The sequence below is a fragment of the Lissotriton helveticus genome, chromosome 7 (assembly GCF_964261635.1).
Source record: "Lissotriton helveticus chromosome 7, aLisHel1.1, whole genome shotgun sequence".
NCBI classification, from domain to species: Eukaryota; Metazoa; Chordata; class Amphibia; order Caudata; family Salamandridae; genus Lissotriton; species Lissotriton helveticus.
Genome location: NC_136068.1, coordinates 85,358,063 through 85,502,241, shown reverse-complemented (window position 1 = coordinate 85,502,241; position 144,179 = coordinate 85,358,063). Strand labels below are relative to the sequence as shown.

At 46.0% G+C, this 144,179-nt stretch overlaps 1 protein-coding gene across 1 annotated transcript; it reads left to right on the top strand.

Moving 5' to 3' along the window:
- Nucleotides 1-35,444: 35,444 nt before the first annotated feature.
- LOC144766633 (uncharacterized) lies at nucleotides 35,445-128,926 on the top strand. The gene is made up of 10 exons (XM_078650419.1): nucleotides 35,445-36,034; nucleotides 48,101-48,194; nucleotides 50,807-50,935; nucleotides 51,472-51,612; nucleotides 52,579-52,657; nucleotides 56,301-56,362; nucleotides 79,575-79,685; nucleotides 95,299-95,327; nucleotides 95,532-95,727; nucleotides 127,286-128,926. The coding sequence occupies exons 1-10, from the start codon at nucleotides 35,936-35,938 to the stop codon at nucleotides 127,885-127,887; spliced, it is 1,542 nt and encodes a 513-aa protein (XP_078506545.1). The 5' UTR covers nucleotides 35,445-35,935; the 3' UTR covers nucleotides 127,888-128,926.
- Nucleotides 128,927-144,179: the final 15,253 nt, after the last annotated feature.

Here is a 144,179-nt window from a genome sequence, read left to right as displayed (position 1 = left end):
GTGACCGCGTCAGGGCTGGTGACAGTACGGAAGCCTCGTCTATGGGTTGACACTGTTGCCAGGCGGAAGGAGGCATCTCTGCACATTATGTGAGACCTGCTTCCTAGCAAAGCTGGGTCATGCGCAAGCCGCAGACACCGCCAGCCAGAGACAGTTCACCCCAGGACTTGCAAAAAGCAAGAATGGGCAGGAAAAAGCAATGACAATATTTTCAGCATGAGCTTTGCAAGAAGGGAGGCCAGCAGAACTAGCTTCTACCACGCGCACCCGGAGATGACATAAGACACAAGCTGCCCGTCTTGGATGAGGTTCAGTAATGCTGGAGCATGTCTGAGGTGGCTTGATTTCCTGAGTAGAGGGAATCTGGCCTATCAGATTGGGTTTGACTGTTTCCCATGGGGGGAGGGATGGCAAATACTGATTTACATATTGTTGGTCTTTGTCTGTTGTGTGGCAGGCAAGGACCTAGAAGAAGGGGGGCAATAAGAGAGCCATGGACAGATCTAGAACCAATGGTTAAGTTGACACAAGCAGGAGATGGGGCCAGACAAGCATTCATAATGAGGACCATTAGATCAGAGGAAGGATGCAGGAAGTGAGGATGGAGAGAATGGGCCATAGACAAGAGCCAGGACAGCTCATCCAGTAGAGCCTTTCAAGTAGGGAAGCCAAAGCAGAAGCAGCCATACCCAGGACATCTTGTTCACAGTAATAATGGGCTTTTGCACAGATCCTTGAAGCTGGAGGACCACCTGTTATTATCAAACTGAGACTGTATGTGTTCCCTCCTGGCCAGGTCTGCCATTGAAGGGCTAGGCCTCCGCAGCCGTCTCGTCTCCTCAGCAGCTTGATGAGCAGTCCAAGAATTCCTAATAGAACAAGGAGAGAGGGTTGGAAAACATAGAGTTAACAAAGGCTATACATACTTTATTATTAAAGATGAACTATTTTCTCAGGGCTGCTACCTTGTAAAGGAATAATACTTTAGTAACATATTAAAATTATGATACTTTGCGGTTTGGGAGCTACCCTGCTGCAGTAAAATGACCATTTTATATCAGTTTTTCAAATGCTGCGCCCTCTTGTGATAATACCAGCTTCCTACAGTCTTATTAATGTAGCTATTGCACTGACAATTAACTGTTCACAATTATCAGAATGATCATGACATCTGTGCTGTTTGCAATCAGGGATTCGCCAAGTGTAAGGATTGTGACCTTTCTCATGGGACCGATGGACACATGTTACCTATGAGAGGTAGTCGGATCACTGATCTTCCCGTCATAACTACCGATGCGCGATGTACTGTTCGCAATTACTATAACTTGATCAGAAACCACTGTTTACAATGTAAGGAATATGATTATCTGGGGTTCGCCTATGCAAGACGTTCGGAATAGCAATCAGCCAAACAAAAGTGATGGCCCTTACTGTACTGTTCATGGTCACCATGAAGTTGATAAATATATCACAATTGGAGCCGAGCCAAAGAGGGGCAGATCCTGAAGATTAAGGGGGCGAGGATTGACTCTGACCGTATATGTACTTAAGTTGAGTCTAAATAAAAGTATAAAGTCTAAATGAAGCAGCAAGACATCTGGAGCAAGATGTAGGTAAGTTCCATTTACCGATTCTAAAATACCGAATTTTACCGATTCGGTATTTCAGAATCGGTAAATGGTATATAGGTAAGTATTCGCTAAAGTTTACCGAATCGGTAATATTCGGTAATTACCGATTCGGTAAATTACGAATCGGTAATTCCCATTCATTCCTATGGGCCTGGAGGCCCATAGGAATGAATGGGAATTACCGAATCAGTATTTACCGATTCGCTAATGGGGGAACACATTCAAGGGTGGCAGGGTGTCACATTGACACCCTGTTGCACCCCTGAATAGTGCATGGGTGCATATGTGGCACACATACATGCCCTAAGGGCATGTATGTCTGCCACATGACACTTTTGAAAAAGGCACAAACTTGCTTTTTCAAAGGTTTTCGACATTTACCACCAACTTTTATTTGGTGGTAAATACCGAATCCTTAACCATGCAATGCACTCATTTGAGTGCTCCCTACATTTCAGATTTGGTAATTTACCGATTCTGCATTTTAAAGGAATCAGTAATTTACCGATTTCTTAAATTACTGATTCGGTAAATTACCGAATCTGAAATATAGCCACCTACATCTCAATAGCCTAATACCGGTCGGTAACGCCCGAAATTCGGTAATTTCGGCCATTATCGACCGGTATTGGGCTACCTACATCTGGCCCCTGGTTGTTTAGACCTCTCCACGCAACCCAACAGTGTCAGGGGACCCTAAGTGTGGCTTGGTGAATCGCTTTCACCTCACCTGTATCAAAGTGCCATCATGTAAAGAGTCTATTGGGTAACATGAGTGGCAACGTGTGTGGATTCCACAATGGTTAGTGGTGCAGGAGGTGAGATCACCATCCAGAGCCACCTCATGGAGGTGCAGCGATGCTTGAAGAATATGCTTTGGATGTCAACCACCAATTTCTGGACGGAGCAGGAACAGTATCTACGCACTCTGGGCAGGTTTCTCTCTGCTCCTTGAATACGTTGCGGCTTGCTTGCCAGTAGCAGGCACCCTAGCACCACGCCAACAGTGTGACCTGTGAATGAACTGCAAAAAGGGCTTTATCCCAAGACTAAATACTACTAGTGGCACAGACCAAAAAAGGCCTAATCTAAATTTTTTACCTGCTGAGCTTTGAGAAAACCCCAGGCTCAATAGTCCTAGGGGGTGAAACATGTGTCAACTGCCTAGTTTTTATTTATTAACACACCAAGTGGACTATTATTATCCATATCAGAAAGGGAGAACCTGTGCAATAAAAGAACAAATGAAGAAAATTGAAATTATGTCATCTTAATTTCTATAAAATGGAAAGCACCCTGAATCTTTTTCTCAATTACTTCGTCTTGGGGTACGTAAGGTCCAAGCGCCATTGGAGTGTTCACCCTCAACTAAACCTTACCTGAGAACACTTTTGGCAGCCTACACAGCAACCCCATACGTACGCCTATTCCCTGCTGATGAAGGGTAACGACCCAGAAACACGTGTCCAGGGATGGCCAGCACAACGGTGAACACACTCGGGACTTTACAAGAAGCACACACGCTGAATCGAACCGCATTGACCATAATGCTTAGGGGCGAACCCACTGGTGGGTGGAGCAGTGTGCGACCCCATGGATTACTGTTCACCCGCAACTCAAATCTGGGAATTTCAATCGACAGGAAGAGGGTGTTGGACCTTATATCATGTCAATCAGGCTTACACCTAGCCGTGAGGACTCCCACAGCTTGCACAGCCAACACTCTGGAAACACGTCACAAAGGTCAATACAAATCTGATGATGTACTCGTGACTAAGCTGGAGTGTATCTCCAGTCTGGGCCAACTGCCCAAAATCCAATTACCAATCACAGTCCATCCGAGAAGTTCAAAATCTCAGTTAATTATGCAGAGGCAGTCTTCCGTTGGCGACATGCCGAGTAGAGGAGGTGTCTCCTCCCAGCCTGCCTTGCAGAGGCTAATAGCTGAATGCCACCACACAAGGATGCCCACAGGAGCATCAAATAGGAAGCCATGTGTATCAGGGAGCTGCTGAAGGAGAAACAGGAAGAAAAAGCATGGCATGGGTTAACCTTGTCCTTTGCTGATGTCAGAAGCCCCCTCTGGCCTTGCATACAGGTTTTATACAAAAAGATGGTTGCATTCACATATGGGTAAACCTAATGACAGGTGCAACCAAGGTGGTCAAAATTACTTTTCCGTGCATACCGAATTGGATATTCGTAATCGATATTGCACTGACATTCAATTATGAATCTAATGATCACACATTCTTCTATGCATTAGCAACTGTTTATAAATGGGGTTCTCTTTACCAGAGGCCAATGATCTTTACCACAGAGCGAGAGGGGGCACAGATATCTTCCCCTTGTACCACTACTGTAGCATAACTCTACAAAGTGAATGCCACCACCCTGGAAAAAAGTTAAGTGGTCAATGGGTGTATTCATTTGGGACATAAGGGGTGTGTAAATAAATGCAGTATCTTCCCTATGACAGGTGGCCAAAGATACCGGGGATGGCACTAAAATGGCAGTTTGAGGGCTTTTACAAAAGGGGTGCCTAAAACATAGTAAAAAAAATAAAGACAGGAACTTCAGAGGCAAAGGAAAAATGCAGTTCTGGGACAAGTGATATGCATAGGGTAATGTTGAAGTAAGAATCTTAACAGCAAGCCAGGTAGTAGGTTCCAAGTTGTAACTTTATTTAAATTCAGATTACAGAAGCTTTAGATATAGCCAAGATGATAATTAAGCCAGAATGTACGCCCCACCAGGAGCAGCCTCCTAGCTGCTCAGCCTGCTGACAGCAACTGACCAAGATCATGGACCCAACATTCTATGAGATCATAACATTCCATTCACAACCAGGCCGAACAACAGGAAAGAGGTAAAGAAAGCAGGAAGATGTGAAATAACATCACAACAGGTACCAGTTGGCCACTGCCAATCAAGAGGATATGGGAACCATGGTGAACAATATGGTGCCAGCATATTGCACCACAACCCATAGTGTGACACAGAGGATTCCTTTTCAGGATATGCGAGGCTGTTTACCGGCCACTAAACTAGTTCCTGGTTGGTTGAGAGAGTGGGTTCAGAATGATGGTCAGGTACAACCCGAGGGAGTAATGTGGAGCAAATTTGGGGTAGGTGATTGGGTCAAGGTTCGGTCAGGGAGAGCAGTGAGGGGTCTCTCCAAATTTAAAGGTCTCTTCCGAATTGTTACAATGGGCAAGTTCTTTGATACTTTGGAAAATGGAGAAAGGTGGAATTTCAGGAATGTTGCTCTGTATCAAAGAGGAGGCGAGTGAGTCAGTAAAGAGGAATAGAAAGAGGAAGAGGGATGTTCAGGTGCTATGTTCCTGAGTGATCATTTAGTGATCAGTAGTAGCATTGTAAACGGTGAGACTTCTGCCGTGAGTGGAACGGGTGGCACCAGTGTTGGTCATGATGTGAGAGGAGGAACTGGTAATGCCAGACTTAGTACAAACTCTCGGAGACCTCCCACTTATCTGGAGGGCTACGATGAGTGATTTTAGTGTTTTGTATGTGGTGTTTGCTTCTTTTAATTTATCTTACTTTTGTTGTACAAGCTTGCATTTCATTCTGTTGTTCCCTTATACATACAAAGGCCGCTTCTCCGCTAACAAGGAAGAGCATCACCCCTCTGCTTTTTTGCAGTGTAAAAAAAGGAAAAATAAAATGAAAATAACTCGAGGTTATTATTATTTTAGTTGTTCCTGTTGCTCTCAGAGCAGGGGGAGGAGTGGTTTGCACTCCCTTTCTGAGCATGAGTGCTTGACCAGCCCTCTCGGGCCACCTAAACAGTCATGCACACATACCGTGTTCTCCATGCAGGCTTCATTACAGCCTGCGTGGAGAACATGCCCACCCCTCCACCCCTGGCTTAGTGACGTGTCACGTCACTCAGAACAAATCACAATGCTGCATTGCAGCGCTGTGGTTGGCTGTAGGGACACTGGGAGCCCTGTTGCTTCCTGCTTCCTGTCTCCCCAAAAAGCCAGGAAGAGAACATAGGAGAGGCTGCGGCCTTCCAGCCGGCCAGTGATTTTTTTTGTTTAACCCATCCACCTCCACCCCTCATTCCCCACCCCACCTCGCCCCACTGCTGCTTCTAGATAGCAGCCTACACTGTATACATATGTTCTTTTTTATTTACCTTTAAGGGAAGGGAAGGAGATGTGTTGTGATGCAACTACATTTACATGTGTTCTATGATTTGAGTGTAAGGGGAAGGGCATGTCAAGAATCTCAGTTGTGCCTGGCATCTTAGTGTGGACTGACGCCAGGTTGTGTCTCCATTAAATCTTCATTTTTGAACAAGCATGGTGGTGTGTCAGCATATCTTTCCATTGCAACATCCTGCTGTGTGTAGGATGCCCCTAAGAAGTGCTAGTGCGAAGATTAGGAGGCCACGGAGTAGGGCATTTGCTCCGTTCAGATGCAATAGTGCAAGGGCTTGTACAGAAGTTCTGAAGTCACTTTCTGGAAGTAACAGTTTGCCTTTTTCAGAAGAGAGAGCTGGTACCCGGGCATCTTTGTTTGTTTAGCAATGTTTTTCTTGAGGGAGAGATTGGTGTCCAGGGTGAATCCAAGTGATTTGACATATATTCAATGGTGGGGTTTGAAACAATCAAGGTCCATGCCATTGAGCCAGGTTCGTACTGTGTCTTTGTTTGTTGTTCCCGACAAATAGTAGCAATTCTGTCTTAGTGAAATTGAGCTTTAAGTAGGCGCTGGGCATTCAGGTCTGGATGATGTGCAAACAGTGTTCAAAAAATGGTGCATGGTGTGCCGCACACCTTAGTGTAATACTCTAGACTAGATTCTTCGTATATGTTCAATAATTTGTAAAGCTTTTGGGTGCCATTGGGTACGCTCCCTCTGACCTTGGGGAGTAGGAACTTGAAACAATGGTGGTTGCAGTGTCACCTCGATGACACTGTGCCTTGTGGCACTCCTTGCGAGACGTAGTCTCACATTGTGTTTGTAATTCTTGTGCTTTCTTTATGATAGTAAAACTAAATAAACTTCATTTCATAACTTTAGTCAATAGTTCGTCTTTAATTCAATTGATGCATTGTTGTTTTCACAATGTAATTTTCGAATATTCAAGTGAAAGTTCACATAAACTGAGGTATTTTCTTCAAAGAAACTGCGATCAATTACAATGCATATGTATCCCTATGCATTTCGGGACCTTGCCCTTCTTCAGGGGATTGCATGTGATCTGCGGGGTCGAAGAAAAGTACCGGGTAAAGACCAGGTATGGTGGCTGTACCACATTGCAGCACAAATGTAAATGGGTGCTCGCACCTGGGGGTCAGTCAATTTGAAAAAATGGTGCGTGGTGTGCGGCCCACCTTAGTGTAGTACTGTAGACTAGAATCTTCGTATATGTTCAATAATATGTAACGCTTTTGGGTGCCATTGGGTACGCTCCGTCTGACCTTGGGGAGTAGGAACTTGAAACAATGGTGGTTGCAGTGTCACCTCGATGACACTGTGCCTTGTGGCACTCCTTACGAGACGTAGTGTTCATGCCATTGGATTTCTGCAAAACCGAAAATTTTCAACTGCACCACGTAAGGGGTACTTCTCTTTTCATTATATTTAATTTACACTTTTAGATAGGGTATAACGACCAATATGGTGTCAAATCAAACACATAGCAATTCCATCAGAGTTCAAAACAAAGTAATTGCTAATATGTAAAGCAATACATCTATGTGTAAATAACTTGCATTCACCTGATGAATGAGAGGAAAGCTTGGAAGAGTAATGAATATGTGATGTTACAACGCGAATGATCAAAATGATCGCGGTATGTAACATCGCAGTTTTTACAACGCAAGTCGTTACAACGACTTGCGCTGGAGGGCGCTGGATGTAGGAGTAGTAAGATTTACTATTCCAACACCAGTCTACGTACAGTAGGGAAGGTGTTGGAATAGTAAATCTTACTATTCCTTAGGTTATAGCGCCCTCCAGTGCAAGTCGATTTAACACGTGCGTTGTAATGGCAGCGTTCTAAATGCATCGCGGTGCAATCACCGCTATGTAAAGGATGTTTCCCAAGAGTAATAGCCCTGGAAAGGCAGGGTTGGAAAGTTAGAATGAGTAAGCACAGACGCCAAAGGAGGGAAGAGAGAGAGAAAAAGAGAGGCGATAGCTGCTAATGAGAAGAAAGATTAGAAGAATGAAAACGTTGGAATGACATTAGAAAGTTGGAAGAGCTAAATCCAGTATAAACATAAAAATCTGTTTTCATGTAGGATTTCAAACCACACTTCTGCCACTCTGATGCACTGAAAATAACAGGTGCTCCTATTATTCAATTCGAAGGTGCTTAATTTTAAACTTTCAATTGATAAAATGCTTAGTTGGTTTTGCCAATATTCCAACTCGAGACCTGCAGGTTATTACAATGTGAGCTGAGGGTATTTATCTCATAGTGCAATCTGTCTAGCTAGATTATTACCTTCATTTCTTTTATCTTATTTCCTGCATTTGCACCTAGTTTGATGGCCAATTTCCTTGCCTGTAACACATCCGAAATGGATGCACTTTAGTTACTAGTTCTCAATTTCACCAGTCTTTTTAGCACGGTGTCTGTGTTTCATAGCGCTTGTATGTGTGTCTGTGACAGCACATAGTCCTAGATTTGCAAACTTTAAAAACCTTTTTTTTATTTTTGCCATTTTTGCTAATTGCTAGGCTGAAATCATTTGCTCAAAATTGATTTCATGCTTCATGCATTGCATCATAATACTTTAAACCACAGCCAGGCAAAATAAAATAAAAATCAGGTAATGAAGGGTTATGACACAATGGAATTTGAGAATTTGCACTAGGAATATGCAAGCATTTCAATTTTTCACAATGTGCTCCTTCCAGGTTTTGCAAGATATGAAGCTTGATTTCTTTAAAAAATGTAGCCGTCCAGTATTTAAGAACATTTCTTGGAGGATTCGCTTAATAGGCTAATTTATTCAGTAAACCTTGGAGAGTGGCCCACCAGCGCACCAATCTGGTAGATCAGCTGAGGCTCTGTGCTTTGTTGTAATGGTGTAGGACTGCCCGCTATAATGAGATACTCCCAGCTGTCTGTCGGGTATCCTTTTCCCTTCAGTGTATCCACCGGGGTGTCAATTGCACTGAAGGCAGAACAGGAGCCTTATTTGAACCCTATTGGGTATTCTTTTTGTTGTCCCGAATCAGACTCTAAGTTGGGAATTTGTTTCAATAAAACCACAAAATCAATGGCCCATACCTAGCATGGTGGTCCCAGGCAGGGAACATTTTTGATCATTGCCCTGATCTCAGTAGGGTGGGAGACCATAACTGTGACCTTCTGACCGAGCAGTGGACAGGCCCTACTGGTAAAAAACTCTGTTTGAGGAGTCAGACCTCTAAATGGCAAGACAGGCAGAAAGAGCATACAAGGTTTGATAGCAAATGCCAACCTAAACCATGTAGAAAGCAGGTTTTGTCTGCAATTTCAATCACAAATTAAGGAATGGGTGGCTGGATTCAGGTTCAATATTTAAGCTGAAAGCCTGTAAAACCTAACCCACATCAGGCTAAATTTGTTATAAACTTCCTTGCTTGTCCTCCTTTCTAATAGCACCTAACAAAACTTGAATGAGAAGCCTCCAAACTGTGAAGAAAATGATTTGGCTCATACATTAGTAGACCATGAAATAAATATAATAATTTGGGTTCAAGTATTCATTACACAGTGGGTGCAATGAAGATTAAGTCAACTTTTCAACAACACATAACTTTTAACATGTCTTCGTAAATATTTCTAAACATTGTGCATTGATCAGAAGTAACTTTATTTCTGAAAAGTCAGCCTTAATACTCAATATTTCATCTGCAGTCAATACATGGGTTGTAAGCGCAGTAGTGAGTTTGCATTACATCAGCGACACAAAGCAATATTTTAACCGTTTCTCAATGAGTTTGAGCTTGTTGCATGCTGGGTTTCAAATCTGCTTTTGTGCTCAAAGGCTCCACAAAGAGAGCGCATATAAGCGGTCACATGTGGCATCCCTATGTTTGGTTTATTTTAGATAAACCGGAAAGATTCCCGTCACACGTTACAGCCCCTGGAGGAGTATATCGCTACATCTAAATGAGACATTGTGGTTCCTCGTAATGACCCTCTGTAAATCCCAAGAGACCCTGTCAAGGGCTTTTTCAGTGCCTGCCTTCTCTGGGGATTCTGCCCAATTCAATTATGTCACCACAGTGATGTTTATATGCTCAGAAGTGTTAGCACCAGGTATGAATCCATGCTGTCAGTCTTGAGCCAAAACAATGAGGTATGAACCCCTGCTCTCAACATTAGGCTAAAATTGGTGCATAATGATTGAGCCACTTTATTGATACATTGACATAAACCTTAGTAGCAAAATTAGGCAAAATGTACATTCACTACTACTTTTATTTCATGAAGGGAAATCACAATCTTAGACTGTCTACATATTTAGGCAAAGGGTCTCATCTGAAGCATCTTTCGGAGGAATCGACCTGTGGCTACACATATAAAGTCGCCTGCTGCCTAACTGCTTGAAAATCACCTCACATTGTTGAAACAGATGATTCTAGCAGCCACCTCTTCAGCCAGATGTGGAGTTATAGCTGAATCCACTCAAATCCATTGTACTGTTCAATGTGGAGTGAACAATTGCTTTATATGATGATTGCTAATATTGATCGATTGACGTAGTGATGGAGTGCAGCTCAGTAACGAATTTGCCAATCCTGACATTAAAACAATTTCTTATGCTATTGATATGTCTACCACTAATCTAAGTGACAAGAATCTTTCTCTATATTCATAGATTTCTATCTTTCTCATTTCACTCTTGTTTAAAACCTCCTGATTAACTAGTGTTTTATGCTGAGCTTGGCTTAGAAGACAGCTTTAGTAAGGTTTATACTCATTTTGATCACATTGGCATGTTTTACTTTGAGTTTTCTTAAGCTGAGTAACTTGGATGCTCTCAATCTGAGAATGCTATCTGATCACTAGGAATGCAAATTTACGTGACTTTAATTTTTTAAGGACCATTAAAAATGTCCCAGTTCACACCAATATAAAGTGTATCTTCATTACTTTGGAGCGGCATCAATCTCCTCTTTCATGTACAATCCCTGGTCTTTTAGGAGTACCATAAGTATTCTCCTGCATTAAGGTGTTCTAGCTGCTGTACCTCTGTACATCTATTATATTAAAACATGTCATTATTTGTGCTAATACTTTCTAAATTTGTAGTCGTCCAATCTTTGCCAAAGACTAGCATAACATTTGTATCTACAGCCATAACAGGGGGTGTTTTGCTATCAGTTAATTCAACTATCATCTCCAGAAATGTTCATCTGAAAAAAGTCAATTTGCAGAGCAAGTGAGCCATAGCGTTCACAAACATTCGTAGAAGTTTTCCAGGAAAGTGCCACATTTTGCACTAACCTTGTGCACAAGATCCAACAGAAGCAATGTAATTATTCTGGGTCTTACTGGCTCCACCAGTGACCACATTACTAGAACATGAGATCTAGTGGTAGAAGTGTTGAAAAGGGAATGTGATAAGAGAGAAAACAGAAGCATAGTTCTCCACATTCTACTTTGCCACTTCTAGGGTCAAGGAAAGTGTCAGGTGGTAGTGGGTATCTACAAGACAAAGAGGCACTTCAAATTACTTCTAAATGGAAGACAGAACATTTACTGTAATTCTGAATGATATAACTTAGTACTGTCTTTGTATACCCAACTCTCTGCATACTGGGACTTCCTGAAATGTAAACATAAAGAGACATACATATCTTGCTCGAAATCCATATGCACATGTTGGACCTGGGTCTTTTTGCAGGGTTATAGACAAACTTTTGCCTTCTGCCTCCTATTTTGTCTGACCTGTTTTTGTTGGTTTTAGGACTTTGGGCACTTTACCACTGCTGATCAGTGCTAAAGTGCATATGCTCTCTGTATGAATTGTATTGGTGATTGGATTATTCATGATTTGCAAATTTGATTTACTGGTAAGTTCCTTGTAAAGTGCACTGAGTGTGCCAGGGCCTGTAATTCAAATGCTACTAGTGGGCCTGCATCACTGATTGTGCCACCCACATACATAGTAGCCCTGCAAACATGACTCAGGCCTTCCACTGCACTGTCTGCAAGTGCAGTTTTAAAACCATGTTGACCTGACAAGTGGACCCACTTGCACGGCCCAAATATTCTCTTTTTTTTTTATGTTCAGAATGATTTTATTGAAACAATATGCAAACAGAAGAAATCAGACAAATACAATACAAAAGAAAATTCTCATATGCGTAAATGATGAAATTGCAAACATAAAATGCAATGATCCAAGGAATAGGAAAGGGGAGAAAAAGGGCAGGAAGGGATGGGGTAGGGGACATATCATAGAAACATAAAATACAACAAAATAGAGTCATAATTAAATTGAATTAAAAAGGCCGGTAACATAGAGGAAAGTAAGTAACAAAATATAGAATAGAACTAGAGGTCATCGCATTACATAACCCAAAAATCATTGCATAACATACGAATCAATAGGAGACCAAAAAGTTTGAAATGATTGCGAATTATGAACAACGCCTTTAAGAGACAGCTGTGCTCCTTTTCTAGTAAAGATAATCCACGACCACCAGGCATGAACTGAAAGAGAAGAAGCATCTTTCCAACAAAAAGTAATGGATTTTAAAGCAGCTGACATTAAGAAATTAAATAACTTAGCTTCTGACTCACTAAGAGGATGGGAAAGGGCAACTGATTTACATATTAACATAGCATAAGAAATATCATCTTGTACAGGTAAAATTTTTGAAATTACAATCCAAACCTCCGACCAAAATTTTAAAATAACTGGGCAATCATACAACATATGACGAAGTGATCCAGAGCTAGAAGTGCAATGCCAACAGACATCAGAAGGTAACAATTTTGCATGGCACAATCGAAATGGGGTCCATAGGGCATTAAATAAAAGAAAAGCATTAGTTTGATACAAAGACACTGGAAGCCAACCAGAAATACTGTTAAGCCATATTGATGACCATATGTTTTCTGATAGGGAAATGGACAATTCATTATTCCAAAAAGATGATATTGTACCAACATTGGAGCCCTGGAAAGAAGTAAATTTTTTATAAAATACCGAGACAGCTTTGGGGGATGATGTAACAGCTGCAAGGTAAGTCAACAAATCATTAGTGGTGGAGGAAGGAATACCATTGGGAAAAGAGTCCAAAATTGAATTACATAAAGCTTGGTATTTTACAAAATCAGATGGTGGGATATCAAATTTTAACCGTAGTTGCTCAAAAGGAATAAAAGCAACACCACAAAAGACATCTTTGAGATAAAAAATTCCTTTTGAAATCCATGAGGACCAGAAATTGACGTTTCCAAATATTCTCTTTTAATACATGTAAGGCATCCTGGAGGTAGTCCCAAGGTACTGCCACAGGCAGGGTGCAGTGTATGTGAAAGGTACGACATGTTCTGATGCGTTTTACATGTCCTGATATTGAAATACTGCTAATTTCTTTGTTCACTATTGCAAGGACTGTCTCCCCATTGGAGCTACCTTGTAACACCTTACAAGTGTATCTTTCAATTGGGAAGAGATAGAGATTTTGAGTTTGGGTTCCCTGAATTCAGGACTTAAAAACAAATCTTTCATTTTTTTTTTTTTTTTATATTTTTTTTATTTTTTGGGCACACATATAGCACAGAACACAAAATATAAATACAGATATTAGACAAAAACTATTATCAAGAACATCTATATAACGTTAAACAAATCTTTTTCTTCCATATAGACATCAAAGCATAAAAAGGAGAAGAAAATTATTACATCAGACATGGCTTTCATTTAGCCTTTCTTTCCAACAATGAACTGGTTCCCATATTTTCCTACCCAACCTCCTTGCCCTTTTGCCTTTCCTGGCGTATATGCCCTTTTCGAGATTGAACGTCCCCAATAACAAAGTAATCCATTGTTGCATTACTGGAGGTGAGGGATCCAGCCAGACTCTAGCAATCAACAATCTATACACCGCCATTGCTGCAAATAAAAATTCACAATGGTCACCATCAAATCCCCTAACCCCTAACATAATTACAGTTGGTGTTAGAGTCACATTCAATCCAAGTGTACGAGCCATAAATTCTTCAATATCCTTCAGTAACATTCTTAATTGAGGGCATAACGCAAAAATGTGAATACTATCCGCTGCCGGTGTACTGCAGCGAGAACAAGTAATCCCTGCAATACCGCCCCACTGTGCAATACGATCCGGTGTATGGTAGAGTTGGTATAAAGTTTTGTAATGCTGGGATTGGAGCGAGGCAGAATGAAAAACAGAGCATCCTAACTCCAACGAGTCCAAAAAAAACTGGCTCTGTATCCCTAATTTCCCAGCCCATTTATTACCAAATTTTTCAATATCGTCCTGCTTCATTTTGGCCAAATTAGCATAAAAATGGCGAATGGAGCACCCCCCTCCTTGCTCTATGGCTTCCAAAATACTATTTTTTACAAATCCACCCTCGCCTCCTTTTTTCCTATTGAGAAAACTCCTGATCTGCAAATACTTAAAGAAGCTTTGTCTTGGTATGTTAAATTTTGCCATCAGATCTGAGAATTGCATTATCTTTTCCTCTAAGCCCAGCAGATCTCCTATTTTTTTAATTCCATTTCTATCCCATTCTGCCATAGTAGCATCTGCAAAAATTAAAGGTGGAAGAGTCTTATTCCTATATAATCTGGTGTATCTGTTGTATCTTCCCAATCCACATTTTTTTGCTACAGCTAACCAAATGTTATGTGCAGCAAAAACTGTCTTGAATCGTGTACGTTTGTAATAAGAAAAATCAGTGCAGTTTAAAAAAGCATTCGCAGTATCTGAACCCAATACAATAGAGTATATCATAGTCGAGACAGCATTAACATTCAGATCCACTTCACTTGCTCCAATCAGACCCTGGGTGTATTGAAGAACAGAAGCCCAGTAATATACTCTAAAATCTGGAACTCCCCATCCTCCCCTATTCCTTGGTAAGGTCATACATTTATAAGCCCGTCTGGTCTTCCCGTATGACCAGATACATTTATTCAAAATCGACTCCAGCTTATTGAACCAGAATGATTCAAAAATAAGAGGTATAGTCCGGAAGAAATAAAGAAATTTGGGGAGTATGAGCATTTTGATTACATTAGTACGGCCTACCAGCGTGAGTCTAAGATTGTTTATCCTGGCCAAATCTAAGCTTACTTTCCTCATTAGGGGGGAGATGTTACGTTCTACCACTGTCTCTAACCTAGGCGATATTACAACACCTAGATAAACTGCTGCAGACACCACCCGTGAGTCATTACAACATACCATTACGTTTTTAATAATCTGCGTTTTTGCACTATTAAGCCTATATCCAGAGATTATACCAAATTTAAGGGCCTCTTGCTCAATTTCTCCAATTGCCGTAGATGGATCCGGGGTAATTATAGCGACGTCATCTGCGTACGCCAGCACATTGACTTCTAGCCCATTAGAACAAAGGGGGGGAATACTAGGATTGCAGTTAAGGTAACGTAAATACGGATCCATATAAAGTGCAAAGAGGAGAGGGGAGCTGGGACATCCTTGCCTTGTTCCTCTTTTTATTTGTACTGCCGCAGTTAGTTCTCGATTAATTTTGATTCTGGCCGTTGGAGCCTTATATAGAACCTGAATTGCTCTAATATAGCTATCACCAAAACCGTAAAGTCTCATTAACTCCCACAAGTACTCCCATGCGACCCTGTCAAAAGCCTTCTCGGCATCCAGAAATAAAGCTGCGACAGGGCCGCAGGCAACCTCCATAGCATCAAAGCAGGTAATCACTGTCCTAACATGTTCTGTAGTACCCTTCCCTGGGATAAACCCATGTTGAACTGGGGATACTAATTTCTCTATAACGGTGGACAACCTTGTTGCCAGGATTTTCGAATACAGCTTCACATCCGCATTCATTAACCACTTGGATGCTAAGCCTATTTGTTGATTCCCATGTAATTTCCATTGAAGTCAATGGAAACTCCATGACGAGCTCAGCTCGTCATGAGCGTCGAAGGGGTTAAAGCAATAGGTCTATATGACCCAGGGGCCGTGGGCGGTTTGCCTTTTTTCAGGATGACTATGATTTCAGTGCCACCCCATGAGTTTGGAATTGAAACTTCACTCTGAGCTTGAATAAGTGTATCCAATAACTCCAATCTGAGAACTGAAAAAAATGTTTTATAGAATTCAATCGGAATAAAATCTGGACCTGCTGCCTTAGAAGACGGAAGATCTGATAAGGCTGCCGTCAGTTCTTCTATCGTTATAGTAGAGTCTAGTTTTACTTTTTCCTCTAATTCTAACTCATTAAGTTGGATATTTCCTAAATAATCAATGATTTTATCCCTACCCACCTCAGCTTCTATATCATACAATTCTGAATAGTATTTCCAAAATTCATTTCTAATATCTACATAATCCGAGATCAAGTTACCTGAATCATCTAACATATTTTTAATATCACCTGCAGTAACTTTTTGTCTGGTCCTGACGGCAAGAATATGCCCCACCCTCTCGCTAAACTCGCAGGCTTGTTCTCTCTTTGCTAGATAATTTGCTGCTATTTTATTGGTAATCCTTTCAGCTATTTCAGCCTTCAGTACCATAATTTCCAACATTTGTTGATTCAATGGGCGTCCACTCGCAATTAGCCTACTCAGCTCTGCTTCAGCAGTCAGGAGGGAATTAACTTGTTGTTCTGTCCTTTCTCTTTCTATTTTCTGTCTAAATGTTGAAAAGCTAATTGTCTCTCCCCTTATTCCTGCTTTAAAAGCATCCCAAGTGCATCCGCTACTAGCGCTCCCCTTATTATTAAGCCAAAACCCACTAATCCACCTTTCCATATGTTTACGATATCCCTCATCTTTTAGTAAAGCTCTCTCGAATGTCCATTTGTATACCTTTCTTGCAATACCATTTAAACTAACTATCAATAACAAAGGATTGTGGTCTGAAACCAGGCGGGGTAGCTTCCTGATCTGTGTACTGGAAAGCAAGGAATTGGATATTAGAAAATAATCCAACCTTACCGTTATTCTATGTGGGGCAGAGAAAAAGGTATCACCATCTGTCTGCGGGTGTAGATTAGCCCAGACATCCGATAAAGCGTTATAAGCGGCCATGTCTACTATGGCCCTATGCACCCTTTTCTTGCGCCCAGTATATTGATGCCCCAATTGCAGCTCAACACTGGCAGGGCGACTGATATTAAAATCCCCACAACAAACAATAGGTTCTATCCAGGTTGATAGTTCTTGATCCAGAAATTGAAATGTATCCGGCTCATCACTTGTTGAGCCGTAGACAGAAACCAATGTAAACCTAGCTCCTCTAAAGCCTACTTCTACAATAACCCATCTCCCCCATATGTCTTCTTTACTCCTAAAAACTATACAATCTGTCCCTCTCCCCAAAATCGCTACCCCTCGTGTTTTTGAGGCTTGTTTAGTAAGTGCTAATACTTTAAAACCCAACTGTTCTAATAGATAACCCTTACCTCCCTCCACATGAGTTTCCTGTAGACAGATCAGATCTGGATACATTGACTTACAAAACGCTGAAACTCGTAATCTTTTCTGAAGATCATTAAGACCACAAACGTTCATTGCCATAATACGGCAAGCCATTAAAAAACATCAAAAATTGGTACCAACTCCCTATTCCAACTCTCAATCTCACCCATTACTTCCTTCCTCCACCATTTGTGTAAGGCCTGTAACTGCCTCAAAATGTATCTCAGTGCATGCAAAGTGTGCCATTTTCTTCCCCCCTTCACCCCCCCTCCCCTGACCCCCCCAACACTATCCCACCCCCACCCCCCCCTACAGGCAAATAGGTCAAACATGACCTATGTGTGGACGCCAGGGAAGCAGCAGTCGCCACTCCTCCCCACCGCCATACCGAATCCCAAAGGAACCATTTTATTCATTTCTCCTTATAACCCAAAACTTCCTTCATGTAAGCCTTCGCCTTAATCTCAAAGAAAAAGAATTTAAACTGGCCTTTGGTCACTATTTTCAATTTAGCGGGGTATAGCAAATAAGCCTCTGAACCCAAGGCCAAAATATGCGGTATAAACTGCCTCAACCGCCATCTGCGCTCCACTGTGGCATGGCAGAAGTCCGGTCTTGCAAAAAAAGAGACATTGTTAAATGTACGCCTAGATTCAGGCTTAGCCTTATCCAGTATCAACTGTCGCAGGAGAAAATTCCCTACAAAGATTAACATAGCCCTCGGGCGCCCCCCCTGAGCTCCATCTTGTCCCCTTTTGAGAAAAAAAAAAAAAAAAGAAAGATTTGTTTGTAAAAACAAATCTTTCTATGAAAGTGGTTTTTAAATTGATTGAAAATGCTGCTTTAAAAAAGTGGGCATGTTCTTGCTTTACCATCATGTGCCTCTGACTGCCTGGGGAATCCACGTCTGGTTTAGACTGACAGTTGGGCTATTCGTGCATTCCCTCTAGACAATCACACAAAGGGAGGGGAGGTGTGCCCTGCATATTCTGATTGCCCATCACTAGGCTGATGGGCCTTCCTGAGCTAGAGTGGTGGGAGGAGTTGTCACTGACACTTGAATAGGGCTGTGCCTGTCCTCTCAAAATGCTGTCTCCACCACCTGTAGTGTGTCTTGAGCCAGGATAGGGCAAGGCAGGATTTGTGCACTACAAAGACTATCCTTTGAGGATTGCCTACTTCAAAGGCCAAAGGAGATATAAGCATTGGACCCGTAACACCAAAATTTCAGAACACTTCTGGATCAAGGGGAGACTCTGCCAAGAAGAAGAGCTGGAGAGCAGTCAGGAAGAGCATTGCCGCTTCGCTGTGATGCTTTGCTGGGTTGGCCTGCAGTTGCTGCTTCTGTCTTGTAGAGGACACGGATTGAACGTTGCTGTGTATCCTGCTTGAGAAGATTCTTCAAGGGCTTCTGTGTGCTTACTTCCTGTTAAGAAGTATCAGGGTCATCAAAGAGTTCATCTGCAGCCCAGCTGAACTCCTCTGTTGGGAGTTCTGGCCTGCCAAGTGGTGCAAAATCCAGTTCTGGGCCCTTGGAGGTGATTTGGCTGCTTTAAAGACTCAAAAGCCATGAATAGCCCTTCCAGCGACATTTTTCCCACCGCAAGCTTGGTGGTGTGGCTGGAAAATTGATGCAGCACCTGTTCGCAGCCAGAGGAACAGTTGCAGCCCGAGACCAGAGCAACGGGTCTCCAATGTGCAAGATCCCTTCTCTGACCCAGGCCCTGCTGTATGGCTGAAGGAATTGATGCATCACTGGTCCGCGGCTAGAAGAATCGAGGCAGCAGCTGTTTTGCTGCCACTGCATCAACCCCAGTGCATCCAAATTGCCACACATCGTATCTGTATGCCAAGTTTCCAGCTCATCGCTTGCAGAAAAGACCCGCTCTAAGATCTTGATGCATCGCTTCTCCTCGCAGTAAGAAATCGACGCAATCCTTCTACTGCATTCAGCAGAACTGACGCCTTCATTCTCCTGGGACTCAAGATCCGGAGCATCACTGTGTTTCCGATGCTTCTCTCCTTTGCAGCAGTTTTTTGTACGAGATTTTGATGCATCAGAGGTAACATGTGCTCCATGGAGTTCTATCGACAGAATTGCTTAAACCTTTAAAAAGTGATATCTTGAGTTATGTATGTTTGCTTTTTGTTGTTTTGGTCTTGTTTTAGATAAAGATTGTTTATTTTTGTAAACTGGTGTGGTGTCCATTTGTAGTGTTTTCACTGTATTACTGTGTTTTTTATGTACAAATGCTTTACACATTGCCTCTGAAATATGTATGGCTGCTCGTGCCAAGCTACCCAGGGGGTGAGCAGGAGTTATCTTGGGTGTGTAACTTCCTTACCCTGACTAGAAGGAAGGGTCCCTACCTGGACAGGGTGCAAACCACTGCTAACCAGAGACCCCCATTTCTAACAGTACACCTTTTTCTATGCTAGAATCACTGACTCAGACTGTGTCACTACATGCTCTTTTATGGAAAATAAATATAATGTCCACTTGACTTCTGCAAACTAAAACATAAGAACACAATTAGCATCCTCTGATTTCTTATACTTAGCAATAGATTCACATACTAGAATTCTAATACCTTATACACTTGTGCAATAAACTTTGCATACGTATGAAATGCCCTTTTACATTCAGTCTTATCCCATCAGAGGAACAGACAACCATAGTCTTTAAAGTGCTAACTAAAAAACAGTTCAAAATTTGTTTTCAAATCATACACTACTCTACGATACTTCTCTTGAAGCCAAAATGCAAAAAATAGAACCCTTAGGGAGCTAGAAGCCTTGACACTTGAAATCCAACATCTATGTGGCGATGTTCGGCTGCAGAAACATTGTAGCACAAACTACCTAGGAAGAACGCCAGACACCATGAGGCAAGTTATTACCTTAAGATCCATTGCGGCCACCATATTTCTAGCCACCACCTAGAAATGTATTTCACTGTCAGTGCACTACCATATGGTGTGTTCTCAATCTGTGCACAGCTTGAATTCAGTTAGTGCTCATAGGCTGTACTGACTGTAAGCATCACCTTTTGCCTGTAGGCACTCATCATAGATGCCCTGTAGGTACTATTTTGTAACACATAAACCTGACATGACACTAAGACAAAAACCTTTCCCTGAGCTGGCAAAAACAGTCCCCTTCCAAAATGGTGACACTGCTCCCGTAATGGCCGGCGAAATATCCCCCGGCCAGAGCCCAAAGGGAGCCCAAAAAGGGCCCAATTGGGCCTGGTCCGCACCACCCAGCCCAAAAACCCCGGGGTGCAAGCCTCCCTGACGGTTGGCTGCCCCCCAAGCCCCATAATTTAAAAAAAACAAGGAAACCGTAATAGAAGTCCAATGCCATAATGAAATTAAAACAAAGAGTACTACTACATGTAAGAGGGCCAGTCACTAGGGATGGGAACCACCCACTGAAAGGCGGGACAAATGAAACAATAAGCCACTGAAAGGAAGAGAAGTTTTAAAAGCAGACAAAGGAACCAATGGGAAGCCAGAGGTGTGATGAATGCAGATAGATGAGATACTGCATGCCTCACAGAGCAGTGCATGTGCCCTGTCTCAGGCTCAACCTAAAAATGGACCGGCTGTGCCAGGGCACAAAACAGAGCCTGGACGAGACCCGTTTTGAGGCCCCCTTTAAAAAACTGCTGAGCACCAGTGAGACCAGGCCCACTTAAAGCCCTGCCATTGGCATTCTCTCCTCATTCTAAATGAAGCTTCAAGTAGTGACGTGAAAGGTGACTTGCCAGGACTGTCAAAAAGATTTTTGTGGCCAGCTAACTTACAACGGTATGGCGCCACCTAGTGGCGACTGTCCTTGCATACCAGATAATGGTATTAAACAGCGCCAGAGTAGAGCCTTGAAAAGTGCGCTGTCTGGGGCATGTAGCCCTGGATGCTGCCCCTTGTGACGACCTGGGGCCCTGTCAGTGTCCCTATCAGTGCCGGCGACAGTTCGAATGCCTCAATGCAGCGTGGAAAATCGGCAGCCATTTTGTTACCGTAAATTGGCACACCACATCACACAGCTGACGACGGTGATGTTTGATTCATTCAAGGTTTAACACCTTGGCTGCGGCTGGAATTCCGCGCCGGTGCTGGACATTCCGATCGCGAGCGTGGTCACACGCCCACCGTGACTCATGACGGCCGGGAGCCGTCATGAGCACCGAAGGGGTTTAATGGCTGCACTATCCTCGGGAAGTTATTGTTTGCAGTCAAATGGTTTTAATTTACAGCTTTTTACTTCTCTGTTCATCCGCCCGAAGAAGTGGCAGTTCTAATGTTTGCGCCCCAGATCCTCTTTCTGCCATCTCAGGGAGTGTTGCTTTACTTCCTGCACGGAAAAATAGAAGGCTTGTAGAATAATGGAGAGATTAGTGGGCCCTACTTGGCTGAAAGCCAACCAGAGAAACCTATTAATAATTACTATGGACAAAAAAAATCTGACTTGGTAACAGCAACGTCCTGGGAAATGATTGCAATTTAGTGTCTCACTCCACTTTCTAACCAGACACTGAGTGCTGCTGCCATGGGCGTCTGCTGGGGGGGGGGAGCGGGGGGGGGGCAAAGGGGGTACGCTTGCCCCCCCTGGATCTCCGGTCCATCAGGTGCTAGCCCAGTGACAATGTGGTATTATCACTCAGGCAGGGCACAGGGAGGCTGCCAACATTCCTTTTATGGATGCCTTTGGTCCCCTTATTTTTCCCAATTACAGCAGGCTGTGCTGTTCCCCTGCGAGAAGCCCCATGAGGAGTTTAAAAGTTCTCTCACTTGGGGCCTCTCCCACTTCTCTTTGAACTCTAGAGGCTGCAGCAGCCCCTCCCCGACCTCCAGCAGACTGTGGACAGGCCCATTGTCATTCTGTCTGCTGCTGATCATCACATAAAGAATGACAATGTGCTGTCTGCCTTGCAGACATCCTACATGTGTTAAAAAAAAAAAATGAAAGAGTGTCAGAAAAACACCACCGCAGCAGCGTGGCCAGACACTCTGCTCTATGGTGGCCAGAAATTCTGCTCTATGGGGGCCAGGTGCTTCACAACAAAGCCTCAATGAAGTCTTTTAAAGACCTGTGAAGTACTGGGGTGCGGCTGTGTGTGTGCCTGTCAAGCTGGGGTGAGGTGGCAGAGCGTGACAGACAGAGGGTGACAGACAGAGGGTGACAGAGGGAGGAAGACAGAGGGAGGGAGACAGAGGGGAGACAGAGGGAGGGAGACAGAGGGAGGGCAACCAAGGGAGGGAGACAGGGAGAGAGACAGGGAGGGAGACAGAGAGAGGGAGACCAAGGGAGGGAGACAGAGACAGACAGAGGGAGACAGACAGAGAGGGAGACAGAGAGAGAGGGAGACAGAGAGAGAGGGAGACAGATAACGCAGGAGACAGAGGGAGAGAGAGGGAGACAGATAGGGTAGGAGACAGAGGGAGGGACACAGAGGGAGGGAGACAGAGGGAGGGAGACAGAATGAGACAGAGGGATACAGACAGAGGGAAGGGGCGACAGAGGGAGGGAGACGGATAGAAGGAGATAGAGGGAGGGAGACAGACAGAGACAGAGGGAGGGAGACAGTGAGAGCGGGAAAGAGAGGGAGACAGAGAGAGAGGGAGACAGAGAGAGGAAGACAGTAAGAGGGAGACAGAGGGAGGGAGACAGAGGGAGGGAAACCGAGGGAGGGAGACAGGGAGGGACACAGGGGGGCGACAGAGGGAGGGAGATAGAGACAGACAGAGGGAGACAGAGGGAGACAGAGAGAGAGGGAGACAGATAGGGCAGGAGACAGAGGGCGACAGACAGAGGGAGGGGGACAACAGAGGGAGGGAGACAGACAGACAGGGAGACAGACAGAGGGAGGGAGACAGTCAGAGGGAGGGAGACAGAGAGAGAGGGAAAGAGAGGGAGACAGAGAGAGAGGGAGACAGAGAGAGGGAGACAGAGGGAGGGAGACAGAGGGAGGGAGACAGAGGGAGGGAGGGAGGGAGAGGGAGGCAGAGGGAGAAAGAGAGAGAGGGAGACAGACAGACAGAGTGAGTGAGACAGAGGGAGACAGAGAGAAAGAGAGAGAGGGAGGGAGACAGAGGTAGAAAGAGGGAGGGAGACAGAGAGATAGAGAGTGAGAGAGAGAGAGAGAGAGGGAGAGAGAGAGAGAGAGAGAGAGAGAGAGAAAGAAAGATGTGTGTATACCGGGTCTGGTGGCTCAGTGGACGAAGGCGTCACCTGCAGGGGCCTGTGTTCAACCTCATGGTCATAGTTTTTTTGTTGCTCTAGCCCCATCCCCCTCCCCCACTGACCCCGCCCCCACCGGTGTGGCCCTCGGCCACAAACCACACTGTAAATTTGGCCCGAGAGACAGTTTGCGAGTACCCATGCTCTTGAACCACATTAACCTGATTTAGAATTTTTTTTTTTTCCGGCCATTTTTAGTTTTTTCCTCTGTTTTATTGTAGTTGCCAGGTCGTCTGCTGTGGCACCTCACAAGATTTTTCTCTTCCCCCTTTGGGTTTCTTTGTTTATTTAAGCTCTTTGTCTTATTAGATTTAAAAAAAATGTATTTAATACTTGTGCTCAATCATGTCGGAGGATGGTGATGGAGTTAAAATGTTGCCCCCGTGGAAACATTTCTGCGGATGTCCATTGCTGCTGCATGTGCTCAGTTTCTTATTGTTTGAACGTATGTGTGTAGTATATATGTTTTCATTTATTTACTTATTTATTTATTAGAGTTATGCCTAGCACAGAATGCAACTCAGAAGCTGCTGTGGAGAGAGACTGTTTTGTGAACCATCAGCATTAGTCGATTTTCACATCAACGATTATGTGGAAAAAATGGTGGTGGTGCCGGAAGTCAGCTTTTCGAACAATGTATTTATTTTGATTTATAAGGTTTTATATAGCGTGATCATGACCCTAGTGTGCATCAGAGCACTTTACATGAAGAGGGGGTAGGATAAAGGTGTGAGGCCTCTGACTCCTTAAGGGATCGGAGACACAAGCAGGAGTGTAGTTTCAGGGGGCTATTCGTGTGTTACAACCACCCTAATTAATGTATTTTCAGCTGAATAGTTGGCTAAAGGGTCTTTCAGTTGGGTATGGCGAGGTGTCTGTCAGATTTCACCTGGGATTTTTGTATATACACACTGACAAAAACACACACTCTCTCTCTCCTCTCTGTTTTGAAAGCCCTAAAAAATGTTATTTTCAAAACTGTTTTCATCAGTTAAAAAGCAAGGGGCATATTTACAAGGTCCCTGCGCCACTGGCCCGTCACCTTTTTTGACAATCTGGTGGCGCACAATGCTGACCCATATTTAGAAGGCTACGCAAAGCCACTCTGTGTGGTTTTTCATAGCCTTGTAAATATTATGCATTACTCTGTGTGAAAGGGGCGTTCCATGGGTGTTTTAATGGGTGTTCTCATTGGTTCTTGGCACTCTGATTTTTTTGCCTGATATGGAAGTATACACTGCTGGACATTTGTCTAAGGTCACATCTTTATCACATGGAAAAATCTGTATTTGGACTCAGGTCTACTGGTCATGATATTTTCTCATGCCAAGTGATTCTCACAAAGAGTAATGCCACATCAGGGCCTTCTTCACCCACTGCACTATTTGGGAACATTTTGGAAATTCACAGAAAAATAGTTACAAGGAGTGACTTGGTTTTATGTGATTCCCTCTTGATGTTAACATTTTGTTAAAATAAAGCAGTTCCAATATAGCAAATTGTCAAAAACATTCCTACAATGTCTGAATATTCTAGAAGCTAAATATTAGCCTTGTTTATAACTGGTCACCATATCCTGCTTTGGCTGGTGAAACCCAAACATTGAAAGTCCACGTTGTGTAATTCAAAGTTTTCAGTTTGCTCATTGGACTTTCCCTAACCTAGGACTTCTCTTCCAGGCATTTTTGCAGTTCACTGAAAATAAAAGTAGCTTTCCTATTTGCGATTATTAGATTAGTTGGAAAGAAAAGCAGAAAAAGAACTTTTACATGTTTGATTTATCAAAAATTAAGATTTTCGTGAGAAAGTGCGATTTCTCACTTCCGGGAGGCAAGTTAAACCACAGCTTAGAGCCCTTCAGGCACAGAGGATATGTGGTCGCAGACTTGCTTCAAGGCGGTCTGAAGGGTCAAAGTCAGAAAAGTAGATTTTGCAGATTGGTACGAAAGATTCCGAGCGACACAAAGGACAGAAAGATGGGTGAAGCAGGTTTCTTATGATGGTCATTTTCAGGAGTGGAAGAACGGCTGTCGAAGATTATGGTGATAGTTCTTTCTATACTTGCGTGCTTTTCCATGTCGTTGTGCGCATGTGCAAGATCTGAAACAGTACTGTGCATCAAGAATGTAGGCGTGAGGGTTAATGGTTGGCTGTAGTGTTCTGTGCACCATTGCCACTTCTCTAAGGAGAGACAGGCTGACCACTGATGAAGCGTAAGGTAGATACTGCCCCGTGGCCACCACTGCCACCAGCCACATGCATCCTCCCCAACCCTGGATAGCATCAGTACACCCACCATGAAACACCATTCCATCAGAGGGAGGGCATTGATAGGACACTTCAGCACACCCATGCACTCACAGGTTGAGTTCTCCCTTCCAGCACACCAGTAGACCACCTCCCATCAGCTGCAATGAAGGGGTGCATCGCTGGTGCTGGACAGTTGACCTCAGTGCTCACATGGGTGGTGAAGAACACCTTGCTGTCAAATGAGATGTCCAGGTATGTGGCCTTTTCTGATGAACCATGGGCGTTGTCCACTGTCTGCAACCAGGAGATTGGGAGGTCAAGAGTTTTGGAACTACCCAATATCAGACCATATCATTTAGAATTGTTAAATCACAGGTTGCTTTCCCGGGAAGGAATATTCCAAGTATTTTCAGGGGTTAGATATCCTCTCATCTAAAAGAGTCATAATAACGTGCAACTTAATGTACAAAATATCAATATTTATGAGGATTAGTTCATTAATATTCCTCAATGTTTCTTCCAGTACTTCGATATAGTTATAGCCGTCCCGGAAGGCTACAAGATCAACCGCAGGGACCGCACCAACGGAGCAGGAGGAGGAATTGCCATCATCCACAGGAACACTCTCAGAGTCTCAACCAACACCGACAACATCCACACCAACCCCAACACCACCCTCAGAGGAACCCTCATCTACAGACCCCCCAGAACCGACCACAGTTCAGCGACTCCATCACCGACTTTGTCAGCACACACACCCTCGCCTCCATGGACTACATCCTCCTCGGGGACCTGAACTTCCACCTCGAGAACAACAACAACACCAACTCCACCACCCTGATCGACAACCTAGCCATCCTCGGACTCAGACAACTCGTCACAACACCCACCCACTTCGCCGGTCACACGCTTGACCCCATCTTCTCCGCAAGCCCCCACATCTCCTTCAACCACACCACCGAACTCCACTGGACCGACCATCGCTGCATCCACTTCACCTTCAAGAAACCCACCACACACCAATGTACCCAACAGATGCCTCGCCGCTGCTAGAGCAAAGCCACCGAAGTCCAGCTAACCATCACCTTCGCCCAGAGCCCACCCGCCGACCCCACTGACCCTGACACCGCTACCCACAACCTCAGACAGTGGATCAAAGACTGCGCCAACACCCTTGCCTCGATCAAGAAACCCTCTAACAGTCACACCAACAAGAAAGCCAGCTGGTTCACTGAAGACCTCCGGGCCTCCAAGCAAACCTGCAGAAAGCTGGAGAAGATCAGGCTCCGTGAACGAACACCGGATACCCACGCAGCCCAGAAGAACGCCAGCCACAGACACCATCTTCTCATCAGATCCGCCAAAAGGGCCTCCTTCGAAAACCGCCTAGACAACAACACGCACAACAGCAAAGAGCTCTTCAACATCGTGAAGGAACTCTCCAACCCCAGCTCCAACACCAATGACGTCCCACCCTCGCAAGACCTGAGCGACTCGCTGGCCACCTTTTTCCACTGCAAGATCGCAGACATTCACGACAGCTTCAATGCCACGACCGCCCCAACAACCACTGAGACCTCCGCCCCCACGACCACCATCCGCACCAACCGGCTGCTCTCCTCAATGACGACCACACCATCAAAATCATGAACACCATCCACTCTGGATCTCCGTCAGACCCATGCCCACACCACATCTTCAACAAAGCCAGCACATCCATCGGTCCCTATCTCCGGAAAGTCATCAACATCTCCTTAGAGACAGCAACCTTCCCGGAGAGCTGGAAGCACGCCGAGATAAACGCCTTACTCAAGAAACCCAAAGCGGACCCCGAGGACCTCAAGAACTTCCGGCCCATCTCCCTGCTCCCGTTCCCGGCAAAGGTCATCGAGAAGACCATCAACGAACAACTGAAATGCTACCTCGAGGAGAACTACATCCTGGACCCTTCCCAGTCCGGGTTCCACAGCAACCACAGCACCGAGACTGCCCTCATCGCCGCCACCGATGACATCAAGTACCTGCTGGACAATGGAGAAACAGCAGACCTCATCCTCCTGGACCTGTCAGTTGCCTTCGACACAGTCTCCCACCACAAACTACGCACATGCCTCCACAACGCCGGGATCCAAGAGAAGGCCCAGGACTGGACCACCTCCTTCCTCTCCGGCAGAACACAGAGCGTCTGCCTACCCCCTTCCGCTCCAAAGCCACCGAGATCATCTACTGCATACCCCAGGGCTCATCCCTCAGCCCAACTCTGTTTAACATCTACATGGCACCTCTCACCCACGTCCCCTGTCGGCTCAACCTCAACATCATCTCCTACGCCGATGACACCCAGCTGATCCTCTCCCTCACCAAGGACCCCCACACTGCCAAAATAAACCTTCACGAAGGAATGAAGGCCGTCGCTGAATAGATGAGGAACAGCCGACTGAAGCTGAACTCGGACAAGACAGAGGTCCTCATCCTCGGATTCACCCCTTCCGCCTGGGACGACTCCTGGTGGCCGACCGCACTGGGAACTGCTCCAACACCCACAGACCACGCACACAACCTAGGGTCATCCTCGACTCCACCCTCTCCAGGACTAAACAGGTCAACACTGTCTCCTCCTCTTGCTTCAACCCCCTCGGCATGCCCTGCAGGATCTACAAGGGTATCCCCACTGAAACGAGAAGAACGGTCACCCAGGCCCTCGTCAGCAGCAGGTTGGACTATGGAAATGCCCTCTACGCAGGAACTTCGGACAAACTCCTGAGACGGCTCCAACACATCCAGAATGCCTCTGCACGCCTGATCCTCGACATCCCTTGCCGCAGCCACATCACACCCCACCTGAGAGACCTGCACTAGCTCCCGGTCAACAAGAGGATAACCTTCAAGCTCCTCACCCACGCACACAAGGCACTCCACAACTCTGGGCCAACGTACCTCAACAGACGACTCAGCTTCTACACCCCCACCAGCCAGCTCCACTCTGCCGACCTCGCCCTCGCCACAGTCCGCCACTTCCAAAGAGCGACCTCTGGTGGCAGATTGTTCTCCCACCTCACCCCAAGATCTGGAACACCCTCCCTATCACCTATGTCAGACCCAAGACCTGCTGACCTTCAGAAAACTCCTCAAGACTTGGCTTTTCGAGCAGTAGCAGCATTCCCCACCCTAGTGCCTTGAGACCCTCACGGCTGAGTAGTGCGCTCTACAAATGATATGATTGATTGATTGATTAAAATTGCATTCATGTAACAAACTCGTGACAACATAAACAAAGTCTATTAATTCTCTGTACCATGATGTCCATTTAGCCAGGTGGGCCAGGCCGTTAGTCCAACGTTGGATTTTGAGTTCTAAATAGGTGTAACAGGCTCAAATGAAGCCGGCCAATTTTGCATTATAAAAACAATGGTGGATAAGGAGTACAGTTTCTAAATGGGACAGCCAGGCCTCTCGTCCTTCACTGTCATCAGGTACTTTCCCTTCGATTAAAATTATTACATTGCAATAATCCAGTAACATTTCCCCTATCCTCCGGAGCTTTCATCATTATCTGTGGCACTGAGAAGATGCTTTGATGAAAGGCTGCACGCCTCCTCATCTAAGGTCCTGGACCCCATGGAAGCCCTTATCCTAGTAACCAGATGGCGGGCGTTCAGCAGGAGCTCTGGTCCTAGTAACCGGATGACCTTTGTCCCATTGGGGCATTGACCCTGGATATCAGGCGTCCTTAGTTCCATGGAAGTCATGGCCGTAGCTATCTGGAGACTTTGGTCCCATGGGAATGTGGATCCTAGTAACCAGGTGATGTAAGTTCAGTGGGATCCCTGACCATAATAGCCAGGTAAAGTTGGTCCCATGGGGCCATGATTCTAGACATCAGGGTTCCTTAGCTTCATAGGTTTTGCGACCCTTAGCCATCTGGTGACTTTGGGCCTATGGGAATCCAACCCTAGTAACCTGGTGGCAATGGCCTCATGTGGGCCCTGGCCTCAAACATCAGGTGTCCTCAGTTCCAGGAGATCCATCTGGTGATTTTAGTCCCATGGGAATCCTGGCCCCTGTAACCAGATGGCCTTGACCCAGTGGGGGACTTTGGTGTCATGGGAGACCTTACCCTAGTAACCTGGTGACATTGGTCCTGTGGGGGTCTTCTTCACTAGCAATCAGGTGACCTTGAGCCCATGGGAGTCATACCCTAGTAACTAGATGACCTGTATCCAGTAGGAGTCCTGGTCCTAACACCAGGTAACCTGGGTCCAGCAGGGGGTTTCACCTTAGAAACTGGGTGGCACTGATATAATGGGGCTTGAACCTAGAAACCCAACCAACCCTCCAACCTCTCTGTCTACCTACTATTGTCAACATTTGATATTATCCATCACTAGTCCCAAAAGCTTGAGTCAGACCGGACTTTCAAAATAACTAGTGATGACGTAAAAGATTTCCATTTCAATTCGATCTATATACATTTATCTCATTGAGACTTCTTGAATTCCATGAACGGCTCCAGACCTTATGGGCTCATCTTGGCCGGTTCGGGCATCGAGGCCATTGACGGTTGTTTGGCGGCCTTCTCCTCCACCCCTAACCATTTCTCTACTGATGAGGGAAGTTATCCCGAAACCAGAGCCATGTCTCGGGCGATACCCAAAAACCCGGGACATGTATCGGGTCTAGAGATTCATCAGTCCAACAAGTACCGACTTGCACCCACCTGGGTGATCCACTATTGAACTACAAGTACCAGAATCCCGAGGGGCGATCCGGAGGAGGGGCTAGCGGTGTGCGCTCCATTGCGGTGGTTTCTATTAATTGGCTCCCTTGAGCTTTGAGCCGACGGGCTCCTGGATGCTGCCCTGCGTGCCGGTTCGGGCATCGAGGCCATTGACGGTTGTTTGGCGGCCTTCTCCTCCACCCCTAACCATTTCTCTACTGATGAGGGAAGTTATCCCGAAACCCGAGCCATGTCTCGGGCGATACCCAAAAACCCGGGACATGTATCGGGTCTAGAGATTCATCAGTCCAACAAGTACCGACTTGCACCCACCTGGGTGATCCACTATTGAACTACAAGTACCAGAATCCCGAGGGGCGATCCGGAGGAGGGGCTAGCGGTGTGCGCTCCATTGCGGTGGTTTCTATTAATTGGCTCCCTTGAGCTTTGAGCCGACGGGCTCCTGGATGCTGCCCTGCGTGCCGGTTCGGGCATCGAGGCCATTGACGGTTGTTTGGCGGCCTTCTCCTCCACCCCTAACCATTTCTCTACTGATGAGGGAAGTTATCCCGAAACCCGAGCCATGTCTCGGGCGATACCCAAAAACCCGGGACATGTATCGGGTCTAGAGATTCATCAGTCCAACAAGTACCGACTTGCACCCACCTGGGTGATCCACTATTGAACTACAAGTACCAGAATCCCGAGGGGCGATCCGGAGGAGGGGCTAGCGGTGTGCGCTCCATTGCGGTGGTTTCTATTAATTGGCTCCCTTGAGCTTTGAGCCGACGGGCTCCTGGATGCTGCCCTGCGTGCCGGTTCGGGCATCGAGGCCATTGACGGTTGTTTGGCGGCCTTCTCCTCCACCCCTAACCATTTCTCTACTGATGAGGGAAGTTATCCCGAAACCCGAGCCATGTCTCGGGCGATACCCAAAAACCCGGGACATGTATCGGGTCTAGAGATTCATCAGTCCAACAAGTACCGACTCACACCCACCTGGGTGATCCACTATTGAACTACAAGTACCAGAATCCCGAGGGGCGATCCGGAGGAGGGGCTAGCGGTGTGCGCTCCTTTGCGGTGGTTTCTGACGTCACAGATGTGCTTTAACCTTTATGGGAAAAACCTCCCTTTTGCTTCCATACAAGAGCCTGAGAGGAACAGAATAACATGACACATGGGGTCATTTGGACCCATAAAGGAATGCTAACACAGTTTCCAGTGAAATTTACACCCTTTGTAGCACTAGCCCTGTCAGGAGTAGAGCACATACACTATTCATTATTGTGCTTACGCAGACAACTGCCTCCACGTCTGACCTGGTGGCAAATGTTCATGGAAACAATATGGCTCAAAATGGACTTAAATAACGTTTGCGTGGGTTTACCCAATTTTATGCCATTTCTGTATATTTGGTGCATAAACCCTGAGAGCACATTACCCAAGTCAATTATATCCTCAACCCGTTCGTGCTCATGACGAGCTGAGCTCGTCATGGCCAGTGGAGCGCTCACACGTGGGGATAATTCCCCTGCTGTGCTGAACGTTCCACGAAAACGGGTGCGGCCGTGACGAGCTCTGCTCGTCATGAGCACCTGAGCACTGTGCCTCATGATGAGCTCAGCTCGTCATGTGCATGGGGGTGCTGTGCGCGCCCCCCCGCCCCTCAGCACAGCGGGGGGAATTACCCCCACATGCAAGGGGTTAATGCCTATCCTACAAGCATGAAAGGTTTGAGTTATCCTTTTTGAGGGCTGCAACCCTTCACCATCAAGTAACATATATTTTGCCACAGAAAATACAATAACCTGTAGCTGGCCACTAAATCTTTGACCGCTCGCGAGTTATCGCAAGAGGCATCAAAAGCGTAAGAGATGTTAGCCTCCCTCAGGGCACCGCACACCACTTCCTGAAAGCTGAGGGTAAACAAAGTGAGGGGAGAAGAACACAAGGGCAGAGCAGTACAGAGGCAGCACGTGTGATGCCAGCTCCCCAAGGATAGAAGTCTACGGAGTGCTTAATTTGTAATTAATAGTAAGTGCCAGGGACCTCGTCAGGAGGCCACTGCAGGTTTCACCACCCATTGCCCCTGCCAGTGCTGATAAGGCCAGTACCAAGGGAACTGCTATTACACTTCTACAAGAGTGACAATTCAGACTATTTTCAGCCCCAAAGCTATAAGAATGGCTTAGGTGGCAGGTATTAGTCCTTTCTAATGTATAATCAATTAAGAAAAAACTGTTGTTCTGCTCATCTCTAAATTACAGAAACAGTGCCATCATGTGGCATATGGTCAAAAGTGCAGGTGTTGACAATAAAGTGCCGGTGCCAAGCTCCTGAAACCACTGGCTCAAATTAAGCACTGAGTCCAAGAGATAGTACATGATGGCTAACAAGAAAGACAAAATAAGAAGTCAACATATGTATCAGTTTGAGCATGGATGCCTGCGGATTGACTTCGGACCCAGAACTTATCCCCCTGATATGTACTGCAAGTTCTAAGCTCATACTGATGGTGGAACAAGAGAATCTATACGCCACACAGTGAACAGTTTTGTGGTTAAAAAGCCAAGACTGGCCGATGGCCTGAGCCAAGTTGACAGCTCTGCTCACCCATCTGACATATTTCCTTTGGACCGCGACCTGTAAATTATAGATTCCATAAAACACTTCAGGGGGCATTGAGACCCACCCGCCCCGGGACATCTTATTCTGATGGCAATGCACGGTCTGCCGCTAACACCCACCGGCAACAGACACACAAACCCATTGAGTTGTGATTGAAATGGGAATAAATAAGTGAATGTAGTCATTATCCCAAAGAACCTGTTTGCTAGTAAGAGGTGGGGGGGTCTCTCAAAGGGGTGTGCCTTATGTAATTAAGGGTGTGGCTTAAAAACACCTAAGCTAATAACCTGAGTTTAGCATAGTGTGCCGTCTGATTGGTATTTTGCTGTTTCTGTCATTGCATCCAGATATATAATAAAAATTAAGTAACATTAGAGAGGAGTTGGCCTAACGGCTAGGGTGGTCGACCTCAAATCTGGGGAACCGGGTTCGAGTCTCGGCAAGGACGGGCAACATCCTGTGATTCTGGGCAAATCACTTAATCTTCCGTGCCTAACAAAAATGAATGTGTCCTCATGTAACGCAACTGGTGCTCGTGTAAAGTGCTCTAATACCCTATACCTTTGGGTCAAGTTTGCGCTATATAAATCTTTGTTAAAAAAAATTAATAATAAAAAAAAAATATATATATATATACCACCATTAAGCCAGGACTATTGGCTTTGCCAATGGTTGTTAGTTTTATAAGATAAATAAACAAAAACTATGGCTTTGTTGTCTATAATGCTGAAAGTGCTACAGTTCTGAAATTATGAGACTGTTAAAGACCTACAAATAGTCTCTTTGTCCTTACATCACAGGCAGTGAAGAGAGGTACTGCTGCAGGGTTAAAAAAATAATTCACCCTGAGGGTGAGGACAAAAATTGAGAGCCCAAATGGCACCCATCTCAGCACCTGCATTTTTAGAACTGCCAGTGCTGAGCACCGGCAGGACCCGGCCCACTTAAAGCCCTGGGTGCAGGTACTAAAAAGTGCAAGTACTCTACCTTTCAAACTATAGAAGTGCAGGCACTGAGTACTCTTGAGTACCTACCCAGTCGGGGTACACGTGGGTGGACGGTATCCACCCACTTTTTCACAGGTTGAACGCCGTCCACCCTACCAAGAATTTTGGCCTAACTGAATAATGTGCTGAACATGTCCCGGTGTAATTTCCAAACACCAGGACACTTTCAGCAGCACCTGCACGCTGTCTGCTTTCCATCTGGAACAAGCAACAAAGTGTGCGTGCAGGCCGGGACGGGGCTTTCTTATTTTAGCCTCTTGCTTTGCCCATAACAAAGGCTGGATTTGAGGGATCATCAGGCCTCCTTTTGTTCAGTCTCTTGGCTGGGAACAGTCAGGACCCTCTAACCTGATGCAAATGAAGCTGAGGGGAAACAAAGGCTCACACCTTGTTAGCACTTCACACATACTTAAGAGAGACAGCTTTTCACTTTTGTTCAGTCCCTGTTTAGGAGATATGCATGCTCTGTAAGAATATCAGATGTGTTTGTCTTTCCCAGTATTTACACAATGCAAATTGCATTTATATAGAGCTTACTTCCCTTGAGGAGGCGTTGAAATAATTTAAGTACCACTATTTTTTTTTCTTGTATATCCCTACTCATTCAAATGCAGGGTGTCAAAGCGTTTTACATCAACACGTGCATATTACATGTACAATAAATTATATACATTTGTAAATTAATGTACAGGATGTATTACATAAAACTGGGGGATTGCAAGGTGCAGAAGTCACATATCATCTTCCATAGCTCACTGTGCTATTATCCTTGCAAAGCGCTCAAACGTACACATGATAGACCTGCTAAACATATATGTGAAGGCTTTAGATCTGATGTCACTTCTTGTGATGCCACTTCCTGTAAAGTCGTGGCTTGTGATGCCACTTTCTATGATGTCAATTCCTGTGATGCCGTGTGTGATGTCGTGCGCCGTGATGTCATGCGCTGTGTTGTCGCACGACGTGATGTTGCGCGCCGTGATGTCACTTGCATACTGCCTAACGAGGGTAAGTCCCCCCACTTCTTTTTTTAGGACTTTTGCCCTGCATTTAATGCACTGTTATTGAGAAATGCAGGTTACACAGATCTGAAGAGCTGGGAGGCTTCCTTGCAGCTCTATTCATATTTTGAAGTCATTGCTCTATGCACTTAATTTACAGAACAATGTAACACCCCTCCCCCCCTGCCCACAAGCACCAGCCCTGTGCACTTCTGCAACAGGCGCCGGTGAGCTGAGGCCTGCAGGTTTCAAGCGAGCACGAGCAACAGGAAGCCTTTGAGGTTTTGGCACATGCCGCTCACCTGATCAGAGCTAACTTCCTTTTCTGGCCCACACCAGCCCCTCCCGGTGACCTGCATCAAAGACAGCTCCTTGACCCCCCCCCCCCCCCCCCCACACACACACACACACTTCAGCCACATCACATTCTTCTGAACACAACACAGCTCCCAGGCTCGTGCCAAGCCCAGGTCCCGCCGCCCCCCGGTAAAGTGACGGGAACCGAAGGATTGATTGGCACGAGAGGCTTCCGCTGTGCATGACGGGAAACCACAATGCTGCCTCTGCTGAGCAACTCAAAATTAAAATTAGCAATTTTTACAGAAACCGACTTGCTGCTCTGAAGAGGAACTTGAGATTTTTTTCTTCTCGAGCATGGTCTTTTATTTTATTTAATTGTTTTTACAGAGTGGAAATCTGCGCGTAGACAGGTTTTTTTTTTTTTACCACTTAAAGGGATCAAGATTTTTTATTTTTATGACGTTTGTCTAGGAGAAAAAAGAGAGTTGGACTGGCCAGCATGGCAGCCTACAGACTGTTGTTCATCGCTGCTGCCTTCTTTCTGCTTCTTTTGTGGGTTCGAGCTTCGACGGGCGCGGCGGTCCTGGAGAAAACTGAGGTAAGTGGGCATCGCAAAGCGCGCTTATTGGTAGGAATCCCAGACAGTGCGAAAGGGAAGCCTTATTGGTGACTCAAAATATCCCTGGTGAATGGACCTGTTCTAAAAAGGCTATCCTTCTCACTCCAAATAACTGACTAATATCCACCACTGAGATTACTTTCATATTTCACCATATTAATTCATCACTAATCCTTTATGGGCTTCCTGAATAGCGCGCTTCAACACCCCATCAGGGGTAACAAGCGCTATATAAATACAAACCTTTTTTTTCTTCCTCTATCCTTCTGCTATCATTCCAAATCCAAATAACTGACTAACCTATCCACCACTTAAAATGTACTTGCATGTTTCACTATACTAATCCAACACTAATCCTCTATGGGTCCCGGAGTAGCGTGCTACCTGCCGAAAAAGCGCTTTGACACCTCATCAGGGGTAGTAAGCGATATATAACTGCAATTACAATACAATACAATACTCCCTGCATGGCCATGGAATTTTGTGTGCAAGAGGAATGAATGCACAGCGCTCCCTGGTCCACGAATTGTGCTACTCCAGCAACAGTCCGAGGGCATAACGTAAAGTGACACCCCCCGGCCCCCATTGGTCCTGGGTTGAATTCCCCCCTCCTTAGCCTTTGGGGGTCCCTGAAGGCTTTGGGGTGCCGCCGGAAACTGTGTTACGCCCCTGCTGTCATAGGGCCAGTTACCTTAGCCACCCTCTCGCCCTAGACAGCGGTCAAATTGCATTAAAAAAGTATGGAAACTGTGATCCTGAGCACACGTGGGGGCGAGTGAGTGTGGGGGGCGGAGTAAGATGCTTAAATAAAAAAATAAAAATATTTTGTGACTATATTGCTAGACTTTCAGGTAGAGGTGACTGAATGTAGAATATAATGCACACACCTTAAACGAAATGCAAATGACCCGTACCCTTGTATCCCTCCCACCCTCCCTTGGTGCTGTGACTGCATCCCCCCTCCGACCCCACTTAATGGAACTCTGCTCTCCTGTTTTTTGTTGTTTTTTTTTTTATGGGTCTTGACCTGAAAAAATCTACTATTTGTATATTTATGTATGTAGAGATAACTCTAATCACTAGTATATGCAGCAGACCTTTGTGCTCTCTAACATTCCAATGTGACTCTTAGAGTTTATCCATTTATATCTTTTCCTTGAGTGACTTTACAAATTGTACATTTACAATTTTTCTTTCTGTTTGTATAGCCTCCTTGTGTGACTTTACATCTTGTACATTTGCAATTTTTTTCTGTTTGTATCTTTTATGTAACTCATGTAATCCTAAATCCTTATGTTTTAAAACTGGTTCTTATGTAAAGCGCTCTGACACCTTCGGGTAAAGTTCACGCTATATAAAATCGCATTAAATAAACTAATCGTTACTGTGCAGGACACCTCCTTTCCTTTTAAGATGAAGCTACTCAAAGTTGTAATTTTGATACATTAAAAAAAGTTTGGGGGCGTCATTGCCAATAGAGCCCATCCACGTCTTCAGCCCCTGCTTCTAGACAAAAATTAAATGTTGCTGCAAGAAGAGCGGCCCTCGGTTTTGCCTCCGAAAGGGCCCACTTTCCTTCAGCACTCTAATCTAGGCTTTTTCACACCGGAAAGCCCTCTGATAAAAGTCACTGCTTTTCAGTATCCCCTCCGCACCAGCAGGTGGCACTCTTAGAACATTCATTGGGCCCGTCTCCACAGAGCCTGTATTACTTCTACAGCGTTCCCATTCCTGGCCAGCAGGTGTCAGTGTATTATGCAAAGTGCTTGTGTCCTCAAGTCTTACTGCAGAAACACTCCCTGCTGTGAATGTTGGGGTTATTTGGTCAGATTTCAGGGCGGACTGTTTTCTCTCAATCTCTCACATTTTCGAAGAGTATTGTATTTATGCCTAATAATTTGTTTCTAGGAGCTACATACGTGACAGTTTAAAATAATCTGAGTGATAAGTCGTGTAGGTGGTTAAGTAAGTAAGTTAGTCACTCTCTAGTGAGACAGTGGAGAACTGAACAACTGCTGTGGTAACCCTGTTACCGGTGAACCTTGGTAGCCAACAAGAAATGTGTCCTTGCATACGTCATGCTTGGTTCTGTGTTACTTCAGCTGCACTTCCATGCTTTGCCATCAGATGTCAGTGTAAGAGCTGAATTGGGTCATCTTAGTTTGAGGCAGCACTACAGTCAAATTGTTTGTCACTGGTATGCAACAAGGGAGACACTGGGAAAATAATATTGGCAGGAGAGACCTGCTCAAGATAACACAGGAGTCAGAGGTGAAAATGGATGCACTAGGTAACACTTATCAGGAACTCAAGAAGACATAACATGTGTATTTGTAAATTGTACGTTCACCCAAGTGTATCTTGGCGCTGAATAACAGATGTTTATTGTTACCCAACTCAATGGTACTCATTTTATCGACCTCAGAAGGATAAAAGGCTGAGTGGACCCGCCAGGATTTGAATCTGTGACCATGAGGTCAAACACAAGCCCCTACAGTGGGCGCATTGGTCCACTGAGCTACCAGACCCTGCATCTGTTTTTTGCATCATTGATCACTCAGAACACCTCACATCCAGCATCTAGAAGAAAAAAACTGGAAAGGCAGGAGGTAACCCCACAGCAGCTCTGTATGATCAGGCTGAAGCTGAGTGAGTTTTTCACCCAGAGTTACAGCGACCAAAACTCTCTGCTAAATGTCCATGAATAGTATTTTCTTGCAAGGACATGCTGTGTGGGGCGAATACATTTGGTGATGTTGTGTAAAGAGTAACTTCAAGTCAATAATCAAGATGAGAAACCCCACCTTAGTTGGCAGCTGTGCACACACCTGGCAAACGCACAGTAAGGTGAAAGGCTGAAACACTCAAGGTTGAAGAACTGAGTAAACACACGCATTAGATGAGAAACAGCGAAGAAACCAGTACTTAGCTTGAAAAAATGCAAAGAAATAGGTGGGGACTCATCTGCAAACAACCAAGGCACACAAAGCAGCTGGCATCGAAGGAAGCAAGGAAAGCACAGCCAAAATCGCAACCAGGGAATCTACTACAAATAGGCATATTAAAGAAGCGGGTAAACGCTGCCTGCTCTGCACGTGGGTGCCCTGATGCACTGCTAAACAGTGATGATCAGGTAAGACTGGACTTACAGAAGTATGCTTGCTGGACATGCAGGAGCAAGCAGTGCTTAATTTGAGATGGTGCTTGCCACTCCCACTTAATTATCAACACCAATGCTTGAGACAGTCTGCCCCAAGGTTTTTGATGCAAAATCTTATTTACTTAAAAAAGTAGTCCGGGTTTTGCGGCAAAAAAAGTGCCCATTTCAAATAGGCGCTATGTAGGAGAAATGCTTTCATTTCTCCTTTCTTTTCTGACTTTGCAAGTGTGCTGCGCTGTACAGCACATATACAAAGTAGGGAAATGTTTGAAGTTAGTCTAAGCATAGTATTTTGTACTGGAATGGTATCCTTCCAGTGAAAAACCTATGTTAGACTCATGGAGACACCCCTGCACTAGGGTGCAAATGTGTGTCTGTGGCGCACGGCAGCACATTTCTGCTCCAGCGCTGGGGAGAAGGGAAGAGAGTGCTGTATTTCTGTAAATATAGTGCTCCCCTTGCTCTCTTCTTCTCACGCAGCGCAGAATTTGCGTCTGCTGCACTGCACTGCTTGACAAACTAGTAAATCTGGGCCATAATTTGGACAGTTGAAACACCAAGGGGTGTTCCAGCCTTCCTGGCTCAGACATGAACTGGTAAAAGAAACAGACAGAACATTAAAGGAGTACAATATTGGCATATCAGCTGTCCAATGACAGATTCTCTGAACTACAAACAGTAGAGTGTTCCAGTCTTGTCGCTTATGTTGTCGCATAGACAAAGCAGGTATGCAGGTGAGACGCAGCCTCTTTCCTCCCTGAAGCAATTCTGAAAACAAAGGAAACTAATCATCATGCAAAGAACACCTGAATTGTATGCTGTGCATAAATCAAATCTGAAAAGTGCCTGCTTCCTGTAAAGTGCTTCTGCTGAACTTGCATTTTAAAAACAGACAATAGAAGGCTCGCCTGCATTCTTCAGCTGTGCTGCACGTAGCAGCCCTGCTCCATAGAAAGCCTTTAACCTAGAACAACCTGTTTGAGGAATATGTGAGCTCCTCGTTTTACTTTTTATTGTTTCTTTACAGTGTGCTGTGCCTCTTCCCTCCACACACTCTGCTTCCTTACGCTTAACTTTTCACCACAGAGACCCTCGCACGTGCAGTTTTAATCAACGGTGTTTGCTAAATTGAGTGTAGTTATTCAATCAATCTTTATTGTCAGATCAGATAATGCAATCCATTAAAAAAGTGAAAAGATAGAAAACACAATAAAAACTTTCACACAAGGTGTTAAATCTACAAGCTTAAAAACTCTAAAGTCCACTTTTGTGACGCAGCTGTGGCGCAAATCCTACGCCATGGTGCGGGGTACTTACAACGTGACGCATCTGCGCCACATGTAGGAGTTCCTGCGCAGGCGGGGGCGTTCCGGCGCAGGAACGCCTCCTAAAAGTGGCTGAGTGAAATCTACAAGATTTCACTCAGTCACTTTTGAGCCCATGCTGCGTCAAAACCCTGCGCCTGCTTGAAGCAGGCGTAAGGATTGACGCAGCATTAACTAGATAGGGCCCCCTGAGCATTGCTGGAACTGCGTCGCGCTTACGACGCAACTCTAGCAATGCGCAGCTTTTACGGCACAGATGCGTGACGCATCTGTGCCGTTTTGCCCCATGGTGCGCCGCATTGTAAGTGCGGCGCATCAATGGTGGTGGAGGCATGGCGCACAATAAGTGGCGTATCCCTGCTGATATGCAGGGATGCGCCAGTTATTGTGCCCGTTATTGTAAATATGCCCCCAAGTACTTGGATCACAATAAAAATAAAAGTGCAGCTTTTAAGCAACAGATGGGTTGTTCTAACACAATAGTTTTAGATCTTGTCAGCCACGCTATGTACAGAAACTTGGAAACAGCAAACACTGTATGTATTCTTACTTGGATCAGTTTTGCATACACTGAAGGCATTTGTGTGATCCCTTAAATTCGACATAGTGGGACGACCCATCTCGCTCTTGGCTTGGAATAAACAGAACAAGAAAACATCACACGTTCCTCAGATTCCTGTGTGGAGCAACAAACAGGACACAGTTTACACTTGGTCACAGAAGATGATCAAGACATTGTAAAAGAGGCTGAGTGTGCAGGCATGTTCAGAAAAAGTAATTCTCCTTTGTGCCATCCCACCTTTTCAGATTGAATCAGTCTGGTGCAGTCTAACTTGAATTTGTAATATTATGTATATAGTGTGCTGTTGATTTATCATGTGGTTTGTGGTGATCCAAGTTATCAGTGAACTTATTTATTTCTGAGAGACCACTATGTACAAGCCATTGCTGTTTGGTGTAAAACTGGATACAAGAGAAGATACTGGTCAGTGTCAAAATGACAGGCTCAGATCCCAACTACTTCATCAGACCAAATCTTATTTATTTATTTATTTATTTATGCGATTTTATATAGCGCGAACTTTACCCGAAGGTGTCAGAGCGCTTTACATAAGAACCAGTTGCAAAACATTAGGACTTAGGATTACATGCGTTACAAAAAGGATACAAACAGAAAAAAATTGCAAATGTACAAGATGTAAAGTCACACAAAGAAGAGATACAAGTGGATATACTCTAAGAGTCACATAGGAATGGTAGATAATACAAAGGTCTACTGCATATACTAGTGATTAGAGTTATCTCTATATACATAGGGAAGGGATACACATGGATATACTCTAAGAGTCACATAGGAATGGTAGATAATACAAAGGTCTACTGCATATACTAGTGATTAGAGTTATCTCTATATACATAGGGAAGGGATACACATGGATATACTCTAAGAGTCACATAGGAATGGTAGAGAGCACAGCGGACTACTGCATATACTAGTGATTAGAGTTATCTCTGTATACATAGGGGAGGGATATGACTGGATATACTCTAAGAGTCACATAGGACTGTTCGATAGTACATAGGTCTACTGTATATACTAGTGATTAGAGTTATCTCTATACATAAGGAAGGGATACGAATGGATATACTCTAAGAGTCACATAGGAATGGTAGAGAGTAGAAAGGTCTACTGCATATACTAGTGATTAGAGTTATCTCTATATACATAGGGAAGGGATAGGACTGGATATACTCTAAGAGTCACAGAGAAGGGCAGGAACGTGAGATAAACGAGAGACGGAAGCAGATAGTAGTGAATAAGACAGCGAGGAGTGTGTCAGAGACAACAGGAGAGACAATAGGAAAGTCGAAAGGACAGAGGGGGAGGTCAGAGATCGCTAAAATGGCGGAGGAGAAAGGTAGAAGAAGAGGCGAGTCATACAAAGAAAATGGCGGGGAGCACAAAGGTCCAAGTCCGAAAGTCCAGGAAGAGGGCTGATATAGCCAGCAGCATTGGGGGAGAAGGGCAGACCGAAGCAAAGTCATAGCCTCATCGTTCATGAGGAGCTGGGGCAGAGGAGTTCAATCCGGAGACCAGAGGGTCAGGGGAGAAAGACCACAGGCGCCCAGGCAGAGATGGGAGGCAGCAAAGTTTGAAACAAGGTTTGAAGGGAAGGAGGGGCCTCTCACCAGAGCCCAGTTAAACACAATGTGGGTGGTGGCGTTGAGCGTGTGGGGTGAAGGCCCTGTTGACGCTATTGATGCGGTCGCGCTGGCTCCCGGTGAGTTGTGTGTGGGTTCATCCGCCCTTGCATTCGTTGGTGTCCCTGGAGCCTGTGGCTGCCGGTCGTAGGAAGCGTGTCCCCAAGGGCGCCATCTTGGAGTCAGGCCACCGTTGGCGCGAAGCAGCGCGGCCAGCAAGGGGAGGGGGGGCACATCTCTGCCCTCGGGCCCAGGCCCGTCTGTCGCGGAGAGCGGAGGTATGGCCCCCGGAGCTGGTGAGTGAAGATGGTCTCGAGGCGGCGCCGTCGTCAGCAGAGGGCGCCGCCATCAATCACCAGCCCTTTCTGGTGTGCCCCTGGCATACAGCAGAGTCTCGGCGGGTGGCAGCGGGGGACGCGGCTAGAGCTTGTGATTTTGGGTTAATCATTTTGGGTTACTCATTCTCCTTTTTATGATTTTGGGTGCTCCCTAGAAGTGATAATCTCAGAGTACGCTGTGAAGGATGTACTCATTCACATATGATTAGCTGCCCTGGAATGTTGTTCCATAATTATACATATATATTGATGATTTAGGTCAGGTATTTAGTGCACATCCCACTCTGATCTGTTAATGGTTTTGATTTTAAGAATCATCAAGCAGTTCTGTGATAATCATCAGGCAGGTAAGTAAGATCAAGCAGTGCAGTGATAATCATCTAGCAGGTGAGAAACATTAAGCAGTTCAGTGATAATCATCAAGCAGGTGAGAAACATCAAGCAGTTCAAAGATAATCATCAGGCAGGTGAGAAACATCAAGCAGTTCATTGATAATCACCAGGCAGGTGGGAAACCTCAGGCAGTTCAGTGATAACCATCAAGCAGGTGAGAAACATCAAGCAGTTCAGAGATAATCATCAAGCAGGTGAGAAACATCAATAATTTCAGTGATAATCCACATGCAGGCGAGAAACATCAAACAGTTCAGTGATAATCATCATGCAAGGGAGAAATATTTAGCAGTTCAGAGATAATCATCAAACAGGTGAGAAACATCCATCATTTCAGTGATAATCATCAAGCAGGTGAGAAACATTAAGCACTTCAGTGATAATCATCAAGCCATTCTAATTGAAAGAAGAATTATTTTTTATTTTAATGAGTTAGAATTTTAGACGGCCTCTGTTATTTCATTTAATTGAACCAACCTTTACTTAATACTGGACTGCTCATAGCCTTTGTCCCTTACAGTCCAATCCCCAGCTCTCTAATAAACCATCCCATCACCCTCAGTTGCTTTCTGCTCTACTCCAGCCCATCGCCCTTGCTACTAACCACCCAGCCTTCATCTGGTGTTTTTGCCACCGCTGAATCTCCATGCTGCAGATGACCCTGGCACATCTCATGCTCCAGGCCCCACCAGACACTGGGTCTAATTGACACCCACTCAACACTCATAGGCAACATTATTTTGGTGGAACAACTGAGGAGTAAACACCATCTCTAGATAGACCAGGCTATGTAGCCGCCAAGTGGCCTGACGCCATGTGTGATACCTCCAGCTAGTCTGTGTATTTTAGCCACATTTTAGTGCGTTTCTTTCTGCAACCGATAGTTTCCTTATTAGTAATGTAAGTATGGGCTACAAATCCCAGCATACACAGTTCCAGCACTAGATGAAGCTGTCGCATGGAATTGAATGCTGCTAGGGAGTAAGTTATTATCCAACAAACGCGCACCCGCAAGCCTTGGTCTCTGCACCGTTATGTGGAAGAAGACAGAGAACAGCACAGCCAAGTTCTTCACTTCTGACACCATACTGGGCGCCGGGCCACTAAAGATGGTCGGATGTGTTTTGCAGATACCGCTCAAGATAATTTGTGCTCATCCGCTGACCTAGTTCAGTGCTACAGGAAACGAAAAGAGCGATAGTATTGTTGCATCGACTACTTCACTTCCTGCATCTCATTATCATAGATGTAATAGGTGAAGCCATAAGGACTAATTTGGCTGGACAATGGCAATCAATCAAACCTTATGTGATCATCGAGAAAATTGAGAACTTAAGTGTGGCAAAGGACGTGACTGGTAATTGCACCCTAATACCATGTCCAATGACTATTGAGCAATTTTTAGAAGACCCAATCGATCAATCATTGAGGGCTGTGTCTGTAAAGGAGACAGAGAACACCCTGAAAACTCTTAGGCTTGCAGGTCCCCCAGATGACCCAACTTCAGTTTGGCTGAAAAAGAATTTCACAGCATAACTCATCCCACTTATTTGTGAACTGGTTAATCTTTCCATTCAAGAGAGCTTCATTCCATCTCAGTTCAAACAAGGCCGACATACCCGCAAACCTCTCGTGCAAAGATGCTGGAGAAAATGATAAATCAGGGGTCTCTAGAAAATCTAGCCATGACATGGAACTGAAACTTGAGGTTCTGTGATAAAGCAATCAAAATGGCAGGTATGGTAGCAGATGTTTTTTGGTGATGCTCGATGTAACAGCATCCTTCGACCACTTGGACCATTCTATTGTCCTTAATGGAGTGGCCGCAGTGCCATACGTCAGTTAGCAGGCCATGAGCTGGTTTTGTTGTTAACTTGAGGCATTTACAGAATATGGGAGCCAGAGGGATCACTTGACCACAACTGATGAATGGGCAAAAATGCCTAGTCTTTCAGGAGACAAACGATGTAGGGTTCACAAAGTCTCACAATAGGGTGCCAGGGAGTTATAAGACCAATCAATCAATCAAGCAATCAATCAGTTGATTTGGATGACACAGCTAATGCCCAATAGGGTATCCAGTTGCTTGTAGGGACCGAAGGAATCAGTCGAATAGCCAGGTCTTGAATGCTTTTTGGAATTCGGGTAGAGAAGGAGAAGTCCTGAACCGCATGGGAAGACCATTCCATGTTTTTGCTGCAAAGTAGGAGAAGGAGCACCCTCCACTTGTGCTTCTGTTGATGCGGGTAATGTGGACAAACGAGAGGGAAGAGGAGCGTATTTGTCTGGCAGGTTGGTCAAAGTTGAGGTGGTGGATGATGTAGGCCGGTCCTAGGTTGTATAGAGCCTTCATGCGTGGGTCATCAGCTTGAACTGGCATCTCTTCTGTACTGGGAGGGGAGTTTCTTGAGGTGAGGAGTGATGTGGGTCCATCAGGGGAGGTTGAGGACACGTCTGACTGCTGCGTTCTGAATGGTCTTTTATCTCTGTTGGAGGTGTGCGGCATTTCGAAAGTAGAGAGTGTTGCCATAGTCCTGTCTGCTAGTGATGTGAGCTAGAGTGACGGTGCGTCTAGTGTTCAGGGGCAGCCGCTTGAAGATCTTTGGTAGCATGCACAGAATCAAGTAGCAGACAGAGGAGACTGTGCTGATCTGGGACTTCATGATCAGCTTGCTGTCAAGGTTGATGGCAAGGTTTCTGGCGTGGTCCGACAGGGAGGGTGCTGGTCTTAGTTCCGCAGGCCACCAGGAAGCATTCCAGGGAGTAGTGTGGTTGTCGAAGATCAGTACTTATGTTTTGTCGGTGTTAAGATTCAGGCAGTTTTCTCTCATCCAGTTGGCACTGCTCATCATGCACCAGTGGAATCTGGTTCTGGTGGTGGTGGGTGTAGTGTCTGGCAAGTTAGCAATGGCGGAACTTTTTTAGCTCCAGATGGACTCCGTAGAGCTGTGACATAAGTATTAGAGCGGAATGCAATGAATACTGTTTTAGAATGTTGAGTTCACAGTTACACGCACATGAATAAAGATGTGTAATACTAAGCTCCGAGTGTGGTGTAGTCGTCAGTGGGTACCCAGGCTGGGGAAGACGCTACAGTGGGGTCCTTGGAGAGGAAGAGGATGAGTTTGGTATTGTCTGTGTAAGATACTATCTTAAGTCTGTGGGACGTGGGATGTTGTCCAAGGGAGTCATTTAGGTATTAAAGAGGGTGGGGCTGAGGGATGAGCCCTGAGGGACACTGCAGAGGATTTCCCAATGTTCGGAGGTAGAGAGATGAAAGCGGACTTTCCGAGTTCTTCTGGTGAGGTATGAGGCGATCCATCTGAGAGGATGCCGGCGATGTCTAGCCTATTGTTCAGCATGTGGTGGTATACGGAATTGAATGCTGCTGAGAGGTCAATGAGGATCAGGGCTGCTGTCTCTCCTCGGTCGAGGAGGGCTTATATGTCATCAGTGGCTTCGATCGAGGGGTCTCGGTGCTGTGACTGCTGTGGAACCCGGACTGGGAGGTGTCAAGAGGATGGTTCTGCTTGAGATGTTTGGTTAGTTGTTTGTTGATGGCATTCTCCAGGACCTTGGCCAGGAAAGGGAGTAAGGAGATGGGCCGTCAGTTCTTGAGTTCGCTGGTGTCGGATTATGGCTTCTTGAGTAGGGGTTTGACCTCCGTGTGTTTCCAGTCTTCTGGGAACGTGGCATGGTTATCAATGTTTTGAGCAGAGAGATGAGTTTGTGGATGACTCTGTTGCTACAGAGGTTGAAGATGTGGCGTGGGCAGGGTTCCTTGTGGCCTCCTGAGTGGGTGGAGTTGAATATGGCGCAGTTTCCTGGGGTGTGAGCAGGATCCATGTGGTCAGTTGGTGGTCTGTATTGGTTGCAGTGTGGGTGTATAGGTTGAGGAAGTCAGGGCATGACTGGGGTTAGAAGTTTTTGTAGATGGTGGTGATCTTGTCATGGAAGAATTTGGCGAGGTTGTCGCAGAGCTCCAGGGAGGGGGTGAAGTTGTTCTCTGGGTTATAGAACTCCCTGACAATGTTAAAGAGTTCCTTGATGTGGATGGGGCTGGAATCGATGCGAGCAGCTAGGGCATCTCTTTTCTTCTCCCTTAGTAGCCGGTGGTAGCGGTTTAGGGAGGTCTTGAAATAAGTCCTGTCAGTGAGGTCCTTGCTAATGCGCCGCCTTCTTTCATGCTGTTTGCAGATGCGTTTTTCTGTTTTAAGTTCTTCGGTGTACCAACAGGTCTGTTTCTTGAAACTTCTGTAGTTGCATGTCTTTGATGGGGGCGATGTTGTCCGCATAGTTCATGATCCAGGTGTTTAAGTTCTTGACACTCTGTTTGAGGAATGTGGCAGGGTCGGCATTGGAGCTACAGAGAGCATTGGTCCATTGGTTATCGGATATTTTGCTTCAGCAGCAGCGGAGGGTGCTCTGCTGAATGTGAACAGCGGTGTGTGGGTTGGCGACATTGAAATGGATGATATATTGGTCCACTACATTCAACTAACCTTGATTCGTGAGCCTTTATCTACTCCTCGCAAAAATCTCATCTACCCAAACATTTGGAAGAAAGTGAACAATACCAGTGGAAATGTACAGATATGTGCTAATTGTATCCACGCTTCTTCCCCAGGCTTTTTCTCCATACTGGTCTGATGGTGGAGGATGCCATGTTACAGCACATGAGTACTGGTACGAAGGACGATGCTGCCGGCAGTGCCGCCCAGGTAACTCATCTTACAGAAAAAGAGGCAGATCTCTAATTAATAAATAAGGATGAAGTGGGACCGTAGTTGCTCTTTTCAGTGCTGTATCTATTTATCTCTCTCTCTCTCTCTCTCTCTCTCTCTCTCTCTCTCTCTCTCTCTCTCTCTCTCTCTCTCTCTCTTTATCTCTCTTTCTATCTCTCTCTCTCTCTCTCTCTCTCTCTCTCTCTCTCTCTCTATATATATATATATATATATACACAGTGTCTTAATAGGTGAAGGTCTCTATGAACACTATCACCTCTCTTAGATCCATACACAAAGACTCTATGTACCCGAAAAGTGCAATCCATATTTCGTATATGGAACCCTCAAAATTGTAATTTTCCAAGTCAAATGCTCACACTTTTGAGTAAACACTTTACAGAAGATTGTGGACCTGATTCACACATGTAACTTCAATTTTGAGTAAGCATACACGTTTCAGTAAGTTTACTACTTTTCGGCATTCACAAACAGCACTTTAGAAGTAACTTTTCCTTTGTAGTAAGTCTAATACTACAAATGGCCAACCACTTGTACTGCAAGATCGTCCCATAGAAAATAATGCAAGTAGGGACGAACTAGGAAAGTTTAATTCACTACAGAAGTGTAAGTTACTACAAAAGTGCATTTTGTAAATAGGACTTTGCAGCGAAGGTTTGTAGCACGATAAAACATGCAACAAACTGCAGTTTGTGAATCACGACCTAAATGTTCACTTCATGCAAGTCACTCGCAGCCCTGCCATACACAGTGTCGTCATCAATTATGCCATTTTAGATGTCATCAGTGATGTTATCAATTATGTCATAGAACATGTCATGAGTGATGTAATATATGAGGTCAAAAGCAATGAATGGCAAAGGGTGCAAGTTATAGTTACTTGAAATAACTGGTGAATTTCAGTGTTTTTTTCACTTTAAAATGGTACATTTTAAACTGACATCTTCACCTAACTATAACGTCACTTCAAACCAGGGTTCTCCAAAGTCGGTCCTGGAGGGCCGGATCCATGCCAGCTTTTTAGCATATCTCCATTTAGATAATTGAAGTTATCTAGAAAATCTGGCATTGATCTGGCCCTCCAGGACTATCTCTGGAGAACCCTGCTTTAAACTTTGTGTATTTTCATAAAATTTCAGAGTTTTTTTTAATGCAAAGTAGGATATTACTACCATACCTGACTATAATACCACTTTAACCTTTGTCTTTTTGCAGTGAATTTCTAGTTTTGTTTTTTTAAAGTGAAGTGAAATTACATTATAATACTTAACTACGCCAACCCCTGCCATTGCCCGTGTGTGAGGGCTTGGCTGTGGGCCAGGTCCTGAGCCCAAACCCCAGCTCATGGCTAATTCTCGCCGCTCATGGTCTTCGACTGTGTGCAGCATGGGATTGGCTTACAACCAATCCGCCTTCCTTGCCTCTTACCTCTGCTCCTAATTTCACCCTCTCCCCCTTTATAAGCTCAACACTCAGATACCCCAAGCAAGATAAGAAGGGCTCTGCCTATGGGAAAAGGTATCAGAAAGGGTGCTTTGACCTGAAGTATATGCAAGGGGCTGCAGGTAAAGGAAGCACAATAAAAGCACAGCTTCCACTTATATATATAGTTTGTTTTTGTTTGTGTTTTTGTTTTGTTTCCTTGTTTCCACCCAAACACTGCACACTCAGGAGCGATTTTTAATTGATCTCAATTACAATATAGCCACAACAACAAACTGACCGACGCGTTTCAGCCCCCTGGCCTTTGTCAATGAATATATATATGACGTGGGTGAAAAATAGAGGAAGGTGTGGAGGAGGGGAATGAGAAGAGAGAGATATAGAACTTGATAGGAAGGGATAGAAGCACAAGGGTTATAGAAATTGAGTGAAGGCTAGAGGTCATAAAAGGGATTTATGACGTTACAACGCATACTTTTACAATGCATACCTTTACAACGCATTTTTTACAACGGAACATCCATTACAACGCATTGCATACAACGCATGCCATTACAACAAATTTTTAAAAACTACCTTTACAACGCATTCCATTACAATGCATACTACCTTTACAACGCATACCATTACAACGCATAACATTACATTGCATGTATGGTAAGTATTGGATAGTGTAGGGGTAAAAATTACTATTCTAACACCAGGGGAGTGCAACAGTAGGGTAAGTGTTGGATAGTGAAGGGGTAAAAATTACTATTCTAACTCCAGGGGGGTGCAACAGTAGGGTAAGTGTTGGATAGTGTAGGGGTAAAAATTACTATTCTAACTCAAGGGGGTGCAACAGTAGGGTAAGTGTTGGATAGTGGAAGGGTACTATGCGTTGTAATGTTATGCGTTGTAATGACATGCGTTGTAGTGGTATGCGTTGTAGTGTCATGCGTTGTAATGGTTGCGTTGTAATGGCTTGCAATGTAATGGATGTTGCGTTGTAAAAGTTTCATCGTAATGGTAGTGCGTTGTAAAAGTTGCGTTGTAAAGGTTGGTTCCCTCATAAAAGGGGTGAGCAATTGGGGAATCTAGGAAGAAACCCAGGGGTGTGAGAGCCTGTGGCTTACTTGATCCTAGAACTGTCTCTTGTGTTTCAGGACAGTTTGCACAGTCCAAGTGCTCTGCCACTCGGAAGACACAGTGTGCCCCATGCTTGCCAGGCTCATACATGGACGTATGGAACTCTCACTACACATGCCTCCCTTGCCGGACCCAGTGTAACACAGGTAAGATGGATTTACGTGTACCTGGGCTCCTCCCACTTCTTTAACACCCTGGATGTGTCTCACCTGGCCTTTTTGCCTTATTGAGCTAAAGGTGGGCATACTACCAAAAACACCTTTTTTTTCTTGTACACACGTGGCACTATCCCCATCCTTCTTTCTCTTCATCCTTTCACACCTAGGGATTCAGGTATTCATCCTTTCCCTCTTTTCTTCCTTTCCAATGGATTTACTTTCCTTCTTTCTTTTATCAGTGGAATTGGCTTTTCCCTAGTTTCATAAACCTGACCTTGATTTCTTTCCTATGTGTCTCTTCTCCATGAATCTCTGGGCTCTCCAGAAACTCCTTTTTGTCTCCCCATGCTTCTGTCCTTCCTGCTGTTCTGACATATTGGGCCTGCAACATTTCTGACCTCCTTTACCTTTCCACCTCTTGCTCCTCTACAGAATACTATATTATAATTATTTTACTCATCCCTATCCCAAGACATGCTTAGAAGTGTCATCTTATCATGCCTCATTTCGCATCTCTCTCCCAGATCGTTACTTGGTGGAGACCAGCAAGTGTTTAAGTGACCGCCCTCGAAGCTGTGGTTGTCGCGAAGGTTACACCTGCAGTCGCGATGAGGATGGCCAGTGTGAGGAATGCACGCCAGTGGGGAGCACAGCGACAGCAACAAGTGAGACTGAATTGCCCCCAACACACTTACACACTTGTACACTTCCTTAAGGGCAGCCCCTCTGGTCCTGCCCTGCCATCAGTGCTGTGAATCTATTCTTCAAAAGCTCTCCTACTGCTGCCCCCATTTCATGTTCTTTTAAACTTATCCCCCTGCTGCACAATTGTCTTTTCTGTGTTGCTTATCCCAATGCTGCCACATTTTCCTCTTCTTGCTCCTCATCTTACTACTGTCATTTCGCCTGCTTTCGTCCATCATTTCCTCTTTTAGCAAAAGATCCCCTGCTACCACATTTCTTCTTCTTTGCAAATTATTCTCCTGCTGCCACCATTTTCTTGTCTGTGCCTCATCTGATTTCTTCCATCTTGTGCTCTTGTTCACAATTCTCACATAGCTGAGACCAGTACCTCTTCTATGCTATGCATGCAGGTGGTCCACCATTTCCTCTTCTTTGCAAATGATGCCAGAGCTGCCTACATTTCCCAACCTATGCTAGTCCATTATTTCCTCATCTATGCAACCTATCCCACTGCTGCCACCATTTCCCATTTTATGCAAAATATGCTATTCCATTATTTCCTCATCTATGCAACCTATCCCACTGCTGCCACCATTTCCCATTTTTTGCAACCTATCCTATTCTGTTATTTCCTCATCTACGCAACCTATTCCACTGCTGCCACTGGTTCCTCCTCTTTGCAATTAGTCGCACTTTGCAAGAATCTCTCCATCTGTTCAACCTATCCTATTTCTCTCACCACTTCTTCTTCTTCTTAAATGAAGCCACCGCTGCCAACATTTCCTTGTCTTTGTGGCTCATTCCACTTCTGCAACACCATCCTCTTCTATGGAACTTATCCCTTCACTGCAGACAAGTCCCCAGTGATGCAGGAAGGAGGGTGGAATTGACAATCAACCAGTCCTACCATTTCCAACCAAAGATCTGTAATTATTTGCACCATACAGGACAAGTGACAACTGCTGGTGACTGTGGGGCTGAGGGAATCTTCAATGCGTCGTCGGGGAGATGTGAAGACGTCATCCAGTGAGTATGCCTCTTAGTGCCAATATCGGCAACACTCCCCATCCCCCCATACAGTAATATCCTGGAGAAATAAACAGACAAGACACCTTCTTTGTGGAGAAAATTGCCGTAGGTTTATTTGCATAACAAATATGCCAACATGATGGGTTATCTTATGGGCGATCCCAGGGCAGGCAGCCCCTATTCGCCTGCCTACCTGATGAGCCAAATGACACCGTGGCCATAGCCAATCAGTGTTTGCCAGATTTGGGGGAGGAGATAACTCTTCCCACCGGTGGACTGCCAGTTCACCCCATTACTCACGCCCCCAGAGGAGGGGCGGAGAGTTCCAGGCAACTCCCGGTTGCTCATGTCCACAACCGCCCGTAGGACTAACGGGGCACCGTCGCTCCTCCAGGGTCCAACGCGAGGACCTCAATGGGGATATATGGCCTTTGCACTCTTGTTGTGCTCCTACAGAAGGTACCCCTCTGTACCTTACAGCCTCTGGATCGCGCTGTAACTCCGCCTGCAACACAAAATAATAAGTTAGATAAACTCTCCCCCCCACACCCTGCCTGTACACCGGGTAAGTGGTAGGGAGGGAAACAGCATCAGGGCAGTGGGCAAAAGAGGACGCCCAGTGGGCGGGAGAGGTATTTGTACCTCGCCCCATGCCCACTCCTGCCCGGAAGTGACGAGAGCATGCGGGCCCCTAGGGGGTCGCAAACACTGGGCGACTGCCTCGAGTGCCCTCATGTGGCACTAAGGGGGGCCGCCCTCTTAGGAGGGTCCCCTTCGAAGACCCTAGGCAGCCTGCATAGTGCCAATATCGGCAGCTCTCCCCATCCCCCCATACAGCAATATCCTGGAGAAATAAACAGACAAGACACCTTCTATGTGGAGAAAATTGCTGCAGGTTTATTTGCTTAACAAATATGCCAATATGATGGGTTATCTTACGGGCGATCCCAGGGCAGGCAGCCCCTCGTCAACCTGTCCACCTGATTAGCCAAATTACACCGTGGCCATAGCCAATCGGTGTTTGCCAGATTTGGGGGCGGGGATAACCCCTCCCACCGGTGGACCGCCAGTCCACCCCATTATTCATGCCCCCAGAAGGAGGGTGGAGCGTTCCAGGCAACCGCCCGCTTGCTCAGGTCCACAACCCCCATAGGACTAACGGGGTGTCGTCGCTCCTCCAGGGTCCAACGCAAGGACCTCCCTGGGGATATTTGGCATTTGCACTCTTGTTGTGCTCCTGCTGAGGGTACCCCTCTGTACCTTACAGCCTCTGGATCGCCCTGAAACTCCACCTGCAACACAAAATAATAAGTTAGACAAACCCCCCCCCCACACCCTGCCTATACGCCGGGTAAGCGGTAGGGAGGGAAACGGCGTCAGGGCAGTTGGCAAAAGAGGACGCCCAGTGGGCGGGAGAGGTATTTGTACCTCGCCCCCCACCCACTCCTGCCCGGAAGTGACGCGGGCACGTGGACCCCTAGGGGGTCGCAAACCCTGGGCAGCTGCCTCGTGTGCCCTCATGTGGCACTCAGGGGGGCCGCCCTCGTAGGAGGGCCTCCTTTGTGGACCCTGGGCAGCCTGCATTTGCTGCTGGTCCTCTTCTACCTGTACGTCTTTCTTTTTGTTTCTATTGTAATTTCTTTAAGCATTTGTCTCCCGAGGTTTGTGTCATTTGCCTGCTCTTGCAAGGGAGCATACCTGCTGCCCAAAGCTTGATGGCTTTAGAGCATTTCAGACCATCTGTTCAATCCAGTGAACCCTAAGCTCAGGTGGTGTAAAGAGGGGGTCCTCTTTACTAAGGGTACGTATTTCAGTATTTCATCGCAAGGGGTAGCATCACAAAACATGGATGAAATAAAGGTGAGCTGCTAAAACATATGGTCTAAAACATCTACTTACAAAATATATATCCTACAAAATATAAATCCTACAAAAATAGCTCCTTACAAAATGTGAACATGCACCCAACGCCACTCAAAAGTAGTCAGACCCAAATATGCTCAAATTGGAGTTCGGAAAGTAATTTCACCAAGTGTTACAGCCGGAAGTGAGTATGGATGTATTCATTTAAAAGTGGTTAAAAGGTTTGTAGTGAGATATGTATATATTCAAAAGAGATTTTGGCAGTAGGTTTCTGAGCCTATGTTTTTGCTCTCTTTGTTTTTGGGGTATATTGTCTCATGGAATCAGCTTGGACCCTTGGCATTCACTTGCTCTGCATGGAAGTTGAGTGTCTCAAAGACAGCTTGTGGGTTTTAGATGGGCTCCATGCAGAAATGAAGCCCTCCCCTGGGGATTGTTGGTGTTAGCAGCGGAAGGTACCCTTGCATACCTCTATGAAGGGGACTAGCAGTAGGAAAACACCCAGAGAACTGGGGGGCATATTACCAACGATTAGCGATATTTATCGCTAACTAGGCTTAGCAACAAATTTTTTATCGCTAAGAATCGCCGGAAATTATCGCTGAGATAACGTGCTATTAGCATCGTTTATCTCCAAAGTGATAAATTTTCCGGCGATAGCGTGAATATCGCTGAGAATACAGCGATATTCACGCATTAGCGACAAAATGCTCTTAGCCATGTTACCCACCTCCCATTGGATAACATGGCTAAGAACTGGTCTGAGCAGGCGTTAGTTTTTGGAGATATTCGCGCTTAGCGCGAATATTTCCAATGCTACGCCTGCCTTGTTAATAGGCGATAGCGATGTTATCGACTGCTTTCAGTCGCTAACAAGTTGGGTACGCCCACTTTGCATGTCATTAGCGATAAACATCACTGACATGCAAAGCGGCCCCAAACCGCTCGCTATCGCCTAAAAGCTGTCGCTAACTGCTGTTAGCGACAGCTTGCTAATAGGGCAATAGAATTATCGCTGCGTAGAGGCCAAAAACGGCAGCTAAATCAGCGATAATTGTCTATCGCCACCCCTTGGTAATATGCCCCTGGGTTCTCCAACCAGGATGGTGACCACTAAGTTGAAGATTCCTCTCACCAAGGTGGTGAACACAGCAGCTGGCACCCTCATCAGGGTAGGAACGCTGACCCAGGAGTTGCTTGCACTAGGTGGTCACTGACAGAAGGGACACTGGACCTTGTGGGGACATTTACAAGAAAGGCACTCTTTGCAGGGTCTTGAACTTCAAGATCAGAGATGCATTTGCCAGGGTAAGAGATGATAAAACAGAGGTCTTTATCAGCCTCACACTGGGTCCCCTTGAAGTAAGTTACCTGGCTGCTCCATACCCTGGCTCAATGTGCATAATAACAAAAATAATGCTTTTGTTATCAGAGATCCTAAGAATTTATGAGAAAGCCTAGGTATTCGATTTTCTGAGTGGGAACGAGCATAGATTTTTTAGGATTTAAGAGGAAACCCAGATCTGAAAGGAGCGAATGAGTGAGGTGCAAATGTCCCCTTGAAGTAAGTCACCCCTGGCTGCTCCATATCCTCCATCAATATGTCACAGGTCCTTGCTTCATTTGGTCTTTCATTTTAGTCTCATGGGAGGTCCTGATCCAGAGTTTGATGAGAACTTCAGAAAAGGGTGCGCTCATCCTGAGGGAATACCCTAGGAATGGAAACCCCCCACCCCCAGTGCTAGGAATGATTTGAACAGTTTTTCTCTTTCTGTAGGTGTGAAGGAGTCCAATCTGGAGGCCTCACCTGTAATGATCACATGCTGTCTCCACACTCAGGTAAGAAAGAGACATCTGCAACAGCCAACATTCTTACACAATTACCCACAGGATGGGTCTTGGGTCCAAAGCCAGCAATCCTTCACAAAATTGTTTAAGCTCTGGGTTTTCTCTTGGGTCTTAGGGATTTTGTGCATATCTCGGGGGTATGTTACCATTGCTTTGTAGGTGATACAATGTGGGTCTTATCATTGCAGTCAGCACATTGGGAGCTTTACATTGCAACAAAGTTTTCTGGCTTTTACTTCACAGGTAAGTTACTTTTTATAGTTTTAAGTACCAATATCCATGTAAATATTGAAACACAGTAAAGGTGCACCACAAGTAATAACAATATGAACAAATATGAACAAATTTTCAAATAGATTTCCAAGGTGTGTGCAATTCTTCTTTTTATTCTTTTTTGTTCATGTATTCTTGTATAAAATATATGTTGCCAATTTTACAGCAGAAACAGCCAACGAATTTCGCCATGGACTTCTTCAGGGCAAAGTTGTATTCAAAGTTCATGTCATCAGGTCAATTACATACATGCGACAATGGTCATACTCCGAAATGCATGTCAATGTTGATCAATAAATTGTCGACCCCCAATAAAAGCGATGTGGCAAGTGGTAATGTCCACAGGCATTAGAGTAACAACATTCAGTAGATTCTCAAGACATCCAACTGAAATTATGTTGATTTTCAAAGAAGTTGTCCATCCACCCTTGTGTGGCATTAGGGAAACTTAGTAAACTAGCACATTTTTTGTAGCTAGACACTTGGGGGACTCCACGGTGGGGTGACTTACATGGCTCTAACCAGGTTTTTATTTTTACCCACAATGTTTGGAAACCTCAAACGTTGTCTAAAAAACACATTTTCCTCACACTTCTGTGATGGGAAGTTATGTAATCTGTGGGAATTCACAAATGTCTCGCCACCCAGCATTCCCCCATGTCTTCCGATAAAAATGGTACCTCACTTGTGAGGGTAGGCCTTGTGCCTGCGACATGGATACAACACATTTTACCACCCAAAACGTTCCCTTTTTTTGCAAACTGGGAAGCGGTGGGTTCTGGACCCTAGCTCAGCCAACACATAGGAAAAACCAGCAAACCTGCAAATTTTTTAAAACTAGACACCAAGGGGAGGCCAGGGTGGGGTGACTTGCGCCACTCTCACCAGGTTTTTACCCAGAATCCCTTGCAATTCTCACACTTTAACTAAAAAAACTAATTTTTCTCATATTTATGTGATGGAAAGTTCTGGAATCTGCAGGGAACCACAAATTGCCATCACCTAGCATTCTCCATTGTCTCTTGATAAAATAGATACCTCACTTGTGTGGATAGGCCTTTTGCCTGCAACAGGAAACGGTCCAAAACGCAACATGGACACATGTAGTAAGGAGTTAAGACTGCATCACCATAAATACTACAGGAGTCTTTGGCTGATAAAGCTGTAGGTTTATTCCAACGTTAAGGACCCACAACAAAAGAAACATTAAGATTGGTCTGAGTACTGTCCTTAGACTATTAAAAACGTCTGGTCAGTGGGCAACAACTGGAAAGGTCCAGAAAAATCCATAGCTACTTTAACCCAAAGACCAGAGGGAAGAGGACCATGATGGAGAGGCCTGGTAGAGGCTAACCAGTGCTTACCTGATACTATACACTGAGGACATTTTCTAATTAAAGCTGACATCATTTTGTCCAACCCAGACCACCAAAAATACATTTTCATTTTTTTGCAAGTAGCAGATATGCCCAAGTGACTTTCATGAGCCATGGTAGTTATGTGCACATGTAGCGTGGAAGGTGGAACAAATAAAGTCCCCCATATACAAATCTGAATCTCACAGAATAATTCTGAGGCAAATTGTGCGAAACTATGCAACCTGCCTAACTATTTTACCATAAGGCCAACCAACATTTGTGTAATAAAACACTTGCTGAAGAACATCATCATGATCAGTAGCATTCAACCAATCACTCTCAGATATTATACCAGCACAAGCAGCCACGACATCCACCACAGCGACAAAACACTCCTCATCGCCTCCACCTACATCAAAGGGAATAGAAAGTGGCAAATGCAAAACAAAATAAGCCTTAAAGGTTATTCCTTTCTGAGTATATTTGACACAAATTATATTCCTGAAGCTTTGATAGTAATCTTACTAAGCATGCAGACACTTTCCCAAACCATTTCCAGCTAATAGGTAGACCAGCGGTTTGTGGTCGGTGAACACATTAAAAAAGCTGTCCCCCAAATATACATCTTAAACTTGTCCACCACCCAAACATAGGCAAGAGCCTCGTGCTCAATAGTATTGTAATAGGTAGTTTGCATCAAATAAAGTGAAAGAAGCAAAAGCAACTATATTCTCTCGTCCATTCACCCATTGTCCAAACACAGCACCTAATCCTTTGAGTCTAGCATCAACAATGATAAAAGAACTACCTTCAGGATTATACAGTTGCAGTGCTGGCACATTGATTACCAGACCATTAATGCTCTCAAAAGCTTGATTAACTTGTGAAGATCACTCAAATGTAGTTCCCTTCTGAAGTAAAGTGCCCAAATGTTGAATCAAGAGAGCATACAATGGAACAAAGCATGCATAATATTCACAGAGACCTAAGAAAGATCTCAGTGCAACTTTACCCATGGGAGAGGGTACACTCTTAATGGCCTCAACATTATAAGCTTTGGCTTGATACCTGTCGCTGAAATTGTATCTCCCAAATATTCAACTTGGTGGACAAATAGATTAAATTTTCCAAATGTCACTGTCATGCCACGTTCTTCCAGGGTTCTGAACACTCTTTCCAGGACAATCAAGTGCTCCTCCGCTTTTAGTGTGGACCAAGATATCCTCCTGGAAAGTTTGTACTTGGTGTTCATCACTAAAAAGAGTATCCATCATCTTTTGAAAAACACTTGCCGCTGACGCTAAGCCAAACGGGAGTATCAAATACTTAAAAGCCCCATAAGGCATGACAAATGTTGTTAAAGCTTGTGAGCCGGGACTAAGAGGAATCTGGTGGTAGGCAGAATGAAGAACTATTGTTGAAATTTTGTGGTAGCGGGCGGCAATCAACAAGTATGTTTTGATTGAGGGACCTTAAATCCACACATAACCTTAAATCCCTGGATCATTTTTGAGTCAGACTTACTGGAGACACCCATGCTGAAGAGTTGGTTGGGGCAATGACACACTCAGTCGTGGGTTTCTCCAACAGTAACTTCAAATCTGCCCTGATGCTCAAAGACACCGGGCGCATTTTGTGAATAACTGGTGATGCGTCTTTCTTGAGTTTAATTGTGTGTTCAAAACCTTTAACTGTGCAAAATGTACCACAGAACACACTAGGGAACCTATTAACTATAAAGTGTGTCACCTCTACTTGAGTATCATTGGATATAATAGGTACTTCTCCTAAGACAATTGATTCTCATGGCCTGGATGTAAATACATTCCCAGCTTAGCCAAGTCCAACCAATCAATAATGTCTCAGCCCCTGACAGCTATGTAGACTTTGGTGGTTGTTTGTCTGCTAAAATATTCTCAGGGTGTTATAAAATACCCCAACAGTTCCACATCCTGTTCCCCAAAAACTCTGGGGCAGATATCTGGAGAAACCAATGTTATGCCATCAGGTCATCATCTCAAAAATGTAGAATCCGCTAAAATGGTAACCAGAGCTTTTGAGTCCGCCATGACAGTAAGGGTTTTACCATCCACTGTAGCTTGACAAAAAGGTCCTTTTATTTGTTTAGACGATTCATTAGAAGGCATGTCAATTGTTAATCACACATTGGCAAACCTGTCAGCACAGTCCTTCACCTCCGTAGGATTGCTCAACATATCCGCATGACTAATTTTGATCTTATTAGACGTTGCAAGAGCACATTTACACACCCTTTGGAAGTAACCCATTCTTACGACAATGATTACACCTTCTTCTTAGTGCAGGGCAGATAGGATGGTTTCCCATGTGATTCCGTGAACCACACCTATAAAACACAGGAATACTCCTTCTGGGTATTCCATTTTTACTGATTGCTCCAATCATAGATTCATCTGACACGTAATTGACAGTTGACAGACCAGTATGAGCATTAAATTGATTGGTTCCCTGTCCAGTTATGACCTGTGTAGTCATGATCGTTCTTTCTGTGCTCTTTGCAATGTCAATAGTCTCATCTAGGCTTGGGTTCTTGCAAGTTATTAGCCTCTCTTGCACTTTCTTAGAGTAGCAATTGAATACAAATTGATCCATTATGTAGCTATCTATTCTATTTTCAAACTCACAGCATGATGCCAGCACACACAAGGTAGCTATGTATTCCTCAACTGTTTTTTTCAACAGCCTGTTTGCATTAACAAAAAATGTATCTCTAGAAGAACCCTGAATTCATCCTTGTACAGCTTCCCCATCTTCTCCTTAGCTTTTATATATGCATTCCAGGACACATATCATCTGATGGAGCTGGCACAACAGGTTCATTATCAAATTACTCTCTGACCAGCAATACCAAGATGATTAAAAAAAAGTGCAGACTTTATAACAGGAGAGTACGCAAGATCATCTATAGCTACAAGATAATTTTCAATAATGCGCAACCATTCTCTCCACGTAATGTCAGGTTTCCCTGGTTTTAAAAAAAAGGAGATAGTTGAACCGCTCCTTACACTGTTGCCATAACTAGAGAAAGAGAAGATATCAACTCTCACCTGTGAAACAGCTGACCTGAAAAAAGGAATGCTGATAAAATATATGAATGACGTAGAAAAAAACAAGGTGTGCTTGTAGACGCAACAACAATGGTGAGGAAACCGCTGCTAGAACACGCCCTCAGCCAGAGGGACCACTGAGAGAAAAAGAAAAAAACACTGTATAAAATGCTCCCCATGTTACGGAAGTGCACAAAAAAGTCATATTAAAGGGTTTTTTGTCCAGAATAAAGATGGCTGCTGACGTGTGACATTGGGCATCCCTGCGACGTCGGATGTGCAGATCAGGCCATCGGTAGAGAAACTTGTGTTTCATTTTATTTATTTATTTATTTATGTTATGCGTTTTTATATCGCACGGACTTTACCCGAAGGGGTGAGAGCGCTTCACAATAGGAACAGAACTGATAAATGAGGAGAAAATTATAAGTGAACAAATTACAAATGCAAACGTTAATTTACATGAGGCAAAAGTAACAATTCTGAGCAAACAAAAATACAAGAGGTAGCAAACGGTGCATTACAGGAGTAAAAAGTGACATGTGTGCAGGTTACAAAAGCGTATAAAATACAAATAGAGGTATAGTACTGCAATAAATGTCAGACACTCAAACACAAGAACAAACGTTACGTAGGCAATGGTGGCACTTGTGCAAGTATCTAAAGCGAACAAAATGTAAGAGGTAGCAAACAGTGTGTTATAAGAGAAAGTTACGTGTGCATGTTACAAAAGAGTACCAAACACAGGTAGAAGGATAATACTGCAATAAATGGGAGAACACACTGGGAAGGCACTTCCATAGTCATGGAGAAAAGGATTCTCTATAATGGAAGGTCTTCCTTCAGATAATAGGGAGGGTGTGAATTAAATATGGAAGTGTCTTTGAAGGAGGAGAACTTTGAGGTCAGTTTTGAAGGCCTGGAAGGAGGGGGTGGTCCAGAGCTGAGGTGGAAGTGGGTTCCAGATTCTCACCGCATTGCCTGAAAAGGATTGGGCCATCGATCTTTCCTTCTTGAAAGTGGGAGGTTCAAGCAGTACATTTTCCGCATTACGTGATGGTCTAGAGCCTCCAGAGAGTTTCAGTTTATTCACCAGGTAGCGAGGAGAGAAGTAGTGCAAGGCTTTATGGGTGATACAGGCAGTCTTGTAGATAGATCTTGCCTCGATGGGATGCCAGCGGAGGGTGGATAACAGGGTGGATTTTAGCGCGGGGACACACCAGCAGGTGTAACCAAGCGCTTTATAAAATTTATAATAATAATAATAATAACATGGGTGTGATGTGGTCGCTTCTTTTGGCCTCATAAATGAAGCGAGCTGCTGAATGGAGAACAGATTTAAGGGTGGACAGGTGGGATTTGGGGAGGCCAGAGAGAAGAGAATTGCAGTAGTCCAGTCTGGAGAGGACCAGCGATTGGACCAGGGTTTTAAGGTCTTGCTCCGGGAAGAAGCGACAAATTCCCCAAAGAAGGCGCAGTTGGTATCAAGCAGACTTTGCAATGGAGTTGATGTGGGAGATTAGATTGAGTTTTTTGTCGAGTATGACACCCAGGGATTTTGTGCTGTTGACAATGATGGGTTTATTGTTAAATAGATTCATCTGATCCATCCATGATTGAACCGGGGGAGGAGAAAGTGAGGAGGAGAGGATGAGGAATTCAGTTTTGGAGGGATTCAGAATCAGTTGATGTGTTGACATCCAGTTATGAATGGAGTCCAGAGTAGAGCTTAGGACGGAGAGATCATGAGTGGAGGCAACCTTGAGGTAGAGTTGAGTGTCGTCTGCATAGAGATGATTGCGGACCCCAGATTTACTTAGGAGATTTACCAGGGGTTCTAAATAGAGATTGAACAAGGTGGGTGCAAGTATTGAGGAACACCTTGAACTACCGCCAAAGGAGATGAAAGACTGTTTGCTATTTTGATCATTTGGGATCTATCAGAGAGGAAGGAAGCAAACCATTTAAGCGCAGTGCCCTCCTTGCCCATTCTCTGTTGAAGAGTGTTGAGGAAAGTGTTGTGACTGACAGTGTCAAATGCTGCAGAAAGGTCAGACAAGACCCCCCCTCACCCCCCCCGAGTTGAGTATTCACAGCGCATCATCAATCACTTGCAGCAGGGCTGTATCAGTGCTGCAGTTTTGGATGAAGCCGGACTGAAAATTGTCAAGAAGATTATTGTCCTTGATATGACGAGAGAGTTGTTTCGCTACTCATCTTTCTGTGATCTTAGCAAGAAAGGGTAGGTTAGTGATGGGGCGGAAGTTGTTGAGGTCATTCGCATCAGCAGTGGGTTTTTTAAGCAGAGGGTTGACCTGCCCAGTTTTGAAGGGGACAGGAAGGGAGCCTTGACAGAGGGAGAGGTTGACCAGATTGGTCCGATAGGGAAGAGAATGGGTATAGAAGCCAATGGCAATGGCACTGGATATCAGCCTTGTATAAGATATGCTGACACGTCAGTTTTCTCCACGAACTCCTGCAGAGAATTCCAAAGGCAGTGAAAAACTTCAGTTGTTGGAAACAGCTCCTCAAGTCTCCTGATCACAATGGCACCAGCAGTTAGTACAGCAATGTCTAGAGCTCTCGGAGTAAGAATATAGGGCCAGATGTAGGTAAATATCATTTACTGATTTTAAATACCGAATTTTTCCCGAATCAGTATTTTAGAATCGGTAAATGATATGTAATAATGATTCTGTAAATTTTCCAGAATCGGTAAAATTCGGTAAATACTGATTCGGTATTTACTGAATCGGTATTCCCCATTCATTCCTATGGGCCGGAAGGCCCATAGGAATGAATGAAAATTACCGATTCGGTAAATACCCAATCGGTAATAGGGGGTAGATCTACAAGGGTGGCAGGGTGTCACATTGACACCCTGTTGCACCCCCGTATAGTGCATAGGTGCACATGTGGCACGCATACATGTATGTCTGCCACATGGCACTGTTAAAAAAAGCACAAAAATGCTTTTTTAACGGTTTTCGTTATTTACCACCAACTTGTAGTTGGTGGTAAATAACGAATCCTTACAAGTGAAAAGCACTCACTTGAGTGCTTCCTACATTAAGGATTCAGTAATTTACCGAATTGATATTTAAGAATCCGGTAATTTACCGATTCCTTAAATTACCGATTCGGTAAATTACAGAATTCTTAAATTAGGCCCCTACATCCCAAAAGCCTAATACCGGTTGGTAAGGGGCGATATTCGGTAATTTCGTCCGTTACCGACCGGTATTAGGCTTCCTACATCTGGCCCAAGAAGGTTCTTTCCGATGGCTGATAAAAAGAACAAAACAGGCACTGCACACCCCAATCATGCAGGAACTCACGCAGTACAGTCCCACAGTGCGATATCTTCTTTTGTAATTTAAAGCACATTTTTATTGGTGAGTTACTTGTACACGTTATCAGAAGTCTTCAAGCTACAGCCAAATTAACCCCACTCCTGGACCCAGATGCAGTATGCGGTTAAGACAGCATCACCATAAATACTACTGGAGTCTTTGGCTCATAAAGTTGTAGGTTTATTCCAAAGTTAAGGACCCACGACAAAGGAGGCATCCGGATAGGTCTGAGTAGTGGCCAGGAATGACCATTCACAGGATTATGCCTTACGTTCCAAATAGAAAACTGCACACTACATCACAATGAACAGCCATACTAAAGCGCATCACATTTTCCCACTGAAACAGACCCTTTTTTCCAGCATGGATAGCTGTATATTCTTTGGCCCTAGTTCTGTCAGCGCCTCAGGAAACCTAGCAAACCTTTACAATTTTAAAAACGATGGGCCCGATTCACAGAACTAACTTAAGACAAAATCCTAAACTTACTACCATTTTGGTATTCACAGAAGGCACTTACTCATTTTGGTATTCACAGAAGTTAGGAGTCCTAACTTTATGAATCCTAAATGCCTTCTGTGAATACCGAAAGTCTTAAAATTAGGATTTTTCTTAATTTATTAGTAGTAAAGTTAGGACTCCTAACTATAGGACTCCTAAATGCCTTCTGTGAATACCGAAAGTCCACATAGCATTCCCCCAAGTCTCCTGATGAAAATTGTTCCTTCCTTGTGGGAATAGGCCTATTGCCAACGACATGAAATGGCCCAAAATGTAGCATGGCCACATCACATTTTTTCATTCAAAACTAACCCTTTTTTTTGTAAAATGGGTAGCGTTAAATTCTGGGCCGTAGCTCAGCTGGTACATAGGGAAACCTAGCAAACTTTTTTGGAAACTAGGCACCTGGGGGAATCCAGGGTGGGGTGAATTGTCTGGCTCTAACCAGGTTTTTACCCAGACTCCCTTGCAAACCTCAAACTTTGACACAAAAAACACATTTTCCTCACATTTGTGATGGAAAGTTCTGTAATCTGTGGGAAGCCACAAATGTACTTCTACCCAGCATTCTCCCAAAACAACATGGATAGATCACATTTTCCACTGAAAACTGACTCTTTTCTGCAAAGTGGGTAGCTGTGGATTTTGGGCCCTAGCTCAGACGGTACCTAGGGAAACCTGGGAAACTTGCACATTTTTTAAAACAAGACACCTGGGCAAATCCAAGGTAGGATGACTTGCATTGCTCTCACCAGGTTTTTATACCCAGAATAATTTGCAAACCTCAAACTTTGACAAAAAAAACATTTCCTCAGATTTCTGTGATGGTAAGTTCTGGAATCTGCAGGGAGCCACAAATTCCTTAACCCCTTGAGTTTCAACATGTCTTTCGATAAGAACGGTACCCTACTTGTTTGAATGGGCCAAGAGACAGTGACCCAAAAGGAGCTAAAGCGCTACATCGATAAATAAGCAATGGGGCCGCCACTGTATTAGGGCTGTGCTTTGGAGCCAGCCACTCAAACCTATGAACCACAGTAATTTTTGAAAACAAACAACCAGGGTATTCAGGGTGGTGTGTCTTGTACGTATCCTATGAGGTTTTCTCAACCTGCAACCTTCAAACTTTACCTCAAATCACAAATTTTCATTATATCTCTTTGATGGAAATTTTTTTGAATGCGCAGGAATCCTCAAATTTGCTACCACCAGCGTTACCCCACTTGTACTGATAAAAACACTGTGCAACTTGTGTAGCTGGGCCTAGTGCCCACGACAGGAACAGATCAAACCAAGGTCAATGTGGGGGTCTCCTATTGGCCTCAGTTTGACCCATTCCTATCACGGACACAAAGCCCAAGCACACAAGTGGCGCAGAGTTTTTATTGGCACATGTGAGATAACTTGTGAACTTTTGTGATTTTAGGCAAACTTTGAGGTTTGCAGGGTATTGTGGGTCTGGAAACCTCATGGGATTTGTGCATCAGAAATGTGTGGGTTTGGTGGTTTTCCCTCAGTGGTGGCCGAGCCAGGCCCCATTTAATGCAACTACCCCTACTCAGGGCCGGAATGGGAACCGAAACCGGCCCTGGCAAAGTGCTCGGCCGGCCCCCCCTCCCCCCGGGGGGGTTGGGGGGTGCGACCGCGCTCTTTGCTAGGGCCGGTTTTCGGCCGATTTTGTTACAGTGCTGCAAAAAACGACCCTGTAACAAAACCGGCCGCCTGGAGTCCAAAACCGGCCCCCACCCTCGCGGCCGACCGGGGGATTGCCCGGTGCCTGCAAAGGCCAGTCCGGGCCTGCCCCTACTGCCAAACCAGATTAGTTTTTTGACCGGAAATGTTGATGTTTCCACATTTTGTTTTGAGGCTTTTCCTGTTGTTGACACTAGTAGTGTTTTTTAATGGAACAAGTGAGGGAATACTGGGCAGTAGGAATTTGTGGATCTCTGTGTAACCTGGAAGCTTACATCACAGAAATGCAGGGTAAATGACAGATTTTAGGTAGAGTTTGAGGTATGCAAAACATTGTGAGTAGGAAAACGTCATGGGATCCATGCAAGGCATAACACCCTGGACTCCCCTTGATGTCTAGTTTTCCAAAATGTCTGGAATCAGTCATTTTATTCAGGTGTTGGCCAAGCCCAAAGAGTACAGCCATTAACCATGGCAAGTGGCAAGACATTGGGATTTAGCCCTAGTTGCCTGGTCAGTGTGTGGGATGGGATGTTATAGAACCTGGATGGTAGAAATGCTGTTGTGGCTTTAGGGATGAGGGTGGTACTTGGTGTCAGGAAGGACCAGAGCCTTCTTATTATTTTATTTAAAAAAGAGTCCTTTCATCCACTGGGCTTGCTGCCCCCGGTGACAAATTGGGGGCAACGTCCATCTCTGCCCTCCAAGGAGGCCACAGGACTGGTTTGTCCTCTTTGGGGTGGCGGTGTGGCCAATGCCAGAGTGCAGTGCCCACACCCTTTTCTTTTGCCCCAAATGCAGATGCCTGGTGGGCTGATTTGAGGCAACCCACCCAGTTGGGGCGGAAAGACACTTTAACCCATTTTAGGGTGGGGTGTGGCTCAATGCCAGGGTAATTCCTCACCTCCTCTTGTTTTTTTGAGACCATTTTGAAATCACTAGTGTTTACTGTACTTTCTGCCCCCAAGAAAGGGTAGATTGAGGGTGAATATCCCTATTCATTACCCAGGGAGGGTGGAGGCAGAAAGTCTTTTGGGCCCTGGGGTGCGGAGAGCAGATTCTCATGCCTAAGGGAATGCAGTCACTCCTGTCTAGTGGAGTTTTAGTCCCCCGGGGAAGCACATTTGGGGTAATTGCATCATCCACCTCCTAGGGGGTGGAAAGACTGCTGAGTCCTTTTTTGGGGTGCAGGGTATTGCCATACCTATGGTGGGCAGTCCCCACCCCAATGTTTTTCCCCCTAGTGTCTAGAGGACATGTACCATCCAGAGGGGCAGAAAGACTGTTGTGCCCTTTCTGGGGTGTGGTATGGCCATGCACTTGGTGGGCAGCCTCCACGCCTATGTTTATTTTTAGGAAATATACCTGGTGTCTAATGGGCTTTCTCCCTCCATGGAGCAGATATGGGGTAGTCAACCCATCTGGAACCCCTTGGGGGGCAGAAAGACTGTTCATGTATATTGGGATTAGGGGCATGGCCATGCTCTGGTGGGCATCCCCGCGACTATATTTTAAATTCAAATAAAATACCTAGTGTCTATGGGGCTTTCTGCCCCCCCTGGAAAGGCAGAGTGGGGTAATAATCCCTTCTTCCCCTTGGATGGGGCAGAAAGACAGTTGCATTTATATTTGGAAGGGGCATGACTATATACTTTATATATATTAAATAAATCCACAGGAGGCAGATCGGTAGCAATTGCCCCATCTGCCGCTCATGGGGGGAAAAAGACTGTTGTATGTATATTGGGGTGGTGCATTGGCCATGCCCTTGTGGCCAACCCCACCCCTTTATTTTTATATGTAAAAAAAAATTCTGGTGTCTAGTGGCCAAGTAATTGTCCCATCTTCCCCCAGGGGGATGCATAATTGAACATGCTGGGGGGAGCACAAGCCTTTGCTAAGGGGCCACTTCCCCTAACCCTGGTGTCTAGTGGGTGGTACCCTGTTTGGGGTTTGCTCTCCTGTTGCAATCCCCAAGCACGGATTCACTGGGCAGATGCACAGGGGATGGAGTGGGGCCGTCAGCCATTGGCCGACGGCCGCACTTAAGGAGTTAAAGAAAGGAAGTAACTAAGGTGTTTATTTCTCCCATCGACAATGGCTAAACCAATTTTTGTCTGTTAACCGCATAAGAAAGACAAATCGCCTATACAACCTGGGTCGTATAGGCCCATTTCACTTTTAAATTGTGATGGGAAAATATACGGGAAGATCCTTGCCACACGAGTTTCCCGAGTGATTACCCCCCTACTCTCTGTGCGTCAGCACAGCTTTATCCCAGGAAGAGGCACGGTCAACCACATTAGCAGGATGGTTGCTTTGTGGACTATGCTACTGTCCAGCAAGCTCCATGTGGAATAATTTTATTAGATGCAGAAAAAGCGTTCGACCTTGTCTCTTGGGAATTTTTATGGGCAACTATTCAGTGGCAAGGATTCGGCCCCGGCTTTATCAGGGCAGTAAGTTTAAGTCTCCTTTGGCCCGAATATGCATGATGGGGCTCGAATCTGATCTGGTGCCAGTTTTTTGAGGTACCAGACAAGTGTGTCCGTGCTCCCTTTTGCTATTTACATCAATCCATTTTTCAACTTATTGGAAAATAGCTTAAAAATCCCATCTGTGAGGACCGGGCAAGAGTATGTCAAACATTAGCATATGCTGATGGCATTGCTGTAGTTTCGCCGGATCCAGCCAAGGCCGTGGTAGAGATTGAGCGGCTAGCAACTTTATTTGGACAAAACTCTGGTTATAAATTAAATATTTCTAAAACACAAATACTTTATAAAGCAAGCACGTTTTACTGACTGCAGGGTCACAGAAGAGGCAACCTACTTGGGGATCTGCATAAAATGCGATGTTTGGATAAAATGGTACTTTCCAAATAGGACCTCATGGTTCCTATTATTAAAAGGGAGTTTGATCGTATAGAAGGTCTACATCTTTCAATGGTGGCCAGGCTTAATGTTTTAAAAATGAATATTCTCGCTAAAGTTCTATATTACTTTAGGTATGTACCCCTGGAACTTACTAAAAAGCAAATTAAAAAACTACAGTCTATATGTAGCAGTTTTATGTGGGCTCAAGGTAAACCCCGCCGAGCAATGAAATACTTAAATCTACCACAATCGCGAGGGCGCTGGTCAGTACCCAATTTCCTGTTTTATTACTGGGCATGCTTACTTCAGCATATGGGAATATTATTGGGGGGGAAGGGGAAGTTGTAGCAGCTGAATGTTATGTTGTGTTATGTTAAAAGGTTCTTCAAGCGCGCGTTCATCAACGGTTTCTTGGCGCTAGGGTGGGAAGTAATGCAGCATCAGAGAGAAAGCCTAGTCATTATATGCCTGAGAGAACAGCCATGTCTTCAGCCATTTCCTAAAAAGTGCATAGTAGGTGACCGACCTCATCTCTGCAGGGGCCAAGACAGCAAAACGAGAGCCACCATGTTTTTTGTGTTTAAAAGTGGGAGTGACTAATAGGTTCAGGTGGGAGGATCGTAGGTTACAAGTAGGGACATAGCGAAGAATCTTGGATGAGATAAAAGCTGGGCTGTTGCCGTGAAGAGCCTTAAATATCAAATTAAACAAGCCACGCTTAGCCACAGAGAGCCAATGAAGGCTTTTCATCAATCGTCTAACCCGGTGCCATTTTGGTTGGTGGAAGATTAATCTGGCGGCCTGATTCTGGACTAGCTGGAGGCGTCGCAGTTGATAAGCCAGGATGCCTACATAAAGTGAATTGGCATAGTCCAGTCGGGAACTAACCAATTCCCCCATATTTTTCAAATGTTTTGAGGCAGAGAAGTGTTTCATTTTAAATCTAGAGCCTAGCTAGTACAAAAAAACCTGTTTCAAGGTGGTGCTCGCTGCTTACAAGGTATGGCTCCAGGTGTGGAGGTATATGCTGATAGGGAGGATTCATTTTTACACACCTACCACATCTTCAACATTATTGCCATCCATCTTTTCGGATACCTTAATGGCCAGATGGAGATGGAAGGGTGCTGAAATTTTGGGAGACTTGCAGCCTGATTCATCAAGAAAGGAAACAGCGACTCTCAACTAGCGAATCACAGCGAATCGCAAATGGAAAGGCGCAGATCGGAATTCATCATAGATAGCGAGTAATCTAAGCGATTCGCACACGGGCGCTAAAATCGATAGCGAGAAAATGAAATCGCCGAAAAAGTCGCAAAAACCCAGATATTCCGTCTCTATTTAGCGCCACGCAAATCCACATTTGCGACATCTCGCCAGTAGCGAGAACTCACCAACGGGAAGTCGCTTTACGAGCGCCGTGATGACGTCGCAACCAGGAAGCAGCCAGTTGCCACACCCATTCTGAACTGCGAGGCTGACCGCGAGTCTGCAGCGAAACTGAGAGCTCCTACCGGGACACCTCCAAAGTAGCGCTAGTCACCCTTTAGCGACAGTAGCAATGTCCGAGGAGTCTGCACCCGGGCCCAGTGACAGCGGGCGCAAGAGAAAGCTCAAGTTTACCGAGCCGGAGTTGGAGCACCTCATCGAGGGAGTGGTTGAAAACCACGCTAAACTCTTCGGAAAGGACTCCCGGAGGGTGCCAGAGATGGAGAGACGTCGCATCTGGCTAGGAATTTCTGCCAAAGTGAACGCTGTGGGCGTGACACACAGGTCACTGGACGAATTAAAGAAGAGGTGGTACGACCTCCGAGGTCGTGCCAAGGAAAGGGTGGCAGAGAGGCTGGGCGAGACATCTGGTACTGGGGGCGGGGACCCTACTGTCCCTCCCAATACCCCCATGGAGGACCGCGTGGAGGACACCCTCGAGACAGAGGCATGCATAGGTGTCACCAACCTGGACTCATCCCGACCCAGCCAAGACAGCCAAGGTAAGTGGCATGCGACTGCGACCCTGTCCCCTACCAATGGCCATGGCCCTATAGCCTCCCATATGCATTCCAAGTCATACAAACAATGCACATGAGATCATGGCCACAAGCAATGTCGGACATGTACACTGCCCATAATGTAAAAAAACAATGTAAAATAACCCCAAAGCAGCCAGACGTAACCCAAAATGAGCTATCGCTAAGCTGTACGTGTGACAGATACATGGCATTAATGTAAGTCCAATTCCCCTCACAGGTGGCGGCGACTACAGCAGCGACAGCGACATGCTGCAGATCGCTGAGTCAGAAGAGGATGCGGAGGAGGTGCCAACACCAACACCTCATGCACCATCAGGCGTAGCCCCACACACCGCAGCCAGGCCAACACCAACAGGTCCAGCACCATCATTGGCAGCACCAATCCCTGCAGCCAGGGCAAGACATACAGCGCCAGCAACATCCGGCGCTGCACCTAACCCTGCAGCCAGGGCCAGACCTACAGCGCCAGCAACATCCGGCGCTGCACCTAACCCTGCAGCCAGGGCCAGACCAACAGCTTCAGCACCATCAGGTGCTGCACCTAACCCTGCAGGCAGGGCCAGACCAACAGCTTCAGCACCATCAGGTGCTGCACCTTTGCCAAGCACAACTCCACCACCCGTGGCACCAACTACTTCTGGTGCATCAACTGCGGTGACTGTGCACACACCCACTGTGGACAGCCAGCAGAGCAGCCATGTCAGGGCTTCCCACCATGACACATCACACAGCAGCAGGAGGGGGATGGCTGTGCGCAAGCCAGGCATGAGCACTGAGCGCCGGATGCTACGCATTCACCAACAGCAGGCACGACGGCAAGCGGCCATCCAGCTGCAACTACATAAAATTGGCCGCAATGTGGCCAATGTGGGTGATAGTGTTGAGCGCATGGCGGCGGCCATGGAGGCCAACACTGCTGCAGTTATATCGCAGCGCACCTCCGCCCGCCGACGCCACCGGCAGCTCCTAACGCGCCTGACAGCCTACACCCGCTCAAATTACATAATGGGGAATGCCACCTCCCAGCTATCACGACGGTGCCTGGCGCAGCAGCAGCAGCTGATACAATGTGTCGAGGATGTTGGACGGGTGCTGGAGCAGGTCACCACTGCCGTACTGGCACTCCATCCTACTGGTGAAGGCAATGTGGGGAGGGACGACACCAGTGAGTGCGCCTCCAGTGCCAGCAGCTTGTCTGCCTCAATGGTTGGCGTGTTACGCCGCAGCACCAGGCCCACTGCAGGGACACGTGCCGCCCCAGAGGAAGAGCCAGAGCGTCGTTTGGGGGCTGCGCGGCGGAGGCGCAATTGAGTTCCTTGCAAGTTGCCCAGATAATGCTGATGATACAAGCATGTCCAGTGGCTAGTTAGGAGCAGTATGGCGCAATACTGCTGCAATATTATGAATGTATACTTAACGTTATTATTGTGGATTTAACAATAATATTTATTCATGCTACATACATGGGCCTCCTGTCATTTTTTACATTGCCATGCAGGAGTGAATGTTGGGTGAGTGGATTGTGGCCTTCAGAAACTGTTCATAGTGATGTGGTTGCGCCGTCTGTGTCCTTCAGCAGGGTTCTCCCCGCGTGCATGCCGCACATGTGCTGGTGGACGGTCGTCCCCTTCAGACTCACTGCCAGAGATCTCGACTGGTATCCGGCGCTTGGTTGCAATGTTGTGTAACATTGCGCAGACAGCCACAATGCGGCAGCACACATCAGGACTGTAGTACATGGCCCCACCTGTCTTGTGCAGTATGCGGAACCGGCTCTTGAGTAGGCCGAATGTCCGTTCTATACAATTCCTTGTCCGTATGTGAGAAACATTGTACCGCCGTTGCTGTGGTGTAGCCGGGTTGAGGTATGGGGTGAGGAGGTATTCCCGGAGGGCGTAGCCGCTGTCACCTGCATGTGAGGAGCAGAGGGTGAGTGCCTGAGCTGCGCAGCTACATCATTGCAATGTGTAATTGTTGACAATGTGTACTTACCAAGTAGGTGTCCTTCCCCAAATTCTCCCCTGGCCAGTCGTGTGTGGAGGCCGCTGTGCCGGAATATAAAAGAGTCATGGGTACTCCCTGGGTACTGGGCCACGATGTCAGTTATGATAGTCTTGGCATTGCAGACCATCTGTATGTTGAGGGAGTGGTATGACTTCCGATTCCGGTACATGTACTCCGTCGCAGCTGGGGGGCAGATGGCAATGTGGGTGCAGTCTATGCATCCTATCACAGATGGGAAATGGGCCACATTGTAGAAGTGTAACTTTGTCAAGTCCAGTTCCTGTTGGCTGGTGGGGAATCTGATGTGTCGGTGTAGCTGTGTGAGCATTGCGTCAACAAAACTCCGGAGGCAGCGTGACATGGTGGGCTGGGATATCCCCCCTGCTGCGGCTACTATCCCCTGGAAGCTACCAGAGGCCAAGAGGTGCAGGCTACACAATACCTGTACATGTGTAGGCACAGCATTGGTCCGCCTTGTTGGGTGCTGCATCAGGGGGTCAAGGTCGTGTATGAGTTGAATTATCATGGCCCCATTCAACCGGTACTTCGCATAGATCTGCTCCCTGGTTTGTCCCAGCAGGGTGATCCGCTGGCGGAATATCCTCTCCTGTATTCTGCGTCTCCTCCGTGCTGCTCGCTGTAGCCTTCGCCGCCTGACCACCATGTACATTCCTGGCATTGTGAGACACCAACTGCTGCTGCTGTGTCTCCTTATGTGTGTTTGGTCAGCCCTGTCCCTGTTCCTGATTGGCCAACAGTTTTTCAAAATTTTCGCAAATCACTTTTATGGTTACCACCTGCTTTGGGTTGTCCTTAATTTGCGCGGCGCTAATGGAGATTTTGAGGTTTTTCGCTATTAGAGAATTTTCATGAATTCCGATTGCGCTAGTATTGCGAAATCGCTAACTTTATTCTCTAATTCCGTGCTTTGGCGCAAATTATTAGCGAATTCGCAATCTGTGTTTAGCGCTTTGGTTATTTTCGTCATGAATGCCGATTTGGGTAATTGCGGGCGCAATGCCATTTTCGCAGCTATTGCGCCCGCAATTTAGCTTCATGAATCAGGCTGTTAGTGGATAAAAACAGTATACGGTATTCTTCCTCGTTGGTCTCTGAATTTTATTTGCCAAAAGCGGACTTTTTTAAATGCCTGCAAGTCCGGGACTATCTATCAAAAAAGGCAAATGTAGGATTTTTATCCCCCCAAAAAACCTACTCAAGACAATTAGGGGCGGGGGAAGATTGGTACCCTATATCAACTTCTCAATGAAGCGCAATCTGACGATTTGAAGGCGCAACATTTTAAAATGGAATGCCAGACTATTGCAGGCAGGGGACATACTACATGATTCGATTTCTTCGCCTGAAAACACTTTTGGTATCCTCCAGCTTTCAAACACAACATTATAAGACTATATTTAATTTATATTATACCCCAGCCAAAATAGCTTGCTGAGGCGGGTTAAATGAGGGCATATGTACACGGTGCGGGGGGATCAGCCTGATAGCCTGCATATATTTTGTTTAGCAGGATAGAGGCTTTTTTAACTGAGGTCACAGGAGTACAGATTCGGATAACTCTCACTGTTATGTTATTGGGCATTCTGGAATACTCAATGGTTAGTGGTGTGATGCATAAACATAGGAATTTGGTATTCATAGCCGTAGCTGTGGCTCGATTATGCATAACGACATTATGGCGACAGAAAGAACCACTGCCATTTGAAATGTGGAGAAGAAGGTTATACTTTATCTGTAATTTAGAGCACAGTCTGTATGCTCTCAAGGGGTTACATGAACGGAGATTGGCTATGGAGATATAGGGTCCTTTAATTGATCACCTGACGAATACAAGGGCTTGAGTTATACTGCTGGGCATATTGTTGCATGATTTTCCTGCCTACTACTTTTTATGTTGTTTTGTCTTTTACTTTAGGAATGAATTGATATGTATGTTGAACCTAATGTGGGCTCTATATAATTATGATTGTTTTGTGCATGTCTTGTCTCTTCTCCCCTCCTGGATTCAGAAATGATGTATGGCTGTTTAGTTATTTTGCCTGGTACATGCATACTATGTATTATTGGCTTATCAAAAATAAAAAATAAAAATAAAAAAATGAAAAAATCTAAAGAGTGTATTTCATGAACATGCAGAACTGTTTCCCCCATAGTACATCATATTATATTAGTGCGTTGTGAAGTTCGTTTTTTTAAAGTGATAGTTTACAAACATATATGTTGGAAAATGACCCTCTGCAGGGTCACCCCCAAACTTATTGACATTTTCTTACTTTAGCCATTTGGTGCCTGCTGCCTGCCTTTAATACAAGTCCGGGAGGGTGACAGCTGGGCTTTGTCTATTCTCCCTAGACAGCCACACAGAATGAGATCTTAGATGTGGTTTGATGGGCCATCCTGGCAGGCTGGGAGGGAGGAGCTGGACCCAGCCTCACTTACACCTGAATAGTCTGTGTGTTGTCCCCACACACAGGGCTGCACCTCTCCTGTAGTGGGACTGGAGCCATGGCATGCTTCCCCCAACCCTTGCAGTAATGCAAACAGTAAACTAAGAGGCAAGTCAGTTGGTATACTCTTTGAGTGACCTGGGTTGCTACTATACATGGACAACCTTATAGTTTATTAATTAAAACACAAGAGCCGGTTTTATACAGCGCACATCCTGAAGTCACGTAATTCAAGGTTCTCTGATATGAGATAAAGAAAGAGGTGGAAAGTGAAATAAAACAATTGCCTAGGATCAAACAATTTGGTCAAGTGGGGAAGCCAAGATCAATCACAGGTTGTCTGGCTTCGCAATGTGCTATTCATTATTTAGTTGTACATGCTTTGTCATCCACGGTCACACCACACACCAAGCGTTTTGGCCTCCTGGAAAATATTTCGAGTACCATGGTCTATAACTTCTCTTCAACTTAAAAATAAATATAATTAAAAAGTTTTAGTTTAATACCTGTATATTTTAAAAAATACATTTATTGTACTAAAATAGCATAATTTTATATTTTACATATGATTTTTTGTGCATTTTTTTTGTGAGTATTTAATATTTTATTACATTAAAAAAATATTTAATATATGGTTAAATGTTTATTTTTTTGTTTTTGATAAGAGTTAAAGGTAGTATTTAGGGTTCGCGGATGGGTAGTGCACACAGGTATTCAGGTGTTTATAGGTTTGAGGGACATGTAGCGTCTAGGGGTAGTAAGAGTTTTTTTAGGTTTCAGTTATGGGCAGTTTATAGTGGAAGTATAGCATTTAGAGAGTTCAGGGATAGGTAGTGTATGGAGTAGTAAGTGCAGAGCGTAGTGGCATACAGTGGTATAGCATATAGTGGTGTGGCATAGAGTGGAGTGCTGGAGAAAGTAGTGGCATACAGTGGAATAGCATATAGTGGAGTAGTATACACTGGAGTGGTGTAGGGTGGAGTGGCATACACTGGAATAGCTTAGAGTCTAGTGGCGTGCAGTGTCATATAATGCAATAGCATAAAGTGGAGTGGGGTAGAGTGACGTTTTGTAAACTGGAGTGGTGTATAGTGTAGTAGGGAACAGTGTAGTGGCATATAGTGAAATAGCGTACAGTGGATTGGCATTGAGTGGAGTGGCAAACAGTGGAATAGTGTAAAGTGGAATGCAATAGCGTGGAGTGAAGTGGTGTTATCTGGAATGGCATAGAGTATAGAAGTGTAGAGTGGAGTGCCATACTGGGAAGTAGCATAGAGTGAAGTGGCATACAGTGGAGTAGTGTACAGAGGACTGGTGTACAGTGTAGTGGTGTAGAGTTGAGGGGTATAGAGTGGAATAGCGGAGAGGTGTACAATGTAGTGTATTAGAGTGGAATAGCTTAGAGAGGACTAGCAGAAGCATTCAGTGGAATACCACATAGTGGAGTGGCGTAGAGTAGAGTGGGGTTGCGTACAGTTGAATAGCATAAAGTGTAGTGATGTATAGTGTTGTTGCTTACAGTGGAATAGAGTATAGTGGATTGGCGTAGATTGGAGTGGGTACAGTGGAGTGGTGTAGCGTGTAGTTGAGTACAATGGAATAGTGAGCAATAGAGTGGAGTGGCATAGAGTGGAGTAGGGTGGAGTGGCATTGAGTGGAATAGCGTACAGTGGAGTGGTTTAGAGGGAAGTGGCATACAGTAGAGTGTGGTAGAGTGTAGTGGCATATAGTGGAATAGAGTAGAGTGGAGTGGGGTAGAGTGAAGTGGTGTGAGGTACAGTGTAGTGGTGTAGAGACGAATTGCATACAGTTGAGTGAAGAAGAGTGGAGTGTTTTAGAATGAAGTGTCATAGAGCTGAGTAGTGTAGAGTGGAGTGTTGTAGAATGGGTTTGCATACAGTGAAATAGAGTAGAGTATAGTTGCGTACAGTGTAGGGTCATACAATGGAGTGGCATACACTGGAGTGTTGTTGTAGAACCAAGTGGCGTAGAGTAGAGTGGTGTAGAGCGGAATAGCGCAGACTGTAGTGCTGTACTTGGAGTGCCGTAGAGTGGAGTGCCAAAGAGTGGAGTGACATACAGTAAAGTAGCATACAGAGGAGTGGTGTAAAGTGGAATAATGTTGCGTGTAGTGGCATACTGTGGATTGACATAGAGTGGAGTGCCTTATAGTGGAATAGCATAGAGTGGAGTGGCGTAGAGTGGATTGTTGTAGTATGGAGTCTCATAGAGTGAAATTGCGTGGAGTGCAGTGTCATAGAGTGGAGTTGCGTACAGTGGAATAGTGTAGAGTGTAGTAGCATACAGTGGAGGTTTCTACAGTGGTGTGGCCTACACTGGAGTATAGTAGAACAGAGTGGCATAGAGTAGAGTGGCGTGGAGTGAAATAGCATTGACTCACTGTAACGCTGTAGAGTGGTGAATGGTATAGTGCAGTGACACACAGTGGAGTGGTGTAGAGTGGAATAACGCTGAGTGTAGGGGTGTACAGTGGACTGTTGTAGATTGGAGTGCAATATAATGCAATAGCATAGAATGGCGAGGCATAGAGTGGATTGTTATACAGTGGAATAGCGTAGATTGCAGTAGTGTACAGTAGAGTGATGTACTTTGGAGTACAGTGGAATGTGTAGAATAGAGTGGCGTATACTGAAGTGATGTAGAGTGGAGTGGTATTCAGTGAAATAGGGTACAGTAGAGTGTTCATTGGAGTGGTGTAGAGTCAAGTGACATAGAGTGGAATAGCGTAGCGTGTTGTGTCATAGAGTGGAGTTGTGTAGAGTGAAGTAGCTGATAGTGGAGGGGCGTTTAGGGTAGTGACATAGGGCGAGATGCATCATACGGATTTGGCCATTCTGTGTCCATGGGAAACTGTGTTCATGCATATGGCCCAAAGAGTGGAGTGGCATAGAGTGGTAATTGCCACATACCTAGCGTGAGAAGTGTGTGAACGGATGTAGATGGAGGTGCCCAAACCCTGCAACTCCCCCTGTCTGTTAGCTACAACAGTTGAAACTGTCTACCTAAACTATTAGAAATGCAGCTGCTCTTCCAACATAAATTTATGTGCTAGGCACATCTGTTATATTGCAATGCTGTTGCAATTTCTTCTACTTGACAAGGGTGCATGGTCTTTGAGATACATCTAAGAGAGGACCGCAGGACTCTGCCGGGCTGTAGTTATATCCAGAGGTCACCCTGAGGCCATTGTCTTCATCAGGGCTACATCCTGCCTCACAATCAATGGAATGGACCTGGGGACCTTTAACCCTACTTATTCCAGTAAAACCCTCTTCTTCACCCTTGCACACATCCTACTCTACTGCATTTCTATGAAACCATGAATATGGAGCTTTCATATGCCATCCTACACAATTAGTGTTCTGACCACATCTACACAACCTCTGCTCTCACGCCTTCCTTCACATCCAGCTCCAGTAGAGCACCCTCAGCCGGCAGCACGGCTAGTCCATTCACCACTAATAGTACCTGTATGCCATAAGGAAGTGCTAGCAATGAGTCTTTCTTAATTGACCTGATATTTGTTTTCTTGTTCCACCAGTGACCAGTCCACTGCTCCTGGGGCTACTTATTGCTTTCATATCACTTATGCTACTATGCACCCTCCTGCTGATCCAGAGAAGGAAGCACAGACTCCTCTGCCTGAAGAAGGGTAAGCGATCATTCAACCAGAATTTGACTGTGGAGGGTATTTCCTAAGCAGAACTAATACCCTGGGCTCTGTAGCACAGCAGTACAGAAGTGATTCCTTGGTGGAGGTGCTTTTGTGGTGATTCAGGGACTTGTGAGGTGGTCTGAGGGGTGTGTTGTCTTTTACTCACTAGCCACACTCCTTATAATTGTTCAGGCACTTCTGATGTTGTCTCATGGGTGTGTTCCCTAGGTACCCATGGACTTGTTTACTGTGGTGAGGATGGCACTGATGCAGTTAGTTCCAGGGATGTGCTCCTTAAGGGCCAAGCCAAGCAAGGCTCTAGCTCGTTTTGGGCCAAATGTTGGACTCTGGCTCAGACCTTATACCATGAGTAATGGTGAGCCAAAACAGAACCAGAGAAGACACCCCAAACAATGCCCCTTTCCCTGCATATTGCAGATTTGGAACACATACACAGTTAAAAGCAAGACTGCTGAGCAGATATGTAAAATCTAAAAGGATACTTTTCTGCCTGAATTGAACGTTAAATATTTAAATTAATGTCAGCTCATAGCCAGCTGTGCTGTGCATGTGTCCTATAAAGGGTGTACCCTTTTTTGGTTGGTTTAATTAATTTGCCATATGTTGCTTAGGATAAGTACATTCAGATTTACCAATAGTGTGGATTGCTTTAGGTTGGACTAATTCAGCCGTTTCAGCTGCAATTCATATGTCGCATGGTATAGTATGATTTATAGATGTATATGTATATATATATATATATATATATATATATATATATATATATATATATATATATATATATATATATATCCAGATGCGATGGTAACCCATGTAGAGTCGCACACGAGCTGGGATGGAAGGTGGGAGTTGAAGTGATCGAATTTCTTTACCTTTTATTTGTAGGCGTGTACCTTACGCCCAGCCGCCGAGTAACGCTCCACCTCAGAACTAAAGGGGGCCACGAGGACGGATTCACCACCCTCAATGTGGGATTGGGATGCTGGATGAGGACCCTTTTTTCAGCCGGGGCTCATTCAGAGCTTTTTAATAAACAGTTAACAAAGTGCGCCTACAAATAAAAGGTAAAGAAATTCGAACACTCCAACTCCCACAATGCTCACGCACTAACTCATCGTAGCTGCCCCATTGTGGGCATGTCATTGTGCATATCTAATGGAGGAGAAGGTTCGCCAAAGCACGTACCGTACGCGAAAGGCTCTGAAGAAGAGAAGACTCGAAATGCATCAGGCTGCAGTAAGGCTGTTTCTAATCAACTGGCATGCTGAACTGAGTCCATACCGTGAACGAAGGCTGGTAACCTTCCATCCCAGCTCATGTGCGACTCTACATGGGTTAAAATCGCATCTGGATATATATATATATATATATATATATATATATCCTGGTTCGCTTGCTGTGCCGGAATAAAGCAGTAAAAAAGGACTACGGGCTGGTCTGGATTCTTGTCTTACCGGAATTCTGTTGGTTCATATATATATATATACTAGCAGCCCATCCCGACGTTGTCCGGGTATGAATTGCTGCCGGCCAGTAGTATATTGTTTTGTAGGATTTCGTTTTGATAGCATTTCTTATCTGTGACAGGCCTGTGACACGCTCCGATTCACAGTGCACTGCTGATGCACTTAAGAGTGTGCGTTCAGTAGTGTGTGACCTCGAGTTTCCCTACTTTATTTTTCCTTGCAATATTATATTACGCGAACTTGACAACGTGGCATGAGCACAATTTACATTACAGAAGAACACATTCATTTGTGGTAGGCACGGGGAGACAAAGCGATTTGTCTGAAATCATAGGATGTTGAGCTGATGCCGAGATTGAACGTAGCTCCCCAGCTCTAAAGTTCGGAAATCTAGAACTTGTGGCAGGAGGTGTGTCTAAAAGGGTATGTCGGTGCTGGCCATCAATGAGAGAGACCTGTGCATTTTTCAAATGGGTGGTGAAAAAATATGAGTATGTTGCTGGAGATGTGGGCCGCTGTGCCACCAATGTACTTACCGGGGGGGGGGGGGGGGGGCGGTAAACACCCATTATTTCGCAACTTTCTTTCCGCATACCATCACTCCGCATACTTTCATTACGAAAATACCATGACTCCGCAATGCCATTATAACGCATGTCATTACATTTTATATGCTTTTACCACGCATACATTTAAAACGAAATTCATTGTAAATGCAGGAATGCTAAAAGCATGATTTTTTAAAATGTTTGGATAAGGTAAGTATGGGTATAGGGGTATATGTTTTGGGGTATTGAGGTATATGTTTGGGGTGTTTGGGTATTTTAAGGGTTCAGATATAGTTTGGGGTTATGGGGTACAGGGGTAGTGTTAGGGTTTAGGGATAGGTATGGGTTTTGGGGTATAGGGGTATTTTTAGGGTTCAGGGGTAGGTTTGGGGTTTGGGGTACAGGAGTATTTTATGGGTTCAGTGCTAGGTTTGGGTTTTGGGGTACAGGGGTATTTTTAGGGTTCAGGGCTAGGTTTGGGTTTTGGGGTACAGGGGTATTTTAGGGTTCAGGGGTAGGTTTGGGGTACAGGGTTATTTTTAGGGTTCAGGGCTAGGTTTTGGGGTACAGGGGTATTTTTAGGGTTCAGGGGTAGGTTTGGGTTTTGGGGTAAAGGGGTATTTTAAGGGTTCAGGGCTAGGTTTGGGTTTGGGGGTAGAGGGGTATTTTAGGGTTCAGGAGTAGGTTTGGGTTTTGGGGTACAGTGGTATTTTTAGGGTTCAGGGCTAGGTTTGGGTTTTGGGGTACAGGAGTATTTTTAGGGTTCAGGGGTAGGTTTGGGTTTTGAGGTACAGGGGTATTTATAGGGTTCAGGGCTAGGTTTGGGTTTTGGGGTACAGGGGTATTTTAGGGTTCAGGGGTAGGTTTGGGTTTTGGGGTACAGGGTTATTTTTAGGGTTCAGGGCTAGGTTTTGGGGTACAGGAGTATTTTTAGGGTTCAGGGGTAGGTTTGGGTTTTGGGGTACAGGGGTATTTTAAGGGTTCAGGGCTAGGTTTGGGTTTTAGGGTACAGGGGTATTTTAGGGTTCAGGAGTAGGTTTGGGGTTTGGGGTACAGTGGTATTTTTAGGGTTCAGGGCTAGGTTTGGGTTTTGGGGTACAGGAGTATTTTTAGGGTTCAGGGGTAGGTTTGGGTTTTGAGGTAAAGGGGTATTTACAGGGTTCAGGGCTAGGTTTGGTTTTTGGGGTACAGGGGTATTTTAGGGTTCAGGGTAGGTTTGGGTTTTGGGGTACAGGGTTATTTTTAGGGTTCAGGGCTAGGTTTGGGTTTTGGGGTACAGGGGTATTTTTAGGGTTCAGGGGTAGGTTTGGGCTTTGGGGTACAGGGTATATTTATAGGGTTAAGATGGGTTAATGTTTAAGGGTGTTGGGGTATTTTAAGGAGTAAGGGTGGGTTATGATTATGGGGTGCAGGGGTAGTTTAAAGGGAGCAGGGTGGGATTAGCACACAATATAAGACATGGCATGAAGGGCGGAACGTACCACACGCCCCCAGCGTTTGTCACGCCCCCCGCACACGCCCACAGCACAACGCAGACACGCCCACAAGGGACTACTTTGCTGGCACGGTTCTTTTACCTTTTAAATGTATATGGTGGGCGTCTGCATAGCCTATGTCCTTCTGCTGCAACTGCCCTTTCCAACGCTGTATTGGGTGTTGTGATTGGTGCTGTGGTTCCTGAGATTACCCGCCTCAAAGGTTTGGGCTCTCTCTTTATTATATTAGTATGGATATATATATATATATATATATATGTATATATATATGTATATATACACATATATATGAATAGAACATCAATAAATAACAATTATATGTGGGTGTGTCTGCGTTGTGCTGTGGGTGTGTGCTGGGGGCGTGACAAACGCTGGGGGCGTGTAGTACGTTCCGCCCTTCATGCCATGTCTCATATCGTGTGCTGTGGGCGTGGGCGTGTGCGGGGCGCGGGATTACGGGAAAAAAAACGAGCGTTGTGCCCAATATTTCATTGTTTTTTCTTTCCAAATTCTGTCCACCCTGCTCCCTTTAAATACCCAGGCACCCCATAATCATAACCCACCCTTACTCCTTAAAATACCCCAACACCCTTAAACACTAACCCACCTTAACCCTATAAATATACCCTGTACCCCAAAACCCAAACCTATCCCTAAAACCTAAAAATACCCCTGTACCCTAAAACCCAAACCTAGTCCTGAACCCTATAAATATCCCTGTACCTCAAAACCCAAACCTACCCCTGAACCCTAAAAATACCACTGTACCCCAAACCCAGCCCTGAACCCTAAAATACCCCTATACCCCAAAACCCAAACCTACCCCTGAACCCTAAAATACCACTGTACCCCAAAACCCAAACCTAGCCCTGAAATCTTAAAATACCCATGTACCCCAAAACCCAAACCTACCCCTGAACCCTAAAAATACCCCTGTACCCCAAAACCCAAACCTAGCCCTGAACCATAAAATAACCCTGTACCCCAAAACCCAAACCTACCCCTGAACCCTAAAATACCCCTGTACCCCAAAACCCAAACCTAGCCCTGAACCCTAAAAATACCCCTGTACCCCCAAACCCAAACCTAGCCCTGAACCCTTAAAATACCCCTGTACCCCAAAACCCATACCTACCCCTGAACCCTAAAAATACCCCTATACCCCAAAACCCAAACCTAGCCCTGAACCCTAAAAATACCCCTGTACCCCAAAACCCATACCTATCCCTAATCCCTAAAACTACCCCTGTACCCCATACCCCAAAACTATATCTGAACACTTAAAATACCCAAACACCCCAAAACATATACCTCAGTACCCCAAAACATATACCCTTATACCCATACTTACCTTATCCAAACATTTTTAAAAAAGCATGCTTTTACCATTCATGCATTTACAACGAATTTCGTTGTAAATGTATGCGTGGTAAAAGCATATAAAATGTAATGCCATGCGTTATAGTGGCATTGCGGAGTCATGGTACTTTCGTAATGAAAGTATGCGGAGTGATGGTATGCGGAAAGAAAGTTGCGGAATAATGGGTGTTTACCTTCCCCCGGTAAGTACATTGGTGGCACGGTGGCCCACATCTCCAGCAACATACTCATATTTTTTCACCACCGATTTGAAAAATGCACAGGTCTCTCACATTGATGGCCAGCACCGACATACACTTTTAGACACACCTCCCGCCACAAGTTCTAGATTTGCGAACTTTAGAGCTGGGGAGCTACGTTCGAATCTCGGTATCAGCTCAACATCCTGTGATTCCAGGCAAATCGCTTTGTCCCCCCGTGCCTACCACAAATGAATGTGTTCTTCTGTAATGTAAATTGTGCTCATGCCATGTTGTCGAGTTCGCACTATATAATATTGCAAGGAAAAATAAAGTAGGGAAACTCGAGTTCACACACTACTGAACGCGCACTCTTAAGTGCATCAGCAGTGCACTGTGAATCGGAGCGTTTCAAAGGCCTGTCACAGATAAGAAATGCTATCAAAACGAAATCCTACAAAACAATATACTACTGGCCGGCAGCAATTCATACCCGGACAACGTCGGGACGGGCTGCTAGTATATATATATATGCTTATATATATATATATATATATATATATATATATGCATATAGATATATACATATAAAACTCCTGACCGCCAGTTGCGAGGCGGATCTGTGCAGGTGTGGATCCTTCGTTCAGTAAGGGGCCACTACACAAAAGGTTCGTGCAAGCAGTGTCTTTTTTTTATTTAGGCATTTCTCAGACAAATGTCTCCCATGACGCGTTTCACTCCGTAAAGGAGCTTGATCACATATATATATCCAAAATACTTTTTGCCCACACACTTTTCATAGGAAAAATTTGAAAATTAGGCAAAAACACAGAGAGAATGGCTGAACAGATTTTCATATAAGTGGCTGAATATCAAATTTGACAGAAAGCTAGATCTTTACACAGAAAGTGCTTTTTGTGATTTGATGTATATCTATTCAGTACTTTTTGGAAAAATTAAGGTTAAAAATGTATGGATGTATCAACAGTTGATCCACAAAACTCCTGCAAATTAAAAAACTTGGAGCGATCTGATTGGTCGTGAATGCTTTTTTCCCCCATGGGGAGTGATCGATCTGATTGGTTGGCCGCAACATGAAACAAAATTGTGCAGCCACCCCTACAAGACATGGGGACTCAGTCTCCATTACCTGAAAATGTAGGAAAAGAAAGAGTTGCAGGCAGGGTAGGGCTAGCTGTGTGCCCTGAAACCCTGTCCCTTACGGTGTTTTTTTTTTTGCAATCCTATGGGACTCCCATGGGAGCTAGATCAGCACTACTGTGTCCTCCCATGGGACTCTCGCAGGAGCCCTGAGAGAGTCCAGCAGGACCAAAAAAAGTAAAAAGGGAAGTAATGGTCTGGGACTGGATGGCAGAAGACCATGCGTGGTGGGGATTGGCTGCTTGTTTACTTAAAAAACAAAGGTTAAAGTTGAGAGATATTCATGAGGAAGGTAGTTAGAAAAAAACAGGAAAATTGGCCATTTATGCATAGCTGACATAAGTATAACATGCACCGCTTAGATGTGCTACTTATGACCTAACATATTGGGTCACTGATGACATGTTGAATCTATGACAGTGGAAGATAAACGTTTGTCAGTTGTGTATAACTGGTGAATTTCCCTGGATTTTTAGTTTTTAAACGGTAATGTTTTTCAGCGTATTTCTACGTTTTGTTTAACATTAGCTAAGATATTTATATCTTTCCCAACGTATAATTCCAATTCAATTAATTTATATTCACAAAAAAAGACTAAAGGGACATTATAGTTAGGTGATAATTTAAGTGCCAATGTAACATTATAAACTGATGACATCTCAATTTATCATCATAGATGAGATCACTGAAACCATCATACAAGCTGGTTTTGTACACATTGCTTAATAAATAGAATGGCATTTGAGGCCTGAAATTAAGTACAACATAGTTCAGAATAATATGGAGCATCATTAATGCCATCACAGATACAACTCCCTTAGGTGTCGCAGGCATGTATTATGTGTAACAATCAACCTATACCATACACTTCACAAGTAGCATAGTTCACATTAACAATCAACCACAGATATATGGAAAACCCTCATTGCGCACGGTGTTTAATCGCTATGCAACTCTTCAGAGAAACCATATTTCCTAAAGATACTCAACGTTTGTTACAGAATTAATGCCCTACCATGGACAGCTTTTATGTATATCAAACCCCTCAGTCACCGAACCTACATTGAGAAATGAAGTTGATGTGAGTAGGAAAGTGGGTACTGTAAATAGTGTTTACTCTATGGAGAGAGTTTACTCTGTATCACGCTGTTTGCAGACAGTGAAACTCTCATGTGAAATACATAACTGAGTGTTAATAAAGTATCTACTAAGAACAGTGTATACTCTATGCAACACTTGTCAAAAAATACACCCTTAGCTTAAAATAACCAAGGTCTGAAAGTACTAAAGATTATACTACCTGCAGCCTTCATACTGTGGTGAAAATTTTACAGATAGCCCATCTTTTGAAGCACAAGAAGCGATGTTCATAGGTTAGTACTTGGTGCACTATGTTTTGTAGAAATTGTCATGCTGCGAAGAATCTGTCTAATAACTCAAGGCTTTCTATCTAATAACTCGTCTGATTACAATACTTAGTATGTACTATGTAGAAGCTTTGCCATGTTGGAAACTATTTCTGCAGAACAAAAAATATTGTGTGGAACATGCTGTCACCTGCACACAGTTACTTTTCAATGCAAACAATTTCATGTGTTCAATACCTCTACACACCTATGGTGCATTAGGAGCACATGCGTTTTGTGAACACTTACACCTATTAGCTGGAGACAGGCTTTACAAAATAAGGTAGAAAAGTAATATGGTAGTAACACACCACTGTGTAAACTATAAAAATACTAACACACTCATTGCATGATGTCACCACTGATGCCATCAGTTCTTTAATTAAAGATGAGATTTGAGATGTAATCAGTGATATCATGAACAATGTCATAGAACATATCATGGGGGAAGTAATACGTGAGGTCATAAGCAGAGAATGGAGGGGGCGCAAGTTATAGTGAGCTCTGCTACTATAATCGGTGAATTTCTGTGTATTGTGCAAAACATGAATGTTGTCCCTGATATATTCACCTAACTATAACTTTACTTTAACCTCTTCAGCGCGGCGCGAATTTTCGCGCTGTGCTGAAGGTTCTATTGAGTGGGCGGGGCCATGACGGAGTGGTTCTGTCATTAGCACAGCTCAACCGGCGCTCATGACGGAACCACTCCGTCATGAGCACCGAAGGGGTTAACATTTTGCTTTTCCAGTGAATTTCTAAGGTTATATAGTTAGGATTGTGTTTCCATAGTAAATGCATTTTTTGTGTTATAATAACTTTGGCCCTGTTTGATGAATCTCCACAAAACTTTCTGAATAAGTGCTACTTTTCGACTCGTTTACGCATGGAAAGGTTTGGGGTGATTCGGCAAGCTGGAGCTGAGAAAAACAGGGGTCCCAAAGCGTGTGTTCCCTATTCAGTTTTCCATAGGAACTTTAGACACCGCTACTGCCAAGCCACTGAATTTATTTACACCATATGTGGCAGGAAGGAAGCTGGATCTTGGTCCAGGAAGAGTCCTTTTCGTGTTTTGTTGTAAAACCGTTCAGTAGTTTTAGAGAAATAAAGTTACAAAAAATTGTATATTTCATGCCACAGAGGATCCCGAAGACGACAGTTCTCAAGCTGGGATCTGATAGGCTGCCACCACCTCAACCAAATGGCAGTGATGGAGTCCTAAAAAAAACATTGTAAAAGATACTATGTAGTAATCACGCTGGATGTGGTTGAAGTTGGTTGATTTATTAAGGCTATAAGGTAGAGCAGGCAGGCACCAACTCTCACAGCAACTGCTCCCACTCCAACTTAGCAAGTACAGTTGCTAGGAGCTGGCAATATTCTTAATAGAATTTAACTACAGAATACACAGTACAAAGAAAACATAAGCAGATAACATAAGCAGATGCAACACACTACATAACCAAGGTGCACTTTTTCTTAAAATCAGCTTCAGTTGGTATTTCCCTGGTAGAACATTACGGGCCGCAACAGCCAAATGTGTGGTAGTCCCCAGGTTTAAAATATCTTCCTCTGGTAGAAGACATTTTTAATTGGAGCAGCAAAGGCTTGGAACTCTCTTCTCCCACAAATGAGAGCCATGCCCAATTTATTGATATTTAGGAAGGCTTTGAAAATCTGGTTGTTCAAGGTAGAATAGTTTCATTCCCCCTCTCGGTTCTTCTTGATAGAGTTAAAGCAAGCGCCAAGACACCTATGGGCAGTCGAGCGCTCTTATAAATTCTACTAAAATAACATACCATAACATCCCCCAGGCCGGATCCTGCTATGTCCCTGGGTGTCCACCCATTTTGCCTGCATTTTCAAAACTCCTGTCAAGCGAGAGCAAACACTGATTCTGCTCCCAGCTAGTGGGAACTTTAAAAATGCTTCAGCCATCTAGCAGCAGACTTCAGATTTGTTTCCCTGCGTGCAGTGAAGCGGGCAGAGAAACTGATCTGAATATTGCTCCCACCTGCAGGGAGCAGCATTTTAAGCTAATCCTCCAGTCGGAGCAATGCCGGCTCCTGCTTGATGCGAGGAGCTGGCTGGGCCACCGGGGCCTTGGGGCTCCCTGCTGCCCCCAACCAAGATATGGTTTGTGACCTGGGTGATATCTTTCATCGAGAAAGGCACTTTGCCGAAATGTGTCTGTTGTGATTAAGTGCACAAATAATCTATTAAAAGGTTATTCTTTACCGTGAGTGCCAGTTGTAATTTCCTATAGAGCTGTATATAATGCGAGTACACCCTCGCAGGACCTGGCAGCCGATTGCGAGTGCGGAAGCAGTGGTGAAAGTGGAGCACGGATTTATATATATATATATATGCAACAACTCGCAAATTCTCTCGTTTAGGCACGAAAATCAAGGGCATAGACCAACTTGTGTTCCAGCATTATTTTATTTTAATTCCACATTGTCAAGACGCGTTTCGGCCGTCCAAGCGGCCCTGATCACCTGATCATGCGCAGACATTTCACCAAATTTAAAGTGCTAGTGCATCATATAATTCATAGACATAGAAAACATAATGCAAAGTTTGAATACCTTAACAAAATCAGATTTATACTTTGTAATCTGCATCTTTCACAATGGAATATTTCAATATGCATATATAATATCTGCCTAAATGCACACATAATATTTAATGTATTTTACCCCTTGTGTGTGGATGTTCAATCCAACCAGGTATTTATCAGCCTAAATGCTCATTTTCAAATCTTACTTTTCAATGTTATTCTTCTCATGATGCAATAACTATTTATAACATGTTACGTGCTCACCTCTGTGTATAACTAAACCATAAATTAATAAAGAAAATTAAGAATAACGAAGCATCCCTAAACAGCGATATCTTTAGGCAGATTAAGAACAATCATCCATTGACCAAATTTTTGCACCTATAGAATATAGTTTACTATATGTAGCTAAAAAGAAACAACTATTCAGTTTAATAAAGTCTTTGAACAGTAAAGTGCCATTGTGCTACAGTACTACGATTTCAAAAGGATTCAATTACTACTTCATTGAACCTTAAAGTGTCAAGGTGCAACAATACTATGATCAAAGTGTCTTGAGCCTAAGCATCGAGCTGTAAAGTGACTAGTGCTTAACAGTGCTAATAGTAGAGGCATAACGGAGATTATTTGTAAAGTGAACAATGTGCGTGTATTATGTGCAAATGCACATCCTATTCGTCTGTCAACCTGTGTGCAGAGTTATTTTCGGACATGTAAAATGTTATTAGTTAAGCTTTACTCCATGATACTACTAAAAACAACCGGCTAAAAGGCACATGAATAAAAACTACCCAAATATCTTAAAACCAATTGCTAAAAACAGTGTTCCTTAATTTTATTTAGTTAAAAAGGGTTGCATTGTATTAGCTGCTATACCCTGATAACCGATTGACAAACAGAGATATACTTAAAATGCAGCATTGCAAACCATTCATTTAGAACATTTCATTATACACTTTTAATAGATGACATTCCTTCTTCTCATTATTTAAACAGGGTTGTCATCACAGAAATGTATGAACATCCTCTGTCGCATTCAATCCTCCTGGCCACTTAGAATCGAACTCCAGTATGTAGCTTGTTTCTGTTCGTCTAAGTTTAGCTTCTCTATCTCCTCCTCTCTTAGTCGTTGGTATTGACTCTATAGCAAAATATTTTAAATATTTAGGATTGCCATCATGTACAGCCTGGAAGTGTCTTGCGACAGGATAGTTTTGATCTTTATTTGTGATGGCCCTCAAATGCTGTAAAACCCTTTTATGTACTGCCAGTTTTGTACTGCCTATGTATTTTAGTTGACACTCGCATTCCAAGACATACACACAATACTCTGTTTAACACGTAAGGTGTTGTATAATTGCTTTACTTGTATTTGAGAATGCTGTTTTATAGGTTTTTGTAATAATACCAAACTGGCATGCTCTGCATGTCAAGCATTTATAAAAACCCTTCCTAGCTGGTAGCCAGATATCCTTCTTGAGGCTCTCCTGACTGTTTCTTGATAACATATTTCCCATGCTCATAGATTTTCGAAAAGCTATAGCTGGGTTTGAGGGCATATGTTCACCTATCACAGGGTCATCCTGGATAAAGTGCCAATTTCTTCTTATTATGCTCCTCAATTCCTTCTGTTGTTTGGAATATGTTAGAATCAGTCGGACCTGCTCCACTTTTTCCTTGCCTACTTCTTGTAGTTTTTTGTTTTTATAGGCAAGGAGTTCATCCCTTGATTTTAACTGGGACTTTTTCATTGCCGTTTCTACTACCTTTTTGCTATACCCTCCATCTAGGAACCGTGCACAACTCTCCAACTATTTCTTTTTTAAATCAGCTTGGTCACTACATATGCGTCTAATGCGGAGCATTCACCCATATGGTATGCTCTTTATAAGATGGGGAGGGTGCACACTAGTTGCATGTAGCAGTGTATTGCCGGCAGTAGGTTTTCTAAAAAGGGTAGTTCTTAAAACATTGTTCACAATTAAGACCTGCACATCTAAAAATGTCACGGAGTATTTGCTGATATTAAAAGTAAATTTTAGATTAAAATCATTCTGATTAATATCCTCAATAAACTTTAGCATGCTCTCCTCTGTCCCACGCCATACAATAAAAAGATCGTCTATAAAACGCAACCAGGATACGACATGATCTTTGCAAATCTGATCGTATTTTCGCTTGAGGACCAGTTCCTCCCACCAGCCCATAAATAGACAGGCGTAGCTGGGGGAAAAATTGGCTATATATATATGTATACATATGTATACACACATATGCATATATATTGTGATGCCAGCAGATTCTGTTTGGGGGCAGCACAGCATTCTTTAATCTCACTTTGCGGTGGTGCAATACTTCACGTGGCAGGACCTCGCCACTGCAGTGTATCCATATCCATTACTGTTGTAAAGGAAAACAAAGTCGTACACACGAGTGAAGGTCTCCTTACGATTTTGCAATTGCAGAGTTTGGCAAGCAGAATTCTAAATGCGCCCAACGTGTTTCGGGCCCTCCTCGACCTTGATCACTGGTTCCTGCCTCCTAGTCCTTCACCACTATTTATACCTTTTTTAGAGTTTTGTTTCTTTCTATGACCTGTCCTCATTAGTAAAAACAACAAAAGTGAAGAAAAGTGTTAATATATACATGATGCTAATACATGTGCTCAGTTATTCTCAGTGAGCAGCGTTCGAACATGAAAATAATTAATCAATCAATCAATCAGAGTACTTGTAAAGCGTGCTACTATTGAAAGTCATCCTCTGAGCCAAGCTTTTGTCTCTCCGTGCCTCCCTCCACCACACCCAGGGGTGGGTCCCTCTGCTGCCAGGCCGGTGGGAGGGATGCGGAGGGGGTAACGCGGGTCCGCGGGAGGCCGCCTTCAACTCGTGCCCTCCGGCACGGGGGCCTCCCCCTCCTGTCCCTGCCCCACCGGGGTGCGGGGATGGGGGCCACCATCCCTCGCGGGTCGGCAGGGTGACCAGATGGCCTCCCCTTCCCACTGCTCCCGGGTAAGTTGGGCAGGGAGGTGAGCAGCAGCCACCCAGGGTAAGGAACCTCCAGAGCGGCTGCCTCGGTGCACCCGGCCACCCTCGCCGGACTGCAAGGGCGACTGGGTACAGCACCCTCCAGGGCCATCTGGCGCTGGGTCGTCCCAGGCCATCTGGTCGCCTGGCTGCGTGACCAGATGGCCCTGCGGGCAGGTTGACCAGATGGCCCTGCGGGCAGGGTGAGCAGATGTCCCTGCGGGCTGGGTGACCAGATGCCCCTGCAGGCTGGCGGCCGGGCTAACTCCAATTTTTGTCCTTCCCCAAATTTCTATAAGCGAGGAAAATGGGCTCCCGGGCAGGCCGTCGGGGAGAGGACGTGGCCTGGGCTTAAACCTCCTTGATTCCGGCTGAGGGTCTGGGTGCTGGGGACAGGGGTCCACCGGGGCCCGTGGAGGCTCTCCCCGGCCTGGCTAGGGTTCGGAAGCTGGGACCGGTCCCGGGCTTGAGCTCCATTCGGCAGGCCCCAGGGTGCGTGAGCCCCGTCCTACAAGCCATCAGTGGGCCCGGGCGCTGGGGACGGGGGTCCACCAGGGCCCGGGAAGGCTCTCCCCGGCCTGGCTAGGGCTCGGAAGCTGGACCCGGGCCCGGGGCTTGAGCTCCGTCTGGAAGGCCCCGGGGTGTGTGAGCACCCCGTCCTGCAAGCCATCAGAGGGTCTGGGTGCTGGGGACGGGGTCCACCGGGGCCCGTGGAGGCTCTCCCCGGTCTGGCTAGGGTTCGGAAGCTGGGACCGGCCTGGGGCTTGAGCCCCGGGGTGCGTGAGCAGGCACTTTTCTTGCTTCTGGTGATCCTATTGGGAGCTCTGGGAAACAAACAGCTCAAAGGGATACATATGTCCAGACTTACCAACTCACACAGTGCTACAATGTGTCACACAATATTGGCTCCAATCACATTGTCACCCAGTGAGTAGTCGATATCATGTTGTGGCGGGAATCCGCTGCAGAGTGGATTTCCAACTCGTGTTTTGGGTCTTTGAATAACTGATGTCCATTGAGGTTGCGAGAACACCCCAGGACATCCGCACTAGCCTCAGTAAGCCATCAAAGGGTTCGGGCGCTGGGGACGGGGGTCCACCGGGTCCCGGTGTGGCTCTCCCCGGCCTGGCTAGGGTTCGGAAGCTGGGACCGAGCCAGGGTCCCATGGTGGTGAGCCCCCCTGTCCTGCAAGCCATCAGAGGGTCCGGGCGCTGGGGACGGGGGTCCACCGGGGACCGGGGAGGCTCTCCCGGGCCTGGCTAAGCTGGGATTGGGCCCGGGGCTTGATCTCCGCCCGGCGGGTCCCGGGGTACGTGAGCCCCCGTCCTGCAAGCCAGTCGAGGTTCCGGGCGCTGGTGACGGGGGTCCGCCGGGCCCCGAGGAGGCTCTCCCCGGGCTGGCTAGGGTTCGGAAGTTGGGACCAGGCCTGGGGTTCGTGCTTCGTCCGGCAGTCCCCGGGGTCCGGGAGCCCCCTGCCCTGAAAGCCAGCCGAGGGTCCGGGCTCTGGGGACGGGGTCCACTAAGGCCCGGGCAGGCTCTCCCCGGCCTGGCTGCTTTCAGAAGCAGGGACTGGGCCGGGGAGCAGGGGTGGCTGGTTTCATCCACTACGCTGTCAGAGCGTAGTTTTCTGCCCACCCCTACTGGAAACCACTATTTACAGTGGTTTTCAGCTCATGTTTACTGCCACTGTGTGATAACAGCTTCTCACCTGGTGACCATGTGATTGGAGCCAATATCGTGTGTCACACTATGGCACAGTGTGAGTTCGCAGGTATGAGTATACATCACTTTGCCGACTGGTGCCCCACCATGTGTGGGAAGGGCAGACACCGCATGCACCCTCCACGCTCAGATCCTTGAGCGGATGAACACTCTTGTTTACACAGGCACTTTTCTTGCTTCTGGTGATCCTATTGGGAGCTCTGGGAAACAAAAAGCTCAAAGGGATACATATGTCCAGACTTACCAACTCACACAGTGCTACAATGTGTCACACAATATCGGCTCCAATCACATTGTCACCCAGTGAGTAGTCGATATCTCGTGGTGGCGGGAATCCACTGCAGAGCGGATTTCCAACTCGTCTTCTGGGTCTTTGAGTAACTGATGTCCATTAAGGTTGCGAAAACACCCCAGGACATCGGCACTAGCTCAGTAAGCTTTTCTTTTTTTTGGGGGAGAAGGGAGTTTGTTGGGATTGAGGGAGGCAAAAATGTCTCAGGTACTTCTCAGCACGAAGCCCCGCCCCCTCCAAAGCCCTACCCCCTCCTCACACAGTGATTTTTTTTTCTTTTAGCTTGCAAGTCTGATATTTCAATAATTTGTGGGTTATATAGTGACTCAGCAATGTTCTTTCTTGCTTTTCAGTTTTCCGTTCCTGCACGCGCCCCCCGCAGGTGAGAGCTGGAGTTTTGTTTATTATCTCCTCTTTTATTCCTTCATCTCACTTTCTTCACTCTTCTCTGAGCTGGGCACTCTTTCTGTTTTCCTGCTGCCTCCTCTTCCAACTCCTTACCTTCTGTTTCTCTCATTCTTACACATGCTTTCTTTAGCTCCTACCTCACTACAGTAATATCTCTCACCCCACCTGTTCTCTGCAGCAGAGCTTCAATTGCCCCTTTGAGGGTGTACCCCCGGAATGCCCACTGTGCCTGCTGCGTTCGGGGGGATCTGCCACACTCAGCAGCCAGTCACAAGAACCAAGTGATTGTTGCAACACTTGTGCCACAACAGCCAGACATACAGCAGCGTCCCCAACACGAGGCACGTTGGAGGAGACAGGAAGTGCCGCGATTGGTGAGTCTTTCATATTGTTTTGGATATAACTTATGGAGTTGACGTCACGCTTGCTCTTGCTCGACTGAGGGACCAGCAGCCGTGTTAATCCCTCATCAGATTTTGGTGTTCCTTGCTGGACCTGTTTCTCTATAAATCACTCTAAATGGAAATTTCAATTTAGACACATACAGCCAGATTCATCAAGCTCAATTGCGCTCGCAAAGGGCCAGATTCTCAGAATCTGGCCCTTTGCGAGTGCAATTTTTGCATTTGGGATTCATCATCCCAAATGCAAAATTCGCTAATAAAGAATTTGCACATTTGCGAGGAATTGCATTTAAGGAATCTCTATTTGAGATTCCTTAAATGCAATTCATTAACCATTTTTACATTGCGAATTCGCAATTTTTGGTCGCTATTTACCACGAAGTCTGACTTCGTAGTAAATAGCGAAAAAAATAGAAAAAAGCACTTTAGTGCATTTTTCTCATTTGCATGTTACACACACAAATGTCCTTTGGACATGTGTGTGCGCAACACCTGTGTAAATTTGCATATCAGGGGTGCTACAGGGTGTCCTTTGGACACCCCTGGCACCCTTGAATTCGCATCTTTATTTGCGATTAGCTAATTGCTAATCGCAAATAAGGAATAACTCCCCATTCATTCCTATGGGCCTGTAGGCCCATAGGAATGAATGGGAAGTTATTCCTTATTTGCGATTAGCAATTAGCTAATCGCAAATAAGGAAGCTGTAGGAATCGCAATAAATATTGCGATTCCTACATGAATCCCGATTTGCGAGTCTGTAATAGCGATTCCTTATGAATCGCTATTATAGACTCGCAAAACGGGTCTTTGATGAATCTAGCAGTTAGAGCCCAATTGGTCATACAAGAATGGCAGAAAGGGAAGGTTTAAACCTCAAAGGTTTATTTTCAGATGGTAAGTCATGCCGAAATCAAGCAATATCATCAAAATTAACTAATCAATGAATAAGAGTGCACAGTTCAGTTAGAGTACAGAATAAATCAAAGAGGCAAAGTTCAGGTCAGCAAACTAAAGAGAGCCTTATTCAAAATGGCGGGGCGCTGCCAGCTATTTTGCTGCCCCGTGCTTTGTCATTTTAAAAGCCCAGCGATGTGTCATATTTACAACAATATGTTGCATCCCTGTGCTTTCCCCTGTGCTGGCGCACTATTGGCTGCCATGCGCCAACGCAGGCATCTTGCACGGTACAGGGGTACCTGCATTGCGGAAATTGGTGCTTTTGTGTAGGAATGGACACCGTCTTGCACACAAACAATCACATGAGGCTTTTTAGGGCTCGCCTGCTGATGCGCTTCAGCGCATAGCTGGCGAAGCTCTATAGGGGCTTATCCAGTGTTTATCCACCACTGGCGATTCCACTGGCGATTCCTTCAAGTGCATGTGCTTTTTAGGTCATTGCGCTTGCGCAAGCCCTAAAAAGCGCGTGCACAATGCCACCAGCCGCCTGCCTGCCTGCCTCGCATTACCACATCAAAGGCAGCCCTCCGAGCGCATTTCTCACCCCCTAATTATTCACGGCCGGCCGGCAGGCACATCAAAGGCTGCTGCTGCCGTGACTCGCATTTCTCCTCCCTCCTCCCCTATCACTGCCCAGGCCGGCCGTACTTTCTCTTTACAAGGGCGCCCATTCCTGAATCACTTGAAATCTCTCCACATTATTTGCATTTTGTTAATTAAAAAAATTAACTACAACACAGCGTTGCACATTTTTCTCGACTTCGGAAGGATGAGTCCCAATCTCATTTGTACAAAGTGTTGTAATGGGATTATTGGAGAGTTAGAGAAACGTGCTCACAAGTTACATTTTTATGCAAATCATCTGAGTAAATAAACAATAGCATGGTGCCGTTTGCGTCCTTGACTTGATCTGGTTTTTATTTTTATTTTGCTATTATTCTCACAAAGGCTAAGAAGGTCTGCCTACTTTAGTATTAAGTGCTATACGTCGCATAAGCAACAGCTAACCATTCACTCACCCACGCAACGCCACTCACCCACGCAACGCCACTCACCCACGCAACGCCACTCACCCACGCAACGCCACTCACACACGCAACGCCACTCACACACGCAACGCCACTCACACACGCAACGCCACTCACACACGCAACGCCACACACACACGCAACGCCACACACACACGCAACGCCACACACACACGCAACGCCACACACACACGCAACGCCACACACACACGCAACGCCACACACACATGCAACGCCACTCACACATGCAACGCCACTCACACATGCAACGCCACTCACACATGCAACGCCACTCAACCACGCAACGCCACTCAACCACGCAACGCCACTCACACACGCAACGCCACTCAACCACGCAACGCCACTCACCCACGCAACGCCACTCACCCACGCAACGCCACTCAGCCACGCAACGCCACTCAGCCACGCAACGCCACTCAGCCACGCAACGCCACTCAGCCACGCAACGCCACTCAGCCACGCAACGCCACTCACACACGCAACGCCACTCACACACGCAACGCCACTCACACACGCAACGCCACACACACACGCAACGCCACACACACACGCAACGCCACACACGCAACGCCACACACACACGCAACGCCACACACGCAACGCCACACACGCAACGCCACACACACGCAACGCCACACACACATGCAACGCCACTCACACATGCAACGCCACTCACACACGCAACGCCACTCACACACGCAACGCCACTCACACACGCAACGCCACTCACCCACGCAACGCCACTCACCCACGCAACGCCACTCACCCACGCAACGCCACTCACCCACGCAACGCCACTCACCCACGCAACGCCACTCACCCACGCAACGCCACTCACCCACGCAACGCCGCTCAGCCACGCAACGCCGCTCAGCCACGCAACGCCACTCAGCCACGCAACGCCACTCAGCCACGCAACGCCACTCAGCCACGCAACGCCACTCAGCCACGCAACGCCACTCAGCCACGCAACGCCACTCAGCCACGCAACGCCACTCACACACGCAACGCCACTCACACACGCAACGCCACTCACACACGCAACGCCACTCACACACGCAACGCCACACACACACGCAACGCCACACACACACGCAACGCCACACACACACGCAACGCCACACACACACGCAACGCCACACACACACGCAACGCCACACACACACGCAACGCCACACACACACGCAACGCCACACACACACGCAACGCCACTCACACACGCAACGCCACTCACACACGCAACGCCACTCACACACGCAACGCCACTCACACACGCAACGCCACTCACACACGCAACGCCACTCACACACGCAACGCCACTCAACCACGCAACGCCACTCAACCACGCAACGCCACTCAGCCACGCAACGCCACTCAGCCACGCAACGCCACTCAGCCACGCAACGCCACTCAGCCATGCAACGCCACTCAGCCACGCAACGCCACTCAGCCACGCAACGCCACTCAGCCACGCAACGCCACTCAGCCACGCAACGCCACTCAGCCACGCAACGCCACTCACCCACGCAACGCCACTCACACACGCAACGCCACACACACACGCAACGCCACTCACACACGCAACGCCACTCACACACGCAACGCCACACACACACGCAACGCCACACACGCAACGCCACACACGCAACGCCACACACCCACGCAACGCCACTCACACACGCAACGCCACTCACACACGCAACGCCACTCACACACGCAACGCCACTCACACACGCAACGCCACACACACACGCAACGCCACTCACACACGCAACGCCACACACACACGCAACGCCACACACGCAACGCCACACACGCAACGCCACACACACATGCAACGCCACACACACATGCAACGCCACTCACACATGCAACGCCACTCACACACGCAACGCCACTCACACATGCAACGCCACTCACACATGCAACGCCACTCACACACGCAACGCCACTCACACACGCAACGCCACTCACACACGCAACGCCACTCACCCACGCAACGCCACTCACCCACGCAACGCCACTCACCCACGCAACGCCACTCACCCACGCAACGCCACTCACCCACGCAACGCCACTCACCCACGCAACGCCACTCACCCACGCAACGCCACTCACCCACGCAACGCCACTCACCCACGCAACGCCACTCACCCACGCAACGCCACTCAGCCACGCAACGCCACTCAGCCACGCAACGCCACTCAGCCACGCAACGCCACTCAGCCACGCAACGCCACTCAGCCACGCAACGCCACTCAGCCACGCAACGCCACTCAGCCACGCAACGCCACTCAGCCACGCAACGCCACTCACACACGCAACGCCACTCACACACGCAACGCCACTCACACACGCAACGCCACTCACACACGCAACGCCACTCACACACGCAACGCCACACACACACGCAACGCCACACACACACGCAACGCCACTCACACACGCAACGCCACTCACACACGCAACGCCACTCACACACGCAACGCCACTCACCCACGCAACGCCACTCACCCACGCAACGCCACTCACCCACGCAACGCCACTCACCCACGCAACGCCACTCACCCACGCAACGCCACTCACCCACGCAACGCCACTCACCCACGCAACGCCACTCACCCACGCAACGCCACTCACCCACGCAACGCCACTCACCCACGCAACGCCACTCACCCACGCAACGCCACACACACACGCAACGCCACTCACACACGCAACGCCACTCACCCACGCAACGCCACTCACCCACGCAACGCCACTCACCCACGCAACGCCACTCACCCACGCAACGCCACTCACCCACGCAACGCCACTCACCCACGCAACGCCACTCACCCACGCAACGCCACTCATCCACGCAACGCCACTCATCCATTTGCAAAACGAAAAATTTGAAACTCTTCTATTGCGAGACCTATTGCATTTTCAATGCTTGTTCCTCTTTCTGTGTGTGCTGCAGAATCCAGCACGCTTTGAAAGATACAAAAATTGGTAGAAATTAAAGTATTTCACCTCATTGCACTTCCTTATGTTTTTCCTGGGGTGGCGTAGGATTCTGAAGCATTCCCAGGTTTACTAAATGTGGTACATTTGGGAATGTGGTGGCAGAAACCAAGGGCATTGCATGGGAACACCCACAGCAACTCCCATAGCACGCTCCTTTTACTCTAAGTGATGCGTAAAAAGAGGCCATATTTACAAGGTCATGAAAAGCCAGGCAGGGTGGCTTTGCGTGGCCTTGTGAATATATGGGACAGCACACTGTGCCACCAATGCGTCAAAAAAAGTGACACACCGGCGGCGCAAGGAACTTGTAAATAAGCCCTCGCATATATAGTGGGAGACCAATTCGGCATGGACTCGCCTCCTAAGGTCAGTAAGAAATAGGCCTGTAACACATCCAAAAGGAGTATACTTTTATAGGGTTTTGAACAAGGGATTTCATACATTCAATACAGTTGCACACCGTTCCCACAGAATGAACCAATCGGAATGAAATAAAGTGAAACAGTGGCAAAAAAATACACTTCGAAAGTCTCCCATACTTCCACAAGATGGAGCTTTACATGGACACCACCTGTACTAGAACAAATATTGCTACATTGTGTGTGCTTCTGCTAAGAGAGTTAGGTGAAGCATTGAAGATGTACAATTCTGCTGAAACAACATTTTAATTTTCTTGGAAGGGTTCTTGTCTTGTCTGTGAGAATAACTCAAACCTTATTTTACTATTCCTAGGGTGTGTCTATTCTAACAAGGGGAGAGATACCAGTAGTACTTCCATACATACACACACAGGGCTTCTTCGAAGGATGTCTCCATCCAAACATGAGGGCTTAACCCAGGGTGCCGCGACCCAAACATGGGGCTGGTCCATGTGGTGCCTCGATCCAAACTCGAGAGTAACCCCTCCCACTGAGGGAGATATAATCAGATAATAAACAAGCATTTACAATGCAATGGTTTTGCCTTTGCAAAAGTTAGAGCTATTGGCATTGTTTATGACATTATTTTTATTTATGTTTTTTTTTTAAAAAACATAAATAAATGGCATTGTCATTTACAATGCCAATAGCAGGGCAGGAGAGCAAGCACAAGCAACCAGGGGGCAGGACAGCAAGCACAAGCAATGAGGAGGGGGCGAGGACAGCAAGCACGAGCAACGGGGGGCAGGGGAGCAAGCACAAGCAACAGCAGGACAGCAAGGGGGGCAGGACAGCGAGCACAAGCAACGGGGGACAGGGGAACAAGCACTGAGGGGGGAGGACAGCAAGCACGAGCAACGGGGGCAGGGGAGCAAGCACAAGCAACGGCAGGACAGCAAGGGGGGCAGGACAGCGAGCACAAGCAACGGGAGGCAGGGGAGCAAGCACAAGCAACGAGGGGGGAGGACAGCAAGGGGGGCAGGACAGCGAGCACAAGCAACGGGGAGGCAGGACAGCAAGCACAAGCAACGAGGGGGGGGCAGGACAGCAAGCACAAGCAATTTTTTGTGGACCTGTGAGATTGTCAGGTGGACAGGGTCATTGTCTCCCTTGGCCCCCCACACACACAGAGCCCCCCACACACACACAGAGCCCCACACACACACACAGTGCCCCACACACACACACAGAGCCCCACACTACACACACACAAAAAAATCAAATGGCACACTTTTTTGCTTACATTTTCAATAAACATTTCCCCGTTTAAAAAAAAAATTAAATCTGTTTAAACTGTCCTCAAATAAACTTATAATACATACAAACCACTCGGCTGCCTGCCTTGTGGTTTAACCCAGCTGTAGACCAAGGGCTTTATGTCGTCACACCATAAACATGCATAATAGACGTTAATGCCTTGCACTTATCCTCATTTCAGTGACCACCATTCCCTACAAAAGAAAGTGTTACCAGGGATTTATAAATTAAGCGAGCGACCCAAAAACGAATAAAAAGGCCAAAACTTTTGTACAGCGCGCTCAAAAGGAGCAAAGTCATCTTTCCGACCTTCCTGCCTTCTGAACATGTTAAATCATTTTGAAAAAAACCCCCACATCATTGCCCATTTCATACCCAAAGGCATCTGGATGACTTGCTCACTTAGTTCAGGAGACAAAAATAACTTTCTGTGACTAATGCAAGTACCAACAGAGCTTGCACACATTCACTGTTGCAACACCCAGTAATTGGCAATTGTTTTTCTTTAGTCAAGATTTGAAGACATGAAAACAGTTTATGTAGCAATTTTACGGAACCTTTGCACAACACACATAAATTAAAAATAAAACGGATGAGAGCAAGGCTTGAGACAAGGATTCATTCAAGAACACACGAGCAGGCTATATGAATCACTCTGCAACTTCCCTAACCCAAAAGTTCGACACTTTTCAGCAGCTGGGGGCACCGCAAAACTGCATGTAAAGGTAAAACTCCACCTAAAGTAGCCAGGGGCTCACAAAATATGCATATATTCTAAAGAGAAACTGGGATTTCCTCACTCCAACTTATAGCTAGATATGTTTTCATCAAGGCGACGTCACAGAACTCCGTCCTTCGAAATTAAGGTTAATTATCTTCCTCAGTGCCGCACTTTAACAGAGCTGGGTCTCCCTGCAGAGGGTGAACTGGCAGGTGGGCGCAGGTGTGACAACGTGAGGGTGCAAACAAATACAAACAATGTGAACATCTTTAAAAGGGAGGAGGGGCTAAAGGGGGTCATGGCAGAGAGTGGCAGTGGTGTAGCGAATAGTGCGGTCGAGTGAAGAAAATTGGTAGAAGGGATGGGTGCAAGGTTACAAAGGGAATGACGGCTGGGTGAATTGACAGGTTGCAGGGTGGAACAGACATGGTAGAGCAGGGTCATATGGCCAAGAATTGTGGCACAAGTAACAGGCGGGCATATAGTGCGAATGAAGGGTGGCACAAGTAAGAGACAGGGGTTTATAGTAGGTATGAAGGTTGGCACAAGCACTAGAGGTGGAGGTACTGCCAGGAGGGAGGACAACAAGGGGGGCAGGACAGCGAGCACAAGCAACGGGAGGCAGGGGAGCAAGCACAAGCAACGAGGGGGGAGGACAGCAAGGGGGCAGGACAGCGAGCACAAGCAACGGGGAGGCAGGACAGCAAGCACAAGCAACGAGGGGGGGGCAGGACAGCAAGCACAAGCAATTTTTTGTGGACCTGTGAGATTGTCAGGTGGACAGGGTCATTGTCTCCCTTGGCCCCCCACACACACAGAGCCCCCCACACACACACAGAGCCCCACACACACACACAGTGCCCCACACACACACACAGAGCCCCACACTACACACACACAAAAAAATCAAATGGCACACTTGTTTGCTTACATTTTCAATAAACATTTCCCCGTTTAAAAAAAAAATTAAATCTGTTTAAACTGTCCTCAAATAAACTTATAATACATACAAACCACTCGGCTGCCTGCCTTGTGGTTTAACCCAGCTGTAGACCAAGGGCTTTATGTCGTCACACCATAAACATGCATAATAGACGTTAATGCCTTGCACTTATCCTCATTTCAGTGACCACCATTCCCTACAAAAGAAAGTGTTACCAGGGATTTATAAATTAAGCGAGCGACCCAAAAACGAATAAAAAGGCCAAAACTTTTGTACAGCGCGCTCAAAAGGAGCAAAGTCATCTTTCCGACCTTCCTGCCTTCTGAACATGTTAAATCATTTTGAAAAAACCCCCCACATCATTGCCCATTTCATACCCAAAGGCATCTGGATGACTTGCTCACTTAGTTCAGGAGACAAAAATAACTTTCTGTGACTAATGCAAGTACCAACAGAGCTTGCACACATTCACTGTTGCAACACCCAGTAATTGGCAATTGTTTTTCTTTAGTCAAGATTTGAAGACATGAAAACAGTTTATGTAGCAATTTTACGGAACCTTTGCACAACACACATAAATTAAAAATAAAACGGATGAGAGCAAGGCTTGAGACAAGGATTCATTCAAGAACACACGAGCAGGCTATATGAATCACTCTGCAACTTCCCTAACCCAAAAGTTCGACACTTTTCAGCAGCTGGGGGCACCGCAAAACTGCATGTAAAGGTAAAACTCCACCTAAAGTAGCCAGGGGCTCACAAAATATGCATATATTCTAAAGAGAAACTGGGATTTCCTCACTCCAACTTATAGCTAGATATGTTTTCATCAAGGCGACGTCACAGAACTCCGTCCTTCGAAATTAAGGTTAATTATCTTCCTCAGTGCCGCACTTTAACAGAGCTGGGTCTCCCTGCAGAGGGTGAACTGGCAGGTGGGCGCAGGTGTGACAACGTGAGGGTGCAAACAAATACAAACAATGTGAACATCTTTAAAAGGGAGGAGGGGCTAAAGGGGGTCATGGCAGAGAGTGGCAGTGGTGTAGCGAATAGTGCGGTCGAGTGAAGAAAATTGGTAGAAGGGATGGGTGCAAGGTTACAAAGGGAATGACGGCTGGGTGAATTGACAGGTTGCAGGGTGGAACAGACATGGTAGAGCAGGGTCATATGGCCAAGAATTGTGGCACAAGTAACAGGCGGGCATATAGTGCGAATGAAGGGTGGCACAAGTAAGAGACAGGGGTTTATAGTAGGTATGAAGGTTGGCACAAGCACTAGAGGTGGAGGTACTGCCAGGAGGGAGGTAAAGAGAAAATATAAATGGCACAGACTGGAAAGAGGGTGGTGGCACAGGAGTGTGGGTGGCAGTGCGAGCAGAGTGAAATAGGCACGGAGGTGGACTAGACCACCAGGAGGGTGCTAGAGGAAGCTGGCCATGTACAGGGAGTGAAGCCGGAGGGGAGGTGGTGTAGGCAGGAAGGTGAACAGTACAGAGATGGTGGATGCAGACACAGAAGCAGGGTGAGAAGGAGGGGTGATATGGAGAAGGAGGGGTGATATGGAGAAGGAGGGGTGTATAGACAAAGAATGAGGCTGGTACAAGGAGCAGCAGAGGTGTTGGGAGGACACAAAGCAATGCGGTGTGTGGGGATCGGACAGGCAGGAGGGGGCAGTGATACAGGAACAAAATTGACGGGTAAGGTGGTGCAGATCAGAGTCAGGCAGTAGAAAAGTGGGACAGGCCAAACGGAGGGTAAGGGGCACAGCAGGGGGGTGCGAGGGGATGGATAGGTGAGATCCTCCAGGCAGGGAGGCGAGTGCTGTACTTGTAACAGCTGTACAAGGAGATGGTGCAAAGGCTAGGCCAGAACAGACCCTCGAGGTCCTATCTCAACTAATGCCACACAGGCGCCGAGCCATATAACGTCCACTTTTTCCTGAATCCGTTTTTTTGTCATTATATTCGAATATAGCAAATTGGATCCATTTCACAAGTTTAGTGTTCCCAAAGTGAGCCCAAGCTCATCTTCCGTCAGTGGAAAAAATGTGAAAACCAATGTGCCAAATTTGAAGGTCTTTAATAAACGATAGATTGGAAGCTCTTGTCCATATATAATAAGCACATCTTCCCTTGGGTGTCCACTGGGCATGGCTGGGTGCCAGATTTCATAAAAGATCTGTCTGTGTGATTAGTGTCCCAGCCGCAGTCAGTGCTACATTGAGGTGAAAGTGCCAGTATTGCCATCTCGAGGCTAGGTAGTGGTCACTCTACAAAGCTTGCGAGTGCCTTTAACTTGCACCATGTAGGCTACCACGTTGACTAAGCACAGAGCATTATGGTAAATAGTCGTGCAATGACGCCTCTAGTGTTGGGGGTTTGTCTTTTTCTGTGCAAGGGGGGCAGGGGGCAGGGGGCTGGGGTGGGCGCTCTGAGCCACGGGGTGAGCGGCAGGGGGCTGTGGTGGCCGCTATGAGCATCGGGGTGGGCGCTCTGAGCGGGGACGGCTGCCGCTTGCTTCGGGTGACTGGTCTCACAGGCAGTTCACTGCACCGAGGACTCCTATGGGGTTTGGAAAGCAGTCAGTCCCACGTGCCTGTCTGCCTGGGAAGTTGTGCGGCCGTCCAGGGCTGGGATCTCACCTGCCCCCAGAGCCAAGAGCAGCGATCCAGGTAGAAGAAGGGTGCAGTCGCCGAGGCTGGGGACATGGAGCTGCGCCAGAGCCAGCGTGCTCGCCGCATCGGAGTCTGAGGAGAGACCCCGACACAATACCCGGAAGTCACCAGTCAAACGACCCCCGTACTTGCTTCAACTCCGGTCAGCGTGAGGTCTTCATCCGAGTTCCGACTCGCTTCCAGGCCGTCCGTGCATGTCGAGTATCCGGCCCTCCCAGTGAGACCTTGGAACATCGCTTTGCAGCGTGGGGCAGGACCAGTAAAATCGCGCAGCCCATCCCGGCAACAGACACATTGGAAATGACAAAACATGCCGTAAAAAAAAAACCCCAACAACCGCCCACCGCTGCATGACGTAAACAAAAGGGGCGGAGCTTTAAAAAAAACACCGGAACGCCCACGAATCTGCTCCGGGGATGATTGCCACATCTCTCTTCCAATGGCTAGCCTCCATTTATGGAGCTATGCCAATGGAAGAGAGAGGCGGGTTAAAGCCACAGTACTGAGAACAAAAAATTTCGCCTGTGCGACACTGCTTGCGCAGTGAACGCCAGGCGAAACCTAAAAAGTGTGATGATGAAATAGCTTGACGCAATGCTTCTTAATCAGAGAATTCCACCGGATAGCCAATAGCCATTCATTCCATATATTATTGTACCTCATCTCTGCCAGAACAGAAGGGGCAAAGATATGCAAACTCATTAAAATAAAAGTAACTTTTGTGCCTAGTGCCTTATACCTCACCCATGCCGGTCCTCGGATGCTTGATTCCGGTCTGGGAAAGATATGGCTGTTGTAGTTCGGACTGGACTGTTCCCATGGGGCAACAGGGTCAGAGCTGATTTGCATAAAGCCATTATCTGACCCAGGGTGGTGTGGAGTGCAAAAAAACGATGGATTTGGGCCCAGATCTTTTGACTGGGGGAGTGTGTGACATTGATCCACATTCAGTCCATCACTTGTTGTTTTTTGCAATTGCCGCCCTAAGTGCGCTGGGGATGCCCAGACGTGGGTCCCAGGCACTCCACACCACTTGGAGTCAAGCTAGCCGGGCTGAAGAGAGGTGTTACCTCGAAACCGGTCCGGTCCTCGGATGCTTGATTCCGGTCTGGGAAAGATATGGCTGTTGTAGTTCGGACTGGACTGTTCCCATGGGGCAACAGGGTCAGAGCTGATTTGCATAAAGCCATTATCTGACCCAGGGTGGTGTGGAGTGCAAAAAAACGATGGATTTGGGCCCAGATCTTTTGACTGGGGGAGTGTGTGACATTGATCCACATTCAGTCCATCACTTGTTGTTTTTTGCAATTGCCGCCCTAAGTGCGCTGGGGATGCCCAGACGTGGGTCCCAGGCACTCCACACCACTTGGAGTCAAGCTAGCCGGGCTGAAGAGAGGTGTTACCTCGAAACCGGTCCGGTCCTCGGATGCTTGATTCCGGTCTGGGAAAGATATGGCTGTTGTAGTTCGGACTGGACTGTTCCCATGGGGCAACAGGGTCAGAGCTGATTTGCATAAAGCCATTATCTGACCCAGGGTGGTGTGGAGTGCAAAAAAACGATGGATTTGGGCCCAGATCTTTTGACTGGGGGAGTGTGTGACATTGATCCACATTCAGTCCATCACTTGTTGTTTTTTGCAATTCCCGCCCTAAGTGCGCTGGGGATGCCCAGACGTGGGTCCCAGGCACTCCACACCACTTGGAGTCAAGCTAGCCGGGCTGAAGAGAGGTGTTACCTCGAAACCGGTCCGGTCCTCGGATGCTTGATTCCGGTCTGGGAAAGATATGGCTGTTGTAGTTCGGACTGGACTGTTCCCATGGGGCAACAGGGTCAGAGCTGATTTGCATAAAGCCATTATCTGACCCAGGGTGGTGTGGAGTGCAAAAAAACGATGGATTTGGGCCCAGATCTTTTGACTGGGGGAGTGTGTGACATTGATCCACATTCAGTCCATCACTTGTTGTTTTTTGTTTCTCAGCACTGGAAACATGTGTTCCAATTTCTGTTGGGAAGTAGGGCTTGAGCTCCAGCAGTAGTCCAGCTGACGGGCTCTTACAACAGCTGGGCATGGGGACAGGTGTCCCAGCAGTGAAGCTTCCTTTTCATTTATCAATTCAGTCCTGCTCAGTTGATTCTGCTATAGATCGTGACCACTGGAGGGGTGGGTTGCAGACGGAGCTATGACACAGGGCCCACAACCTATAGGGCTCTCATTTTGGGAATGTACTTAGCAAGTTCCATTGTTTTAGAGAAGTGTGAATGTTTGCCCATTATTTGAAATGAAGTCTCTGACCTTTCACCACTTCACTGAATGATCTTTTCTTCCAAGAATAAATGGAAGAAAATCACAAACTGAAACTTAACTTTGTTAGAAGTTTTTGCATAGTTGATAACTGGCCCTTGCTTTTCAGCCCCCCCCCCCCCCGAACTGCAGTTTGGGACTTTAAATGATGCTGTCTAAATGTCAAGGAGATCTCAATGAGTGGTGCATCACATAGGATAACTCAAATTTGATGTTTTAACATTTTACAAAGTGCTCTAGTCCATTTAAAATGTTGTCACTGCTTCATGTTCGAATAAGCCTCCGGCACCTGCAAGCGCCTGGGTACCCTAATGATACCCTATCGGGTGATTAGCCGCGCTTTATAAATCCTGGGTGATTGATGATTGATCCATTTGCAAAATTAAATGCAAACCCTATTCACTTGTTCTATGGAATTGCACTATTTCATTCACACCTTGCAGGAAAAAAAGCATTGGCAATGGCATTATTTTTTCATCGTTTGAATAGCGTTTAAATAAAAGGGTTTTTAAAACTTCATTAGCAACCAAGCCAAAAAATAGCATGGCCAACAGCAGTACAAACATTTCTAACACATCACAAGCAGACAGAAATAATGGGTATGTGAGTGACAGTGTGTGTGAGTAACAATGTGTGAGAATGTGTACTTTGGAGAGAGTGAGTAGGTGTGGTATGCATGTGCATGTGCTGCTGACACCAGCATACTGGAGGTAATTGCTGACATGTTTGTAGGGGTGGGCACAATTCACAAAATTTGCATTTGAGTAATTATTTGAAACTACAACAAAATTACATGTGATGATGTGAAATGTAAATCCGCCCTTACGTGTTATATTTTTGTGCAAAATGCATCATTGTGTCAATTTCTTGACTTGAGGATTCATTTTGCAGTAAAAAATAATGTAAAAAGAACAGTTTCCTTGAAGAACAGGCGGACGCATTCTGTTGTTCACATGTAATTGTGGTCAGGGCCGGCTTTAGCGCTGGTGGCGCCCAGTGCGACAATGCTCTTTAGTGCCTCCACACCCTATGACCGCCTCCACGCATTCTCTTACTACCACCAGGCAAAAGTGCACCTCATCTTTCCAATCATACCTTATTACTAAATACAGCGCCCCTCCTGAGATCAGCGCCCCCCTCCACAGGCCAGCGCCCGGTGCGGCCACACCAGTCGCACTGCCCTAAAGACGTCTCTGATTGTGGTAAACCGTTACTGCGAATGGCATGTAAATACGTGAAATGGAGTAGTGGTGTAATTTGGAGAATTTAACCTAACAAGTGTAATGCAAAAATCCCAAAGTTAGAAAATTGTACCGGGTAATTTAAATTTTCACTAGGCCTACATATGGGGTGAATTCATGGCAAAGTCAGCTCTCCTGGAGAGGGTCAGGCTTCCAAGGTACACCAGGAAAGTGCTGGGCTAAATCTTGAGTGCCCTTTCAGAGCACGTGGCTCTTTTTGTGAAAATTATGTGAAAATTGTTATCTTAAATGCACTGTTTGAGCTCATTTTTTGAAGAATTTCTTGTGGGAGGACCCCTAAACTCCCCTAGAAGAAGCTTAGCTCGGCCACTTCACCTCTTCACTGGAATTCTAGGCACATATTGTCCCCCACCATTTTTAAAGATCTCCGATCACTACAGGTGAGAAGAAGTGTCAGGGAGTAGAAGGGGGCTGTATAAGTGGAGAGAGGAGAGGAGGAGAGTTTTTCCACTGAAATTAACTGCATTGTCCAGTCTCAAAATAGATATTGTTTGCATCTGAGATGTGTATAAGCCCACCACACTAACACCCAACCTGCAATTCTTTCCCATTTATTTTAAGAACTGTTTCATGTCAACCCATTAATTTTGTCACCCTGGTTCCATAGCTGGACTAGTAGCCATTGTAATCACCCAATACAGTGGTACTCAGTTTACTGACCTCAGTAGAATGGAAGGCTGGGATGCTGGTCACAAAATATGTCAGTAGCAAGTCTCTGATTCTCTTTGCCATTGGTCTAGATTCCTTCCCAAAGAAGAAGCTCCGCACAATTAACAAGCATTGTCCCTGCAGTGTGGATACTTATTCAATGCCCTATATATTTGTCAATCTCTTTGAGCCTCTTTAGTGGGGGACTGTTTTAGTGAATAGGGATAGCAAGCTAGGACTTATGTCTAGGCGAAATGTAAATTACAATGGCGTAATTTATGTAGTTTTAGCAAATTCGTGTTACGTTTGTTATGCAAAATTCCTAAAATGTTTCCATTACGCCACTTTGCGTAATTCGCTGTAAAAATGTATCATGAATGCACAGGAGCAAACGAACGTTAGTGCCTGTTTCCATTGCTTTTATTAAGTGCGTCCTCAAGGCAAACATATATATATACATATATATACCCAAAGAGTTGCCTGTGTATGAAGGGGCCACTCAACAGGTATAACCTTCGCCAACACTTTTTAATGGAAGAATGCACAGCGAGGAGGAGACGCTGCATCACATAATTAAGTCCAACCTGACGCGTTTCATGCCTGTGGCATTTCTTCAGAGGTAGCAGACTTGTGAGGCATCAGCACAACATTTGAAGTCAAAACTCCGCCTTGAGGGCGTGGCCACTTCCAAGGCTTTCTGGATCTTGTAGTCCCGTTTTACTCAAGTGAGGTGTTGCGCTTGATACTCAACTTACTTTTATGACCAAATGGTTTGTAATGTAGCTCTCGAGTCCTCGCTGGCCACATCACTCTTCCAAAAATGTCATTTGAGATGTCATCAGTGATGTCATGAGTGATGTCACTGACCATGTCATGAGTGATGTAATATGTGACGTCATCAGCAGTGCATTGCACGCGCAAGTTATAGGGAGTCCAACTAACTATAACGTGGGAATTTCAATGGTTTTAGGCGAGTAAAATTTCCACCTAACTATAACTGGTGTGAAACCTATGGTTTTTTCAGTGAATATATATATATATATATATATATATATATATATATATATATATATATATATATATATATATATATATATATATATGCTATTAAACCCTAAACATGGATTTGCACAGTGTCCTATCCATAAGAGGTTGCTGGACATCTTGGGGTTAATTAGTGGTATCAGTAGCATCTGTTACCATTTGCTTGTCCTATGGTGACCCTAGAACCATCCTTCCTGTTCCTGGTTTCAGGCCTCATGAAGACTGTGGCAGAAACAAGAAGTAGATGAGGCCTGCTTACTGCCTGTAGTTTCCATTCCTTCCCTCCCAACTCATAATCAAGGGGGCTAGTGTGCTGCTACAGGTAGAACAACAGCTCTAACATCCAATGTCATTGGTAGGTCCAAGGTCATGTGATGTCAATTCCACTACGGTTGCCATTTTGGTAGGTAAAATTTCCTGCAGCACTTTCACTATGAAAGCATCTAAACTAGGATACTTCCGTAGGGTAGATTATAGCAACATCAGACCAGATATAAGAAACCAGATTGTTTCAGAAAATAATTTAGACCTCTTCATCGAAAAGTGCCAGGAGGCTCAAAGTTTAGCAAAAAAGCCCCATGTTTAATCTGAAATCTAGCCACAAACCTGGTCATATATGCACCTCCTGCACAAAGGACTAATTGGGTAAAGAATGAATCAATGTATCAATTCCAGTCCCTTTTCACACATGTCAACGCACCCTCATTTGGTAGGCGTCGCCCTCTTTTCACACAGATTCACCCTCCTGACAAACAAAGGGGCATGTTACCAACAAGTAGCAATAATTATCGCTAAATAGGCTTAGCGACGATTTGTTTTATCGCTGCCTATCGCTGGATATGTTAGCGGAGAAAACATGCTATTAGCAACGTTTTACTCCATTGTGCAAAAATATCCAGCGATAGCGGCAAAATGCGTGAATATCGCTGAGAATACAGCAATATTCACGCATTAGTGACGAAATGCTCTTAGCCATGTTATCCACCTCCCATTGGATAACATGGCTAAGAACTGGTCTGGGCAGGTGTTAGTATTTGGAGATATTCACGCTTAGCGCGAATATTTCCATCGCTACGCCTGCCTTGCTAACAGGCGATAGCGACGTTAGCGACTGCTTCCAGTCGCTAACTGGTTGGGTACGCCCACTTTGCATGTCATTAGCTATCGCCTAAAAGCTGTCGCTAACATCAGTTAGCGACAGCTTGCTAATAGGGCGATAGAATTATCGCCGCTAAAGCGGCGATAATTGCCTATCGCCCTGCTTGAGAATATGCCCCAAAATTCCTTCATAGACATAACTGGGCTCTGCCTCTTTTCAAACTTATATTCCCCTACAAAAACAGTTTTTACATAAATAGGGTCATCCTCTAAGATTTCCGACTTTACACTCGTTTTAGTCTCAACAGGTGTTGACAGGTATGCTTTGTCAATTAATTCTTCAGGGATGGACAATGGGGACAAACATCCATCACCACAAGGGGCAGTAGTAATCCATATAGTAATATTGCCTTCAAAGAATTGGAAATTGCCTCCCTTCCAGGCGAACATAACAGGCGCTTTTTTAAGCTGTGACAATAGACAGTTACACCTTAATCAAAATGTATCCACCACTAAATGTATACATGACGTCAATGGCACAGTGGTCCAGTCCTGCCTTTGCTTTGGAACTTCTTAAAACTTTAGTCTAATGGTTTTATTGGTGGGAATAGTGGGTAGCTTTGCCAAAATAATCCAGGCCCTTGGCATTTTATCATCGGTTAGATGGAGGGATCAGATAACCTTAATTGCAAACTCAGAGTCTTATAGGTTAGATCTGCTCCTGTGGTTTGTTTATTTCAAGCACACTTTTTTGTCAGGTCATTTTTCAGACTGCAAATAAAGGGGTGTCACTGGGCAGTGCTAAACCTCACCTGCGATTGTGCATAATTTATATGAAGGATTATTAATTGTTGAAAGTTTTCAGAAAGAAACATTAAAAAATATGTTTCTTCTATCTAAACCTGTGATACTGGAAGTACGGCCCGGGTCCATGCGGCCACTTGGTGAACAGCAGAACAAGTCTGCTGTTTAGTTGACTCAGCACTAACATTCAGAATTGATGTAGCTAAGGCATCCTGCACCACTTAACTTTAGAAACACCTTCATTTTTTAAAGACTTCTTGCAGAAAAAGTGTAAAAATATGCTACAGTCTCTTCAAAATACAGAAGTGTGTATTTCATTAACATTCAGAACCTTTTCTTCTTAATACATCAGATTATATCACTACATTGAGAGTTTTTTTTTTAAATGATAGTTTTCAAGCATGCATTTAGAAACATTCATGCTTCCACCAACCCTGACAACAATGCCAATAGTGAACTAAAAGACAAGTCACTTGTCATGTGCACCCTCTGGGTGGCCTACGTTGCTATTATAAATGGAAACATCATAGTGTTTATCAAATCGAACAAAAGAGAAGCAAAAGGTGGCACAGTGAGAAAAAGAGCAATTACCTAGGATCACACAGTTTGGTCATGTGGGGAAGCCAAATTGACCACAGTTTTTCTGGTTTCGCATTTGTGCAATTCAGACATTACATGTCACTGCTTTGCTACCCCTACACCCACCTTACAAACAGGCCCGGACTGGCCGTTGCGGGCACCGGGAAATCCCCCGGTGCGCCGCAAGGGTGAGGGCGGTTTTGGGCCCCGGGGGCCGTTTTTGTTACAGGGCCGTTTTTGCAGCGTTGCTTCAAAAATGGCCCTGTAACAAAATCGGCTGAAAACCGGCCCTGGCAAAGAGCGCGGTCACACCCCCATCCCCCCGGGGGGTGGGAGGGGGGGCGCCGAGCACTTTGCCAGGGCCGGTTTGGGTTCCCAGTCTGGCCCTGCTTACAAACCCGGATGTATGACATTACAACGCATGCTTTTACCACGCATGCTTTTACATCGCAAGTTTTACAACGCATGCCTTTACAACGCATAGTGCTTTGGGGCGCTGGATAGTGAATTATTTAATTTACTATTCCAACTCCAGTCCCCGTGGATAGTAGGGAAGGTGTTGGATAGTAAATTAAATATATTCCCTATCCTAGAGCGCCCCCCAGCGCAATGCGTTGTAATGGTTTGCGTTGTAAAAGTTGCGTCGTAAAGGCACTGCGTAGTAAAAGTTGCGTTGTAAGTGATGTTTACCTACAAACCCCCATATCACCCGACTGCCACCCTTCTTTTATCAATGCGGCCCTCAGTCACACCAGAGACCATACTTTGTGGCCCCTGGGAAAATGTTTGTGAGTACCCATGATCTAAACAATCAACCCTAATATACAGAAGGAAATGCTAAACAAACATTCTCTGCTATCCCAGCTGTGTCCGATTTACAGCCTTTGGGTGTTACTGCCACCCATTGGTGTGAACGGGAACTGATTCCTGAGCTGTCTGAATATAGAAAGATCTTTATTTTCTGCCTCACGGGGTGCGCATCGAAACCGGCTTCTCCTGTATTCATTTAATTTCTTATCTCTGGTCTTGCTTTGCTTCTTATGTCTTCTAGATCTATTCTTTTGACTCTCCACCTGCAACGGTCAGATCGGGAACTTAGAATATGACAAATGTGGGTCATGACCTCATCTCTTTCCTGCAAATGAACTGCATGACCTATGTTTTTATTATATTTTTTATTTTACAGAGTTTTATACGGCGCGAACTTGACCCGAATCGGGTATCAGAGCGCTTTACATAGCACCAGTTGCATTACATGAGGATACAGTTGTTTTTTTTGTTAGGCACAGGGAGATTAAGTGATTTGCCCAGAATCACAGGATGTTCAGTGTCATTACCGAGATTCAAACCCAGTTCCCCAGATTCGAGGTCGCCGCCTTAGCCATTAGGCCAACTCCTCTTCCCAAGATGTGTTGAGACGTGTGCAGCAATATGCGTTTTGATAGTGTTTATATATATTACAAGTTAATATTACAGACCTTACTACATACTAACATGTTTGTATATTTTGTTCATTTAGAGCAGGGCCTTAGAATGTGTCCTTAAAATGAATGTACATTTCTTACCTCATTTACACGAAACAAAGAGAATAAAGTTTAATTTTGTGCGTGGACACCTTGTCACGTGTCCTTTGTGCCACTTGAGCCGAAGAGGAATCTCTCACTTCTTTGCAGCTGCACTTTACCAGGGGCCGCAGTAATGAGGTAAAACTTTTCCTGCAGAATGACTTTGCTACGGCTCTAAATTACACAATAATGGAGTCCTGAAAATAAAATATAATAATGCTCCGGAAAGCCTTGCGTTGGGTTGTATTTTGCAAAATACTTCATGTCTCCCTAATTAGAGAGGGACAGAGAGAGAGCTGCCTCTCTGCCAGCAGCATGTCCCAAGGGCCCTCTGTCCACACCAGATACCTGGCTCCAGACTAACTACAAGGGGTGGGCAGCCCTTCTTGTAGAGGCAGGACACAGCCTATTCTAATGTGGAATGGAGCTGGGTCCAGCTCCCCCAGTTGCCAGTAATAACCCATCCAGTCACACTTAAGCTCCCCATTGTGTGTTGCTGTCTAGGAGAAATACACAAAGCCCAACTGCTAACTACATACACCCATGCATGTGACCCAGAGACAGACTTCTGGCACCAAATGGATATAGTATAGGCAAAATTGCTAACAAGGGAATTTTTTTAACAGAGAATTTTTTTTGAAAATTTACTGTGAAACAGGAGGTTGATCAATCTTAACTGAAAGAAACTTAGGACCAACTTAAAACAATTAAAACCTGTTTCTCATATAGTTCAACATTTGGTTAGTCAATAAAGTGGTGACAACTCACTGTAGAAAAATGCTACACGGGAAGTAGTTTTTATGAAACAAAGTTTTTATGTATCAAGTTTTCATTTCATGGGGTACAATTTCTTAAAAAACAAACAGTGAAAAAAATCAACAATAAACAAGTGGATAAGACATAGATTAGTTGTTCTTTAAAATCCACTTGCGTTATAGTCCACTCTTTCAAGTAATATCACAACGAAACTTGTTCACTGTCACCAAGGATAACGTTGTATGAAATTAATCTGACAAACAAGGAGAGATGTGGACTGACATATAGGACACTGTTTTTTTAAGAAATTGTACCCCATGAAATGAAAACTTGATACATAAAAACTTTGTTTCATAAAAACTACTTCCCGTGTAGCATTTTTCTACAGTGAGTTGTCACCACTTTATTGACTAACCAAATGTTGAACTATATGAGAAACAGGTTTTAATTGTTTTAAGTTGGTCCTAAGTTTCTTTCAGTTAAGATTGATCAACCTCCTGTTTCACAGTAAATTTTCCAAAAAAATTCTCTGTTAAAAAAATTCCCTTGTTAGCAATTTTGCCTATACTATATCTCAGCCCAAGCTCGCAAGGGTTTATTGGGTTACCCACTTTCAATATACCACCAAATGGATATGGCAAGAAAATTCCAATTTTCTAAAAGTGGCATTTTTAGAATTGTAATTTAAAATCTGGCTTAACCATAAGTTAGGATTTTTCATTACGATTCCAGAGACACCAAGCTTTAACTGAGTATCTGTTCCCATTCGGAAATTACACTTATCAAATGTAATAAGGTAACTCCAATGTAATCCTAAGGCCTAGGACCTAGGCCTTGCAGTAGTGAAAAACGAATTAAGAGTTTTCCACTACCAGAACATATAAAACTTAAAGGTACATGTCTGACTTTTTAAATACATTACAGCCTGCCCTCAGGGCTTTCCAGTGCCTACCTTAGGGGTGACTTACATGTATTAAAAAATGAAGGTGTGGGCCTGGCAAAAGGTTTGTTTTGCCAGTTCGAAATGGCAGTTTAAAACTGCAAACACACTGGCTGCAATGGCAGGCCTGACACATGTTTAGAGTGCTACTTAAGTGGGTGGCACAATCAGTGCTGCAGGCCGGCTAGTTGCATTTAATTTACAGGCCCTGGGCACAGGTAGTGCCACTCAACAAGGGACTTACAAGTAAACTCGTTTATCAAAAGTAGATGGCACACATTTCTTCCTTTCTCCGGGAGACCGTGCATTAGATATTCTAGCTGCTCACCATTTACATCCCCGTGTCCTCTCACTTGGCTTCTATCAAGCTCCTACCACCTGTCAACCCTGTTTCTAAGCACGACATCCACTTGTGTCTTCCTTGGTGACATTTCTCGGCCACCTTCCTCTTCAACTTGTTATCGTGCCAGGCATTTGCAGCTGTTTCAACACAAAAACTCAGCATGCCAGTCCCAGATGACTACTCCCCTGGGCAACCCATTGTACCAGCCCCAAGTGGATGCTCTGCTGGCCATGGGGCCTTCGCTTTGCTAACCTAACAGAAGGAGTTAGCTTAGGCACTTAGCATTGATAGAGTGCGCAGGTCACCCGACTATAACTTTACCATTTGCACATGTTGGGCCCATAATTCAATTCACCATATTCATTTAATCGGGTAACCTACACTCTACTACCAACAATGAAATCCTAACTAATTCCTATATCACAGACTTACCGATCCTTGTCATTTGGTACCTATGACCACAATGGATCAGGGAGCTAGCTGAAAAGATAAGCAGTCTAAAATAACATTTATAACATTTGCACTCTTTGAAAAACCACAGACTCAAGAAGTTTTGAAAACCTTTATCTATTCTTCTTCGAGGTTTGAAAGCATAAGGTTTACAGCAAGCAAACTATCTATAATAAGAATCATGAAAAGCGTATAACCATGTAAGATATATGATGCCAACCATTTAGAGGTCTAAAGGGAAGGTAAAAACAGGGAACATGCTAATAGGAAACTTCAGAAATTAGACTTAATATGGTGTTTCTAAAGGATGGGAAAAATAAGGAACATGCTAGAAATCAGTTTAATCACTGTCAATGGGTAGTTAAGGCAAACAGGAACTCAAATTGGAATGACGATAAATGGAGTAACCATGTAACTATAGGGAAGGTAAAAATTGGAACACGCTAATAATTCAGAGCAACCACTTTAATTCAGCTAAAGGAGGGTAAAGAAAGGGAACATCTATATTTCATGAACAATATTTCGCAATTGACTTAAAGGATGGGAAGAAAATGGAACATGCTAATAATCAGCTAAAATATAAGACTTTATTATTTGTCAGAACAGGGGGGGTAAGAAAAAGGAACAATGGGCAAATAAGATTTTAACTGTTTCAAGAAAGGAAAGGAAAGGACGCAAGTGGGTTTCCCTCACAGATTTCTATTTACCTAGAACGGTGTGGAGACCAACCCTGGCCACGGGTCAGTTCAGGACAGAAGAAACCCCAAGGAATGCAGTTGCCAGTAGGCCAGCAGGTGCAGAATGGAAACCAGGACAGGAAAACCAGATTTGGATCAGAACCGGACCACCAAAGTTTAGACCAGCACCCACAGTTCAGTTGCAACGCCTGCGCTACACCCTCTCTGCAGCCATCAGTTAGAACCCTGATTGGGTTATCGAATTCCCCAGCAAAGTGCTTCGCCAGCACTTAAGGTTCCCAAAACCCCGATTGGGTTTGTGAGTCTATCTGACAGAGTGCTCCGCAGCACCTCTGTTCTCGATCAGCTATTGAGTGCGCTGGGTCAGTGACAGGTCAGCTATTCGGACAAGTCGGACAAATTCTCTAGCTAAACCTAGACTAGTTATACTATTTTTCCAGGTCAGTGTACCACCCCCCAATGTTGCAAGTGTAAGGATCCCCAATTTTGATTGGGCAGAGGAAAAGGACAGGTCATCACACCACCTAAAACTGTAGCTTTCTCAGGCTCTTCATTTGCATTTCATCAACGCCCCTTGAATTTCAGGTTCTCATGACATATGCATTACACATAACAATGGTGAATTTAACATTGTATACAATGTATTTTGTTTGGTACAGTTCTGCTTCTTCGACTAGGTGAGGGTTTTCTTCCCAGGCGCATCTTGGCTGGGGCTGCCATTTGGGTGAAATTTGAAGGTCACTGCTGTGGAGACTTGTAGATCTCGCGCAGACTCAGTTTCAAGCAAAATGGAGTGCAGCAAGGGACGTTAGGCCATATTTCGTAATGTACCATGAAATGGAAAAGAAACAGTGTTAGAACACAGGAAAAAATGAATACACTGTATACCATGAACTTCTATTCTATCCCCATTACTTTATAACTATAGCTTTAGTGATTAAGCAGAACGAACAGCATAGCAAAAGCAGCAATGCAAGCCTCTCGCATTTGAGAACACAAAGCAGCCATTTTAGCTCTAATGCGCAGATGCGACTAGATTCCCTCCAGAACTGCGAGTACGTCACGTCACATGGGTGTGACCGACGCATGCGCAGTAGAAATTCCCGCGTAGCAGCGGCCGTTTTAGGTTGCAAGCGTATTAGGATTAGTAAACACATAGGCAAGCTTCTCTCGAAAAGGGCAAATTAATAAGACAAACATATTGATTAGTTAATTAATGTTATTTGAGGTTCATGATTTCAAGCAAGTCGCTTTACGTGCGAATCCTTGCTCCATCAGTCCCCACTTTGATGATATTTTATATCATCACAATTAATGGAAACAGATGCCAACTTCTCACCTCTCACCCAGTTCAATTTCTTCAAACTTTCTATTTTGTCTTTTCTCATTAACCTTATTAGGATGAGAATTTTTCACTCTCTTGTAAATCTGATTATTCAATTCTTCTAATTCAAGTTCTTCGAGATTTCTTTTTACTCCTCGCTTATTCACAGAATATTTCTTTTTGTGTTTTCGACACTTACAGCAAATTATTATTATGAACACTAGTAGACCTATTCCCGCTATTGGCATCAGTATTTTACTCACAAGACTCTTACCTAAATTAGAAAAGCAACTACCTACAGCGGAGAGACCATCAGTAAGTCTCTTCCATGCACTGTCAACCTCCAGTGGTTTAAGCTCTTTTTCCAAATTTGTAATGTTTCTTACATACCCTTCAATTTCCACACTTTTGTCTGGTATGTAATTGCAACAATGTTGCGCTTTCAACATTCTACAGACTCCGCCCTCTTTTGCCAATAACGTGTCAAGAGCAAGTCGATTTTGTAAAACCATAGATCTGACCGCAACCAATTCGGTATTGACCATCGGGAAACCTCCAGCAGTGTCAGTTGATAACTGATCTACTACTGTTGATAATTTGCAAATTCTGTGTGTGTTCAGAGCCACTCCCACTGTAGGTATCAATGCACTAAAAATATCACTTACTATTTCACCAACACTTTCCCTTTTACTACCTACTAATTTATTAGTTCTTTAAGTGCTTCCAGTGATTTTCCCCACATGGTATATCTTTGGGAAGACAATACCAAAGTAACAGCTCCCGTACCAATGGTCGGGTAATTTGAAATAAGCCTTGTTTCCACATATATAATAAATTCCAGGAAACACAGGTTCTGACCCATCTTTGAAACCCCAACCCCCAATTACCTTGTAATTGTGTTCGCATTCACTGGAACCAATGAATATATTGTTATAGTAACTGGTTCTTTCTCTTTGAAGACAAAGTTTCCCCTTCTTTTCGAAATCCAGCATCATAGCAGCATTAGCCCCACAATTTGAGGTGCTCCCTATGTTTTCAGCCCATTTAGGGGTTTTCTGATTTTTGTCCTTTGCTTTTGTTTGGAAACTTTCTCTTCTTTTCTCTTTGCCCATCTGACTTTCCATTTTTCTAAATCTCCCCATTTTTGTAACAAATTTAGTAATTCTCTTTTCTGTCCCTTTTTCCCTGACACGTTCATATTTTCCAAATCTTTGTCTGAGAATTCTGCTCTGTAGGGTTTTTGCAACACTTTAGATCTGCCAATGTCTATTCCCATGCTAGCTGCGGTGTCCATTAATTTTTCATGATACACTCTAGTATTACGGGTGATACTTTTGCAAATGAATAACAATTTCTCTTCACTAAGGGTGTTCAGTCTGTCCAAACCCACATTCCCAGCCATCCGTTTCTCCAATTCTATTCTCAGTTTATATATATCTAATGGTTTTGGCTGAGGATTTGGTTTCTCTAATTCTCGGGTCTATCTGTCGATTTCTTCAGGAGTCACTACCGTGCCACTTCTGGTACCAGAAGATGACTCAATCTGAACTTCTCTCGAACTAAAAGGAGTGTTCTTTCTCTGTGAACTCCCTTCTGGTTCCCTTATTGGTAAGTCCATTAGGGAAATCACAGATTCACATTCACTTGCCTGATCATCTATTATCATGGGCTCTTTTCTTGGGTGTACTACAGATGTGGTTATAACTGGAGCTTTTGGACTAGCTTGCTTATCCCCGTACAAAGGAACAACTGGGCCAATAGTTACTGGGATTGTCAGAGCTTCGGGACTGGTATTTAATTGGGAGATTTTCTGGATTAGTTCAGTTCTTTGTTTAACTAAAGCCTCTCGTTCTCTATCCTGAAGTACCTTATCCATGGAGGTTTCATGTACTATCTGCGGAATCAAAGGAGGGTTATAACTCGGGGCACTGGGATTTGTCACACTTGGTCCCTCACCATAATTAGGTTTCAGGAATGGGTTTCCCGCACTTAGGGATCTGGGTTCCTCATTATAAGGTGGTGGATTCTTCATTAATAAATCCTCCAGATAATCATCGTCTGAATCACCACTGCTCATTAAATGTTTTGTTTTCTCTGTCCTTTTCCCTCCCATGGGCTCTTCTACTGTTAATACAGGGTACAGTCCTTCTACCATCATGTTCTGTCTCCATTCTTTCATTCTTTTTTCTCGGGTCTCTTTCTTTACCTTCGGATAAAATTTGCTTAACCCGTTGTCAATTCTGGGTCTGTCTCGCTCAAAAGCCTCTATTTCCCATTCTTCTAAGGCTTCATATTGCGTTAATCTAGGTCTGGGATGTAAATCATTCATTCGGGTTCTCAGGTTGAACAAAATTCTTCCGTTAAATGTACATTCTAAGGGAAATGCTAAAATTCCGTCATCTTTAGTATATTCCACCCAATTTTCTAACCATACACAAGAATGGTAGCCTCTGTCGAATAACATAAATGATGCGGGAGTATTAGGTGGTGGAATGATAACACCTTCTCTAGTTTTAATGGGCTTGTCCTTTTTGAAATAATTCTTTACTCTGTCTACAAATGTCATTTTCCTCTTACTTCCGTACATAATGTTATTTCTACCTGTTCTCCACTGATCTCTCACGGAACCTTGATATCTTGGATCAGGTCTAATCTCTGGATGACTTGGATACCACATATAATTTCCCAAATCACTTACTCTGTTTACAAATTACTTCCAATACTAGCGCGTCTTTTATTTTTCTGCAACCAACCAACTATGCGGTTTCAAACAATTTCAACCAATGAGTGCGCGGCTTCCTCGTAAAATGAATTCCCACGCTCCTGTGCTCACCCTTCCATTACAATGCTATCTCAGCTAAACGCCCGCTGTCTCGACCAATACCAGCGCGGCACTGAGTGACGTAAGCGCAGCTCCGCAACTGACTCCCTCCTTCACAAGGGAATGAAAACCCTCAATTTCTTCTTTTAAAGTGCAAGTGCTTTGTTTAATTTACAACGCAAAACATTTGCCACTGTACTCGAGTGTCTAGAAAGGAAAGATTTGTTTCACTGCAAGTAAATCCCTTCCGTTTACTTTTCATATACTGCGAGTAGATCCCTTCTGCTTACCCTTCACACAAGCATTAGAGAACCTGCTACTCCTCCGGACTCATCCACTCTGGGATATATACTAAAGCCAAAGTTTCACCAGTGAACCCTTTTGCTATCAATCAAGCTTAGACGAACCTGCTACTCCTTCCGTGTGACCCTTACTTATATGACAATAGAAGTTTTGCCAGCGAACTCTTTGCTATCATTTATTCATACATTCATACAGAAAACCCTAATTTGTGCTTCCAGCTCTGCCCAACCATGCACTAATTTTCCTCGAGCCACTGACCTCACTGCGACGTGGCTTCCCTTTACCACTCGCTATTCTGCCCCCGGGGATTCCAGACAAACATATAACAATCATAGACGGATTTTGTTAATGCATAAATCAATATAGCAGCATCTCAAAATATTTCAAAACATTTCAATAAATTTCAAACAATTTTCATTTGATCGATCGATTCTTATTTAGCAGCAATTTTACTTTTCACAGTTAGCAGCAGTTTACCTACCTACCTATCTTAACTAGTCCCTAACCATAGCTCTACTACCAGAAAATTACTGATAGAGCGCGCAGGTCACCCGACTATATTTTACCATATGCACATGTTGGGCCCATAATTCAATTCACCATATTCATTTAATCGGGTAACCTACACTCTACCACCAGCAATTAAATCCTAACTAATTCCTATACTACGGACTTACCGATCCTTGTCATTTGGTACCTATGACCACAATGGATCAGGGAGCTAGCTGAAAAGATAAGCAGTCTAAAATAACATTTATAACATTTACACTCTTTGAAAAACCACAGACTCAAGAAGTTTTGAAAACCTTTATCTATTCTTCTTCGAGGTTTGAAGCATAAGGTTTACAGCAAGCAAACTATCAATAATAAGAATCATGAAAAGCGTATAACCATGTAAGAGATATATGGTGCCAACCATTTAGAGGTCTAAAGGGAAGGTAAGAACAGGGAACATGCTAATAAGAAACTTCAGAAATTAGACTTAATATGGTGTTTCTAAAGGACAGGAAAAATAAGGAACATGCTAGAAATCACAGTTTAATCACTGTCAACGGGTAGTTAAGGCAAACAGGAACTCAAATTGGAATGACGATAAATGGAGTAACCATGTAACTATAGGGAAGGTAAAAATTGGAACACCCTAATAATTCAGAGCAACCACTTTAATTCAGCTAAAGGAGGGTAAAGAAAGGGAACATCTATATTTCATGAACAATATTTCGCAATTGACTTAAAGGATGGGAAGAAAATGGAACATGCTAATAATCAGCTAAAATATAAGACTTTATTATTTGTCAGAACAGGGAGGGTAAGAAAAAGGAACAATGGGCAAATAAGATTTTAACTGTTTCAAGAAAGGAAAGGAAAGGACGCAAGTGGGTTTCCCTCGCAGATTTAGATTTACCTAAAACGGTGTGGAGACCAACCCTGGCCACGGGTCAGCTCAGGACAGAAAAAACCCCAAGGAATACAGTTGCCAGTAGACCAGCAGGTGCAGAATGGAAACCAGGACAGGAAAACCAGATTTGGATCAGAACCGGACCACCAAAGTTTAGACCAGCACCCACAGTTCAGTTGCAACGCCTGCGCTACACCCTCTCTGCAGCCATCAGTCAGAACCCCGATTGGGTTATCGAATTCCCCAGCAAAGTGCTTCGCCAGCACTTAAGGTTCCCAAAACCCCGATTGGGTTTGTGAGTCTATCTGACAGAGTGCTCCGCAGCACCTCTGTTCTTGATCAGCTATTGAGTGCGCTGGGTCAGTGACAGGTCAGCTATTCGGACAAGTCGGACAAATTCTCTAGCTAAACCTAGACTAGTTATACTATTTTTCCAGGTCAGTGTACCACCCCCCAATGTTGCAAGTGTAAGGATCCCCAATTTTGATTGGGCAGAGGAAAAGGACAGGTCATCACACCACCTAAAACTGTAGCTTTCTCAGGCTCTTCATTTGCATTTCATCAACGCCCCTTGAATGTCAGGTTCTCATGACATATGCTTTACACATAACAATGGTGAATTTAACATTGTATACAATGTATTTTGTTTGGTACAGTTCTCCTTCTTCGACTAGGTGAGGGTTTTCTTCCCAGGCGCATCTTGGCTGGGGCTGCCATCTGGCTGAAATTCGAAGGTCACTGCTGGGGAGACTCGCAGATCTCGCGCAGACTCAGTTTCAAGCAAAATGGAGTGCAGCAGGGACATTAGGCCATATTTCGTAATGTACCATGAAATGGAAAAGAAACAGTGTTAGAACACAGGAAAAAATGAATACACTTTATACCATGAACTTCTTTTCTATCCCCATTACTTTATAATAACTATAGCTTTAGTGATTAAGCAGAACGAACAGCATAGCAAAAGCAGCAATGCAAGCCTCTCGCATGTGAGAACACAAAGCAGCCATTTTAGCTCTAATGCGCAGATGCGAATAGATTCCCTCCAGAACTGCGAGTACGTCACGTCACATGGGTGTGACCGACGCATGCGCAGTAGAAATTCCCACGTAGCAGCGGCCATTTTAGATTGCAAGTGTATTAGGATTAGTAAACACATAGGCAAGCTTCTCTCGGACACCCCAAAAGTGTAGGAAAAAGGGCAAATTAATAAGACAAACATATTGATTATTTAATTAATGTTATTTGAGGTTCATGATTTCAAGTAAGTCGCTTAACGTGCGAATCCTTGCTCCATCAGCATAGTACTACCATGTACAGAATGCCCACTTAGCACTGCAGGTATCCTGTTTGGATGTACATGGGGAGCTGAGAGGAAGCAAGTAGTAGGGATGGGGAGATCACAGGGTAGCAGGGGCTCTCCTTGCTGGTGCATGAGGAAAGGAACATGGTGCCTATGACAGGAGCATCTTTAAACACATCAATACACTACAAAAAACAGATAGAGGCAAACGTCCACATAACAATGATACTTCAGTGTCGCTTAGGGGCACCCAGCTGTGCTATTCGGCTTACTTTGACATACCCCTAATACCTTTACAATATGTCTGAACTCAATGTCCCTGTACCTTCCAAATCTTTACATACACAATAGGGTTTTTGCAGTGCACACCCCTTCCAACCTAGAAAGTGGTCATGGTGGATATGTGTCCTAGTGGCTGAGTTGTTGCCCTTTGGATCTGGGGACCGGGGTTCTAGTCCACATCTAGGCTGAATTCCGGCTTCGGCACTTCACTAAAAGTTGTGTGACTCTAGGCAAATCTCCTAATCTCCCTGCACTTAAAGTTGTAAAGATGTGTATGAAATGTAACATCATCTTATCATTAAAATCTGTAAATTCTCAATTAATGTACACAATCTAGTTCTGTTTCCAACACTTCCCATTAATGTACTTCCAAACTTTGTTGAACTATATAAATACCTCTATATACAGTAATGCTTGTGCATAGCAAGTACTGCACACACCTTACTAGAAGGAAGGCTGAAATGCGGGGATGAAGCTTGCACTGCTGTTATCAGGAACCTCTAGGGCATTCTTAGTTTTGGATTTAGAAAGTGGTTTTATCAGCAAGGGCTAAATATCTTTTTCTTTCCCTCCCTCAGGCCCTCTCCACATATACAGCCCAGGGGCGGTCTACGTGGGCTACATCAGCAACGTCCAACAGGGAGCACCTCCTGATCTAGTGCCAATTGGGGACACTCTGGGCATCCTTCCTGGACTAGGGGTCACAGAGGAAGAACTCCAGTACCCAAGGCAGGAGCAGAGCCCATCCGGAGAGAAAGAAAGCCCAACCCTCCCAGGGCTGAGTGGACACCTGTATTCAGATGCATCAAACCCACAGCAGGAGATTGATGAATGTGGGAAATGGGGGGGTGCCGCCTGCGTGCATGAGGCGAGCGCGGCAGAGGGCCATGACGCTGCTGGAACGCAAGAGGAAGAGGCGGGACCAGAGTCCCAGGGCTGCCCTGGTCTGCAGCAGGAGGGGTGTGCATGTGGATTTTGGGGGCTTCCTGTGCCCTTGCAAGAAGAGACTGGACAAGAGAATGTGGGGGTCCTTGTACACCAGCAGGCAATGAGTGGTCAGGAACATTTTGTGGATCTTAGGTACCAGGCCAGTGGACTGGCACATAGGAGTACCCCCCAATTTCAAAAAGAGAAACACAAGTGCTGGGAGAGAGGACCCCCCTCTGAAGATGAGGAGTAAGAGGGTCTGGGGAGGACATGCAAAGAGGTTTTGTGCATTTACAGCACCAACCCGGCCTATGACTGGACTCTCTATAGAGCAGACAGACCGTGTAAGGACCGCCTCTGGATAAATGATTGATTCATGGAATGGACCGCATGCTTCTTCGATTCTGCCTATGCACTGTCTCCATTTAAAGAATACACCTTGTGTTAGGACTACCCTTCTGTAGAACACAGGCCCAGCCTATAGACTTTGTTTATGCAGAACAAAACCTCAGCCTATGGACTGCCATTAAATACCTGTAAAGTAGAATACAAACTTCCTGTGTACAGACCACATGTGCAACTCAGAGGCACATCTTAATGGACTGCCAGTGTCCCCTATGGAATCTCTGTGAATGCACCAGAAAGTCAACTAATTACAGAACACAGACTTACTAAGCATGTGTGACCTGCGGTGGGACAGCATCATCATGTTATCAAATGTCTTCAGACTGACATGTGACCACCTAGGCCAGGCCTAAACAGAGGCCAGACTAATATCCTTCTGATTCTCCACAAAGTGTACACCCAACCTGCCTGCATATTGGGAATGTTCTCATTTTTAGTATTCGAGACTAGCACTTTGCAGGGTATTTGTAGAGCAACATAGGAGATCTGGTTGGGCTTCAACTGGGAACCTACATATCTGTGTCTCTATTGATGCTTATGACTCTATAAGTGGTTTTAAAAGAGACTTATAACACGTAGTCGCCCAACATAACCCACATGGACCAACCCTATGGGCTGTATGCACATGTGGTGGAATGTGGAAAACCTCAGGCCAGCTTCATCGAGGAATAGGCGGTCGACCTTGAATTTGGGGAACCGGTTTCGAGTCTCGGCAACGACACTGAACATCCTGTGATTCTGGGCAAATCACTCAATCTCCCCATGCCTAACAAAAATTATTGTGTCCTCATGTAGTGCAACTGGTGCTATGTAAAGCGCTCTGATACCCGATTCGGGTCAAGATCGAGCTATATAAAACTCCGTAAAATAAAAAAATAAAAAATAAACGTTTAATAATTTTAAAAAATAGATGTTCAGATGAGGTGGCCAAAATGACTCCATGTAATCCCATGAATTCTTTTCCTGCTAATCAATCAGTCAGGGTTTTAAGGCATGGCTACTCACCCGTGAGGATCTCAATGTGCTAGGGTGGGGGGGGTTGCGAGGGGCTGCTGATCCATCTGAGCGCTGGGGTTTAGTTGAAGAGCCTGCTAGTGCCAGATGTGTTGCAAAAGCATTCTGCAGCACCACACCCACACTCAAAGGGTCAACCAAGATAAAAGGTAGCTGATGACATGTAGGTTGCTCTGGTGTTTAGGTGTCCTTGTGGTCTTTAGACGCTAGAGTAGTTCCCCAAATGTGTCTTTCTCTGCTGAAACCTGTCTTGATATTCCAATATATTTAAATTATCCCCCAGTTTGTGCTTTGCCTCGCGGCATTTATGGGACAAACTTTTCTTCTAGAATGTGGTCTGTGTCTGGACTCAGACCAGGATCCCATATTTCCCTTCTCGGATGGAGCTATCATACTCACTCTTTGGGGCTCAGGCCAAGACCTTGAGGACTCACCCTACCGGAGAAATCAAACGGAATATCAAAGCATCTCCAGAGGAGAGAGATCAAGCAATCACAAGCAAAGACCACCTTGGAAATGTTGAGAGTAGATGTGGACTAAACTGATAGAAGACAGTTGAAGAAGAAACACTGTGTGTCCTTTGTCAATGATTGTTTGAACAATAGTGGATAGCTAGACATGAATTCTGGCTGCCTCCCCTCATGCTAATAAATAAAAAATGTCAACATTTCGAAAAGTAATACAACCTTTAAAAGAAACACATAACAAAATGTACATATCCTCATTGTCGCCTGGTGATCCTCACTTTGAATCAATCAAAGAAGAAAGTAAAGACACAAATGGCCCATGATCCTCTGCAGTGCACGCGATGATGTCATCTCAGTCCAGTTGTAGGTGGCCCATGATCCTCTGCAGTGCACGCGATGATGCCATCTCAGTCCAGTTGTAGGTGGCCCATGATCCTCTGCAGTGCGCGCGATGATGTCATCTCAGTCCAGTTGTAGGTGGCCCATGATCCTCTGCAGTACGCACGATGATGTCATCTCAGTCCTGTTGTAGGTGGCCCATTATCCTCTGCAGTGAACGCGATGATGTCATCTCAGTCCAGTTGTAGGTGGCCCATGATCCTCTGCAGTGCGCGCGATGATGTCATCTCAGTCCAGTTGTAGGTGGCCCATTATCCTCTGCAGTGCACGCGATGATGTAATCTCAGTCCAGTTGTAGGTGGCCCATGATCCTCTGCAGTGCGCGCGATGATGTCATCTCAGTCCAGTTGTAGGTGGCTCATTATCCTCTGCAGTGCACGCGATGATGTCCTCTCATTCCAGGTGTAGGGAGAAGGCACCAGCACCAGGTTTTTTGTGTTTAAAAACCTGCGGGCCCTCTAATTCGTAACTTAGACATATGCACAGTTGTCTCACAGGTGCGTGGACTGATATTTTGCGTTTGCCAATGGTAATATGTTGACATTTATTCTAGAATATTCTTAGGGTGTTGGGTTTTGATTAAAAAGCCAGCTTGCAGAAAATCAGAATCTTTTTTATAGACCAAGCCAATAGCATGGAGCTTTTGCAGCACATCTCAAATATATTTCCTCATTTAGTAAAGCAGCCTGCACAATGTCTGGGCAAGAAATCCACAATTTCCTCTTTTTCAGTGTGTCTGTTTGAAAAAAAAATTGCATATATGTATTTGCTGGTCGCTCGAATCCACTATCGAAAGGGTTCGCCAGGACAATGGTTTTCAAACAATTTATTCTTCAGCATTTAAAAAACTCGTTAAAACCAACTTCCTTAATGGGTCACGGCGTGCTTACAGTTCCTTCCTTTTTCCTATTTTTTAAAGCTTGAAATTAGATCATAATGGTACTTCTTAAATTCTGCCTAGATAAATAAAACATGCTTGTTGGAAATGGGATCCCTGGCTGGCCAGGGCTTTCGCCAAAGTCAGTCAGAGACCACCACACCCAAGTCAGGGCAAGGGAGTTACACGCCAAGATAACCCCTACTCACCCTCTAGGTAACGTGGCGCGAGCAGCAAGGCTAAACTTGGAGGCGATGTAGGCTAAGTATCTGCGCACGCACCCCAGCAACAACAACCAAAGGCCCACCACAAAGGAAACTCCACACAAGGTTATATAAAAATAGCCTTTGTATTACACCAAAACACATTAGATAAAACACACTTTACAATGTGCCAGAGGCACGGGCAGAATTTACAAGGGATTATTTACAAGACAGGGCCACCTGGACCACTGTCAGGAACCAGCACTTTTAGAAGTAACAATACAATACTTGTAGGCCTAGAACTTAGAACATAGCCTATCAGACAGTACCTTCCGTCCTGGTTGCATGGGATAATGCGAGTGATCTCCTCAGTAAACTTGAGCGGGCGGCCCAGCGAAGCGGCACGGCTCAGGGGAGAGCGGCGCTGCTCGAGGCTTGGACGGGCTGCCGGCACGAGCTGCCGAGGGGAACGAGCGAGGCACACTTCAGCGAGGCCCCAGGGGCCCAGGGAGATCAGACAAGTCCCATCAATTTGGCAGGGAAGGCACCATAGAGTCCACTGGTCCTGGGACTCTGGTCAGGGGGCAAGCTTAGTATCAAGCCCTTGGGATCACTTATAACAGAAGATCACTGTAACACAACATAGGACATAAAGCACACAACCAGTACCCACTGGTAACTGGTAAGTCCCCCCTACGCAATCCTAACCACCCTAGGAACAGGTCACGCAGGGAACCAGGACCTTACTAGCACCACCTGCACTAGCAAGAACAACCACCTCAGTATCACAATACACATAGGGGCAAAGACCTGGGGACAAAACACATGATGCAGAACCTACATTCAGCGGTGTAAGGAACACATGACGCATCAACACACGTTCAGCGGTGTAAGGAACAGGGCACATAATGTATCAACAACACATTCAGAGGTGCAGAACACAGGGTGCGCAAAACATACTACACATTGTACATTTCCTAACACCCAAAAGCAATAGGACATAGATCATAACAGCATCTAAACCTTTAGCGTAGAACTCACAAAGTCCAGGTGGCGCCACTGCGCCAGAACCTAAACGTAGCAGCTGCCCACTACTTGCTGGGCAGCTGAGGGACAGGACAGGGGGCCTAAACGCTGCAGCTGGCACTAAGTGCTGCGCAGCTGGGGGAAGGCCAGGGATGAAGGAGTGCGCCTCACTCCTAAGTCCAGAACATGTCCCTAGAAGCAAAAGAAAGACCTAAACGGTGCAGCTGCCCACTAACTGCTGGGCAGCTGGAAACAAATCTGCGCCAGGGGCCCTCACTGGCCCCTCAGGAACCAAACTGCATCCAAACTGCGCAATAGGTTGGAGCCCTCTAGGCTCTAAACACATTCATTTGTCCCCTGGAGCACTCTGGCTCCTCCAATAAGGAACTCTCCCCCAACAATGGAGCCCTCTGGCTCTAGGAAGAATGGGGCCAAAACAGGTGGGGGCCACTCGGGCTCTAGGCATCACTCTGCCCTCAAGAGCCTCTCGGGGCTCTAAGAAATACCTCAATGCCCCCCTCGTTGGAGCGGCCCTCTGTGCACACGGGGCCGCTCTGACTCTGTGCCTGCACTGGCACAGTGAACACTGGGCCTCACGGAGCTTCCCCCCCAGCCCTTCCTCACTCACCGGGCTTCTCGGGGGACTCCTCTTCATCTGGCGCGGCTGCTCGTCAGAAGCGGCAGGCTTGCGGGGCTCTCCCAGGCGGCGGTTCCAGCGGGGGGTCCTCTCCTCTTCTCGAGGACTCCAGCTCTCCGCAGGACCACCGGGGCTCCCAACAGCTCAAGGGAGCCCCGGGCAGCATCTCGCCATCTTCTTTGCCGGCTTCTTCCTCCGGGGCTCCTCATCCGGGCAGGCAGCCAATCGCGGTGCAGCGGCGGGCGGGACTTCCTGAAGCAAGCGGAAGTCCCGCCCCGCATCAGGCACCGTCGTGCCTGACTTCCTGTTTTGCGGCGCTCGGGCCGCGGCGGTGAATCTCGGGGGCATTTCAGAGGGGTGGCACCCTCGAGATTAAAATAAACAGCGAGGTGGGCACTCGCTCGTTTTAAGTAATAAACGGGCAAATAACGCCGGGTGGGCACCGGCTGAGATCAATAGCGCTTCCAAGCGCTAACAGGCAAATAAAGCGCTCGCCCAGCGCTTGAGGCAAGAACAGCGCTCCCAGGTGCCCTCAGGCAGAGTAGGCGCTCCCAGCGCTGGCAGACAAAATAAAGCGCTTCCAGGCGCTAACAGGCAAATAAAGCGCTCGCCCAGCGCTTGAGGCAAGAACAGCGCTCCCAGGTGCCCTCAGGCAGAGTAGGCGCTCCCAGCGCTGGCAGACAAAATAAAGCGCTTCCAGGCGCTTCAGGGGAACAGCAAGTCCTTCAGGGGGTGGGCATCAGCAGTCCAGGGGCTGGGCAGGGCCCAGGGAGGCAAGCCTTCCCCTGGGCCCAAGCAGCAGCACGCCCCTGGCAAGATTCAAGTGTCAGAACAAGAACATTTTCATGGGGTCACAGCCCCTCTTTTATACAGAGCAACCCTTTGTTTGTAGGTGCAGGGTGGGGGCAGAACCAGTTGCAGCTGGTTCTGGAGCACTCTTGATGGCCCAAACACCCATTCTATTCACTGGGGAGGCTAGGGTCGTTAGACACACCACAGGGGGGCGGAGCCAGCATTGTGTGGGGAAAACCCAGCCCATCCAGGACACAGGTACACTCCTCCCACACATCACTCATGCTAATCTCCCACTCACCACCGGGCAGACCCATCCAGACTTCCTGGAGCCTGGCATGCCAGCCAGCTCCAGCCAATCACGCTCCAGCACCCTCACTGCACACATACATCAATGTCCAGAAGTAGCACTTCCCTTCTAGACACATACATGCCGCATATACCGTCTCGCAGCATTCACTCCCCCGAGTTCACACATACCAAACTTGACCATGCACACCTCACGCATCAGGAACTACCAGGGACACAGACATTCCCCATGCATTCCTATGGGAGGGCAGGCCAATCTCACACACGCACTCAGGGAGAGCACGCACTTTACACTGCGCCACAGTGTCAAAGTGCGCAAAGACCAGGAATCACTATAATTCAAGGCAAAAAGTTCAGGGGTGAACCTGCCACAAGGCCCAAGTCCAACACTACCCCCTTCCAGCCAAAACGCAGGGAAGGCCAATCACCACTGTGATGGACTTCCCTGCTTGGGGCGATAGAACACGGACGCGGGCCCGCACGGCAGGGACACCCTCCGGTTCTACGCCACGTTGATCCATAAGACAAGCACAAACTTAAGGTCACGGGCAAGAATGCCCCACCCTACCTCTACTTCTGAAGCACCCTCCAGAACACAACTCTCCCACCAGTTTAGGACCTGACTTCCTCAGCAGCAGTGACCACGGTCAGACCAGCACAAGAACGGTGTAGTGAGGCGTCGCACTTTGCGGGTTGCCAGATGCGGCGCAGGCGGCGGCTCGCGGACCGCGTCGAGACGGGGACGGCGAGCGGCATAGGCTGCGCGGCCGAAGGCAGACGCGGCTCAGTGCGGTGCCAACAGAACACCAGGCTGGTCATGACAGAGTCACAGCTCCCCTAACTGGTCTACCACCTGGGATTCAAATTCACCCGATGCACAGGGGTCAGACTCCCTCTGACCCCCTTCCAGAGTTCTGCACCCTCCCACTGTAGAACAGGGTCCCTCCACTTAAGGTAGGCCCCACCTGCTCTCAGGGTAGTACCACAACCCTCAGCCAAGAACCCTAAAGATCCCTGCTAGGCCTGTACCACCCCTTGTGGGAAACACAGGGTCTCTTCACTTAAGATGAGCCCCACCTGTGTTCACAGGGGTACCCCTAGAAGACAAACCGGCCAGGACACTGGCTACAGTCGACCTGCCGTCCAGGACAGGCAACACCTGAACCTGGCTCCCTAACCTAGGGACGCTACCCTTTGGTTAGATGCCTGGCGCACCAGGACTTCTACAAGTTGAAAACAAAAATCTAAGACTTTCTCTCCTCCTTCAGCAGCAAGGCAACCACTGCAGGTCAATACCCCATACAGCTTACCCGGTTCCTTCTCTTCAGGCAAAAGTTCCCTCTTGTAACTTCAGGACACTACATACAGTTGCCCTTACGTCCAGATCCGGAAACACCGGCTACTGGCTCCCCAACCAAGGGACGTACCTCTTTGGTCAGATGCCTGGCGCACCAGGACTTCCTTGAGGGTGACACAACTAATGTGTCGTGTACAAGTCTGCCTGACACTCAGGACAGAAGTGGCATCACCATGGTCACTCCCTGGCAACACAACCCTTCTGGCTGGCCCCTGACCCACTGGTTACTCCACTGGGGAACCTATCCCCCTCGCACCCCTCCATCTGGACTTCTGCACCCTCCCAACTGGAGCGGTACTGCCAGACACCAGAACTACTGGAACCCTGGTTACAGAGGTTCCACGTTCTCCAGACACTCTGGAAGATCCTCCTCAAATGACCTATTGGTACAGCCTAGGCCCCCGACCTGATGTTCCCTTCAGAAACATTCCAGGCCCTGACACTGGGTTTCGGGCACCTGGAGACATGCAGTCCCACCCACTCCTTCTCCTCTTGAGACAGGACGTGAGCCCCTACACCGAGACCTAGCTGGGCTACAATGAACCTCTTCCACCACGCTGGGCTGGAAGACACCTCAGACACTCCTTTTGGAATCACTCCATCCCCTATGCCTCTCTCCTCCCAGAACATTACCAACTCCAAAATTCTGTCTCTCAACAGACCACAGAAATCAAAAAGCAGGCTCCACTATCTGCAGACGTTCTTGGGAAAAGTTCAACACACAGGACTTAAATATCTGAGCAAAACAAACATTCAGCAAGCTCCCCATCCAGAGAACTTACAAACACGTCCAGTGCCACACACCATTCATCCACACACACCCCTCCCCAGATTGGTAAGGCAGTTTCTACCACCCCTGACTTCTCAACCTGACCACACTTGACACAGGTACCATTACTCCAGGGCAGGGACGGGGGACACATGCACTGGACACACTTATGCTGCCACCACTGGATCCCACCCTTCTGTGAAATCCAGAAAACACACTGCACTTAGGGGGATGATCTACCCTCCCGAGCTAGGGACACCTAACTCAAAGTGCACAAGAAACACATTTCCACAGAAATGACATTTTTAGCAAACTCCATACAATCCCCAAAATGTTTTTATCTAAAATGCAGAGTTTTGTGGTGCAGCCAGCCGCTACTGTGGTACAACGCAAACACAAATCCTTGTCCCACCGCTTGCCGCCAATGTTGGAAATGGGATCCCTGGCTGGCCAGGGCTTTCGCCAAAGTCAGTCAGAGACCACCACACCCAAGTCAGGGCAAGGGAGTTACACGCCAAGATAACCCCTACTCACCCTCTAGGTAACGTGGCGCGAGCAGCAAGGCTAAACTTGGAGGCGATGTAGGCTAAGTATCTGCGCACGCACCCCAGCAACAACAACCAAAGGCCCACCACAAAGGAAACTCCACACAAGGTTATATAAAAATAGCCTTTGTATTACACCAAAACACATTAGATAAAACACACTTTACAATGTGCCAGAGGCACGGGCAGAATTTACAAGGGATTATTTACAAGACAGGGCCACCTGGACCACTGTCAGGAACCAGCACTTTTAGAAGTAACAATACAATACTTGTAGGCCTAGAACTTAGAACATAGCCTATCAGACAGTACCTTCCGTCCTGGTTGCACGGGATAATGCGAGTGATCTCCTCAGTAAACTTGAGCGGGCGGCCCAGCGAAGCGGCACGGCTCAGGGGAGAGCGGCGCTGCTCGAGGCTTGGACGGGCTGCCGGCACGAGCTGCCGAGGGGAACGAGCGAGGCACACTTCAGCGAGGCCCCAGGGGCCCAGGGAGATCAGACAAGTCCCATCAATTTGGCAGGGAAGGCACCATAGAGTCCACTGGTCCTGGGACTCTGGTCAGGGGGCAAGCTTAGTATCAAGCCCTTGGGATCACTTATAACAGAAGATCACTGTAACACAACATAGGACATAAAGCACACAACCAGTACCCACTGGTAACTGGTAAGTCCCCCCTACGCAATCCTAACCACCCTAGGAACAGGTCACGCAGGGAACCAGGACCTTACTAGCACCACCTGCACTAGCAAGAACAACCACCTCAGTATCACAATACACATAGGGGCATAGACCTGGGGACAAAACACATGATGCAGAACCTACATTCAGCGGTGTAAGGAACACATGACGCATCAACACACGTTCAGCGGTGTAAGGAACAGGGCACATAATGTATCAACAACACATTCAGAGGTGCAGAACACAGGGTGCGCAAAACATACTACACATTGTACATTTCCTAACACCCAAAAGCAATAGGACATAGATCATAACAGCATCTAAACCTTTAGCGTAGAACTCACAAAGTCCAGGTGGCGCCACTGCGCCAGAACCTAAACGTAGCAGCTGCCCACTACTTGCTGGGCAGCTGAGGGACAGGACAGGGGGCCTAAACGCTGCAGCTGGCACTAAGTGCTGCGCAGCTGGGGGAAGGCCAGGGATGAAGGAGTGCGCCTCACTTCTAAGTCCAGAACATGTCCCTAGAAGCAAAAGAAAGACCTAAACGGTGCAGCTGCCCACTAACTGCTGGGCAGCTGGAAACAAATCTGCGCCAGGGGCCCTCACTGGCCCCTCAGGAACCAAACTGCATCCAAACTGCGCAATAGGTTGGAGCCCTCTAGGCTCTAAACACATTCATTTGTCCCCTGGAGCACTCTGGCTCCTCCAATAAGGAACTCTCCCCCAACAATGGAGCCCTCTGGCTCTAGGAAGAATGGGGCCAAAACAGGTGGGGGCCACTCGGGCTCTAGGCATCACTCTGCCCTCAAGAGCCTCTCGGGGCTCTAAGAAATACCTCAATGCCCCCCTCGTTGGAGCGGCCCTCTGTGCACACGGGGCCGCTCTGACTCTGTGCCTGCACTGGCACAGTGAACACTGGGCCTCACGGAGCTTCCCCCCCAGCCCTTCCTCACTCACCGGGCTTCTCGGGGGACTCCTCTTCATCTGGCGCGGCTGCTCGTCAGAAGCGGCAGGCTTGCGGGGCTCTCCCAGGCGGCGGTTCCAGCGGGGGGTCCTCTCCTCTTCTCGAGGACTCCAGCTCTCCGCAGGACCACCGGGGCTCCCAACAGCTCAAGGGAGCCCCGGGCAGCATCTCGCCATCTTCTTTGCCGGCTTCTTCCTCCGGGGCTCCTCATCCGGGCAGGCAGCCAATCGCGGTGCAGCGGCGGGCGGGACTTCCTGAAGCAAGCGGAAGTCCCGCCCCGCATCAGGCACCGTCGTGCCTGACTTCCTGTTTTGCGGCGCTCGGGCCGCGGCGGTGAATCTCGGGGGCATTTCAGAGGGGTGGCACCCTCGAGATTAAAATAAACAGCGAGGTGGGCACTCGCTCGTTTTAAGTAATAAACGGGCAAATAACGCCGGGTGGGCACCGGCTGAGATCAATAGCGCTTCCAAGCGCTAACAGGCAAATAAAGCGCTCGCCCAGCGCTTGAGGCAAGAACAGCGCTCCCAGGTGCCCTCAGGCAGAGTAGGCGCTCCCAGCGCTGGCAGACAAAATAAAGCGCTTCCAGGCGCTAACAGGCAAATAAAGCGCTCGCCCAGCGCTTGAGGCAAGAACAGCGCTCCCAGGTGCCCTCAGGCAGAGTAGGCGCTCCCAGCGCTGGCAGACAAAATAAAGCGCTTCCAGGCGCTTCAGGGGAACAGCAAGTCCTTCAGGGGGTGGGCATCAGCAGTCCAGGGGCTGGGCAGGGCCCAGGGAGGCAAGCCTTCCCCTGGGCCCAAGCAGCAGCACGCCCCTGGCAAGATTCAAGTGTCAGAACAAGAACATTTTCATGGGGTCACAGCCCCTCTTTTATACAGAGCAACCCTTTGTTTGTAGGTGCAGGGTGCGGGCAGAACCAGTTGCAGCTGGTTCTGGAGCACTCTTGATGGCCCAACCACCCATTCTATTCACTGGGGAGGCTAGGGTCGTTAGACACACCACAGGGGGGCGGAGCCAGCATTGTGTGGGGAAAACCCAGCCCATCCAGGACACAGGTACACTCCTCCCACACATCACTCATGCTAATCTCCCACTCACCACCGGGCAGACCCATCCAGACTTCCTGGAGCCTGGCATGCCAGCCAGCTCCAGCCAATCACGCTCCAGCACCCTCACTGCACACATACATCAATGTCCAGAAGTAGCACTTCCCTTCTAGACACATACATGCCGCATATACCGTCTCGCAGCATTCACTCCCCCGAGTTCACACATACCAAACTTGACCATGCACACCTCACGCATCAGGAACTACCAGGGACACAGACATTCCCCATGCATTCCTATGGGAGGGCAGGCCAATCTCACACACGCACTCAGGGAGAGCACGCACTTTACACTGCGCCACAGTGTCAAAGTGCGCAAAGACCAGGAATCACTATAATTCAAGGCAAAAAGTTCAGGGGTGAACCTGCCACAAGGCCCAAGTCCAACAATGCTGTTACTGTAAAGGCCTCTTAAGGACCTTTAATCTGTCGAACCACCACAGCACAGGCCTGCTTTTGGTCATACAATATATTGCAATAGCTAAAGGCGGTGCAGAAAGAGCAAGCATAAGACCATGTATTAAGAGCTGTTAAACTGCAGGGCAAGTTGGCTGCACAGGGCTTTACTCTCTAACCTCCTCCCTCTCCGTTGCATGACTTGCCAGTAGCAGAGCCAGGGTCGGACTGGGGAGCAAAAAGTAGCCCTGGCAAAAATGCACAAGTATTGGCAAAGCCAACAGGTCATGCCTATGCGAGAGCTATTGGCTTTGAAAATGTGTTTTAGCCATTATGTACACCAGCGTGGCTGCTGTTCAGCATGGATAGAAGTTAATAGCATGGAGTAGGGTGGGTAGATTGGGGTAGAATCGAGCGGGTGGATTGGGGTAGATTGGAGTGAGAGAGTTGAATGGATAAGCATGGTAGATTGAATTGGGGTAGATTGGAGTGGAGTGATGCAAACTGGAGTGTACTAGATTGGGGTAGATTGTAGTGGGCAGATAGGATTAGGGTAGATCAGGGTAGAGTGGAGTGGGATATATTAGGGTAGACTGGAGTGAAGTGGTGTAGACGGGAGTGGAGTCAGGTAGATTGGAGTGGAGTGGGGTAGGTTGTAGTGGGGCGAGATTGGGTGGAATATAGTAGGGTAAAAAGGAATTAAGTGTGGTAGATTGGGGTAGTTTGGAGTGGGGCAGATTGGAGTGGAGTGGGGTTGATTGGGGAGTGGGGTCGATTGGAGTGTTGTGGGGTAGATGAGGTGGGTTAGATTGGAGTGGAGTAGATTGGGATCGATTGGAGTGGGGTATATTGAATTGTACTAGATTGGGTGAAGTGGAGTAGATTGGGGGTGAAGTGGGGCAGACTGGAGTGTAGTGTGGTAGATTGGATTGAGGTAGATCATGGTAACGTGGAGTGGGATATATTGGGGAACATTGAATAGGAGTGGGGTAAATTGGGGAAGAGTGCCGTGCAGTGGATTGGGGGAGATTGGATTGGAGTGGGTTATATTGGAGTGGGGTAAATAGTAGTGGAGAGTAGTAGAGTGGAGTGGGGTAGATTAGGGTAAAATATAGAAGAGTGCAGTGGGGTAGAATGGATTTGGATAGATTGGGTGTATTATGGTCAGGTAATTATGAGTGAAGTGGGGTAGATTGGAGTGGAGTGAGATAGACAGAAGTGGAGTAGTTTGAAGTGGGGTAGATTGGAGTAGAGTGGAGGAAATCAGAATAGAGTTGAAAAGAGTTGTGTGGGGTTAATTGGGATGGGGTGGGGTGGATAGGAAAAAGGTGGAGAGTGTCGAGAAGAGTGGGGTACATTGTGTTAGGGTGGGGTAGATTGGAGTGGAGTTGATTGGGTTAGACTGGCGTGGGGTAGATTGGAGTGGGTCACGCTGATTGGGGTAGATTGGAGTTGGGATACTTTGGGGTGAAGTGAGATAGGGTAGATTGGAGTGGGGTGGATTGGGATGGAGTGGGTTAGATAGGACTGGAGTGCCGCAGATTTGGGGGACATGGTAGATTGGAGTAAAGTGGAGTGGGTTTAAATTGGTTAGAGTGGAAAGGAGTGTGGTAGATTGGGGTATAGTGGAATGCGGTAGATTGGAGTGGGGTAGATTGGGGTCACATAGAGGGGTAGATTGGAGTAGAGCGGGGAGGAGTGGAGATGGATAGATTGGAGTGGAGTCGAGATTGGAGTGAAGTAAAATAGATTGGGGAAGAGTAGAGTGGCATAGATTTGGGTGGGTGGGTAGAATAGAGTAGGGTAGATTGGAGTGTGGTAGACTGAAGAGGGATGATTGGAGTGGGGTAGTTGGGTAGTTTGGAGAGGGGTAGATTGGAGTGGAGTGGGGTGGCGTTAGGTAGATTGCGGTGAGGTTGAGTGGGGTAGATTGGGGGTAGAGTTGGGTTGATTGGAGTGGAGTAGATTGGAGTGGAGGAGACAGGGGTAGATTGGGGAATGGTAGGCTGGGGCAGGGTAGATTGGAGTGGGGTAGATTGGAGTGTGGTGGAGTGGGTTAGATTGAAGTGGAGGTGGCTAGATCTGAAAGGAGTGGGGTAGATTGGAGTGTGGCACATTGGAGTGGGGTAGTGTATGGTAGATTGGAGTGGATTAGATTGTGGTGGAGTAGGGTATATTAGAGTGGAGAGGAGCTGGATAAATTGGAGTGGAGTTAGGAGTGTAGTGGGGTAAACTGGAATAAAGTGGGGTAAATTGGACCGGGTTAGATTGGAGTGGATTGGGGTACATTGCAATGGGTTAGAGTGGAGTGAGTTAGATTTGAGTGGATTGGAGTGGAGTGGGGTAGACTGGAGCAGATTGGGGTAGATTTGAGTGGAGTGCAGTAGATTGGTGTGGAGTCAGGTGGGCTTGATTGGGTTATATTGAGTGGAGTTGAGTAGATTGGAGTGTAGTGGGGTAGCTTGGAGTGGGGTTGGGTAGATTGGATCATAGTGGAGTGGGTTGGGGTAGATTAGAGTGGAGTAGGGTTGAATGGATTAGAGTGTAGATTGGAGTCGGGTAGATTGGGGTTGGGTAGATTGGAGTGGAGTGGGATAGACTGGATGGAGTAGGGTATGTTGAAGTGGAATAGATTGGGGTAGATTTTAGCAATGTGAAGTGGGGTGGGGTAGATTGGAGTGGAGTGGGGTAGATTGGAGTGGAGTGGGGTAGATTGGAGTGGGATAGAGTGGATTGAGGTAAATGGAGTGAAGGAGCGTAGAGTGCCATGTTGTGTCGTGGAGTTTATAGCGTGGATTGGGGTGGCTTGGAGTCGAGTGGCGTACCATAGCATGTCTGAGAGTGGAGGGGCATAGAATGGATTGGCATGTCGTATAGTGGAGTGGTGTGGTATAGAGTGGAAGGGTACAGAGTTGAGTTGAGTGGGGTAGTGTGGCCTATGTATGGTGTGGTAGCGCACTGCTATTACTGGCAACACATTTTCTATTGAAATGACCATTTAATTTGCACCAAAATACAGTTTTACCGCATTAAAATGGTAATGTGTGCAAATTTCATCACACATTTCCTCAGCATCACACAATGTGGCCAATGTGGGAAGTCGTCTGAGACTCTTGTTAGTCTGGTTTCTTTCTGTTTCATTTAGACTCTAGACCAATCCTCTCCCATTTTACAACATTTAATTTTTATAATTGTGTTATTGAGTGCAAGTGATGTGTTCTGAAGGAGGGGAGTATGTGCACAAGATGGTTAGAAGACAATTAGAAAAGAGTGTTTTAAGACAACACATTTTAAACTGTAATAACTATTACGTTTGCATAGACATACAGATTTACTGTTAGAAGGGGCGACTCCAGGGATCAGGATGTACTCTCCCGACCACCCCGGAATCCTCCACTCCCACAAATACTGCTGAGTCTTATCGGGCGGTCCCCGCCTGGGAGGACTCTAGATCGTACATACTGAGCTCACACCACACTTATGAACGGACACCACACCGTGGATCTTGAGTAAGCACGTTCTTTATCACAGTTAAAAGGAATCAATATTTACAATGCTAGACGAGTCATGAGTTCTTGGTTGGAAGGGGTAGGGAAGCGGGACAGTCTCAGTAGTTGGCCAGTAACGTCACGTATCCTGCGCACAGCCCTCAATCCTCGGGCTGGGGGAATACGGAAGTTGGAAGTGGTACTGACTGTTCTACTCACTTCAGGTCAAGTCAGGTTGTGTTGGTAGCATCGATGGTCCAGCCAGACCAGATTACTCCTCAAGCCGCGACGAGGTCAGCAGGGCTCGGGATGTTCTGTGAAGTTCTTTAGAGTTCCAAGGGCGAGCCGCGACGGGGTCAGCAGGGCTCCGTGATCTTAGTTCCTTCTTTTCGAGGGGGAGCCGCGACAGCGTCAGCAGGGCTCGTAGGTTCGGTAAAGTCCTTTAGAGTTCCAAGGGCGAGCCGCGACGAGGTCAGCAGGACTCCGTGATCTTAGTTCCTTCTTTTCGAGGGGGAGCCGCGACAGCGTCAGCAGGGCTCGTAGAGTGCAAAGTTCGGTCTTTCCTCAAGGTCAGCCGCGATCAGATCAGCAGGGCTTTCTTGTCCAGGATACAACTGCCCGCTAGTTCTGGGGCCGCCCTTCATATAGTCCAGTGGCCCTTTGATGTCCGGATCCTCGCAGGAGGCGACCTCGTGGTCCGGGGCGGGTCGGTAGCGTCTCTTGTCGGTTGGCCCCTTTGATGCTTTTGGGGATGCGTCCCGGGATTCCCAGACACCCATCACGGTCTGGAGCCAACTCTCCGGGAGGCCAGAGGTGTGATCGAAACCAGCCCCCAGGGGCAGGCCAGAGGTGCGAGAGAAACCAGTCCCTCGGGAGGAGGCCGGAGGTGCTATGGAATTTCTTTGATCCTGGGTACTTCGAGGGCCCTTTACCCCCCAGCCGGGTCATGGCGTGTCTGCCGCCTAAGCTTCTCTGGGGCCGAGGTCGGCCAAGGGCTGCAGAGCCAGGGACTGCGGGAAGGGAAAATGGCGGCCGGTGGGCCTGTTTGGCAATAATGGGGACTGGTGGCCACGGTTAGGGATGTAGGGACGGGGCACCCAGTACCAGGTCAGCG

What these genes read in the sequence shown, in the direction of transcription:
- LOC144766633 (XM_078650419.1), top strand. Translation starts at nt 35,936, where the DNA reads ATGGCAGCCTACAGACTGTTGTTCATCGCTGCTGCCTTCTTTCTGCTT. An exon ending in GAGCACAGCGACAGCAACAA is followed by an intron (nt 51,613 to 52,578) that starts GTGAGACTGAAT and finishes TGCACCATACAG; the next exon opens with GACAAGTGACAACTGCTGGT. An exon ending in CATGCTGTCTCCACACTCAG is followed by an intron (nt 56,363 to 79,574) that starts GTAAGAAAGAGA and finishes TTGTTCCACCAG; the next exon opens with TGACCAGTCCACTGCTCCTG.